The sequence below is a fragment of the Myxine glutinosa genome, chromosome 6 (genome assembly GCF_964187855.1).
Source record: "Myxine glutinosa chromosome 6, kmMyxGlut1.1, whole genome shotgun sequence".
Taxonomy (NCBI): Eukaryota; Metazoa; Chordata; class Myxini; order Myxiniformes; family Myxinidae; genus Myxine; species Myxine glutinosa.
The window spans coordinates 101,298,285-101,442,463 of record NC_136266.1 but is presented as its reverse complement, the minus strand read 5'-3'; the positions used below and the strand labels follow the sequence as shown (position 1 = coordinate 101,442,463).

At 45.2% G+C, this 144,179-nt stretch overlaps 1 protein-coding gene across 5 annotated transcripts; it reads left to right on the top strand.

Annotated features, from left to right (window-relative positions):
* Window positions 1-36,095: 36,095 nt before the first annotated feature.
* On the top strand, window positions 36,096-142,362 carry LOC137430107 (septin-2). 5 transcript variants are annotated; one of them, XM_078780257.1, is made up of 13 exons: window positions 36,096-36,168; window positions 36,632-36,689; window positions 39,646-39,742; window positions 48,704-48,790; window positions 48,930-49,053; window positions 53,134-53,268; window positions 57,171-57,288; window positions 97,800-97,901; window positions 108,523-108,668; window positions 109,115-109,237; window positions 120,467-120,530; window positions 136,721-136,810; window positions 141,985-142,362. In XM_078780257.1, the coding sequence occupies exons 2-12, from the start codon at window positions 36,642-36,644 to the stop codon at window positions 136,793-136,795; spliced, it is 1,119 nt and encodes a 372-aa protein (XP_078636383.1). In that variant the 5' UTR covers window positions 36,096-36,168; window positions 36,632-36,641; the 3' UTR covers window positions 136,796-136,810; window positions 141,985-142,362. The 5 variants fall into 5 exon arrangements, with proteins under 5 accessions (XP_078636383.1, XP_078636384.1, XP_078636387.1 ...); XM_078780258.1 differs by lacking the exon at window positions 36,096-36,168 and adding an exon at window positions 36,209-36,258; XM_078780261.1 differs by lacking the exon at window positions 36,096-36,168 and adding an exon at window positions 36,209-36,258 and having other exon boundaries at window positions 109,115-109,186; window positions 141,985-142,119.
* Window positions 142,363-144,179: the final 1,817 nt, after the last annotated feature.

Here is a 144,179-nt window from a genome sequence, read left to right as displayed (position 1 = left end):
ATGTTACGAACTACAATTGTATGATACCACCAAGGCCACAACATTATATGACACTTATACCTTTTGCATCATCCTATTTTGGAATTTACTTATTTGGATTTCTACACTTTTCGCCTTTACTACAGCCACAAAACGTGACACATTTAATGTTCCTGTCTCTGCAAGTGCACGTTTTGGTACTCATACATGCTCTTGGGCATTTGCATGGAGGAGGCAGGTCATCGGGCCTGCACGATACTGGCAGTATCACTGGTGTTATGCCAACGTCCGTTGCTTCATACCCATACTGGAGTAGATCTGGTTTGGTGACGGCAGGAGTTGGGGCTTGCAACCACATCTTACACTGAAGAAATGCTCGCTTTATGTGTTCTCGTAGCGTTGATGAACAGCACACAAGCTGGTTGAAGTCCAGTTCTTTCTTGGAGTTGTGGTACTGCTCCCATCGATATTCATCGAAAGTGGAACAGTCGGTCTTCTTTAATCCAGACACAAGGAACTTTTCAGCATTGCTTGTTATCTGTGGTGACAGTTCTTCTACACCAAACCCTTCCAGTAGGGAGAGATCGATGGATGCTTTCAGGCCAGACAGCTTTGGACCCACCTTGCTGGTACTGTCGCAACCGCTGAGAGCATGAATGGCTGGGAGACACGACACCAAACCGTTGTCCAGTTGATCAACCAACATGTGGACTGGTACAGTTTTCTTTGTTTTCTGGTTACCAAGCTTCACGTACAGCTTTTGTAGTTGCCAGGTTGTGTTGAAGTGGAAGATGAGGTTGACAAAGACATCTGTGTCAGGCGAGTCGACCAAGACTGATTGAACCCCGTGTTTCACAACACCATCATTAATATGGAACATGATTCTGTCGTCGGCTTCTTCTTGGTTGCTTGAGAGCTCTGCGATCTGTGTTTCAGTGCCAGCTAACAGTTTCCTGCATTCACCCCCATATACTCCTCCAAAGAATATTTCCTTGTCCGACTCGACATTCTGCAGCATCCACTTGAAGACATACTCCTGCAACCGAACTTTGTTCAACATTGAGCTCCAGAACATATCAAGATCGACAGGGAGTTTCTGATTGTCAGACCGAATGGTGATTGTGATTTGTTCTGAGGAACTTCGCTGTGCCCGTTCCATTTGCTTGATTGATGATTTTTGATAAACATCAAAAATAATGTCTATTCTTGTGGACACAGAGCCTGTAGCAAGAATCCTGTTGGAAAGACTCTCAGCCAATTCCCCGAATGTGTGAAGGCCCATCTTTTTCATCGGTAGTTTACGCACAAGTGCCATGAAGTCCACTATTGTCATCTGAGCGTCACTCTTTACATTCCTCGTCTCCTGTGGAAGGCGACTGACAAGTTCCCTGGCTAAGGAGGCTTTATCGGGCTTCTTCAATTTGATGCCATCTTTACATTCAGTGGTGAGGAACTGGGATGTGCTGGTCAATTCATACTTCAGGAGTTCTAGCATGCTGTACCCTCTTTCTCTAGCATAGTCAATGTACCTAACCGTTTCCGCTGCATCCTTTTTCGCCATCGATTTCTTCGCTGTGAACGGAGTAGAAGTACGTTTCACGAAAACAGTCTTGCGGTTGGTAGGGATTGTATCATGTAGGTGCTTCTCCTTATCCTGAAATCTGGTCTCAACAAACTCTTCATAACTCTTCTCACCAATTTCCAGGCATTCAAGTAATCCGTCGACAACCTCCTGGGGAATGTCAGCTCCAGTAGAGATGTTCTGAAGTCTGATTCCAGCGTCGAACGGATTATGGTAAAATTTACCTGTTAACGTTTTCCCTGATGCAGTGTTGCATATAACGCATACAGTCCCATCGTAAACTGCTTCGTCTGCTGGGCTTGATAACACTGAAGTTTCCTGTACAAAATATTTTTGATTAATTAATGATATGGAACAAATATTGTTTCAGATTGATTTAATGTGCATATAATAAATGCAACTATTATTTAAAAACTTACCATGTTTTAGTCACAGCAAGCAGGGATCGAAAGTAGAATTACTTGCCATCAGAGAACACTTTAACACTTCACCTAAACACCTTCACCTAAGAACAGAGGAGAAAGAGTTAAATTGCCTGTAATCTAGGCCTCTTCGGCCTCTACTTGCTTCTCGGTGCGACGCCATGTTGTTTTATGGGATACCGCTGCCTGCATGCAGGCTCAACGACAAAACACCCATGACCGGAATTTCTAGCCATGTCTAGACTCTAGTCTAGACTCTAGACTAAATTCTAGTCTAGACTCTAGTCTAGACTCTAGTCTTGACTCTAGTCTAGACTCTAGTCTAGTCTAGACTCTTCAGGAATCAAGTAATTGAACAATAGGAACAGGAACAGGAACAATTACGAATAATATTGTAGTTCGTAACATGTTGAAATCGGTTTTTGGCAATTATCTTAAAAACCATTGACTTTTGGATATGAAAATGTATTACTGACCCCCCATAATGTGGCCATTGCGCAAATTTTGAGTGGTCGGGCAACCTCCTAGGTCCAACGGTTCTGTAGATACAGTCACGGCAAAAAAGGGGGCGTGGCCCAAAAAGGGGTATGGCCATTTCAGCTATTTCGCCGTCAGTGGCAAATGTGTTACCAACCAAATATTGTTCCTGGACCTTCAATTAGTGGATTCCTGAAGAGTTTAGGTCTGTACAATAAAGTGCATACTCAACCACCATGAGCTACTCTAGTAAATATGATTGATGCAAGGGTTTCCAGACAGCGTCATGGCATACAAATATGTGGGTGCACGTAGAAAAAACCTGGGACGATGCCACCAACCGGGCATGACGAAGGCGTACATGTTGCTGTCGTCCAGAGGTCCTGCATGGCCGCACAAAGTTGATTGGTATAGTTGGTGGCATTGGGCAAGGTTTCATCAGACACTGCGAATAATTCTCTTGGGGGACGAAGCGGTGCACCATACACTAGCTCTGCAGTGGAGCATCCAAGGTCGTCTTTTAGAGCAGCTCACGTACCAAGCAGAACCATAGGTATGACGTCCGTCCAATGCATGGAGTTGTCATGCATGTTCTGGGAAGACTTGAGTTGGCGGTGGAAATGCTCGACCATACGATTCGCTGCTGGATGGTACGCGGTGGTTCGCACATGGTCGGTGCCAAGGAGTTGAGACAACTCGCGAAATAGAGCAGATTCAAACTGGCTACCATGATGCATAGTGATGATTGATGCAACACCAAAACGTGTGATCCAGATGTGGACAAAAGTGCTGACAATGGTAGGTGCGGTGATGTCAGGTATCAGTGTAGCCTCTATTATCTATCAGAAAGAGAGACAGAGAGACAGAGAGACAGAGAGACAGAGAGACAGAGAGAGAGAGAGAGAGAGAGAGAGAGAGAGAGAGAAGAAGAGAAGAGAAGAGGGGGAGAGGGACAGAGACAGAGAAAGACACAGAGAGACACAGAGAGATTACAGTTTTATTACAATGTGCCAACGTGAGTAAGCAAACTGCTTGTTCTTCATTTCATAATCTTTACTTAACTATGTCTATCTTGATGAGAGCATCACTGTACTAAAAGCATTTTCTTTCGTCTTGTTTAACTCCTGCACTTGTGTATTGTGTAAGTATCTATACAGTACACCAGACGTCTAGACCCATAAATATAACTTTAGATTTTGGTTTGGGATCGAGGAATTTTGGGATCGAGGTTGCTTTATCTGTGCCACTCAAATAAGCAACAATTTCCTTATATTACATCTACCAATGTGCTAAGAATCATGGGGTGTAATTCATACTAAAATACGCAATTTGGTGTCCACTGTCTGTCTGTCTGTCTGACCACCATATATTTGTTCGTTACTTATCCAATCTCAACGAAACTGTACAGAAGGACGAAGGGTTACATGATGGAGGTTGCAGCGACTTAATTTGCCTCCCAACCCAAGAGGGTTTTCCGTCTTAGGTGAAATCCATGTTAAGGTGTATATCCATGTTAAGATAGCTAATCATGGTGTTTTTCCAAGACCGCTTCTAATAACAAAAGTAATAACAATATTAATGATAATAACATAATATTAATGTTATTACAAAACAATATGAATTCTAATAATATCCCCCACCCCAAGGGGGTTTTTTTTTTCTCCATGGACAAATGCCATGTTAACGTGTATAAATATCTTATCGTGGCGTTTCATGGGAAAGCCTATCAAAAGTAAAAAAAATATTATAAACCACAAACATGTATGATTACCTTTGGAAACAGTCACTACTGCTGTTTAACACTAAACTGAAAGAAATCTGGAAGACACCATGGAGACTATGCTGCAAATGCCAAGATTCCTGACCTTCATGACACACTTGATGAACTTCATTTGGGATTCACCAAGAAGAAGAGCACTCCTTTTCTATCTTCAGATGCATAGGGTTGTCGAAGCAGTTTCCTCGGCTATTGGGCACAATCCTGGACGGGTCGCCACTCCGACACAGGATACTCGAGTGGCTCATTCTTCACAGTAAGCTAGTACTCATTTTGCCGACCTCGGAAGGATGACAAGCTGAATCAACGGACCTGATGTTATTTAACGGCACGACAGTGGCTCAACCTCAAGACCCGAATATCATAAGCCAGGCGCCTCAACCGTTCAGGCAACACCAGGCTTCAGGGATTCACCAAAGTCGTGTGCAATTGTTAAGCAACCACAGAAGCATTGTGGTGCCTGCCAACACACATCGGCCACCTCTATCCTGGTTCATAGTTGAATATCAATCCCTTACTCATCTGAAAAGGCAACTGAGGGCAGTTTGTGAGGCAGTGATTGCCATCAAAGATGAAACGTGTGACAAGGTTGCTGTGCAAGGTCCATGAAGTTATTACTGCATCATAGAAGTGTGGGTACATACGTTGATCGGCCATTAGCTGTAGTTCCAAAGCCCTAGCATCCCAACAGTTGTTTCTCATTTGTCTTGAGGCACGTTGCAGTTTATGTAGTCTATAGTGCTGTTTCATGGTAGGAGAATGTGGTGGTGCTAAGAAAACTACCATGAGCATATTTCTTTTCTTCTGGAAGTGCAGAGATTGTTTTCATTTTCATCAAAGCAGTCCTTATTTGTGTTCTATCTTGGTAACCAAGGGATTCTCTACAAGTGGCGAGTACTTTGTCCCCTAATTGGTTCCACTCTGCTTCAACTTGATCTTTGACAACGCTCAGTGATTTCAACCTTTTTCATCTCGCATTGAAGCGAAACGTTGGAAAATAGACGTTGCGTTTACAACCCATAGAGACAACGTCGGGCCAACGTTGGACAATAGATGTCGCGTTTGCAACCTATAAACAACGTCACCCTGACGTCAACAATTGACCAAATGCCAACGTTGGCCCGACGGTGTTGTGTTAGCTGGGAAGTAAGTTGCAGTTTGTGATCTTCCTCATTGATCTTCCTCATGGTCTTGCATGTCCACTTTCTGTGCTGAGATTGTATTTTCAACTTCAGTAAGTGCCAAGCTGTATTGTATTTGCCCTTCAAGCAGAATAAGGTGTTGCTAATGACAAACTCGTGTTTAGCACACAGTGATAGGAGTGTTCCATTGGGGTTTCCTTTTCAATTCCGTATTGTCTTACGATACCTGACCAGGTAACGTGGTCTTGTCCAACCCAGGCATTAGACTCTCATCAATGCAAGATTGTCTTCTTTATGGATAGATCTGAGGAGCTGCTCCAACTTTTTACAACAACTTTTCCTTCGTCTCTCGTCACTGTTACCTTTGGAAACAGTCGCTACTGCTGGTTAACACTAAACTGAAAGAAATCTGGAAGACATTGTTGGAGCATACACGCTTGAAGGGGAAGAATGAAGGGGAAGATGAAGGCTCATCATCCCTTTTTGGTTGCTTTGGGGAGATTTTCAAGGTTGTATGCAACTTATGCCCAAGTGGTAAAGAAGACACCAGCCCCCCCCCCCCCTCTTCATTCTGTACTCGATAGATCATTCCAGAACAAGGTGTATCCTGTTCCCACCTATTCAAGCTGGCTTTCTCCTACTAATCGGAGCTATGTCGACTCCTTACCAACGCAGTTCCCAAGCTACGAGATCTGAACGTACTTCTGGCCTGTTCGGCTGACAGTAACATTCCAGCATGCCACTGTAAAGTCAGATTTTCTGTTTGCTTTTCTTATCTGTTTTGGACTGCTGACTTGGAGTCAGGGCTATCCGCCAACCCCCTTTCGCTCTTTCACGAGCCTCGATCTTGTATACAAAAAAAAAAAAAAAAAAAAAAAAACCCTTCATTGTTATTATTATTAATTTCTCTTGGTAATCCAACAGGAAGGTATGCCAACAGGATAACTTAGAGTTAGTGCACTTACTTTTGTTCTATATAGCTTGAGTTATATTGCTGAATAACTTGTATCCCAATTGTAAGTTGTTATTCCAATGCTTCACAGGCAAGAGCTGCACCTCTGAGTGTTTGGAGGAAATATTAAGGAAACTGTTGCATCTGCTTGAATGAGCTTGTGGACATTAAATATCCTGTTGTACTTTTCAAAACAAGTAGGACATTGTACTTTGGCTGAATTGTAAACTGTTGCCATAGTTTATGGGGTGCACTGTATCAGTAGCATAACCATGACTCATGAAATGATGCAAACCAGCAGTTGGGTGCAGCTTATTCATAAATTAATGACGTCACAGGATAAATTGTATAATCTTTCCTGCCCCCACTCTCCTTGGAGTTTTGGATATTTCGACACATCATGCCTTTGCCTTAATATCCATACCTTATTTGCTTGATAGGGCTGGCAGGATGGCCTAGAGGTAAGCACACTCACCTCTAAGCTATGTTGCCTGCGTTTCAATCGGCCAAGCTATAAACTGTCATCCTGGTGTTTCACAGGCAGAGTGATTCATCAATGTGTGTGCCGTCCCTCGGATGCCCGTTAAACTGGTGACCTGTCTGCAGGTATTAGTTGGCGGACGTTAAAGATTCCATGGTGTCTGTTACGGATTTATGTGGATTTATGTGAATTACTATTCAGGTCTTTGCTTATTAATGTGTAGTCGATTAAAGGTTGTTGTGATTAAAGGGTCAGGAGCCCTTCTGGGGAAAAGGAGACCGGAAACGGAAGAAGAAAAGACACGAGGTCCGGGAGAAGCGGCGATCTTCTTCCTCCTCGCCCAGCGCCGAGAAGAGCGGTATCGATATTGAGCAGCGTGGAAAAAGCTGCGTTTAAAAGCCCGTCTGGCGAGAGGAGTTACCGAGACGTGTCACGAACTCACGTCAAGTCGCCGTGGGTTCGTGCACGGAACCAAGCGTCCGGCACCGTTCGCCTCACCGTCTACAAGGACGCGCACGGCAGGCGCCTTGGGCCTCACACGCTTTGCGAGCCCCGAAGCCGCGATCACGAGCACCGACCTCGGTGGGCTGCCGAGGAGGTGTCCGCGGCAGCAGCTGTTCCCGGTACGGGACGTGCCCGGTGGAAGCACGTCAGGAAGGGTCCGTTCAACCGCCCACGTGCGGAGATCGAACTACAGGAGTACGGAGACATTGTGAGAGACATTGACCATGGAGGGAGTCGGGAGTGGGGCTCACGTGAGGAATGTATAAGATGGCCATCTTAGAGTTATTGTAGACTAGGGCATGCCCGTACTATATATAAGCTAGGACGTGCCCGTACGTGGGTGCCCGTTCCTTGCCAAAAAAAAAAAAAAAAAAATATTTGTGTAGGGGTGTGTGTGTGTAAACATCCTAGGGCGTGCCCGTACGTGGGTGCAAAAAAACATGCGTGCAAACAACAACAACAAAAAAAAACTTTGAAACCACGTGGCAGTAACGACCACAGAACCCCCCCCCCCCCTCTATTTACATGAATGGTTTGGTCCATTCGCAACGACCACAGAACCCCCCCCTCTATTTACATGCAATGGTTTGGTCCATTCGCAACGCCAAAGCGAACGGCGAACGGCTAAATCGCCATAGCTCGGTAAGTACTTGTCCGATTAATTTCAAACCTTGAAAAGGCACATCCTCGGGTCCCCAGCAATATACCTGGCAAGTTAAAAGTATATCGGACCCGTGGTTGTCGAGAAACAGCGGTCACAGACAAACAAACAAACGTACAAACGTACAAACGTACAAACGTACAAACAAACACACAGAGATTACTGGAATTATTATTGTAGATGAGTTTACATCTTTGTAATATTGATTGCTGATTGTTGATGGTTGTTGATTGCTCGGGGAATATATCATTGATTATTCTGGATCCTTGGTGTGGGGTTTCTTATTGATTGGAATTCATATTGATTGCGTTACGAAAGCGCATAAATTAATAGATCTTTCTGGCGGAGTTCCTCTCACGGTCCGGGGGTCACCGAGACCAGGTAGTCACCGGGAGGACCACGTAACAGTGTCCTTCGCGAAAAGTAGGTGAGCTATCGCCGGCACCATGGCCAAATAACAAATTCCTGCCCTAACTAGCAGAGGGCAATGCATCAGCAGCACATCGACACCCTCAGCCAATGGTGCTACCACACAGCCTTGGGCTGCATACGAGCGAAGAAGAAGAAGAATTTTCTTAATCCATCAGTTTACTTATTAATCTATATTATATAGCAGGAGTGTCCTGTCTGTTTGTCCCTGAACTACTCCATCAGTTTTGGGGCTTTCCTTGCCAAACCTTCTGTGGATCATTTTGGGATCCCAGTGGGTATCCTAAGGTGGGTGGGAGGTTTCATAAATTTCTCAATACAATTATAATTTTGAGTTTACACTGAACGACACCACTTTTATCCATCTAGAGGTGGGTGGGAGGTTTCATAAATTTCTCAATGCAATTATGATTTTGAGTTTACATCCATATGAGGTGCTATCCACCCTTGCTCGCTGGCAGATTCGTCTGTATTGGTTATCACGTGAGAACATCATTTATCTTTGTTTACCCCCATGAGTGTTTGTAACATTGTATTTTGTTATACTAGCAACGGTGCCCGCCCCATGGGTGGGGCTTCAATTGGGAAGCCCAAATGAAAAGGCAAAATATCAGAAATTGAAGGCTTTTTTTTATTTTAAACGATTCATATAAACATCCGTTGAATCATATCACACGCAAATCATCAAAATCTAAACAGTACATGGCGCCCATTTTGAAAAAAGATTGAATTCTGCAAAACGGAAGCGGCCGCTACACGTCTTTCTCAGTCGCACGTTTATCTGTGAAGAGTGCGCGCCGAATCTGTAACACGGAAGCGGCCGCTACACCTGTTTCTCAGTCGCTTTGCACACGCTGCCATGTTACTTTGGAGCCGCACGTTTATATAGGAAGAGTTCGTCAGGAGTCGATCTACTCTCTCCTGGTACATAGAATAAACAGTATTTGTAGAATTTCAACAAAAGGCACATCACTGTTCATATCGGTAAATATTATTCCATCGTGTTTGGAAAAACTGGAAAATTGGAAAAATTGGAAAAACAATATAGCCTATTTTGCTCCCAGGTGTCCCAGGAATACCCACCCAAAATATCGTTGCGATCGGTTGAGCCGTTTTTGCGGTACCTTCAAACGGACGGGCGGACATTTGGTGAATTATAGTAAGATTAATGCTATTGAAGGAGCAGCGCTCCTGGCTTGAGACGGACGAAGTGACGGACAAGACACAAACTCGTCCGAGAAGATGTTTATTGTATAATCATCTCGGGAACTCTGAAAACCCGTTTATCGGGTTCGCATATATATATCCAAACCAAAAAACATACATCAGAACCAAAGCCCCGCCTCTCAGGCGAGGCACGCTTTGGTGGTCATGTGACCGACAGGTGCAAAGGATTATAACTTCGGCGCCGCGGTTTGGCCGCCGGTTACGTCACCGGCTTGGGCCAGGAGATTCTGTTGCTGGTCTCGAGCTTTGGGGGACCCATGGGTCGCTACACTATAGTATTAATTTGTGATCGGAATGATGCTGTTTGGAATGAAAATATAGAGAGATTGAGTTTAAAGGGGAATGAAGAAATCATTTGAGGGTTTCCACCTGTGACATTTGTGGATTTGCAGTTTCGCCATTCTTTCAGAACTGCCTGTCCATGCGTGACATTCGACTAAAGGTGTCACAGGAATGTGAAATTTATTACCTTCGCAAAAGCGGAAGGTTATGTTTTGATCGCTGTGTATTTATTTGTATGTCTGTGTGTGTGTGTATGTTATTCGCATAACTCAAAAAGTATTCAACCGAATTGCATGAAATTTGGTGGGATGATTGGTTATTATACGGGACACATTTGATTAGATTTTGGGAGCAATCGGGTCAAAGGTCAAGGTCAAGGTCACGAAAAGGTCAAAATCGTATTTTTACCAAGTACAGAACAGTAGCTGCGGCGAAGGTATGCGCTCTACCGAGTGCCCGTTCTAGTTGGTTCATGGTTTGGCATTCGCCATTTCCACATTGTCTGTTTGCATTCGGCCTCCCACCCTTGCAATACCTAGCACAGGTACCTCGCTCGTGTATGTAAAAACAATTGACAGTACAAAACATTAATACCAAAAAACAATCAGATTATTAACCTTCATGGCCTAAAACTAAGGGATTTTAAAATTGGCTAGGCTTTTGTTTTCTCCTCGTAACTAAGCTTTTATGTAAAAAAAACAACCTTATAATGCTTGTTTCATTTCACTGCACGATGAAGGCCTCTATGGTCTCATGTTGAGTGATATTTGACATTCTGGTCAGTTTTGATAAGTACATGTTGGTAACAGTGAGCAGCCGTACGGGAATTGAACCCACACCATTAAGTGGAGATAAAACAGCTCTTCAACGACTCAACCAAACAGTTACTTCATAGCTTTGGCAAATATGATACTTACATTACTTTTCAAGGCTTGATGATTAGATTAACCAGAAATGCTATCATTATTCGTTATCCTACCCTCCACACTACCTGTTAACTCAGTCAGGTGCCACCAAACTTCTTTTCAGCACATGCACAAAACACATGAACAAGATGGCAGGTTTTGGTTATGGTACTAATAATGGAAAAACTTTTTGGCTCAAAAACAATATGAATTGACACATATACACAAAAGTCCGTGGATTTGAACCACCATTCTTTAAAATAAATAAAAGAACATCTGAAAAAGGGCCTAGTTACATTTAACATGATTCAGGAGATTCAATCAGGATGAATTAGGCCTGGTGTTTGTCTCAATTTTACAAGTAGGGTTAGTTCCATTTTTATATTAAACAAGTGCCAATTAAGATCAAATCGGCGCTGCTTTGTGTGCGCATACCTTTGCAATGTATTCACTTGTTGTTCAATGAAAGTGTGAAACAAGGAGTGCCTTCCTCCACTCACACAGCTGTCAGGGAATAAATATTCATATTGACAATATTGCTAGAATATATCTCAATGTAATCTTGTTTAAAGTGGAATATGTTTTACTTTACAAAGTAAAAGGAATATGTTTTACTTTACAAATGAGACAAGAGCAATATAATACAAGACAGAATGTGTACCGCTCTTGGACTGCCATCTGTCTATCAAAAATAGCCTATGTTCAGTTCACTGCACACAGGCTGCAAATTCTCCCTGAGCAGGTCAGAGCATTTGACCTCTTGAACAGAAATAAGTGCTCTCAGTCGCTCAACATAGAAAGCTGGCCAAGAGAGAGCCAAATAAGGTTTTGGATAAGGGAACCAGAGACACCCTGCATGCTCCACAACATCAAAGGAGTTTGGGGCTTTAAAACCAAGAGAAAGTTGCGATTGGAAAGCAGAGAGAACTGGGAGAGTGACGGAGAAGCAGTGGACTGGGAGAGTGACTGAACAACTGAAGACCAGTTGACCTGATCAACCAACTGGAGACTGGTCAACAACTGAACGAGGTTCAACAAAAGACCTACAGAAGGAGCTACAGCCACGACCGACAGAACAACGTCATTAATATCTAATTAGTACATTTAGTAGAATACAGCAAAACTCTCAAAAGTGAATAAAACATTGATTTTGCTAAAACGAGTTTCTGAAGTTTCTGAAGTAGAACAGCAGTTAATTTATTATTCTACACAGCTAACAAGTTACTATCAATGGAATTATCTCCCCTCCATCCAGTGGAGGTTGGGGTGCCCTCAGGTAGCCCTAATTATCTCCCCTCCTTCCAGTGGAGGCTGGGGTGCCCTCAGGTAGCCCTAATTATCTCCCCTCCTTCCAGTGGAGGTTGGGGTGCCCCAAGGTAGCATCGTAGCATCGGGTCTGTTCTTGATCGTTCCTCGTCTTCATAAATGACCCCTCCAATGCTCTGGAAAACCCACTCTTCCTTTTTTGCAGATGACCCTGCATTGTGTCGCACAATACTCCTTCCACAGACAGGCATACGGCAGTTGTATCACTCTGCTGGTCTGGAATTCATTAGATGCCAGTCTGATAAACACAACATGTACATTTCAATCCTGGCAAATCTCACAGTCTCACTCTGTCAATCCAGAAGGATCGTCCAAAAACAATCCATCAACCTGTTTCCATGGCCAGCAACTGGAAAAGATTCAATCTCTTGAACTTATAGGTCTTACCATCAGCCACGACTTCTGCACTGCCCCATATATCAAAGCTTGTCTCAAAAACCAGCCCCAGACTGGCATCTTCTGTCGTTCCAAGTCTTTACTTGAAAAATCAGAACCAACTACTCAGTCTATAGGCCTTGGTCCGTAACTCAATGGAGTACTGCTCACCCCTCTGAGCTGGTACCCCAACAACACATCTGTCTCTCCTGGATTCTGTGGAATCTAAAGCTCTCAAAGTTATTGGAATCCCCTGTGATGAGGCTGAAGCACAATGCCTGCTGCTATGACATCACAGGCAGCTCAGTAATCTGTTTTTTTGCCACCTCTCCTCTCGTTTAGCTCCCCCTCTCTCTTTCTCACTTTCCCAACCCTCCCCAGCAACTCCAGAATGTATGTGTTTTCCCACTAATCCCCTGCTGGCTAAAGTCAAATTACCCAGGGTGGTTACACCTCAACTCTTTTGTTCTTCATTTCTCCCATATGTGGAACCACCATCCAGAGCCTCTTTGATCCCACTTCATCCCTCCAGTGTTTCAAGCAAACAATTCACTGCCATGTCGTATCATCCATCATCCTTATGCACAACATTTATTTCCAGCATGACCCCTTTCTACCCCAACCCTCTTATTTGATGGTTGCTCCCCTCCTTTCTTTACTCTTTCCTGGTCATTCAATCCTCAAATACCTCTGCCACTGAAGGTGGACGGAGGTTATGTTTTCACCCATGTCTGTTTGTTTGTCTGTCTGTCTGCGAACAGAATATCTCAAAACGTTGTGGATGGATTTTGACGAAAATTGGTGAAGGTTGCGTATGTGACACGGAAAAAAAAAAAGATGAAAAAAAATAAATAGTGATGAGTAGAGATGAACAGTGATTTCACCAGATGAAGGTTGATGGTTGACCGTGAGAGCCCTGCAAAAACATGGGGGGTGGGAGGGGCAAAACACAGAAAGAGCAGAGGGTGCAAGACCAGAAAGACGACGGTAGAAGACAGAGAGCCCACCGACCTGCCTGCGAGGAGAAGTGACAGGCCCATACACTCATCTTCAGCGCGGGAAATTCCAATGATCTTAAAGGCCTTGGTTGTCATTCATGGCATCAAGCTGACCAATATGTGAGGCAGGTGAGCCAGCCCAGAGGGGAGAGCAGTACTCCATCAAGCTATGGATGAAGGCCTTGTAGGTGAATAGGAATGGCTGGCTTTGGAGGCCAACTTTGAAATGTGGTTTCTCCAAGAAAGATTGTGGCTGGAAGTGAGACCCAGGAGTTTGAATGACTGAACTTTCTCAAGAGGATTGTAAAAAGTACATGAGAGGGTTTGACAGACGGTTATTTTGGAGAGAGATAGTGAGAGTGTGAGTGTGAGATGTAACCACAGATACAAAAACAAGTATGCAATCCAAACTATCAAAATATGGTTTGGATTGCATACTTGCAGAAGGAGTAAGATCCTTTTTTTTTTTGTATACAATGTCGAGGCTCGTGTGAGAGCTAACATTAATGACAAAAAAACAAACGGACACATACGACATAATAAAGGGAGTGGGAAACGAGCTGGGGAGAGAGGGGGAAGCACACAAGTACAACATTTGAGAGCAGGGACATCGGGAGATCTGTGGGAGGGAGAGGGCTTGGGGGGAGGAGTCGTGGGAAGAGGGGTGGGGGTGGGAGAGGTAAAAAAAAAACACATGGACACAGCTCGGACTTCCAGGAAAGAAGTCGGTATTTCAGAAAAATGGATCTGGGGTGAATTAACGGGGGTAGAAAAGATCAAGGTTTTGGATGGGGGAAGATAAGAGATTGTGGTGAACAGCTGTTTTAAAGACCTGGAGGGAGGAGTGGGATTGAAGAGAGTGAGGGAGTTTGTTCCAGAGGCGGGAGAAAGGAGGAATGCAAGAGTGAAGGCGAGCAGAGAGTCTTGATTTTGGCAATTTCACCAGAAGAGGGTTTCTGGCAGATCTTGTGCGACCTGTAGGAGTATTTGGGGGACAGAGCACAGACAGTGCTGGGGGGCTAGGCCAGAGAGTAGTCGGTAGAAGACAGAAAGACCACCAACCTGCCTGCGGTGAGTGAATGAAAGGTCCTCAGAGTTAGCTTCATCGCGGGAGAGTCCAATGATTCTCAAAGCTTTGGTTTTAACAGCGTGAAGCCGAGCTAGGTGTGAGGCAGGAGCACAAACCCAGAGCGGAGAGCAGTATTCCATTGAACTGCAGATGAAAGCATTGTATGTGGTGAGGAGCTCAGGTGTGCCAAGGAAGGACTTCACACGACGGAGGATGCCCAGTCGGTGACTGGCTTTGGAGGCCAGCTTGGAAATGTGGCTTTCCCAGGAAAGATCATGGCAGATTGTGAGACCCAAGAGCTTGAGTGACAGAACTTCTTGAAGAGGATTGTTGAGAAAGTAGATGGGAGGGTTGTCCCGATGGTCTTTTCGGAGAAACATAGTGAGAGTGTGAGATTTGTCAGCATTGAAAGACATGTTCCACTTGTTTGACCAGTCTGTGATTTTGTCCAGGTCTACAGAGAGTGAGGAGGCTGCAGACTGCCGATCTGAGGGATGAGGTATGGAGCGGCAGAGAGTGGAGTCATCAGCAAAGATCGAGAGGATTTTCCAGAGAGTCGGAGAGATCATTGATGAAGACCAGAAAAAGAACAGGGCCCAGAACACTGCTTTGGGGAACTCCAGCTTGAACAGGAAGGGGAGATGAGAGTAACCCATTTAAGGCCACACGTTGACTACGACCAGAGAGCAAGCCACCACGATCAGAGAGCAAGCCATGCGTGGAGATTTCCATGGATACTGTAGGAGGAGAGTTTGGTGAGCAGAGCGGGGTGCCAGACCGTATCGAAGGCACGTGATATGTCAAGGGAGACAGCTCTAATTTCCTGTTTGACATTGAGGACGTCCATCCATTGTTGAGACAGGAGAAGCAGCATGTCCAGAGTAGAGTGACCTGGTCTGAATCCAAATTGATGATCAGAGATCAAGCCATTGGAGAAGAGGAAGGATTTGATATCCGATGCATACTTAGCGAGTGCGTTTCCACTTTTGTAGCATCTAAAAAGCTAGTCCTTAGGTTGTGCACCTTTTTATTACTTGTCATAAGTAGCGAAATATTTTACTTTTTCTGTAGGTGTGCAACCCAAAAACAATACTGGTGGATAATAAAACATGAATGATACAAGTATGGGTGAAAGGGGGGACAGGGGCTCGGATGTCAAATGGGATGGACCATGAGGTAGTGGTGAACAGCAGACATTAAGGCCTGGAGGGCAGGGCATGAAACAACTGACTTGCGAAGTCTGTTCTAGAGGTGAGAGAGGAGAGACATCTTGGAGGTGAGAGAGGATGGACAGCTTCGAGGTGAGTTGTTGTACCTCTAGGAGTCTCGGCCATTCTGTCAGCCCAGTATTTCTTGTAAGAATATATTTAACCAGGAGGGACATTCATTTTTCATAGAGTGGTGAGAGGTCAGGAGGAGCAAAACCAGAATAGAGCCGGTAAAAGACTGCAAAGCTACCAACCTGCCTCGTTGTGGAATATGCAAACCCGAAGGCTCAGCTTTCTGTCATAATACAAATGAACTCTTATCTACCTACAAGGTCTTCTTGCACAGCTTTATGGAGTTGGAGTACTGCTCTCACCCCCGGGCTGGTGCCCCTGCCTCACATGTTGCTCAGCATGATTCCGTGGAAAGCAAGGCCTTCAAGACCATTGGAATGTCCCACAATGAAGCTGAGTCTATGCGTCCATCTCTTTCACATCGCAGACAGGTCGGCGGTCTCTGTCTTCTACTGCCTCCTTTCTGGTCTTGCGTCCAGTGCTCTTTCTGTGCTTTGCAACCACCCTCCCCCTCCCCCCCCCATGTGTCTGCAGAGTACACGTGGTCCACCATCAAATCACTGGTTGCCCTCTTCTGGTGAAACTCCCAAAATCCAAAATCACTGGTTGCCTCCATTCATTGGTTCCTCTTTTTTTTCTACCGGTGGAACCAACTTCCACATTCTTTACAATCTCATTCTCCCTTCCAGGTCTTCAAGACAGCTGTTCCCTACCATCTCAGATCATCCCCCAAGCGCATAACCTTTTTGTTTTTGTTTTACCCCCGTTAATCCGAGTCATTCCTTATCTGCTCCCCCTGACCCCCCCCCCCCCCCCCCACAAGCCCACCTCTTTCCAAATTTGCAGTCTTTCCTTCCTCAGAGGTTGCTTCTGTATCCATCTTGTCCACTTCGTGTGTCCTCTCATACCCTTTAATCTTCCCCGAATCCCTTATTTGTCCAAGTCTCCCTCTATTTTGTCCCTCATCCCTCAACCTTGGTGATTCCCCCTCACTTTCTACTTGTTTTGTTGCATCCTCATCCGTTCTATGTTATAGCTCCTTCACGAGCCTCGACTTGGTATACAACCCCCCTGCCCAAAAAAAAAAACATTTGGTGTATTTAATTTCCTTACAAGATTGAGGCTCATGGAAGTGAAAGATGACGAAGAGTAGGTATGACCCCAACGGTGGCGCAGTTCATGAGGAATTCTACTATTAATTTGTAATTGGTCACTGGCTTTGACACCAATACAAATTTCTATTACTCACCCTGTGCGTCAAATAGCTACAAATGTATAATAAACCGTTTCAAATGGAGCTCCTCACCACCATTAGAGCATTTAAATTGCATCAGATGTGGTAATAAATGTGAATTGTTGCTCCCAGCTTTCCGGCCTGATGACAGAAGACACCATTTGCATTTTTGCCAGCTCCATCCCTACCCATAATTTTTTTATTGAGATTCCATAATTTTAAACAGAGTGCCTAGCAGCACATCGAATGTGCTGCTAGTCCATATTTGGTATTAGTATTGTACATAATACCAATACAGATTTATACAGAATACAGAATACAGATTTATCTCTCATGTAGGAAAATGTTCGGAGAACGCTTGGATTCGGAAGAGGGTCAGAGAGCGGTATTCAGGATTGCAAAGCAGATAGCGAAAGAGAGGTGTGATGTGATGGGGGTGAGTTGCCTGAAGGATGAAGTGGGACAAATCGTTGTGGACCCAGATGGAATTAAAGGAAGATGGAAAAGATATATGGAAATGCTGTTGAATACAGAGAATGAATGGGATGGCAACATAGAGAGTAACCCAGTTTTAGGACCGGCAGAGAAGATAACTGAGAAGGAAGTTGAGGAAGCGATAAAAGTAATGAAGAGTAGAAAAGCGAGAGGGCCGACGGGAGTTGTGGGAGATATGTTGAAGGCAGCAGGAAGTTGGGGTGTGAAGAGAATGACAGAGATCTGTAATTTGGTGGTGAAAGAAGGCCGCATTCCAGTGGATTGGGAACTGAGTACCCTCGTCCCTCTATACAAGGGGAAAGGCGACCCTCTGGAGTGTGGCTCGTACCGAGCGATAAGGTTATTGGAGCATGGAATGAAGGTATTGGAAAGGGTGTTGGAGAGGAGGATAAGGAAGAAGGTGAAGATCGACGAAATGCAGTTTGGATTTGTGCCAGGAAGAGGAACGACAGACGCGCTTTTCATTGTGAGGCGGTTGCGGGAGAGGTGCATGGAGGGGAGGAGGGGGTTGTTTCTTGGGTTTGTTGGTCTGGGGAGGGCATTCGATGGGGTTCCACGTGGGGTATTGACATGGGCAGTGGGGGGGTTGGGAGTGGAGGGGTGGTTGGTCAGAGTGGTGGTGGCGGTGTGCAGGAGGGCGCACGCGGCTGTGGGGACGGGGGACGCGAGTAGTGGTGGGTTTGGGGTGGGGGTGGGAGTGCATCAGGGGTCGGTGCTGGGTCCGCTACTGTTTGTGGCTGTGGTGGGGGTGCTGGCTCAGAGCGTGGAGGGGGGTTTGCCGTGGGAGTTGTTGTGTGCGGATGGTCTGGTGTTGATTGCGGAGGGTGTGGATTGACTGAAAGAAGGGATGGGCGGGTGGGGGGAGTGTATGGAGACGGGGGTCTGAGGGTGAATGTCGGGGAGACGGGGGTGATGGCAAGTGGTGGAGCGTGTGGTGGGGTGGAGGGGGCTGGCCCTGCGCTGTGTGCGGGGGGGGGGGGGGTGTGTCAGAGTGGGGTCCATTCGGTGTGCGGTGTGTGCTGGGTGGGTTCGTCGGGGGTGTGGTGGTCTGGAAGGGTCATTGGCTAGTGTGGCGGCTGCATTCAGGTGTGGGGTGTGCACGGAGGGAGCTGCGGATGGAGGGGATGTTGGGTTGGATCTTGAGGACGGCGTGGGGCTGAAGGGTGTGGGAACGTTTTGCTGCCTCGGAGGCGTGCTGGGTGGGGGGGGGGGGGGGGGGGGTGGATCGGACTCGGCGGCGGTTGCTGGGGTGGAATGCGAATGGAGTAGGTTTCGGGGGCTGGGTGGCGTGCTGATGAGGGGGGAGTGTCGTTGGGGCTGGGGGGAGGGGTGTGTGCTGCGTGTGTGGGAAGTGTTGTGGTTTGTGGGAGCGGGACGTGGGTAATGAACGTGGGGTGGCGGCGAGGGTTGGAGGGGGTGGGGATGCGAGTGGTTCGATGGATGTGCGGAGTGTCGTTGGGAGGGAGGAGGACAGGTGATGAATTGCGAGGAATGATGGGAGTGGAGCCTGTGGTTGGTGCTGTGGGGAGGGGCAGGTTGAGGTGGTTTGGTCGTGTGTTGAGGAGGGATGTGGGTGGCTGGTTGGGAGGAGTGATGGAGGTGAGTGTGGAGGGGGGTGGAGGGCGGGGAAGACCGAGAGGGACTTCGCTAGGGATGGTGGGGGAAGGGGTGCGGGCGGGGGGGTTGGCGGGGAGGGATGCAGAGGATGGGGCGGGATGGGGGGGATTGTCATGGGGACCGCAAGGCTAACCCCCGCTCTTGCAGGGAAAATGGCCTTAAAATGCATGCTGTTGTTGTTGTTGCCTAGCAGCACAGATCATTTCCCAGTCATCATTATTCTGCTCCAAAATGTCCAGGGATTCCTTCTTTTTTATTTTTTTCAAGAGCCTCTTTCAACACACTGGTGACGAGGACCTTGTAATGCGGAGCCTCTGCTGTTGTCTCCTTAGCCTCAAATGCCACACATGCCTCTCCAGCTCCTGCAACTCGTCATTATATTTCAGTTGTTCATTATGAGAAGCCAGAACTTCCTCTACATCCCCAGCAGCAATAACGCAAAAAAAAAAAAAAAATGTTTGAATTAAACAATTTATATTTTTCATACCACATGTTAATGAAAGTGTGTTCTGTAAGACCGTGAACGACAAGGGATTGCTGTACTAAACGATTAAACGTGCCCGTACTAAAATCAAAGTACCAAAATAACAACAATTACATCACCAACCATTCTAATCAAGTAAAGCAAGACATCACAACAAAATACATGTATTATAATTTTTCTAACTATGTACTGTATCAGGATCCGACCGCAAGGCACAATTTGTATTCAGCTTATTTTGTATGCAGCACAAGGTAGCAGGGTAGCGTCATTGGCTGTGCTGCTGATACAATACCTTCTGTAGGTTAGGGCAGGATTTTGGAATTTGCCCCGGGACGCATGGTGCCGGCTTTTCGTAGTTTGCCTACTTTTCGCGAACAACGTCCACTAACTAATCCACGAACACCCAGGTTAACGTAACACGTCCACTAACACCCAGGAACCGAGGGACGGTCGATGAATCACCCCACCTGTGAAACTGAAACACCGGGATGACAGTTAGTTTTTGCTGGGTCGAGATTCGCACCCAGGCTAAACAGGTTAGAGACGAGGCAAGTGTGTGCGTTCCCCTAGGCCATCCTGCCAGCCCTGTCTCTATTCGGCTAACAGCTAAGTCATGTGATAAGTACATGAAAATGGGAGGAGTAGTGATCGCCAGAGTTAAAAACAAGACTTAGAGCATTTTTACATTACAAGTAGCACTCTCTGGCAGGGCAGAAACCCGTTGGTTATGTTTTGGGAACAAACAAAAGAAAAAACATCAACATGACCGAGCTGCTGCACAGCTGAATCATGAATGCGGACCAATAGCTTCTAAAAAAAAACCCCCAAAACCTCCGAGATCACGTGGTGATTAATATTGTTGTTTGTGAAAGCATCTTGAGATGTGTGAGTCATGACCGAAGCATTTCGAGTCAAATATGACGTCACAGCCCAGGTGTATCATTAGAGAGCAATTTCTGATGCCATGGTGTGGCTACTTATGGACCCAAGAAATCAAGAATGGATGTGGTCATTGTTTTCAGCTGATAAACAAGCTTGTGAAACGTGTTCAAAGAACAAACGAAGCAACCAATCAAATCCTTTTGTCCTGTCACTGAGCTCTGATCTAATCTTGACTCAGAGGCTCACCATTCATGGAGCTGTAGGAAGACATATAATGGCGGGTAAGGTCCAATATGTTGAAGAGGCAAGGTAAGAGTGCAGGGATTAGCATTTTGTTCAGGGTTCCAGTACTAACTCACCTAGTCTTCGCAAAAGACACCTGGGATATTTTACATCCACCAACCTCCAGGAATGGCAGACGGGTCTTGCGTCTTGGCACCCTATATATATACTACCGCTGGACGACCCATGCATTGATGTGTTGTCCTGCATGCAAAACGCCAGGGTGAGAGTTTATAGCTGGGTCCAGACTCGTACCCAGGCTCAGAGGTGAGTGTGGGTACCTCCAACCTATCCTGCCAGCCCTTGGAGTGGTAATACCGGCTTACTGTAAATACCGCACCATTTCTTACAGAAACATATCTTAAGAAAAAAAAATACTTTATCGAGGACAACTTCGTATATATACAGACATACTTATACAGTACTTGATTTATATAAGAAGTCACAGACAGACTACGTATTTGCTTTGCGACACTTTTTCTCAATGTCTGTATGATGCAATCAATGGTTCCTCTCAACAACCTCATTTTAGTTTGCACAGGTAATGGCCATTCAGGAATGTCATGGCCAAAAATAATGTTAGGTTTGTCTGTGGAATGGATTATTTCCACACACACACGTCACTGTAAAGGTATTGTTACATGGAAGGGGGGCAGGGGGATTGTATAGCTAGACTGTGGTAAGTGTAGGTAACATTGTCCCTGTGTTTGGAGTAATCCTTTGTTTTCACTGACGTCACAAATTACCCATCTCGCATTGCGCGGTGGCCATTTTGATACCCAAGCTAATCTGTCCGTGTGCGCTGATATTGATTTGTTGCGTTGGTTTATGGTGAATGCGGATCGCAAAAAGTCTGTTTTATAAAGTAATTTTGTTTGTTTTGTCACGTTCATGTGGAGTGTGGTGCCATCTAGTTTATATTACGTATTGTTGCCCAACAAACACAGAACATTCGGTTTAAGTTTGCCGTGGACCAGTGAACTGGTGAACACCTGGGCAGTGGGTCAACCTGCAACCAACTACCTGTAGAACAGACTTGGAGTGTACGTAAGGATACGGTAGATCCAGGCTTGAGTATGGCTAGCAGTGCGAGTGCCAACCTTGGCTACCAAGAGACGCTCCCCCCGGACGTTCTTGTTCGTTACAAAGAGAAGATTTCTGTCATTGGGTGTGACCCTTATGGTCTATCAAATGATCAATTTGAGAAGAATGTGAGCAAGTGGCCTCAGGTGACCCACATCGACGTGATCAACTACCTGTTGTTCAGCAAATCGGCCTATACCAAAGATGAGGTGAAGAAGTATAAATCCCTCGAGGCATACAGGTTGTACCAAGATGGATGGGTGCGACAAATCCTACACAAAGAACTGAATGACGTCCACTTGATTCGATCCAAGGTATTAATATATTAAACAAACATGTATTTTTTAAAGCTGCTTGTGTTAATGTTATGGACCTGATTGATTAAGTGCCCTCCATTTGTTCAAAAACCACTGCAGTTTTAAGTTGTGCATGCATGTGTGCATACTTTGTAGACATGTGACGCACAGTGCGAAGTGAGTGCCGCCATGTGTGCTTTGTGCGTATGGCCATAAGTCATCACCTATATTTATCATGTAAGCAACGAATACATAGCATGTTCTTCACATGATAAAATCGAGATTCATTTTGACCGAGTTGATAAGAGTACATAACTTTAGAAAGTTTATTGGACAGTTTAAAATTCAATACTTTTATGTTTCAGGTTTCGCATTCCATGAAACATGTTCTTACTTACTGTTAACAAAATGCTCGGAGCAGACAGGTGTGCGATCCCACTGTGATTCTGTTTGGATGTCACTGCGATTGATGGCAGCCTTCCACAAACGCCGCCTCTCTTCACTTAAATTTCTTGTTTCCTCACCCTGATTCAGTAGAAGTTTGGGCGTTTTGTAAAACTTAACTCCTGGCCTAACGCCTGGCCTGTTTGAACAACGAAATACGCCGCAAATTGGCATGACTGGTCGTGAACAAAAACTATTTAATGTGAATCCGCTGACGACGTTGTTCGAGAGGGTATCAAAATGGCCGAGGTGTCCCAGGGTGCCCTGCGCGCGTGCTCCGATGACGTCACAAGAAAACAAGCATATTGCCATGTAACAGCATCCTGTCAGAGTAAGTCATTTGTTACACAGGGTAGATACAGTAAAGTTGTAACATATCTGAGCTTCTGTAAGGTGAGGCCAGGTGAGGAATTGGAAGTTTCAAGGCACATTGAAGCGGCTCGTAGGACCGTCACGATTTGTCTGACCAATGTGTGTAAGCCATGGCAGAAAAATACGATGTAGAGCCTGGAAGTAGACTGGAAGACTGTTTTTGTGTGGGAGGGGGGCTGCCCCGTAAACGGATGGGCCAGAGAATAGACTTCCCACAATAATCGCGAAACCAATGACAGGGCCTGTAACAGGAAAAGGCAGTCCCGAAGTACGCAGGGCAGGCCAGAGGGCCGGGGTGGGGGGTTGTGGATGAAGGAGGTCAGGACAGTATCATGGGGACTGGAGCAGGACACACACGGAAAGTTTGAGGCTGGACCTGAAATCTAAGCTATGACTCATTTCTCACCTTACCTCTGTTTGGCCGCCATCTTTCTCTCCTGGTCTTCCGCCACATCATCTTCTTCTGCCATCGTTGCATCATTTCTTCTTCTGTCTTCGACTGCATCGTTCGGCAACACTGCCCATTCCGAGTAGCACTTTGTGTGTGCGGCAGCGACCAGTCGCGTTGTGCCACACAACACCTCGCTTGCCCCATTAGTCTTTGTGCGAATCGTTATAACCGGCGCCTTAGCGGGTATATTTATTATTCCTTGTACATAAGTTTGCGTGCCCCCCTCATTCCCATCTGCTTCCGTTGATCGCTTTGTTCGTACCGTTTATGAGAGTGTCTCATCTACCCTACTCCCTGTACTTTTCTTCACAAACAACCACGTTAAAAAGTAAGAAAACGTGTTCGAGCTATCTGCTTACCATGCGTGTGCCGTCAATTTAAGCTCATTTGACGACCTTGGAGAAGGTAAAGATCGATTAATTAAATGCCGCAAGAGACCGTTCAGCCATTTTCCGGGACGAAAGGTCCTGGCACTGAGGCATACTATGTTAATGGAGCGCAGACGTGATAGTTATATGCTCGTGTTCTGTTGAGCTATGAAGAAAGCAAACCATCCCAAGGAAAAAACTGTGAATAGGGAAGGGGGGTGTCGAGAGATGGTGGCAGTGAGGCACTATGGAGACGGGTTTTCAACAAGCAATTACTGTACAGAGCAAGGAGAGTTAGGCAATGGAACAGGCCATTTGATTCCACGCACTCCCACGACATATCCTGATATCCACACCGAAGCATGCAAGCCCAATTACAGCAGGTAATGCTTCCAGGAAGCACCCCTTCTACAGGTAATTTTGGGTTACACTTGACACTGTGGACATCTCATCCCATGCACACAAGACAACGCATTTGGGAGTATGTTGCAAAATGAACTGTTCCCCACAGATCTATATCTATTTTCCAAAATTCCTATTTTAATTTCAAGAGGTGGATACATAAAGACGGGAATGGCACTCGGTGGAGCGCACATACTTCTGCCAGGCTGAACGGTTAACAATTTATATCTCACTATAAGGCTGGATCTACATCCGGATCTTAACCATAGTGTAATCGGCTTCTTCTCGTCACCCAACCAACTCGTCCACCAAGTTTTGTCATAAGTCGTCCACAAACTTGAAATATCTTGCCATATGTCGTTTTGGTCTTATAGCTGGGCGGCTTAGCTAAAAAATTCGGATCGATTGTGCCTTTTCCCTTAAAAGCATGAAACTTGGCACATGGCTAGAATACCCGAAAAGAAAGATTTTTTAGTCCAGGGGGCATCCCCAATTTCACCCCATATGGCGGCCATCTTGAAATCCAAGATGGCCGTCATACAAGACCTATTTTGATGAATATCTCCATAATTAGAACAGATATCAAAATGGTTGAAGTGCCTATACCTACATTTTTAGGGTCTAGGAATCCAATGGCAACATAAAATCCAATGGCAACATATTGGAACACCCACAGTTCCAATACTGGAGTCTCACGATGGCATTGGAGAACAGCATCCTGACCTTTGTGCGCTCATTGAGGGAGGCTGACTTTGAAATGTACTTAGATGCTTTATGGGAGCTTCTTCCGTGGTTCTTTGCTCTTGACCATACGCACTATGCAAGATGGGTCACAGTCCATTTGCGTGATATGATGGACTTGCACAAGACACACCCTAAAGTTCTGGATAATTTCCGAGCTGGCATGTTCACGGTACAAAAGACCCAACGCAAATTTTCTTCAATTGCTACAGATCATGCACATGAACAGAACAATGCACGTATCAAGGGAGATGGAGGAGCTGTGGGTCTGCTGGACAATGCCCATGCTCTGCAAAGATGGATGGTTGCAGGTCCAGAGGTCTCAAGGGTGATTGATGAGTTTGAGACTGCACAGGAGCAACATGAAAGCAAAGCGCCATCACTGCATCATGATCAGAATAAAAGCACCCAGATGACCTTTGACAAACATGTCAGATCACTTGTATCAGTTATCGAGGAGCTAGGTAATCCATTTCTTGAAGAAACCGCTGACCTTTTGGTCCTTGACACAAAGGATATAGCAAGTGCATCAGTCGTACAAAGTGTGAAAGACGTGCAGAAAGTGGGAAAGGAGGCTCTGGAGTCATTTGTGCAAGAGAGGCTGATTGAACGCTCAAAGCCTTTGAATGATGTCGTCCCGCACAAAAAGTTACCTCTATTTGGCAGCTCATCAGTAACAGACCAGCTGACAGATAAACACAAGGTAGCCTCATTGAAGAGTGATGTTCAACTGTTTTCTCACCTCTATATTGCCTGTCAAACCCGCGAGGGAAACCTGGATGAATTTTTCCGTCATGAAAATCAATCTTTCCCTCCATCTCTGTCCAAGGATGGGAAGCTTCGACCTGGTACAAAGAGCGGCCTTTTGGACTGCTTAGAGGAACTTTCACCATCAAGCACACAGATGCCAGAGGTGACATGTGTCATACTTGACGGGGCAGTAATTGTTCAAAAGCTAAAGCCCGATGCTGGCACAGTCAAAACATTTGGCGAATATGCCGAAAAGGTCTTCATCCCATTTGTTTTCTCACAGTACAAATCTGCAACCCGACTTGATCTGGTGTGGGACCGTTACCTACCCGACAGCCTTAAGAGCATGACCCGTGAAAAGCGTGGCAAGGGGGTTCGCTGACGAGTAGATACCTCAGTTGCAATTCCTGGACAGTGGCAGAACTTTCTTCGAGTTGATGAAAACAAGCGTGAACTCTTCAGCTTCCTTTCCAATGAAACAATTAAATCATTTGAAGACCAGCGCAAGGAGCTAGTTGTCACACTTGATACAGAGGTTCTTACTGCTCCACCACGCATTGATCTAGAATCACTCTCCCCGTGCACTCAGGAAGAGGCAGATGGTCGGATGTTCCTACATGCTGCTGATGCAACACAGAGAGAGCATAGTAAGGTCCTCATACAAACTGTGGACACAGATATTGTCGTGCTTGCAGTTACAGCATCCCAGAAGCTTTCAGTGATGATATGGTTACAATTTGGGACAGGCAAGAACATGCGATTTATCTCTGCACATGATATAGCCACAGCTCTTGGCCCTGAGAAATCTAAAGCCCTCCCCATGTTTCATGCACTAACAGGGTGTGACACTTCTTCAGCGTTTAATGGGCGTGGAAAGGTAACTGCATGGAATGTGTGGGAATCATTCCCTGAGCTCACAGAGGTACTAGCAGAAATTTGCCACCAGAGCACAGAGATAACTGAAACCTGCATGAACGTCATTGAGAGATTTGTTATTCTGTTGTATGATCGCACAAGTACTGCTACTGACATTAACATTGTACGAAAGAAACTGTTTGCAAAGAAGGGCAGACCTGTGGAATCAATTCCACCAACACATGATGCCCTTGTGCAGCACGTAAAGCGGGCAGTATACCAAGGCACACTATGCTGGGGACAAGCATTGCATGCTAAGCCTGATCTACCAAGCCCCACTGAATGGGGTTGGCAAAAAACGTCTGCTGGCCAGTTCAAACCAATATGGACAACACTTCCAGAGGCTGCAAAGATCTGCAATGAACTTGTTAAGTGTGGGTGCAAAAAAGGATGTACTGGTCGTTGCCGGTGTAAGAAAGCTGCACTTCCCTGTACTTCTCTCTGCGCATGTGATGGAGAATGCAGCAAAGACTAGAAAACCACAAGATGGCACAGTTACAGTCTGCGATGTCATAGACACTTTTAATCACTGAAGAATATACCAACCTGTTAAGAGTATTTATATGCATTCCCAGTATGCATGATACTATGCAAAATTAATATTTTCATATGACTGCTTAATATTTTATGTTACCATTGGATTCCTAGACCCTAAAAATGTAGGTGTAGGCACTGCAACCACTTAGATAGCTGTTTTAATTATGGAGATATTCATCAAAACAGGTCTTGTATGACGGCCATCCTGAATTTCAAGATGGCCGCCATATGGGGTGAAATTGGAGATGCCCCCTGGACTAAAAATCTTTCTTTTGGGGTATTCTAGCCATGTGCCAAGTTTCATGCTTTTAAGGGAAAAGGCACAATTCATCAGTTAAGCAGCCCCACTATTACTCAATGGTGAAGAATTACTTTTTTAAAAATGTAAAGAATTCTCACTTGTCACACACCCAACCCCTCCACCAATTTTCGTCCGAATCCGTCCAAAACTTTTTTGAGATATCGTGCTATATATCGGTTTTAGCCCTATCTTTCAATGGTGAAGAATCACTTAAAAATTCACTGATCCGGATATGGATCCGGATCTTTACCAAAGTCGATTCATTTCGTCCTTGTCAAACACCCAACTTGTCCACCAAGTTTCGTGGGAATCCGTCCATAACTGTTTGAGATATTTGCTCACAGAGAGACAACAAACAGACAGACAAACAGACAGACAGACAAATGAGGGTGAAAACATAACAACATCTGTCCACCTTCGGTGATGGAGGTAAAAAATATAGAGGGTGAAACCTTTGATATATCACAGTCCTTTATGCCGAAGTGATTCGGCTAATTACATTATTCTGAAGATCTTGCACAGTGTGTAGTGAGTGAGAACAAGATTTATTCTCTATTATAGACGATTTCAGGCAGTAAAGAAAACTGATACATTTTAAATAGTTTTAAATCTAACCTTGATTTCTTGCCATTTACATTTGTATCTTATATCCACGATGCGAGAAGGCATGACCCTGGCCTAGAAACTGATTTGGCAGAACCAACGCTTATTTGTAACAGAGTCGGGTACATCAGTTCATATATGTATGTATATATATATTATATACATATATATATATATATATATATATATATATATATATATATATATATATATATATATTGTTGTGGATTTGAGAATGGTGTTGTGTTTTTTTTTATTATCGTTGTAAGTGTAATGAAGCTTGTGTAAATATCACCCTTCGTGTTGTGTGTAAAGGTCAAAGGTCGTCCCTTAGTTAGGCCATATACAATCACGTAGCAAATCATAGATCTCCCTGTTTAGTAGTTATCTCCTTATTATGTGTATTAGTTTAAGGCTTTGTCTTCCATTAATTGACACTCCATTGCACCGAATTCAAATAAGGTAGATTCCTTTCCAATTCCCCTTTTGTCAGCTATTTCCAACTGCGTTCGCCGCTGCTGCTTTGGGGTTGCGGTTTTCGCCGCAAGACTCCATTGGCCACGAGGTAAACTCGGAGAAGAAGGGCATTGGCCGCCCATCGTCATCAGGGGTGGAGCAAAAGAGCCCGTGCCAGCCAACCGGCACTGCAGTGAGCGGCCCGGTAGGCGTGCCCTTGTAGCCCGCGGCTTGATCTCAAAAAGGGCCATAAAAAGGGCGACGGAGGGACTACACAAAAGAGATGAGTGAGGGGGCGCACGGAGCAGTTGAGTGAAGGAGGAGCTGAAAGTTGAGCTTTGACGTGCAGTTTTCGACTCGCTGCGGCGAAGCAACGCAACCGTGCGACCCAGATTGCGGAGGATCGGCGGCCGCTCACCTCGAGCCTTGCCGTTTACACGGACCGGACCCGCATCCTCCCCGCCTTGTGATCCCGCCTCGTCCGTCCAGCCATCCCTCTGGTCCGAGCTGAACCTCCCCCCCTTTCCAGCCACTCGTGCCTGCCTTAATTTCCCATTCGTGTGAGTCTGTCTTTGTTTGTTCTGTCCTGGGTTTTTAAGTAAGACTGCCATAGGTAAGCTAGCGTTGCACTGTGTCCTTCTGGTCCGTCCCTCTTTCTGTAATTATTTTCTTATTCTTCCTTCTTCCTTGGTTTCTTTGATTGTGTAAATAGTAATTATTAAATAAATCATATTTGTATTTCCCACCTTTGTTCTGCTTCTTCTTCACATTCGGTCGTTTTAGTGATTTCCCCATTGAAAACCTGTGGCGCGATTTTGGCCAACGTTCAAGAATCGGGTCTAGTCCTTGTTAATAGTTCGTGCCGCGGTTGCTACACCGCTCGGCAATTACCATCTGTCCGCGGACGCGAACGGGGTTGCGCACCTGCCTTTCCGGAGGTAGCTGTGCAGCGTCAGGGTCCCCGTCGGCCAGTCATAGACGAGGGGATTAATCCCCCCTCGGTAAGGGGAACAGAGGCCGACGTTGGGTTCCGTAACAATATATATATATATAATTATATATGTATATGTGTCGTATAGCACCACCTGGCAGGAGTGTGTATTGCAAGTCATAACCAGAGAAAACCAGAGAAGTGGGGGAATTATCCATTGTGCTTTTGGTTGATTTCTGTGCACACTTGAACTGTTGGTAGACATGAGTTGAAAACTGGTGGTTGTACTTGGGATGTGCCCAGGAAGCTTTTAGGTGGGGAGAGGGGAGTGAGGGAGGGGATACTCCTGGAAGTTGGAACAGCCACAACAAACTTGTGTTACGAGAAGTGTTTGTATGTTTGATGTATATGCACTTTTGAGCTACTGGATGGAATAAGTTAAAAGTGGGGGTTTACTCGGGATGCATGGAGAGGTTTTAGACGGTAAACAAGACCGAAAGTCTAACAACGGCGTAGCCGGGCATAGTATGACTTGGGTGGGGATACCAGTTAGTAAATAATGTAAGTATTAAATATTTTTTGACTTCAAGCATGGACAGCCGGTTTGTGAATGACTTGGGTAAAAAACGGCGAATGGCAAACGATGAACCAATAAATTCCACTTTCCTGTGCCACCTTCAGTCGAACGTCAGGCATCGACAGCAGGTTCTATATATTTTCATTCCACACAGCATCATTTATCATTCCAATCACAAATTAATACCATAGTGTTAATATATCAAAATAGAATGTTAAATCACGATTGTATTGAGATATTATCAAACCAGGAAACAGTCATCATCTGTTCACTTCCGGATTCGGGAGCAACGTCCGTGTCGATCGCATTTCAAAATCATAATTGTATTGAGAAATTTCTGAAACCTCCTACCTGCCGACACCCACTGTGACCCCAAAACATTTCGCAGAAGGTTATTATATTTCCTTTTAGTAAAATATTGGAAGTAAATTTAGTAAAATTGGAACTTCTGCTTCAGGTTCCTCAGGCGAGGAAGCGTCCTTCGAGCTCTCCACGGCATCAACATTTAAGTATTTTCCCATTCGTGTCTTTGTCAAATTTCCACTGGTTGTTTCACTGTATATGTGTTACTGTGTGTTTATAGTTAGTTTTGCTTTGTAAATCGTGCAAACTTGTGTGTAATTAATCGTTTTCTGTTGGTACTGCGTGCGCGGCCTGGTCCCTCTAGGCTCCCTCCCCCTATCGGTGTTTTGTGAATTCAAGTTCTTTCCTTCGCTATATTGTTTTTTTTCTTTGATTTTCTTTTCTCCCCCTAACTCCCCTGAATATCTTACCCTATGTCAAACGTTTTAAATAAAAAACCCCAAAAAATTACTTATTATTTCTTTCTCTCCTCACGGACCGTGCTTGTTCTCTTGCCCCCACCCCCTTCATATCCTTTTTCTTCTACCTCTCCAGCCGATTCTCACCTTTCTAACTCTAGTTTCCACCATTCTCATTCAACCCTTTCTCCTTCCTTTCTCAGAACCACGCCCTCACTTCAGGGTCTTTTCCCAGATTGTTTTTCACAGTTTTGTTTAACTATTATTTAAATATGTTTAAACTTTCCCCTGCAGTGTTTTATTCAGTGGTTTATTACAACACGCTGTTTTTCTTCTGATTTAAAAGGCTTTTTTCAATTTCCTCTTCAATTAATCCACTTCAAAAAAAATTCAATCTCTTAGAGTTCTTCCTTTCTACATTCTCTAAAGTCTAAACTCACCTTCATTCCACCCCTCCTCTATCATTTTCAAATGGATCTCTGACTTGAAAATCACAATAAACACAGTTAGTAATAAATGTTCTTTTTAATTAATCATCCACTTTCTAAACTCCCCCCTCACCCCTCCCCTCCTGAAATCCCCCCTCACCCCTCCCCTCCAAAACTCCCCCCTCACCTCTCCCTTTCAATTCTCCCACCTCGTCCCTCCCCTCCAAAACTCCCCCCCCCCTTCCTTAACCGTATGGACCTCAAACATCCGGGGCCTTCGCTCAAACCTAATTGATCTCTCCATACAGGTTGCTTCTGACAAACCAGACGTAATCTGCTTAACAGAAACTTTCCTCCTTCAAGATGTCTCTGATTCTTTAATATCTCTTCCTGGTTACTCCCTCCTTCGGCATGATAGACCTGAGCCTCATCCGGGTAGTGGGGTTGCTATCTTTATCAAAAACTCTCTTCCTCACTCTCCTTGCACTGCCCTCTCTCCACCCTACCCCCAGGAGTACCTCTGCCTACAGCTTCCTCCTCGCTCCCACCTTTTGTTCATATGTGTTCTGTACTGTCCTCCAAACAGTGATGACTCCATTTACATTTCGCTGTCTGACAGCATGGAACAACTTCTATCCACTCATCCCAACTCTCTCTTCCTCATATTTGGCGACTTCAACTGTCATCATGCCAGCTGGCTGGGTGTGGGTACCTCTCTCACCAGCCATGGCATCTCAGCAAATGATTTCTGCGACTCATTGGGACTGACACAATCTGTCAATTTCCCAACCCGGATCTCAGTCAACGGAGTATCTTCTCTTCTAGACTTGGTTATGACAAACTTCCCTGCAAATGTCTGCTGCTCTTCTTCTGCTCCAATCGGTTCTTCTGATCGTTTGCTTGTCAAAGTGGACATCTCTTTGGCCATTCTCAGGGAGCCTCCTCAGCGTCGACGAATCTGGCATTTCACTCAGGCCGACTGGCATGGTCTTCAAGCAGCCATCAATCATCTGGTCTGGTCTCCCATCTCTACTGCCTCTGCCATCAACTCTTCCTGGGAATTCTTCCAAAGTAAACTGCTCTCTCTCATGCACAGATTTATCCCATCTCGTCTTCAGTTGTCATACCCTTCCTCCCGTCCATGGTACATGGAATTTTGTGGTGAGGCAGTTGCCCTGAAACAACTTGCCTGTGCCTCTTGGAAGGCTAATCCAACTGAAGGCAATCTCAGTTCCTTTCACAAAGCTCGGAACAAGTGTGTGTCTACCCTCAGGAGAGCCAGGAAGCACTATCTCTCTCATCTCAAAACTGAACTTTCAAACCTGTCTCCCTCTTCCAAATCCTGGTGGCATATGATCAAATCTGTTTTTGGTGTTTGTTCCCCTTCCATCCCCTCCCTTACCTCAAACGGCTACACAGCCGACACCGCATGTGACAAAGCCGAATGCCTCAACTCCGTGTTTGCCTCAAAATCTTGTGTCCCAAACCCATCTCTCTCTGTTCCCACCTTACCCAGTCGAACCCAGCTGCTCCTGGACTCTGTGTCCTTCTCTCGTGACAAGGTGGAGAAGTTTCTGTCAAACCTCGACTCTGATTCTGCAACTGGACCAGACGGCATGAGCCCACGGGTCCTAAAATCCTGCTTTTCATGCTCTATCTCACCCTCTCTCAATTGTTTTCAGCGTCTCTTTTGCTCAAGGTCATCTGCCATCTGCTTGGAAATCAGCCAACATTACCGCTTCACACAAGAAATGTGCAAAAACAGATCCTTGCAACTACAACTACTGGCAGCCTGCTGCCAATAATCAGCAAGGTCAAGGAATCGATCATCGCTTCTGACATCAAATCTTTCCTCTTCTCCAATGTCTTGATCTCGGATCATCAACTTAGATTCAGACCAGGTCATTCTACTCTGGACATGCTGCTTCTGCTGTCTCAACAATGGATGGAGGTCCTCAATGCCAAACACGAAAACAAAGCTGTCTCCCTTGACATATCTCGTGCCTTCGATATGATCTGGCACCCCGCCCTGCTCACCAAACTCTCCTTGAATGGTAACCATGGAAACCTCCACGCATGGCTTGCAGACTTCCTTTCTGGTCGCAGTCACCGTGTGGCCCTGAATGGAATTCTCTCTTCCCCCCCTTCCTGTTCAGGCTGGAGTTCCTCAAGGCAGTGTTCTGGGCCCTGTGCTTTTTCTGGTCTTCATTAATGATCTCTCCGACTCTCTGGAAAATCCTTTATCTCTTTGCCGATGACTCCACTGTCTGCTGCTCCATATCCCAACCCTCAGATCGGCGCAGCATCCTGTTCACTCTCTGCAGACCTGGACAATATCACAGACTGGTCAAACAAGTGGAACATGTCTTTCAATCCTGACAAATCTCACACTCTCACTTTGTCTCTCCCGAAAGACCATCTGGACAACCCTCCCATCTACTTTCTGAACAATCCTCTTGAAGAAGTTCTGTCACTCAAGCTTTTGGGTCTCACTAACTGCCATGATCTTTCCTGGGAAAACCACATTTCCAATCTGGCCTCCAAAGCCAGTCGCCGACTGGGCATCCTCCGTCGTGTGAAGTCCTTTCTGGGCACGTCTGAGCTCCTCACCACATACAAAGCTTTCATCCACAGGTCAATGGAATACTGCTCTCCCCTCTGGGCTGGTGCTCTTGCCTCACACCTAGCTCAGCTTCACATAGTTGAAACCAAAGCATTCAGAATCATTGGAATCTCCCGCGATGAAGCTGCTTCTGAGGGCATTTCACTCGCTCACCGCAGGCAGGTTGGTGGTCTTTTTGTCTTCTACCGACTCCTCTCCAGTCTTGCTCCCCCTGTTCTGTCTTTGCTCTGTCCCCCAAATATTCCTGCAGGACGCACACGATCTGCCAGCAACCCTCTTCTGGTGAAACTGCCAAAATCAAGACTCTCCGCTCACCTTCACTCCTTCATTCCTCTTTTCTCCCACCTCTGGAACAAACTCCCTCATTCTCTTCAATCCCTCTCCTCCCTCCAGGTCTTTGCAACAGCTGTTCACCACCATCTCTTTTTTTCCACCCCATCCAAAACCTTGATCTTTTCTACTCCTGTTAAAACATGCCAAATCCACCTCTTTAAATCCCCAACTTCTTTCCTGAAATTCCTAGAAGTTTTCATTTGCTTTATACCGTGTACCGTCCCTCCTCCCCCAGCCCTCCTCCTTCCACAGATCTTCCAGCATTCCTGTTCTCTTCTGTTGTTGTGCCTGTGTGCTTCCCTCTCTCCCCCTCTTTGTCTCCTGCTCCCTTAATTGCATGTTTTATGTGTCTGTGCATGTTTTCACGTTGAATGTGTTAGCTCCTACACGAGCCTCGGTTCTGTATCCCCAAAAAAAAGAAAAAAAAGTGCGACTGTTATGGTTACTAAATGCTGTCCTGCTGTCATGTGACCAGATCCTCAGCTCTGATTGGTGTACGTTTGTGGGACAAACGGACAGACCAACGCTGTTCTAGACGGCATTGCCCTCCTGGCTACGCCATAAAAAAAAAATTAATAGTTCCAGAGGTTCAGGGTTGGGGGATGACCCCAATTCTCTGTATGTAAATATTTATGCAATTGCACCTCTCCCATGGTATGAGGGGGGTATTACAAGTTGTACTAAAACAAGAGTGAGAATTGCTTTTCAATACGTGATATTTTCCGACAATACATGCGACCGATGTAATATTTTCTACAAGTCAAAAAGGGCAGAACTGAAAAATTGACAAAACGCCTGGAAACTCCAACTTGTTCAATAACTCATCATAATAAAGCCATGTACCAATTTTCAGTTGAATATGTTAAAGGGTACAGGGAGAAAAGTCTGAAAAACCCCAGGTGGGATGGACGGACAGACAGACAGACAGAGAACAAACCTATATAGTCTTCTCTGGTGAGACCGGTAGGGGACTACAAAGACAATTCTCAGGGAATTATCCCAAGTGTAAAAACGAGTTTTTTAAATCCTATGTATAAAAACGAGTAAAAACAGCACCTTCAAAAAGTATTCATACCTCTTGACTTTTTACAAATTTTGATGTTACAGCCAGAATTGAAAATGGATTAATTTGAGATTTTTGTTGTCACTGATTTACTCACAAAACCCCATAATGTCAAAGTGGAATTTTTACAAATTAATTAATCAAAAGTGAAAGCTGAAATGTCGAGTCAATAAGTATTCAACCCCTAATTGCTATGAGTATGCCACTCCCTTGCTCGGGTACCTTGCTCGTATTCCATAAATTCAACACGAAGTCCAAAGAAATGCAGTTCCCGCTGAACCTGGTACATTTTAAGGAACCTCGTCAAGAGTATGAACTTGTAAATCGACAGAGCACAAAGCTAAAAGCCTACTTTATAATATTATTCCGTCAACAAAATCGCCCTCTTCCGTTTATTCTATCATCGCAGATCTACGAGACTCTATATTTACTGAACGTCGCAAGATTTATTTTCATGATGTCGTACATAGAGATTTCGAATCGAGATATATCGCAAAAGATTTGAGCGAAACTCGCTATTCTCAATCAAAAATAACATCATGGAGTATTTAACGAATGCCCAATGATCCCTGTAAAGAAAGGTGTGTTCTCCTTCTCCACATCGTAACTCCCTGCACTACACGCACACAACCAACCTCTGAATCTCACTGTGATGTTTAATCCCATAAAACATCAGCATCAAATTAAAACATTCTGCCGATTTATTTTCAAACGTCACACGACACGACGTATGCAGTACAGTATTTGTTTTAAGCCTTCTAAAACGCAACGGCATGACGTCATTGCGTTTTTTTTTCTGAACAGCGGCGAGGTGTACTTGACGTACAATATTGCAACATTTGATTTTTCTCCGAAATACGCCTTTATTGCAGCTTTGTTCGAGAGACGTGATTGCTCTGAGGATTTGTTTGAGCGTCGTATGCTCGCAACGACGAATCCCACTCGATTCCTCCTGCCCGGGGTTCGTTGGTGCCATCCAAAAACCCTCGCTCATTGTCTGCGATCATTCATTCCGTGTGACGCGAATTTAAAGTGAAAAAATCCGTGCTGCAAAACGCCGTCCAGGTATCACTCGGTTTGAAAAGCATTGCACTGCAGTTGCCTTTTGCACTTATCTGCAGTATTATTTATATATATATATATATAATCACCATTTTTATTATATTTTGTGAGATTATATGATGCAGGTAAATTTATTTTGTGAAAAGCAGGAGGATCGATTGTTTGTTGAAAGACGTTCGATCGAAATTGCCGTTACACGCTTTAATAAATAATGAATTGGCTGATGGAGTGACCCCCCGTGGCACGTTCTGACATTATATTACGTCCTCTAGGGTTTGGAAAATGAAGCCCTCTTCATTTTCGAGTCACAGTTCAGGGGAGAAGGTGAAGGTAAGGTATATTTAATTTATAACCAGGGAGAAATGATTTTTTTATTAAAAATTTGTCGATTTTGCTCTGATGAAGGGTTAATGCTCGAAACGTCAGATTATCCTTGCTTCCCACTGCAGCTGGCATGCATCAATCGACGTTCTATTGATTCTTCTTCCTCTTTGGGTAATCTTCTTCCTCCATCTTTCATTCTCACGTCCTTGTGGGGTTGGCCGGGGAAAGCTTGCTCAAGTCTTTCACGAACCGGCTGGCCAAGTCTGCCGTTCGACTAGGGTTAGGGCAGACATTTGTAATTTGGTCATGGTGTTGGCTCTTTGTGGGCGATAGCTCACCTACTCTTTGTGAAGGACACTGTGTGATCCTTAACGTCTATTTGCCAGTGCAGGTAAATTGGATGCCAGTTTAAATTCCATTCGAGGGACAGCACACACATTGACGAAACATCAGGATGCCGGTTTATAGCTGGTCCAGGATTTGAACCCAGGCTAGATGGGTTATAGGTGAGTGTGTACCTATCAGCCATCCTGCTATCCTGTTAATGTCATCCATTGTTCTCGTTAAAGCTTGTAAAATATATTCCAAGATGTTTCACATTTACATTGTAAAGACAGCAGCATGCCTTTGTTTGATTTTTGTATCCAATGTTGAGGCTCATGCACGAGCTGGAACATAAAACGGATCAAGATGTAACAGAACACAAGGAACAGTATAAAGAGAGGTGGGGATGTGTGGGACACCAACGCTCCAACGGTGAAAACTTGCTTGCTACTTGCTGGCGGTGCATTCATTTGCCAGGCGTCAAAGCCAGAACGAGACTTTCAGAGGCAAAAGTACAACATACCATGACCATATCGGATTATAAACACTCTGATCCAGACCTAGTAAGTGGAGATGGCAGAGCATAAGCTGAAGTTACAGAATCAATGATGCTCTAGGCCTAGGGTGAGTGTAGTATTTTCCGAGACTGGTTTTAGGCTTAAAATGCCCTGTTACTGCTCATTGCAGTCATTCTCATTTCAAAGCAGTGCATAACAAAACAAGAAAGAGCTATCGTACATTGCAGACCCTCGCCAGGACGTGTGTGGTTTTGTCTTTTGGATCTTCAGGGTGTTTTGGGGTTCTGGGTCCTCTGGGTTTTTTGGAGCTTTCGGTGGGGTCTTTAAGGGTCTGTGGGATTTTTCCGGTAATTTGGGGTTCTCAGGGTCTTTTGAGTCTTAAAGGCTTTTAGGGTCTTAACGTGTTTTAAGGTCTTAAAGGGTGTTAGAGTTTGAAAGGGTCTTATGGTTATAAAGGGTCTTAGGGTTCTAAAGGCTCTAAAGTGTTTCAGGTGTCATGAAGGGTCTTGGGGGTTTTAGGGATCCTAAGAGTTTTAAGAGTCTTAGGGTCTTTGTGGGTCTTCATGGTCCTTTGGGTCTCAGTGGTCTTAATGGGTCTCAGGTTTGTAAAGGTTCGGAGGGCTATTAGGGGCCATAGAGGGTCTTGGGGTTCCAAAGGGTCTCATTTAATTAATACACCTACTCACGTTTGGTGCAGACAAACAAACAAACGGTCTCAAATGCAACACCCTCTCCTCTAGCGAGGGTAACAAGTAAAGACAGGCAGGCGGACAAAATAGTTTATGTAAATCTATGCTCGCAATGCCATTGCATATTCAGATCTGCCTTTGCACTACAACGCAAGAACACGTGTTATGCAACCTGACAACTACAAAGAACATGGCTGTTAATAAGCCGAGAAAGAGATAACCACATTCACACAAAACTACATGACATCATTGGAGTTGTTTAAAATACTTTAGTGGAGGCAGTAATGGATGCAGGTCAGGGAGGGGTGTGGAAGAGTAGAGTAGGCTCATGGAAAATCGAGATGAGATGTGCGTGCAGAGAGGACAAACAAAAAGGTTTACCTGTGCACTCACCCCCAGCCCACACACTCCCACCTGCATACTTTGCCACAACTTCCTTAACTTTTCACCATTTATAGGTATATATCTAATTCCTTTTTTGGATTTTTGAATTGAAACTGTCCTTGCTTCCACTGCTTTTCCTGTTGAATGAGGTCACGTCTCGACAACTCGGAATTTTAAAAGGAACCTGTCTCATTCGCCTCAAACTCCCTTTTATTTTTTTCCTCGAGCTGTGCTTTCTTGTCCTTATCTCCGAACGCCATAAAAAACCTGTTTCACATACCCTGTTAGTTCTTTAATGAGGGAGAGGTTAAGGTTGAGGGACAAATAACGAGTTTATTTTATCTGTAGTTCATAATTGATTTCACAGTTTAAAAGTTGTTGCTTAATTTTTGTGAAAGGTTTGAATTGTAAAGAAAACAAAAACATAATCGAAACCTGCCTCTTCCAGTTCACTGCAGGATGAAGACCTCCCTCTCTCATGTTGAAGGTTTATGTTGCCATATATAGGCTGGAAGGATTGTCTAGAGGTACACACTCACCTCTAGGCTGTTTAGCCTAGGTTGGAATGTCAACCCAGCTATAAACCGTCATCCCGATGTTTCACCGGCAGGGTGATTCATCAATGTGTGCCGTCCCTCGGATAGACATTAAACTGGTCGTCCCTTCTGCCAGGTCCTTCCTGAAGAGTAGATGAGCTATCACCGGCACCCTGAACAAATTACAAATTCCTGCCCTAACTACTGTCAGGAGAGGGATGGCAAACCGCCCAGCATGACCCTGGCCTAGAAACTGCCTTGGCGGAACCAACGCTTTGTAACACAGAGTATGGTACATCAGTCCGTCATAAAAGTGGGTGTTAGCTATGATTCTATCTATGTCTAAGATGACTACTGCTACTTTAACAACCCAAATCAATCCTGCACTGTTGGTTTGAAATGCTTTGTTCAACAAATGTACTTTCTGTATTTTTTCTCTTTTTCTGCTCCATCCCCATTTTTCTTTTAATTTTCTTACCTCTTTATTATCCTGTCTTCCATATTTCCTCAGCTCACCGAGGGTGCTTACATGGGCTTTGCCAATCTACCAAATCAAGTGCATCGTAAATCTGTGAAGAAAGGATTTGAGTTCACTCTGATGGTTGTTGGTTAGTTCCTGTTTTATATAATCCCTATTAAAAAAAAAAAAATTCTTCCAATAGTAATCCAGATATTTGTCTCCGGACCTTTGAAGCATCACTCAAGTGATTGAATCTTGTAGATATAAGATGAGTCAACCATCATATTTTATCATGGTCCATTCCCCATCCACCCTTCTCCTTCACCCACAACAATCGAACACATTACTCCTCCACATTTCCTCTTTTTTTTTTAGTCCACAGTATATATTGTTGTGGTCGTCCATGCCCGGTTTGAATCCGGCGAGTTGTCTCAATACAACCATAATGGTCATCTGCTTCGAAGGGGCTCCCCTACCCCCATGCAGATTGGGGTATCAAATTGGTTGAGCATTATGCCAATTCGCACCACTGTCTCGTAACCAATTAGGCCGAACGGGCCTGAGTCACATGGCATTGTATTTACAAGTGCGGTTTTTACTGCCCCAGCCAATGTTTCCCTCATTGGGCTTTTTCTAATCGACAATTAAGAAACCACAACAACCAGAATTCAACCCGAGACCAGGTATGTTTAATAACAAGAATGATTGTCACGGGGAAGGGAACACAAGGAAGCAAACAATCAATGATGTAATAATAAACCCCTTCACCCAACTATTGGTACGTGCCCACAATGCCAACGAACAACCAGAGATTCCTAAGGTACCTAAATCCTATCTGGGCCCAATCGTTCACACCTTAGTAGAGATGGAAGACTCCTCTCCCCTATGACTCATCGTGGCTTAGTCCGTGGGTGGGGTGAAACCTGTCCCTGACCCTTGAGCTTCCTATGCCTTGGCAAGCTCGATGAGCGCTATTTGCAATTCCTGTTTTCCCACCCAGGATAGTGCTGACGGCCTAGTGAATACTTAAAAATAACACAAAAGACAGATTACAGAGGTGAGGACATTAAAAATGCATTCACTCCTGAAACGAGTAAAGTAGAGTAGATTGGAGGGATGGAATATGGATACTTACAGTGACCTGCAAAAGTATTTACCTCCTACCAATAAAGCCACATTTACATGAATTACAAATTACCTTGCCTTCAGAAAGTATTCACACAACTTGACGTTTTTCACGTTTTGTTGTGTTTCAGCTTGAATTTAAAATTCATTATGTTGAGATTTTTTTTTTGTCACTGATCTACGCATAATACCCCATAATGTCAAAGTGGAATTTTTTTATATAAATCTTTATAAAATAATTCAAAACGAAATACAGAAATATCTAATTTACATAAGTGTTCAACCCCCTAGTCAACACTTTGTAGAAGCGCCTTTGGCAGTGATTACAGCTTTGAGTCTTCTTGGATATGTCTGTATCAGCTTTGCACATCTGGATTTGGGGAGTTTCTCCCATTCTTCCTTGCAGATTTGCTCAAGCTCTGTCAATTTGGATGGGGAGTGTCAGTGATCAGCAATCTTCAAGTCTTTCCACAGATTCTCAATGGGATTCAAGTCTGGGCTTTGGCTGGGCCACTCGAGGACTTTCACGTTCTTGTTCTGAAGCCATTCCAGTGTTGCTTTGGCTGTATGCTTGGGGTCATTGTCTTGTTGGAATGTAAATCTTTGCCACTTTTTAAGGTATTTTGCACTCTAAAGCAGGTTCTCCTCAAGCATTTGCCAGTATTTGTCTCCATTTATAGCTCCCTCTATCCTTGAAAGTGTCCCAGTCCCTGTTGCTGAAAAGCATCCCCATAGCATCATGCTGCCACCACCATGCTTCACGGTACGGATGTTGTTAGATCGGTGATGGGCTGTGCTCGGTTTCCGCAGGATGTAGTGCTTTGCAATCATTCCAATAAGTTCAATTTTCTTTCATCAGACCGCAGAAAATTTTGCCTCATGATCTGAGCCTTTCACATGCCTTTTTGCAAACTCCAGATGTGCTGTCATGTATCTTTTTCTCAGGAGTGGCTTCCACCTGGCCACTCTCCCATAAAGCCTACATTTGTGAAGGGCTGCAGAGACTGTTTTCCTCCCGGCAGGTTCTCCCATCTCAGCCAAGGAACTCTGTAGATATGTCAGAGTGGTCGTTGGGTTCTTCGTCACCTCCCTGACCAGTGACCAAGGTCCTTCTTGCCTGGTTGCTCAGTTTGGTTGGATGGGCAGCTCTAGGAAGAGTCTGGGTAGTTCCATATTTATTATTATTATTTTTTTGTATACAAGATCGAGGCTCGTGAAAGAGCGAACATTAATCACACAGAAAGACAAACCGACACATAAAACATATAACATCGGGAGCGGTAGACAAGATGGGGAGAGAGGGGGAAGGACACAAACACAACATTTGAGAGCAGGGACCGAGAGACATGGAGACATCGAGAGATCTGAGAGAGGGCGAGGGCTTTGGGGGGGGGGGGGGCATGGGAAGGGGGCGGTGGGAGAGGTATAAAACATATGGACACTGCCAGGACTTCCAGGAAAGAAGTTGGAATTTCAAACAAGGTGGATCTGGGGTGAATTAGCGGGGGTAGAAAAGATCAAGGTTTTGGATGGGGGAAGATAAGAGATGGTGGTGAACAGCTGTTTTAAAGACCTGGAGGGAGGAGTGGGATTGAAGGGAGTGAGGGAGTTTGTTCCAGAGGCGGGAGAAAAGAGGAATGAAAGAGTGAAGGTGAGCAGAGAGCCGAGATTTCGGCAGTTTAACCATCAGAGGGTTGCTGGCAGATCTTGTGCGACCTGTAGGAATATTTGGGGGACAGAGCACAGAGAGAGCTGGGGGTGCAAGGCTGGAGAGGAGTCGGTAGAAGACAGAAAGACCACCTACCTGCCTGCGGTGAGTGAGTGAAAGGCCCTCAGAGATAGCTTCATCGCGGGAGATTCCAATAATTCTGAAAGCTTTGGTTTCAACAGCGTGAAGCCGAGCTAGGTGTGAGGCAGGAGCACCGGCCCATAGGGGAGAACAGTATTCCATATTCTTTCCATTTCCCAATGATGGAGCTCACTGTGCTCTTGGGAACTTTCAACACTCTAGAAATTGTTTTACACCTTTCACCTGATCTATGCCCCCTCACAAATTCTATCTCGTTGTCCTATGGACAGTTCCTTGGGCTTCATGGTAGAGTTTCTGCTCTGAAATTCACTGTCACCTGTGGGACCTTATATATAGAAAGGTGTATTTCTCTCTTAATCATGTCCAATCAATTGAATTGGCCACAGGTGGACTCCAATCAAGTTGTAGAGACATCTCAAGGATGATCAATGGAAATTGGATGCACCTGAGCTCAATTTGGAGTGTCATAGCAAAGGGGTTGAATACCTATTGACTCAAGACATTTCAGCTTTTCATTTTTTATTATTTTGTAAAAAAAAAATTATGTGCTGCTGATGCAGTGACCCTGTAGGTTAGAGCAGGAATTTGTAATTTGTTCAGGGTGCCGATGATAGCTCGCCTACTCTTCGCCAAGGATGATCTTTGGCATCAGTTAAACTGTAGTATGTGGAGGGGTTAGCTGGAGTCCTTTACAAAATGATACACCTATGACGAATATCTCATCATGTAAGCGACTGCAGGTAATATCTGCATTGTGGTTCTGAGACTGATACCATCCATGCTGAAATGTATCCTTAATTGTTAATAAAATCATGCATCAGCCTACATACCAGTGAATCTGCATTAAGACGTCTGTAGGCCTCATCGTGGATGTTGCCATTGGAGTTCCTCTGAATCTGAATTGCTGCCTGCTTTCCTTTCATCACTGGCCTCTGGTTCAAAGCAATGTCATTAGATTACTGCTTCATTAGCGTGATCATTACTTATGCTGTAACACCTACCTTCTCTGTCATTAGCCTCAATGTGCACTGAGGAAATACTGCTACAGTCGTCGACATTGCAATTGCTCCACTCACTCAAACAACTCCTTTCGGACCACGATTCCATGTTATACTTGAGACGTCGCAGCATGGTGGCCGGAGATGATGGAATTGGAAGTTTACCTATGGAAAACGTCAATGCCAGCTGTCATTTTCCTTCAGAAAAGGGTGCACTTAGTCAAAACCAGGCAGCAGAAGCCATTTTTATTTTTTAAAACAAGATTCAGAAACGGTACTCGATTAATTAACAAGGAATACCTAAGCTGCTGCTTAAGCTCTTTAAGATTCAGCTGTTTGCAGAAAGATCATGGCTACAGACGTTTGGGATGTTCTTAATGCAATCTCTCTCTCCTGCTCCCTTTATGATATTGTTGCGGTTCTGAGAATGTACATATTGATTAATAAAGGTTAAAGGTTTGCCCCCATAGTTAGTCCACATGCAACACTTATGCCACCTTAGAACATTAGTTATGTCATAGTATATGTGAGAATAAGGCCATTTCCAATAGTGATACCTGCGTTGTGCAAAAGAAATAATAAGCTTAGGTCCCATTCATTTTGCGGCCCACCCTCCAAATCGACCTCGTTGGGCAGCATCCATCCCGCGCCCCGATTAGGCTAATCCACCTCCTTTGCCAGCAGCGTTCGCTGCCCTTGGGTTTTCGCTCGAAACCAGCCAAATGCCACGAGGTTGGCCTGGAAAAGGGGGAGGAGCGCGGGGTCGGGGTGTGGCCACGTCAAGCAGCACGTCAAGGGCGGAGTTTTACAAAGTAAGGATTTATTATCCACTCATTTATTTCATTTATTTAAGAGCATTTATTTATTTAAATGCATAATTTATTTATTTAAGAGCATTTATCATTTATTTAAGAGCCAACAACCAACCAGGGCTCGGGTGGAATTCCAGAGCAAATTCCAAAGCAAATTCTAAACTGGCAAATTCCAGAGGGTTCGCTGGGCGGCGCTATATAACCGCACGCACAAAGCCCTTCAGGAGGACTTATGCGCTTTATCAAGAGGACTTGCACGATTCGCGCATTACAGAGGACGGATGCGAAAGAACTATATAAGAGGACTGATCGATGCGAGGTGACTGAGCGAGCTCGCATTGCAGGGGACCGAGCGAGCTCGCATTGCAAAGGACTGAGCGAGCTCGTATCAAGAGGACTGTGCAAAGAGGCCTCGTGAGGAAAACGCATTAAGCAGCGCGTTCGAGCTGCCGATTATTACGTACGCAGTTGAGCCGCGAGTGTAACCGCCCAGCCAGCCTACCTTCCGCCCGCATTCCGCCCTGTAATTGTCTGCTCCGCGTAAACGACACGAGGAGAGTTCCTGGCCGCTGCCGCCTGACCATCTACACCACGGTACGAGTCGAGGACCGGAGTAAGCTGCCTGGACGCCATCATCCCTGGACCATCAACTCTGATCATCTACATCCCCGTGTGAGTGTGTCTGTGTGTGTGGGCCCGTTTGTCTTGGGATAAGTATAAGACTGTTGAAGGCTTCACTGTGTGTACTTCTCTTCCTTCCTGTACAAATTATTAATAAACCAATTGTTCTTCCTTGTTTCTTCCTAATTCGACCATATCCGTCTTTTCCTCCATTGGGTAAGCGTGGCACGATTCGGCACAGCTCAAATCGGGTTAGTTGCTGTTAACAGCTCGGATCACGGCTCGCTATCGCTCGGCGTTTCCACCTAAAACCGTGGTTCGGGCGGGGTTATTTCCTTGCTTCCTGGGAGGTGCTGGTAATTAGGTAATAGGAATAATTCGGCCTACCACCCTATTCAGCGCTGACCGGAAGGAATGTCATAGCCCCAGATCACGTCGGCTAGTAAAAGACAAGGGGATTAATCCCCCATTGGTAAGAGGAAAGGCCGACGAGATCCGCAACAATATCTTTCTACGTGTTAGCTCTGATACCAGCCTCGACTTTTACAAAGTACACCCAAAAAACATTACCTCCACTACCAAAGGTGGACCAAGGTTATGTTTTCACCCCTGTCTATTTGTCTCTGTCTGTCTGTTTGTGAGCAGGATATCTCAAAAGGTTGTGGACGGATTCAGACGAGATTTGATGGGCAGATTGGGTCTGTGACAAGGACGAATTTATTCGATTTTAGTGAAGATCCATATCCGGATACCATATACAGACTTGGCATTTAATATGGAATATTTTTTTTGTGGGGATGAACTTACTTTTCAAGATGTCTTAGAACCAAAAGTTCATTGGAATTATGTTGAAATTATTCTAGATTTTGTTCATGTGACCTTTAAAAGAAACAAAAACCACATTTGACATTTCGAAACAAATAAATTGATCCTTGAAAGTGATGTAAACTGATATCGAACTCAATTCATGGGCAGTACTGTGTTAAACTTCTGTACGTTTTCCAGAAGTATCTCTTCATTTTGCACATTAGCCCAAATTTTTTTTAACAAAAACAAAAGTTAAATTACGACTGGGATTACAGATAGTAAAATTACAGTTCAGTACTTCGTGTAACCCCCACGAGGATTCAGGAGAGCACGTACACGTTGAGGCATGCTGTTCACGAGATTTGCCAAGGTTTGGACAGGAATCGCTTGCCATGCAGTGACAATAGCCTGCTGCAATTCACGCACAGAGGTCGGCTGCTGGTCCAAGTGGTCGATTTGACGCCTTAATTCTGCCCACAAGTTCTCTATCGGATTCATATCCGGGGACATGGCAGGCCACTCCATATGCTCTACACCACGGTCAGCAAGAAAGTGTTGGATCATGCGAGCACGATGAGGCCGTGCATTGTCATCTTGGAAGACAAAGTTTCCTCGAAAGGCTGCACCAGCAAATGGAAGCAATGTTTCTTCCAGAATGACCCTGTACTTGAACTGGTTCAGGTTTCCATTCAGAACAACCAGGTCAGTTTTGCCCCCTGCATGAAAAGCAGCCCAAACGGTCACCCCACCACCTCCAGCTTGGACTCTTGGCACTATACAATCTTTGTTGTAGGCTTCATGCACTTGTCTGTGCACTCGGACGCGGCCATCTTGACTATAGACCAGAAATCTAGACTCGTCACTGAAGATCACGTGATTCCAGTGTCCTGGCTGCCATTGACGGTGCTCTCTGGCCCACTGCAATCGGCGCTGGCGGTGGCGGTGTTGTCTGGTCAGGCATGGCTTTCTCAAGGGACGCCTGGCACGATAGCCTGCTTGAACCAGTCGTTGGTTGACTAGCCTTCTGGATGCAGGCACATTTGTCAGTTGCTGCCACTCAGCCCTAAGCCGATTAGCTGACTTGGTACGGCCATTGCGGACTAACCGGTGCAGCTAGCGATCATCCCTCCTTGTGGTTCTGCGGGGACGTCCTGGCCTCGGTATTGGAGTCGGGACACCCCTCTGAGCATTTCGTTTCAGGATCTTTGACACCTGACCTTGAGTGATGCCATACTGCCGAGCAATAGCACGCTCTTTCATGCCGTAATTTCGTGAAGCCACCACTCCATGACAAACAGCACTGTCGAGTTGATGGACCATCTCCAGAGGAAGCGGCAATAACTTTTGGAGACGTGCAGCAGTTGTTTTCCACTAATACAGAACGCAACAACTCTTGTATACCCGACTGTGAAGCCAATCGTCAAATGCACCTGTCCGTACATTTTGCCATGCCATCTGTGATATAATCCTGTTGTTGACTTCTTGCTGCGACAGCCAATCAGTGACATGGTTCTTTTAACAAATAAATCACCAAAGTGTAAAAGAAACTCACCAGATTGATATACTGAGTTAAGAAAGTAAACCCAAGTCAAGAAAAAAAAATATTCCATATTAAATGCAAAGTCTGTATATAAAAAAGAAGTGATTCTTCACCATTAGAGATGGGACCAAAAACGATGTATAACATTATATTTCAAACAGTTGTGGACGAGTTATGACAAAACTTGGTGGATGAGTTGGTTAGCTGCCAAGAACAACCTGATTAGATTTTGGTTCATGTCTGTATCCAGATCAGGCCTATCAGTGAGATACACAATGTAATCTGTTCAGCTTGGTGGAGGTATGCGCTACCGTGAGCCATTCAAGTTGCAGTTATTTTTCCTCATGGTGGAACCATTGCACTATGCTCATCTTTTACACGATGACATTTAACATGCAATGCACAAGCTGGGCAGGTTTGCTGTCAAACAATGTCACATTGATGCGTGATAAACTTGCCTTCATGTGCTAATGTGGCAACTTCCTCTCTTGTGCAGACGGGATGGATAAGTGCTTATCCCCTCCCCCCTTCCTCAGACCATTCCTCCAAACCCCACAAACCCCTCACCTTCACTCCTTCATTCCTCTTTTCTCCCGCCTCTGGAACAAACTCCCACACTCCCTTCAATCCCTCTCCTCCCTCCAGGTCTTTAAAACAGCTGTTCACCACCATCTCTTATCTTCCCCCATCCAAAACCTTGATCTTTTCTACCCCCACTAATTCACCCCAGATCCACCTTGTTTGTAATTCCAACTTCTTTCCTGGTAGTCCTGGCAGTGTCCATATGTTTTATGCCTCTCCCACCCCCTTTCCCATGCCTCCCCCCCAAAGCCCTCTCCCTCCCACAGATCTCTCGATGTCTCCATGTCTCTCGGTTCCTGCTCTAAAATGTTGTGTTGTGTTGTGTTGTGTTGTGTTGTGTTTGTGTCCTTCCCCCTCTCTCCCCATCTTGTCTACCGCTCCCGATGTTATTTGTTCTATGTGTCGGTTTGTCGGTTATGTGTCGGTTTGTCGGTTTGTCTTTCTGTGTGATAAATGTTCGCTCTTTCACGAGCCTCGATCTTTTATACAAAAAAAAAAAAAAAAAAAAAAAAGTCCAGGTTGTCACTATGAATTCCATCCCATCAGAAAACTCGAGGAACATTAAAGTGAAGTATCAAAGGGATGAAGATGTGAAAAGTTGTGTACCTGTCCGAAAGATTTCCCACTTCTGGGATTAAGGCAGTAGGACAAATGCATTTGTGTAGTTGGGTAATACCTTTGTAGGATAAGATTCATTCACCTAACTGCTTTCAGAAATTCTGTCGAACAAAACTTGTAAGATAACCTTTATCTGCTTTTGTATGTTGTGATTCATGAATAGTTGACAATAATGTATATGGTGTGTTTTGAGCAGGAGAGTCTGGATTGGGAAAATCTACTTTAATTAACAGCCTCTTCCTTACTGATCTCTACAAAGACAGACAACTACCACCAGCTAGTGGTCAGTACTACCTCCTTAAATCATTCCAGCCTTTCAGAGCTCTTCAGACCACCGCATGTGTCTTTCACCTTTGACCCTATATCCACATTTATTTTATATACACTTAAAAAGTGACATGAACGTGTTTGTGGGTTTGCAGAGAGAATTAGACGGACAGTCCAGATGGAAGCTAAGTTAGTGGAGATGGAGGAGAGAGGGGTCAGACTTCGTCTCACTGTTGTGGACACTCCAGGGTTTGGAGATGCTTTGGACAGCACTGAAAAGTAAGAGTAATCAGTGTAACTGCAGGTTTGACTTGAAACAATTTGCTCTTGAATCTTGATTTTAATATTTTGGTGGTAGTTTAAAGGTGGAACAAGTAATTTAATCCAAAATGCTTACATGATTACGTCAATGGTTTGGATTCTAATAGTGCCAGCGATGTGAATGGTTTCCTGGAAAAAAAAATATATATATATGTATGTTCGTTCCCTACAGATTTTTTTACACAATTTGGTGCTAACTCTCAGATTGTCTTAAACTAGTTTTTCATAGTCTTGTAATATAGTAGATTCCCATGAAGACCAAATACTTTATATGACAAATGTTGATAAGTTGAACAGAACTAACAGTGACCCAGTTCTCGGCCCAGCTATAAACTGTCATCCCGGTGTTTCACAGTCAGGGTGATTTATCAATGTGTGTGCTGCCCCCCTAGATTGACGTTCAATTGTGCATCCCTTCTGCCTGAATTAGTTGGTGGTCATTCACATAGAACACCGTGGAATCGTTGAGAGTCGGCGAATTATCCGCGGAACCTTGGCCAAATTCCAGCCCTAACCTATAAAATAGAGGTCATTCAGCAGCACAACCTCACCCTCAGCCAATGATGCTGCCCCATGCTGCATACAAAAGAGGTGACTCAGTCTCATTAGGTTAAGTTCAAGAATGTAAATGGCACACAATTGAATCACATTCATACATTTGGCTTTATCCATCTCGATGAATAAGCCTGGTGTTGGCTTAATGGTTACGGTGGCTGGCTTAAGATGTTAGAGTCTTGAGTTTGAGCCCCTGTTGCGCCATTAAAAAAGCTCCAGGTGTGTTGACTCGGCCTGTCATCCTTCCGAGGTCGGCAAAATGTGTACCAGCTTACTGGGCTAATATCCTATTTGAGTATCCTGCGTTCGAGTGGCGACCCATCCAGGATTGTACTCCGTGAAATGGCAATTCATATATACTGAATGTAATTAGTTGTTGATACGCACCAGATTTTTGATGTTCATATATTACTTGACCCGATTGTTCCTCAGTCAGGATGGAAGTTTAGGTTTATGAATGTTGAGACGAGATCAATGTTGATGTGGACATGGCGTGGAGATCAAATTGTTGATATCTGATTGATGTGTAGAATTCTAAGCTGAGATCGTTTTGATTGTTGGCGTGCTGCAGGAGTGCTAATAGGAGAATGATGTTTTGGCAAATGTGTGATAGTGTGTACTGCTATGGTAACTGATGTTGTGAAATCCTGTTACGTAAAATAAAGCAACGTGCACTTGTCCATGGGCCTACAGGTTTTTGTTGAGGAAGTTTGGAGAGTAAGGCAGATGTCAGACTGTACCGAAAGCTCGATTATGCAGTATGTCTAGTGATGGCCCTAATCTCGTGTCTGGCCTTTAAAGGCCTCCATACATCACTGGGAGAGTAGAAGCAGCATGTCAAAGGTGGATTGACCTGATCTGAATCTCTATTGGTCATCTGAGATGAGGCCATTGGAGAAAAGGAAGGATTTTATGTCCACAGTGATGATGGATTCCATGACCTTGCTGATGATTAGAAGTAAGCTGATAGGTTTGTAGTTAAGGGGATACATTTTTGCACCTTTTATGTCATGCTGTGATGTTGGCTGATTTCCAAGCAGATGGAAAACGGCATAAGGCAAATGACAGGGTGTAAAGAGCAGAGCAAGGATGTGCAAGAGCAGTAGAGACGTTTTTTAGTGCACGTGAGCTGATGCCACTCTGTTGGTTGCAGGTTCAGAGTCGAGGTTTGCCAGAAACTTCTCCACTTCACATGTGCAAGAGTGCTGGAGCAGTATGGTGCGACTGGGTAGGGTGGGTATAGAGAGTGAGGTGTTAAGGACACAATGTATGGAGGCATTCGGCCTTCTCACAAGAGGAGTTGGCTGTGGTGTCATTTGATGGGAAGGAGGGGGAGCATACTCCCGAGACAGACTTAACAAGGTGCCACAAAGTTTTAGAGGAGGGAGACGAGTTCAATCTTGAGGTTGGACAGATGTTGTTTTCTGGCTCTCCTGAGAGTGGACACACACTTTGTTGCATGATTTGTGGAATGATCTGAAATTGCCTTTGGTCTGTTATAGTTACGTTTTCAAGGCAACTGCCTCACTGCTTGTTATCTCCCCCACTAAAAGTGGATGGAGGTTGTGTTTTCACCCGTATTTTTCTGTCTGTCTGTTTGTATGTGGGTAGGGTACCCCAAAAGTTATGGAAGGGTTCAGACGAAACTTGGTGGACACATTCAGTGTGTGACAAGGATGGATTGTTTAGATTTTGGTGAAGATCCAGGTCTGGATCAGGATACGATAATTTTTAAATGATGCTTCACCATTGAGAGATAGGGCCATAAACGACATTTAGCAAGGTATCTCAAAAGGTTGTGCACAGGTTATGACAAAACTTGGTGGATGATTTGGGTAGTTGAAAAGAACAAGCTGATTAGATTTTGGTTTTGAGGTCTGGATGCGGATCCAGCCTATCATTTGGGCACAGGAGACTGACATGATGGCCTATACACTTTTCTCTAAGGTGTCTAGCTTGGGTTTGAATCCCGACCCAGGTATAAACTGTAATCCTAATTTTTCACTAGTAGAATGATTCATCAATGTGTGTGCCACCCCTTGAATGGACGTTAAACGGGCGTCCCATCTGCCAGCATTAGTTGGTAGACGCTAAAGATCCCATGGTGTTCTTCGCATAGAGTAGGTGAGCTATCTCCGGCACCATGGCCAAATTCCAAATTCCTGCCATAACCAGCAGAGGGCATTGCTTCAGTGGCACACCTGTACCCTCAGTCAATGATGCTACCCCACAGCCTTTTATTGCATATGAATGAAGAAGTCAGATACAAAACATAAACTGTTGAGAGGGGTGGAGGTATGATTATGCACTCTACCGAGTTCCTTTCTAGTTTGTTTGTTTGTGTGTTTGGCTTCTGTGGAATGGAATGAGTTGAAAACTGGTTGTTTTCATAGTTCTGGGTTAGGGAAAGCAGTTAAAAGAAAGTCATAGTTCAGGGTTGGGGGAGGATCCCACTGTTCTCTGTGTAAATATGTCTAGAATAGTACCATTCCAGGTAGGAGGAGATATTACAAGTAGTACTAAAATGAGACCATGCTGGTTGAATTAACGCATTCATAATTCTCGGAGAATGATCCCATGTACACCAGTTTTTCATTTGTCATACATAAAGGAAGTTTAAGATCGAGTGGCAAATTTGATTGGTCGGGATGGCGTAAAATGGCGGAATATTTTGTCTAAGACTGCTAAAAAGTTTTTGTAAGTGGCAACAAGGCGATTTATGTTCTTCACTCTTGAAGTATATAATTAATTTGAAATAAAATAAAGGTTTGAAAGGCTGTAGAAAGAAACAAAAAAAAAATTTCCGGATGTTTACCCCCATTCATGCACCATCTTTTACACCACCTTATTTAACACGCTAAATTACTTATTCGTGCCTGTTGTTTGTGTCCTTTATAGTGTCCCTAAAAACAGTTTCCTGTTTGGAATGATTTTCAATTTTGTTTGAAAAGTAAAACTTTTTCAGAGTAAAAAAAAAAGTTACAAGTGTTCCTCTATGCGCGCGCACGATCTGGCCGAGATTCTATACAATAAGCCAAATTCAGAGCAAAAGTACGGCTAAACTGCAGGTTCGTGTTCTCCAGTGTCCAAAATAAAAATTCAATTGAAATTTAGGAGTCCCTCGATCATAGACTAATAACTGTAGACAGACAAAGTAAACCAATTGCTTAACCCCGCTTTTCGCTTCATGCACACGGGATAAATATTACACATTCATTGGGAAATGCCGTGAGACATACATGAGAAATTTCTCGAAGAGCAACAATATCAAGATACTTGATCCTACCAAAATTAATGGAACAAAATTACTTTCATAATTGAGCAATGTGTGCACCAAAGTAATATTATTTTCATAAAATATGTTTTATGATTCGAGCCAGGATTTAAATTGCTATCATGTTGATTCAAATGATATATAAATCTTGGCTATTTGGTGTTGAGAGTCATCTTAAAATAGTGATTTGTTTTCACTCTTTTGATTAGCTTCCAGACGATCCTGAACTACGTCGACATGCAGTTTGAGAAATACCTACATGATGAATCGGGTTTGAACCGGCGTCACATCATTGACTCCCGTATCCACTGCTGTTTCTATTTCCTTTCTCCGTTTGGGCATGGGTATGTAAACCACTTTGTATCTTGCACCTCGTTGTTAACATATCTGCATGTTTTATTGTTTTGAAAATCAGAACATAGTCAGAGGAGCAAAGGAGGAACAGGAGATGTTGGAGGGAAAGCGAGTTATTCTAGGTCCATCAGGAAGGACATTCCATTTGCAGAGATGTGGTTTGGAAACTCACACATTGGGTCAATCCCGTGGACTCACAGAAGGCTTTAGCCGTGATGCCATGGCTGGACGTTGTTGAGCAAACTCTCCACAAACTCACAGGGCGGCAATCAAAATCGCTCACATATGAGGAAGAGACATTTTGGATGGATGACTACTTTTATGTCCATTTTATTAGAAAGGGAAATGTATATGGAGTCATCATAGCTTGGTGAATGACACAATATAAAGACTAAAAATAGGACCATGGGTCTAGAGGCTCACCTGGATCACAGTGAATGATGTCTTAAAATTTTGCTGTTAATGCAACGCCCCCTGTAGGTTGTGGCAGGAATTTTCAGCATTTTAGGACTGATTTCAACCCGTTAATGAGCACTGATTTTGATGCAATCAGTACACCTTTGCTAGGCGTCAGATATGAAGCTTGTGGCCAAGTTTCATCAAAATTGTGTGTTTGCTTCAAGCGATAATGACCGAAGTTTTTATAGACTCACTCACTCTCACTCACTGTCTTACCTACAGACACTATTCGGTCGCATAAGCTCACCAGGCTAAAGTCCAGGTGAGCTAATAGATTATTATGGAGGAGAAAGTGTAGGCAAAGGTATTTCAAGGAGTTTGGATGGATCAGTGCAGAGCATGGGCAGTGGTGATTGGTGTTTTTTGACAGAATTAGTCACATCGTCATGAGGCAGAGGTCAAGTCTGTTGGAGCAGAAGAGAGAATAGCCAATGATAGATAGACAGAGAAGACTCAAGAACATCCTGTGAGAGGAATGTTTTTCTAAAGCACGGAATGTCTGGAGAAGTAGCGGCAATCTGTAGGTAGAAATCTGTTGCATTAGAATAGAGACCTCTGATGACGGAGATCCAAAAAGTTTCGTAAGATGAACGAAAGTAAACTATGGGGGCAGGAGAAAATGTCAGGGAGTTTGGAGGGGAGTGGAATGACGATCATGGGAAGGGGAGATCACTGGCATGGAGAAAAGATGGAGGCATGCAGCGGTTAATGGAGATTCAGAGCATTTGTTATAAGCCAAGTTTTGTCTCCAGATTCTTATTATATCCAGATGACAGATGTTGGTGTGTTTTGGTTTGGGGAAGCCAGTGTATAATTATCAGAACAGAAGGAGATTATTGGCAAGGAGAGGGAGTGTACAAACCACTTTCAAACAGTCCATATGATAATTCCAACATTAACATATATATTCACGTGAGCTGCCAAATACAAACATCGATGAAATTGCTTTGATTTACTGTCGATTAACGTCATTGTGGAGATGATGATGTTCACATTGGAGAAGTACTGCATTGTGTTTCGAGGAAATGTCACGGTTTGAGGCTTTTTCCCATTAATGTGACCCACACGTGTCTTTCTTCCTCTCCACTTGATCTCACTCTCATTCCTACCCTGCTGTTGGTGTTTCCCCCTCTCCATTTTGTTCCCTTCCATTCTGCTATAGCTCTTCCACAAGCCTCAATCATGTGTACAAAAATACCTCCTCATCCTCTCCCAACTCTCCCTCTCCTCTCCCCCCCCCCCCCCCTCTTGTGTTTTCAGAGACCTTTATGCCTTACTCTTCCTTTACTTTATACCTGTCCATCACATTTTCTGTACCAAATATATTATTTTTATTGAACACCATTTTATAAAGAAGGTACGAGACAACATTTAAAAACTGAGCTTGTCATTTTAAAGCAGGAATTGAGCTAAATGATGAAATAGTTGAACGCCAAAGGATGGAGCATTAGCAGATTCATAGAGGGGTGGAGGAGATCAGACAGACAGGAATGCACAAATAGATGACAGTAAATGAGAGGAGAGTAGATAGCATAAAAGGTGGGGATGAATAAGGTGTATAAAGATGACAATGGGCAAATTGACAAATGTGACAATGGGCAGCCGTATTGAAGGAATATAATGAAGACAACTAGCTGACAGAATTGGGGAGAGGATGCGATTGACGAGCTGTTCTTTTTATGCAGGACCGGAATTCATGAATTGGATGAGATAATACAAATTAAGAATATACTGAATTGTTTATGGTTGGCATAACACTATCGTTATCACACACTGGGAATAAGGCAAAGGATTAATCCAGTTTTACACAAAGTACAACAAAAGTCTAATACACAAAGAGGTGGATGAGGTATAAAGCCTATAAGGCCTTCATTTGCATAATTATGGAGTACTGCTCTCCCCTTTGGGCTGGTGTCCCTGCCTCACACCTTGCCCTTCTTGACACTGTGGAAACCAAGACCCTCACAATCATTGGGATCTCCTGCAACGAAGCTGAGTGTCTATGCCCGTTACTTTCACATCACAAACAGGTTGGTGGCCTTTCTGTATTCTACCACCTCCTTTTTGGTCTTACATTCTCTGCCATCTTCACTGTATCCCTCTCAGGTTTCTGCAGTGTGCATTTGGCCTGCTAGAAATCTTCTTCTTGTTGAACTCCCCAAATTCAGGCTCACTACTCACTTCCGCTCATTTGTTCCTCTTCTCTCTCACCTTTGGAAACCACTTCCCCAGTCTGTTCAGTCCCATTCTTCCCTCCAGGGCTTCAGGACTGGTGTTCCCCACTACCTCGGATCACCCCCATCCATACTAATTATCTCTTCTACCTGAAATGACCCCATTCCCAAGCACCCCCCTTTTCCAGGTTATTGTAATTTATTCCGTCTCCTTCACCTGTTTTTGTTTTAGATGTCAGTTGCTTGTTCCTTTTCTGTTTCACCGTCACATTCCCCTTCCTGACGGTGAAACAGAAAAGGAACAAGAAACTGACATCTACAAAAAACAAACAAACAAAAAAACAAAAAACAGGTGAAGGAGATTCCCCTTCATTCCCCTTCCTAGCCTGGTGTTGGCTTAACGGTTAGGGTGCCGGCTTGGGATCCTAGAATCCTGGGTTCGAATCCCGGTCGATCGCTGAATTAACACCAGGGGGGTTGACAAAGCCTGTCATCCTTCCGAGGTCGGCAAATTGAGTACCAGCTTGCTGGGATGAATGATCACGATGTGTACCCCGATTTAGAATAGGTACACTGTATCCCTGCGCATCATAAGAGCGTGACCAAGGGTTGGCGTCAGGAAGGGCATCCGGCCATAAAAACATTGCCTCAAACAGGGAACCATGATTGTCATGGGGCCCGCAAGGCTAACCCCTGCTCTAGCGGGGAAAATGGCCTTAAAACGATCATTCTTCTTCTTTCGTCACATTCCCCTTCCTCTTCTCGCTGTGTTTCAGCTTGTGTGCAGCTTGTTCACCCCACGTGCCCTTCTTCCCCTCCCCTTGATCTCGCTCTCATTCTCACTATAATAATCTCCTGTTGATGTTTCCCCTTTCCATTTTGTTCCTTTCTATTCTGCTCTTGCTATTCCATGAGCCTCAATTATGTATACTAAAAAAGTAGCCACAGGTCACATCTCTCAACCACTACACCTTCCCCTTTCCCTGAAGGATTAAGGTTAATGTGCACCGTGCCTCATGAAAGACAATTTCTAATTCATATAGTAGAGGGCAGAAATGTCTGACAGAACACCCACTTGGCAAAGATTGCTTCTTTTTTACTGTACCTATATAATTGGTGTATGTTTTGAATGGAGCATGAACTCTGATGTGATGGACAAATAATGATAATGTGATGAGGCATGTTGAGCTAATTGGTCTACTCTTTCATCTGATTTGCCTTGTATCTCACCAGTCTGACCAATCTGATACACATTCCAGACTTCGTCCCTTAGATGTGCAGCTTCTGCGGCTCCTGGCACCAAAGGTGAATGTTGTACCTATCATCGGCAAAGCAGATGCCCTCACTGCAAAGGAAAGAAACCGCCTAAAGGCAAAGGTGAGTTGAGGATGATGATCAAGGTAGAATATGAAATTAGGATCCATTCATGTTCTTTTATTTTGTTCTCTCTGAGCGATACAAAATGCTATCCATAGGTCATCAAACTTTTAATGGTACAGTTTGTATCATATTATAATGTAAGAGGTGTCTGTTTGTTTGTTTGACATGTATGTACTCCCGAACCACTGGCCCGAATGAGTTGAAAACTGGTTGGATGTACTTCGGAAGTGCATCAGAAGGTTTGAGGTGGCTAAAAAAAATATTGCTGGAGGTTAATGGTGTGGGGAGAACCCCAATTCTATGTAAATATATATGGCATAGCACTGCTCCCGGTAGGATGTATTGTTACAAGTTGTATTAAAATGTCAATTCTGGCGGAATGTCAATTGAAGCCCTGGAGGCTAACCCCCGCTCTAGTAGGGAAAATGGCCTTTTAAAATGCATGTTGTTGTTGTGTTGGTGGAATTATCCCATCCATAATTCTGGGGAAATTCTCCCATCAAATAAACCATTGTAAAATTTAAACCTGTGTTGCTTGCTTTTGTCTTTTTTTATTTTTTCAAATAGTCCAAATGCTTGGTCAACCCTTTTTCCCTTTTGTTTCATTCTCATAGCTCTTCTATCACACTTGCCACTCGTTTATCATACTAAGATACTCCATTTCGTGTCTGTCTGTCTGTCTGATGAATTTTTGACGCCAATACATTCCGTCGTTACTTATCCAATCTCAACCAAACTTGACAGGATGACCAAGGGTTACATAATGAAGGTTGTAGCGCATTCATTTGCCCCCCTCCCCAAGGGTTTTTCTCCCCTGAGCGGGTTTTCCCCGCCATTGCCGTCAATGAGGTTGCATATTGAGGTGTAATCTGGAGAAGATTGTCATGGGGACCTCAAGGCTAACCCCCGCTCTAGCAGGGAAAATGGCCTTTAAAATGCATGTTGTTATTGTTGTTGTATTGAGGTGTTATATATCAATGTTAAATTAGCTTTATCATGGCATTTGTCCAAAGAAGAAAATTTATCGTGGCGTTTTTCCAAAGACGCTTTTAATAACAAAATTAATGATAATCACATATTGTTAATGTTATTACAAAACGATATTAATACTAATAATGTGCCACTTCGCCAAGGCGTTTTTCCTAAAGTGATAACGTGTATAAATAGCTAATAGTTATAATGGCGTTTCCGTGGGAGCAACGGCTTCTACAGGAAGTAAAAATACAGTGGAACCTTGACTTACGAGTGCACCAACTTACGAGTTTTCCGAGATACGAGCCGTCGCTCGGGCGGTTTATTGCTTTGAGATGCGAGCCGAGATTTGAGTTACGAGCTTTCGCCACCCGCCACCAGGTGGGTTCCGGTCACGTGGTTATCTTGCCATGCAAGCATATCTGCCGTATATCGCTACTGTTTTGTTTTTGCATGTTGGTTATTTTGGAGCTTACGCCAGCCGCCACCAGGTGGGTTCCGGTCACGTGGTTATCTTGCCGTGCAAGCATATCTGCCGTATATCGCTGCTGTTTTGTTTTTGCATGTTGGTTATTTTGGAGCTTACGCCAGCCGCCACCAGGTGGGTTCCGGTCACGTGGTTATCTTGCCGTGCAAGCATATCTGCCGTATATCGCTGCTGTTTTGTTTTCGCATGTTGGTTATTTTGGAAAATTTCTTAGTTTTAACCATGGGTCCTAAGTAATTGAGTGCCAAGGGCAGTACTGAGAAGAAGAAGAGGATGATGTGCTTGGATATAAAACACGCAATCGTCGAAAAACATGAGCGAGGTGTGCGTGTTGTCGACTTGGTGAGGCGGATGTGAAGGCAGCTGAAGATTTTATTATAACTTTTGCCGAACTGATAGAAGCCGAACGATACATCCCCCAGCAAATCTTCAACTGTGACGAGACAGGGCTCTTCTGGAAAAAGATGCCGAGGAGGACGTATATAACGGCAGAGGAGAAGAGCATGCCAGGCCACAACTTGTTCAGAGTGCCGGCGATAGCTCGCCTTCTCTTTGTGGAAGACACGGTGAGATCCTTAACATCCAACAACTAATGGGACGCAAACGGGGCGCCCAGTTTAGCGGTACACACATTGATGAATCACCCTGCCTGTGATTCACCCATGACAGGTTATAGCTAGGTCGGGATTCAAACCCAGGCTGGACAGTTTAGAGTCAAGTGTGCGTACCTCCAGTCCAGGCCATCCTGCCAACTTGTATGTTGCATACAGGTGAAATATAAAGCGCGAGATATTTTTATATATTGTTACAGATACGACTTTGATGGTATGGTGGGCCGAGCGGGATGGCCGCCGTATCCGTACAAGTTACCCCGATTGCACCCGGGGTTGACTAATCGCGCTATGCTAGACCAATGAAGGAAAAAGAAGACACCCGGCTGGGTTATAATGACACAATACGACACCAGGGGTTCAGTTCTCAAGACCTCCGGAGGAGGTTATATTAAGGCGGAAGGTTAGATTACAGGGACGAGAGGTACATCATAGGAAGACAGGCACTTAGACACAACCTTATATTATTCCCGACAGACCACAGAGAAACAGGACAAAAACTGACTCACACGGGGATTGATGGCTAGGAAAGGCAGATAGCGATGGCTCAAGGTGCACTCTTGGCTCAAAGCAGGGTACACGGTTCGGTCCAGAGATGCGGGGAGGTCTCGTCGCAGCGCTCAGAGGTGACGTTCTTTCTCAGGCCTCTCCAAACTCAGGCGCATCTGTTTCAGCGCTCGCAGGTCCGTCTTTCTCCAGCTGGGGGCGAATCTGACGTCACGTCCGGCAAGCGGCTGCGTATCTCCGGCGGGGAGTGACACGCCCTCGGCTCGTTAGCTCCGCCTCGTGGAATCGGCACGTTGCTTCTCATTGGGTGCGTGCGGGGGGGGGTTACTGGCTCCGCCCCTGACGAGGAGCTGACAGCCAGCCCCTTCGGGGTAACCCCGTGGAGCGCATGGTCTGGAGCTAATCGAGCCGGTGTGAGGACGCATCCTCCCCCGCTCCGCCGCCATCTCCTCTGTTGTTGTTGTAATTGTTGTTGTAGTTGTTGTTATTGTTGTTGTTTGGGGAAGAAGATGGGAGGAGGTATGGGAAAGGTCCTAAACTCACTACTGATGCCATATAATCACATTCTGGTGCAACGAAGAGTCATAATTAATGGAGACGAGGCCTTAACTGACATAGAATAAGAATAACTAGGAAGATGTCCGAAAGTTGTCTACGTGTGGTGCGGTGGACCTGGGCACGACATTTAATGGGGGAATAAGGGGAAGGTCGGCTCTACTGATTGTTATTTACATGCAATGGGACTAGGGAATGGGGGATTGGGGAAAGTTGGGGAGTATTGGAGAAAATAGGGGAATATTTACAAGCGGATATGGAGGCCAAATTCCATATTCGCAACATTGCACCCTTCTCTACCCTCGGGGCGTCCCGACCCGATAAATTTTTACCTACTTTAGTGTGGCACGCAATGTAGTTCCCTCTACTATTAACTCTACCCTGAGTGCGACAGTTTTACAGATATTCACAAATGAGTAAATATGTCCCCCTGCGACGTTGCACCCTTCTCCTCACAGAAACACACCCACAGGATAACCGAATCCGGAAAGAATCCTCAAACTAAACATACAGCCGGTAGGGAGCATTATTTACAAGACTACGCTGCTATTTACACTACGATCCAGGACCTGTTTTTGGAGGAACACATGCAGATGTTATGCATAGAGAGAGCGCGCTTGCCAACATCGATACACCAACCCACGAGTGCTCTGTGGCCGACGGCCTTTAATAACGTGCAGAGCACCCTTCCCGAGCATCAACAGCACCACCCCACCACCAATCGGTGCAGTCACCATTGTTCATTGGAATAAAAATAAATTCGACAACCCCTAACCCTGCAGGTGTCTCTTGCTCTTCTTGTGGTGCACTTGGTGGTAACTAAAAGTGGTTCACCTGTATGGCATAGGTGCCACGTTGACCCATAGGTCCATCCCCGGGTGGTGCTTGGCCGCAAACGAACTGCGGTCCATTGTGGGTGGCCACAAACATTGCGGTCCATATGGTGTATCGATCCCGGCAGCAAACAGCGAAAGTGCAGGCCCACAACTGCGCAGCCAGCACCTCTCTCTCCTCTCTCTCTACCCCAAAGCCAGATCCTCGGAGGTGGGAGACAAAAGAAGAAACAAGTGAGTAAGGTGGTAAGGGCGCAAAAGTGCACGCAATGTAAGGTGATGCACACTGGGGGCACATGGGAACCAGGCGAGACAGGTACGTTCCTATCGTACGCCCCCCCCCCACCAGGTAACCTACATGGCCCCTCCCTTACCCCTTACTGTATCCACACAACACAACACTACCCATAAACATCTACTTTACAAATCAACAAACATCCCTACTGTCTTCCCCGTTCCTCCCATAAACCAAATTCGTCTTCTCTCCCTCCTAACCAATCAAATTTGCCATTTTCAACTCTCATCAAAATTTGCCATTTTCAACTCAACATCAAAATTTGCCATTACCAATTCATCATCAGTCCCTCCTAGGGAGGGAGAGATGGAATCACCCCAATGTCTCATCCACGTCGTGATGCGTCTCACAAATCCACAGCAATCTCATTTCCTGCAACAAACAAAGAAAACACAGGTGTGGAGTCATCATCATCACCACAGGTAAGTGGCTGCGTATGGTGCGACAGGTTCATCAATCCTAACTATTTCCTAAATGACTTTAACAACTTTACACTACCCGGGGTCTCTCTCCGGCCAAACCATTGGCCCTCTTACACTATGGGTTCTAAAAACCAATTCCCATTGGCCAAACTGTGGTGCTCTTCAATTTGGGGTCTCACTCCCCCGATTCATCTCCCGGTGCCCTCGCACAATTTCTGGGCTGCGGCGTGTACCTCTCCCAGTGGGTCTACCCACCTGCACACCTCCACCACTGCAGTTGCCTCCGAGCTTACCTGCTCCTTGCCCTAACCTAACTACCTGGGGAAGGCCCTCTGGCACTCTCCCCACTCGGTGCCCTCTCTGGCACTGGGCTACCCGGGTCCATCCTCCGGATCCTCGGGCCCCATCCACAACTCTACCGGCTCCCAGAGCCCACCTGCGGCCTCACCTGGCCGACATCCTCACAGTGGTGGAGTGCCCAACCAACTACACACACTAACAGGCTACACGCCCAGCCATTTCCACAACACTAATGCACCCATCCACAACACCATTCTGCAACCGCACCACAAATGCCAATATCCAACCACAATTTACCTGTACCCTCTACCTAACACTTACACTACCCGCCCCGGGTACTCGTGAAAGGGGTCCACTCTTCCCCCATCCACACCTTCGCACCACGCACACCACTCCATACCACTTACTCCAACTCTCTCCACACACCTGTACTTGCACCCTGTGCTCTCACACCTGGTGCCACCTGCACCCTTCTCTCCCCAAGCGCATTCGCGCTGATCCACACACTCACTACTCATACACGGCTCCACACACCTGTCCAGTTGCACACCTGTGCAATCACACCTGTTCAATCCTCACACACACAGCATCATCTCAGCTAACTACTCCCTTCTGAAACTTGCGCTTCCCAGTCGTCCCTTTAAACTATTGCGCTCCCACGTCATTATCATCCATACTAAACTACCTGCGTCCCCACTACAGGTATCAGTCACTAACTAATCTTAACGTTACCTAATGTCAATCCTCGCTAGATCCCTACACACCATATCCTAACCCACCCGGGCTAGTTTTCACTGCCATACACCCCATAAACTATTGCTCCTTTGCCCCCCCATATGGGAAGGATGGTGGATTTGCCATCCCCCCACATCGGGGGTCTCTCACTACCAATTTTGCACATCAAATTTCAACAAATTAAAAATTTGCCAATCACTGCCCATCATCTGCCAATCACTACTGCCAATCCCTTGCCAATCATCAAATTTTGCTTTTCTCTAATTTTGGGTCCAAAACACTAACCTCATCACCCAGTCTCCTCACTAATACCTCTCGGTGCGCCAATTCCCGTCCAAAGCCCGGCTTCGTAAAGCCAAGCAATGGATGCTGGTTGTTCTGTGCCAGTGGCTGGCTGCATCCTGCCTTCGGTGCAGGGAAGGAGGTTTACCCGGGCCGAGATCCCACGCACCATCTCGGCACGGAGCCATCCAATGCCCCGATCTCGACCTGCCGGCACGTCTCACCAAAAAGTGGTCGCCATGACGACTCTTTCTCTCGGGCCGCCCGCTCCGCCTAGTGGAGCACAGACGCGGCCGTTCAAAGCGAGGCCCAGCACGCACCGAGGGCCCGATTCGGCTATAAGTCGTTCTAAACTCTATCCCGTCTAACGTCGATGCTTCACCTGCATGCTTACACCCCGCAGCCCGTTCCTTGCTCACACATCCAGCCGTTTCCATGCCCCTCGTACCGTTCCTTACGCACCCAGGTACACCCATTCCACTCACCGCCTTGGTCACACACCTGACCACCGAACACTTTGGCACACATTCGTCGCTCGCACACCTCACCAAAACACCTCTTCGCGCCCCCTCCTCGGTCACCTCCTCTGTGACAATCACAGGTGTGCCCTCATTCACACACCCAACCACGTGCCTCACCACCAACTCCAGCGTGCATTCCCACCCACGCTCTACCATTCCAGGTGTGCATCCTTCCATCCCAGGTGTACATCCTCGCTCACCTGTCACAACTAACTCACGCTCCATGTCACTCTCACTACTCTCACCTCCATTCTTGACAGCGCACTCACCCTTACTCTTGACAGCGCACTCTTTCCTCGTGCACCTGTCCGTCACACACCTTTCTCGCGCACACTCTCCCGTTACACCCTCTGTAACACTCACCACAGGTGGACACTCTTCCTTACTTCTGACAGCGCACTCTTTCCTCATGCACCTGTCCGTCACACACCTTCCTCGCGCACACTCTTGCGCACACTCTCCGGTCCCACCCTCTGTAACACTCACCACACCACGCTTCCATGTGCTCCCTCGCACACGCGCTACGACCGACTCACTCTCGCCAGCACACTCACTCCTTGGCACGCACTTTTTCCTCACACACCCCAGAGTCGGACTTTCTTGCACACCTCCTTTTTCGCACACCAGACCTGTCGCACACCTCACCAACGGCCTCTCACGAACACCCGGGTCTATCTCGACCCCCAAGCCTCTTAAATCACCTGGCGCATCATACGCACGACCATATTGGTCACCACTTACACCGGGTCCTCTTCCTCTTCGCTTCTCCTCCATCACCTGCGAATCCCTCATCCGGTTAATGAGCACATCATCACGATCCAAACACAGACTTTGGACCAATTCTTTTATCTCCTCTTTTATCTCTTTCTTATCCTCTCTCCGTCGCTTTTTAATTTCGCTCACCCCTTCTTCCACTTCTTCTAATTTTTGCTTCATCTCCTTCATCTCTTCGTGCGCCCCTTTAAGTTCTTCCTCTAACTCCACTTTATTTTTTTCTATGTGCTCCCGCACCTCCCGCTCTTTAACCTCCATTACCTCTACCACCTTGTCCATTTTCCTCGTCAGGTCCTCATGTACCGTCTGACACTCTTTTTTAATTACCCCTACGTCCTTTTTCATCTCCTTCTGTGTCGATTTTAAACCCTCTATTACCGCTGTGTTCTTCTTTACCTGGTCCCCCAACTCCTTTTGTCCCACTGTCAGTTGTTCTACTCCCAGCGTCAACTCCTCTATACCACCTTGCAATTTTACAGTCCCCTTTCTCACCTCTTTCTCCATGCGCTCCTTACAGTGCCTCACCTCCTCGCGCACTCCTCCGACCTCCTCACTCACTCCTCTTCTGATCTCCTCTCCCATCACTTGCATCTCCTGCCCAGATGCCACCCTCATCTGCTCCATTTCCTCCCTGTGAGCATCCAGTTTGGTTTCTACCCCCATTCTGACCCCCTCTATCTGCTGCTCCATTTGTTTAACTTCCCTTTCCGCTTGGTCCCTCATGTCCCTCAATTTGCCTTCCATACTGTTTTCTAACCCCTCTAACCCATTTTTCACTCCCTCTATCTGATTCTCCTGGGCAGCCATTCTATTTTCTACCCCCATTAACCCATTTTTCACTTCTTTTATCCCGTTGTCTAACCCCTCAAAATTATTGTCTATCTTCCCAAATTTCTTGTCTAACTCCTCAAAATTATTGTCTAACCCCTCACTGGTACCCCTCGCTTCGTCCCTCATTACCCCCAATTGCTCACTCTGAGCATCCATCCGGTTCCCCATTTGTTCCCTATCAGCCCTCATTCCCATCATTATTCTGCTTTCCATTTCTTCATTATTCTTGTCCATAAGGGCCTTCATTTGCATAAAAAACAAATTCCAATCCACCGGGGGCGCTGCCACGGTCGCTGGCGCGGTGATCAGCGAGGCGCCATTTTGCGCGCCCGCTTCTTCGTGCGTGACGGCGCTATTTTGCGAACCTGCCGCCCTCACTGCTTCGCTCTCCTCCTGTCCCTCATTTTGGTCCTGGATCGACCCTGCTTCACTCTCCCCTACCGGACCCCAGCTGTCTTGATCCGCCATAGCGCGACTTGCAAAATTCGAGTTTCGTAAAACAAATACAAATTTCGGCCGCTCCAAATTTTGACCAAATTTTTTTTTTTCCTCTATTCGTTTTTTTTTCCAAAATTTGGTCGGGCCTCGAATCTCACTCCCGACACCAATTGTTACAGATACGACTTTGATGGTATGGTGGGCCGAGCGGGATGGCCGCCGTATCCGTACAAGTTACCCCGATTGCACCCGGGGTTGACTAATCGCGCTATGCTAGACCAATGAAGGAAAAAGAAGACACCCGGCTGGGTTATAATGACACAATACGACACCAGGGGTTCAGTTCTCAAGACCTCCGGAGGAGGTTATATTAAGGCGGAAGGTTAGATTACAGGGACGAGAGGTACATCATAGGAAGACAGGCACTTAGACACAACCTTATATTATTCCCGACAGACCACAGAGAAACAGGACAAAAACTGACTCACACGGGGATTGATGGCTAGGAAAGGCAGATAGCGATGGCTCAAGGTGCACTCTTGGCTCAAAGCAGGGTACACGGTTCGGTCCAGAGATGCGGGGAGGTCTCGTCGCAGCGCTCAGAGGTGACGTTGTTTCTCAGGCCTCTCCAAACTCAGGCGCATCTGTTTCAGCGCTCGCAGGTCCGTCTTTCTCCAGCTGGGGGCGAATCTGACGTCACGTCCGGCAAGCGGCTGCGTATCTCCGGCGGGGAGTGACACGCCCTCGGCTCGTTAGCTCCGCCTCGTGGAATCGGCACGTTGCTTCTCATTGGGTGCGTGCGGGGGGGGTTACTGGCTCCGCCCCTGACGAGGAGCTGACAGCCAGCCCCTTCGGGGTAACCCCGTGGAGCGCATGGTCTGGAGCTAATCGAGCCGGTGTGAGGACGCATCCTCCCCCGCTCCGCCGCCATCTCCTCTGTTGTTGTTGTAATTGTTGTTGTAGTTGTTGTTATTGTTGTTGTTTGGGGAAGAAGATGGGAGGAGGTATGGGAAAGGTCCTAAACTCACTACTGATGCCATATAATCACATTCTGGTGCAACGAAGAGTCATAATTAATGGAGACGAGGCCTTAACTGACATAGAATAAGAATAACTAGGAAGATGTCCGAAAGTTGTCTACGTGTGGTGCGGTGGACCTGGGCACGACATTTAATGGGGGAATAAGGGGAAGGTCGGCTCTACTGATTGTTATTTACATGCAATGGGACTAGGGAATGGGGGATTGGGGAAAGTTGGGGAGTATTGGAGAAAATAGGGGAATATTTACAAGCGGATATGGAGGCCAAATTCCATATTCGCAACAATATACTGCATATTTTAAAAAAAATTGGTGTGGTTTTTGGCGGGCTGGAACGGATTAATAGCATTTCAATGCATTTTAATGGGGAAATTTGATTTGGGAAACGAGCAAATTGAGTTACGAGCTCGGTCACAGAACGAATTAAACTCCTAAGTCAAGGTTTCACTGTATTATAAACCACAAACACGTATGATTTGCTTTTTAAACAGTCCCTAATGCTCTTTATAACACTAAATTAAAAAAATTTGGAAGAATCCCGACATTCGTGAAGTAAGGTTTTATTCACGTGAAGTAACGTGAAGTAACTTCACGTGAAGTAACGTGAAGTAAGGAAGTAAGGTTACAAAACGAAGCGAAGATCTACTGTACTCTATATAACCCACAAATGTTGGGTTAATGCCATGGCCCTTTCTGCTGCTACCGTGGCATTTTTCTTAGCAAACTTTTGAAACTCGCTCCTGCTGTTTGATACGAAACTGAAAGGGATAAGCTCGGGTTGTGCTCCTTTACCAAGCAGCTAGCTAGCGCTTGCCAAGCCAGCCGTTCCTTAACGGTTTTGAATGGAGTGCTTGCTCAAATGCTTAATTAAACCACTTGGCGATTTCTCCACAAGAAACTTGCTAAATGAACACACACCCAATGTTCTTGAGATCCGACCATAGATCGACTGTAATCTACATAGCCCAAAGAGGAATGACCCTTTTTTCCGCTCCCGTAGTGAGTGGGTGTACTAGTAAATCAAAAGCACATTTCAGTAGAATGTTCTATCGAATGGATACAGAAACTCAAAAATAAATCATCATTGATTGCATCATCTGATTAGTGAACGTTGTTGTCGTAAATGTTTTTGTTTTTTTTAATTTGGAAATGCAAGCAAAGTCAAAGTCAAAGAGAACCAAATGAGGATTAAAAGTATAGCAACCTGGGGAGTACGACTTTCCCAAGACCCTTTTGGGACTTCAAATTTGCTCGGGTGGCTCAGTGATGTTATATCATTGGCTATATTTGCAAGTGGATGAATCGTGGTTATTAGCACCATTATGTGGACAGTCAGCTTATTTTGCTAAAATCTAAATTATTTTATTACTGGATATTTCTTGAAAGCACAAACTACTTAGCAATTCAATTAACCATGCATTTACAGCAAATATTGAAATAACTAACGAGTAAATATAAAAAATAAGGTAATTCCAAACCTTAATTTTTTTTTTTACTGTAATTTTTACTGCAGAGACCAAATGGATAAAACAGTTTTCAGGATTTGTATATTTGTTATGACCTGGCTCCTGGGTAGAGGGGCTCGGGGTACAGCCTATTGCTCTGGAGGTCCTAGTTAACGTGCTCGGGAGGTCAACACATTCCCCTTGTGCGGATTATACTGTATATGCAGGCAGATGTGACCGAGCAGAGTTATCATCCGGATGCTGATGAAAATTTACACCCACACTCACCGACACACAGTATGCAAATGTATGCAAATCCAGTAATGCAATGCAAATTTAAAACAGTGGAATGAATGCAAATCCTTTACTCGGGATAAACAAAATGCAGGATCTACAACCAAGCGATAAATAAACCATAGGAAATCCCGCTGACATGCGGTGGTAAAGAATAAGTAATTAAATAAAGACAGGCACTCAGACAATGCGGACAAGCCAATTAAACGCCCCACGAGAGATCCTTATCTAATCCCAAGGTATGGGGTAGGGTATGGGGGAGGGAGGGGTGGAAGAGGGATGGAATTCAGGTCTGTTTGAGCTGATGTTCCGGTGGCCTCATCTCAGCCTCAGGCACAAGGATAGCGCCTCACCACCCTTCTCTCTCTCTCTCTCTCTCTCTCTCTCTCTGGGATGTATCCTCGAACCTCATGAACCAACCGACCAGAGCAATTCCTGCAACACCATTAAGCAGCGCGTTGCCTTAGGTTGGCCAGGCTGATACTTGACGAGGAGCAAACGCTTCCACGACCTCTCCCTCCTTACTACACGATGCCACATGCATTGAGTGGCTCTCCTCCACATGAGTCCCTTCCATGCAGATGGCCCCTCCAAAAGGCAATCCTCAGGGGGAGATCAATCAACTCCTCCACAAGCCCTCGCAGGCCGAGTTACTTGTTGTAAAACCCAAGTAAGGCGTCCTGCGTTCGCTCCCACCTTTCTCTCTCAAGAGAGTCCTACCTCTCCTTCTTCTTCCTCCTTTTATTCACCAATTAAATTATGTGGAGCCCTCCGTGGAGGGAGAAGGTTGATAAGGAAGGTCTTTTAACCAGAATAATCAAATTAAAATGATAAGAAAAGAAATAAAAGGAGCTGTTCTGGTCCCACAGATGACCAAGCATTTCACATCATACACACCTTACGGCATCTGCTTCTCATCGTTACTAGCAACCAGCCCCATGAGCTTACCATCATTATCGAGCAATAATTATGCAATAATCCCCACAAGCTCTTAAATGTTGTGTGCTCTCAAGTGTTTGTGTGCTTCCCCTTCTCTTGTCTTCCGCTCCCTCTTTTTATATATTTTGTTTGTCTGGTTGATTTGTTTGTGAAGTAAATGTCAGCTCTTTCACGAGCCTCGATTCAGTATACACACACATATATATATATATATATATATATATATATATATATATATATATATATATATATATATATATATATATATATATATATATATATATATATATATATATATATATATATATATATATATATATATTGTTGCAGATATGAGGCCTGTATTTTTTTGATTGTGTTGTATTGTGGTAAATTGGTGATGATTATTGTTACCTTCGCAAAAGCGGAAGGTTATGTTTTGATCGCTGTGTATTTATTTGTATGTCTGTGTGTGTGTGTGTGTGTGTGTGTGTGTGTATGTTATTCGCATAACTCAAAAAGTATTCAACCGAATTGCATGAAATTTGGTGGGATGATTGGTTATTATACGGGACACATTTGATTAGATTTTGGGAGCAATCGGGTCAAAGGTCAAGGTCAAGGTTTTTTGTCATAACTCGGTCAATTCTTATCCGATTTGCATGAAATCAGCACCAAACTGTTCACTGTTCTGTTCCCTACACTCCCATGCCAAGTACAGAACAGTAGCTGCGGCGAAGGTATGCGCTCTACCGAGTGCCCGTTCTAGTTTATTCTGCACCCCCTGCCTCCGGAGCTGTGTAAAGGTGAAAGGGCATCCCATAATTAGTCCACAAGCATACACGTCAGCCAATAATAGAATACCCCTGTTTGATAGTTATATCTTATTCTGTGTTTTAGAGTAAGGCTGTGTCTCCCATTAATTGAAGTACTCCATTGCACCAGTGAAAGAGAATAGATCCCCTTTCATTCCCATCCCCACAATCTCCATTTCCTTTCACATCCCCTTTTGTCATAGCCGAGCCTCGATTGCCAATTACCTCCCCTCCAAAACCACCATTGAACAAGGGCTCGGGTCGGGGAAGAGGGGCGTGCCCGCCCGTCGTCATCAAGGGCGGAGCCAGAGGGTCGCATGACCAACCAGGGCCGAGGTGAGCACACCGATGGGCGTGTCCTGAAGGCCGGCGGCTTGATCGCCGGAGGCGCTATAAAGGCGCGCGCGCAAGTGGCGTGAGAGGGTCAGTCAGTCAGAGTCAGTCAGTGGAGTTGGTGGTCAGTTGGTTGCGTTGGTTGCGGTGAGGAGTCGGTGGTGGTGGTGGTCAGTGGTTGCGTTGGTGGCGGTGAGGAGTCGGTGGTGAGGAGTGAGTGGACCAAGAAAGTTGAGGGTTTGGACACCAACGAGTCAGACAAGTCCTGGGAAAGCACGCGACGTCCACAGCAGCCACAACAGCAGCTTGGGGCCTGAACGGCGGTTTTGAGCAAGGCCGTGAAGGAACGGCGGCTGCTAAACGCGCCGATCGTGCTGCAGGACCCCCTTGGACCTTCCTCTCCCTCCAGCCATCCACCTCCTGCCTTTCCACCCTTCTTGTGTACGTGAGTTTGTTTTGTTTGTTCTGTCCCTGGGTTAATTAAGTCTGTATAAGCTAGTATTTGCACTGTGTCACCTGCGTCTTATGTGTTGTAAATAAACTTGATTGCTCCTTTTTGCTTGTGTGTGTACAATAAATCCAATTACTCTTCTGTCCGTCTTCTCGTCTTATTCCTTTTCCTCTTTGCATTTCGTCCTTTTAGTCTTTTCCCAGATTGGGCAGCTGCGGTGCGATACGGCCAAAGTTCTGGGTGAATCGGGTGAGTCGGGGAACAACTGTTCGGTCGCGGAGCCTTCGCTCGGCAAGTAACATCTAAACCGCGATCAGTAACAATTGGGTGTCAGGAGTTGGGATTCGGACCTGGAACTAAGTTTGTTAGGCCCAAATTTTGGAACACCAATTGTGTTATTACAGTAACAATTGGTGTCGGGAAGTGGGATTGGACCCGAAGCGCGCTTAACGCGCTCAAAATTACGAGCTGCTGAAAAATTGTGTTTTAAAGAAATAAAACCCGAATTTTGAAATCGCGCTATGGCTGGTCAAGGCGACGGGATGCCGGTGGGAGAGATAGAGGGGGTAGAATCGACCCAGGACCCCAGGGAAGAAGTGGGGAAAATGGTGGAGGAGAGTAAAGAAGGTGTGGTTGAGGAGGTATCAGGTGCACAAAATGGCGCTCTCGCGCACGTGGTTACAGCGGCACCAAATTTTGCCGCGCCCGTGACCGTACCACTACCAGCGGGCTTTGATGTGGGGGACTTCATGGCGCAATTCGCCGAGATGCTGAGAATAAACGGGGAGAAATTGAGAAACCAAATTGAAGCAACAACGAACGAAATGAGGGCCGATAGGGAGGAAAGGGAGCAGAGGGACAGAGACCGCAAGTTGGGTGAAAGGGTCCCAGGGGTGCACGACGAGGTAACGCGGGTCGAGAAGCACTGGTTGAACGAAGCGGAGAAAAGCACGGGTACAATGACCGGGGTAGAAATCGCGACCCGGGGTTTGGAAAAGCCGGCGACCGATGAGGTAGAGGGAATTTTATTAAAGCCAACGGTCGTCGAGGTGAACAAAGAAATTATGGGTATAGTTGAAATTGGAGAGACCGGGGACTTAAAGTTAAAAGAGCAACAATCGGAGGAAGGAATGGAAATTGCTCAAAGTCTAAATGCACATCCTGATGCTGTACTCGCTAATCCAAATGGAAGTTTGCAGGTTTTGGTGCAGGGAGGAAGAAGAACCCCGAAGGTGAGATGTGCTGTTGTGTATTGTGCGAGGAGATTTTGTAAGAGGATGTTTGGCGACAAAAGAATTTTCGCGCGCTTGGGATCGAGGAGGCATCCGGGCGTTGGAGAAGGGTCCCGTGTGAGTGGAAATGGCACGCGTGTGAGGAAAAAGTGTGCGTCGGCGAGTGGGTGTGTTATAAAGTGTGGGAGTGAAACCGAGTGCGAGCAAGAATGCACGTCGGGGTGTACGGAGTGTGACACAGGGAGTGAGAGCAATAAAAAGTGTGCGTCAAGGGGTGAGCGTGTTACGAAGCGCGAGTGTGAAACCGAGTGCGAGCGAGAATGCACGTCGGGGTGTACGGAGTGTGACACGGAGAGTAAGGTGGTGGTGGAACGTGTGCGAGGAAGCACACCTGAGTTGGTGGTAGCGCGAGTGTGGGAGAGCCCGTGTGAGCGCATTAGTGGGTGGATGCCAGAGTGCACGCCCATGGTGAGTGTTACGGAGGACGTAACGGAGGAGAGGTGTGCGCAAGAGTGTGCGCGAGAGGTGTGGTGTGTAACAGGGAGAGCGTTGGTGGAATGTACGGACGGCGTTGGAACGCCAGGTTTTGTGAGGGTGAAAGGGGTAGCGTATGCGTGTGAGCATGCAAGTGAAGCATCGACGGTAACCGGGTTAGCGGTTAGGGCGACGGATAGCCGAGGCGAGCGCTCGGGGCGCGGGGTGCTTTGTTGGGTGCGAGGCCCGGTGCGGGTCGATGCTGCGTCGCTTCTCTTCGAAGCGTCGTTGCCGATTCGGGCTTGGCCCCGTCCCGCACGGTCGAGTCCGGGCTTTGTCGGGCGAGGCGACCGGTCCGGTTCAAGGGCGAGTGGGAGGAAGCGGAACAGTGCCCCCTCGTGGGGACGGGGTTCCGACCGGGGGAGATTGAGCCATCGGGCCCGGGACCGCAAGGTGCCGCGCCGAGATGGTGCGTGGAATCTCGGCCCAACCAAACCACCTCCCTTGAACCGAAAGCCGGACGGATTCAACCTGCAGGCGACCAAACCACCCGAATTCATTGCTCGGCTTTACGAACCGAGTTTAATGATGTCACGACGCACCGAGGCTAGGATATAGTGGACTGTGATGATGGTGATAGTGATAGTGGTAGTGATTTGATACGAAATTTATAATAGTGGGTAGAATTGGCAGCAAATGGAAAATTTTTGAATTGGTTGGAATTTGGACGAACAAAATTTATAGTGAGAGACCCCCGATGTGGTGGGATTGGCGAATCCACCATCCCTCACAGACGGGGGGGGGGGGGGGGGGGAAAGGAGCACTAGGTTTATGGGGTGTATGGCAGTGAAAACTAGCCCGGGTGGGTTAGGATATTGTGTGTAGGGATCTAGCGAAAATGACATTAGGTAACGTTAAGGTTAGGTAGCTACAGTGGACAGGTAGCTGGGGACGTAGAGAGGGTAGTTGGATGATAATGACGTGGTATGTGCTTAGTTTAAAGGGAAGACGGGGAGCACTAAGTTAGCAGGGTAACAGGTAGATGAGATGATGCCGTGTGTGTGAGGATTGAACAGGTGTGATTGCACAGGTGTGCAACTGGACAGGTGGATGGAGCAGTGTATGAGTGAGTGAAGGTGATTGTGTATTGTGCTGACCAAATGGTCCAGGAAGAGGAGGAGGGTGCAGGTGGCACCAGGTATGATTGCACAGGTGTGCAACGACAGGTGAATGGAGGACAGGTGTATGGAATAAATGGTATGGAGTATTGGAATGGATGGTCGTGGAGTGAGTATGGTGGAAATTGTGGAGTGGAGTGGATGGTGCGAAGGTGTGAATGGGGGAAGAGTGGACCCCCATCACAGATACCCGGGGCGGGTAGTGTAAGTGTTAGGTAGAGGGTACAGGTAAATTGTGGTTGGATATTGGCATCTGTGGTGCGGGTGAAAGAATGGTCTATGGATGGGTGCATTAGTGTTGTGGAAATGGCTGGGCGTGTAGCCTGTTAGTGTGTGTAGTTGGTTTGGGCACTCCACCACTGTGAGGATGTCGGCCAGGTGAGGCCGCAGGTGGGCTCTGGGAGCCGGTAGTAGTTGTGTGGATGGGGCCCGAGGATCCGGAGGACGGACCCGGGTAGCCCAGTGCCAGAGGGCACCGAGTGGGGTGACAGAGCCAGGAGGGGCTTTCCCCAGTTAGTTAGGTTAGGGTGAGGAGCTAGGTAAGCTCGGGTGGCAACTGCAGTGGTGGAGGTGTGCAGGTGGGTAGACCTGCTGGGAGAGCTACACGTCGCGGCCCAGAAATTGTGCGAGGGCACCGGGAGATGAATCGGGGGAGTGAGACCCCAAATTGAGAAGCACCACAGTTTGGTCAATGGGAATTGGTTATTAGAACCCATAGTGTAAGTTGGCCAATGGATTGGCAGGGAAAGACCCCGGGTAGTGTAAAGTGTGTTCATGTCATTTAGAAAGTAGTTAGGATGAAGTCTCCTCGCACCATCTGCATCCACTCACCTGAGGTGACAGGTACTCCACACCATGCCATGTTTTGATGATTTTTTATGATGCAAATGTTTGGATTGTGAGACGCATCATGACGTGGGTGTGACATTGTGCTTTGATGTTCCATCTCTTCCTCCTTATGAGGATTGATGATGAATTTGGTGATGGCAAATTTTGAAGTAGAGGGATTGTGGAGACGAATTTGGTATAGGAGAAATATGGGGAAGACGTGACACTAGTGACGAATTTGTAATGTGTAGATTTTGTAAATATGGGGTAAGGGCAAGGGTAGTGTAGGTGACAGGGGGGTGACGTACGGTAGGGACGAGCTTTCTCACTTCGCCCTCCGTACGCATTTCGCCTTGCATTACCTTATTGATGTGTACCCTTGTGACCTTACCCCTCGCTCATTTGTCTTCCCCCTTTTGTCTCCCACATGACCTGTGCGCCATTGGGTGCCGAGGGGAGCGTGCGTGAGTCCTCCATTGTGCGCCCGGAATTCCCAGAACCAGCTGTCTGCATCGATGCACCACATTATGGACCACAGGTCTGTGGCCAAGCACCACTTATGGACCCCATGGGTTGGGGCATGGCCCCTCTGCTGGAACCGGCCATGAGGGCCCGACATCTTGCTGGCGGACCTTGGCCACAGGGCACCGATGCCCCACAGGTGAACCACACGTAGTCGGCCCTGTGGGCCATAAATAAAAATGGACACATTGGGTGCAAGTTTTAATACAAATAGGCCGCCAGTAAGCAAAGCAAAGGAATGACAACATCTGGAAGAACAAATAATAATAACCAGCAGAGGGAGCCGAAGAGCAAGAGATCACCTGCAGGGTTAGGGGTTGTTGATTTTATTTTGATTGAACATTGATGAACAATGGTGACTGCACCGATTGGTGCTTGGGTGCTTTCATGGTGCATTGATGCAGAGCAGACTGTCTCCCCCCCAGAAAGAACAATCACAGGTCCTGGGTTAGTTTTGTAAATAAAAATAGCGTCATTGTAAATAATGCTTCCCACCGTCAGTGTATAGTTTGAAGACCATTCCGCAATTCGGTTAACTGTGGGCGTAAGTCTGTTAGGCAGGGTGCAATGGAGCAGTGGGACACATTTATTTATGTTTTAAAACTGTCGCACTCAGGGTCAGGTTAAAAGTAGAGGGAACTACACCTACGTGTCACACTAAATAAAAGTTGTAGGCCCGGGACGTGCCTAAGAGGAGGAGGGTGCAGTGTTGCGGATATGAGGCCTGTATTTTTTTGATTGTGTTGTATTGTGGTAAATTGGTGATGATTATTGTTTATTCTGCACCCCCTGCCTCCGGAGCTGTGTAAAGGTGAAAGGGCATCCCATAATTAGTCCACAAGCATACACGTCAGCCAATAATAGAATACCCTGTTTGATAGTTATATCTTATTCTGTGTTTTAGAGTAAGGCTGTGTCTCCCATTAATTGAAGTACTCCATTGCACCAGTGAAAGAGAATAGATCCCCTTTCATTCCCATCCCCACAATCTCCATTTCCTTTCACATCCCCTTTTGTCATAGCCGAGCCTCGATTGCCAATTACCTCCCCTCCAAAACCACCATTGAACAAGGGCTCGGGTCGGGGAAGAGGGGCGTGCCCGCCCGTCGTCATCAAGGGCGGAGCCAGAGGGTCGCATGACCAACCAGGGCCGAGGTGAGCACACCGATGGGCGTGTCCTGAAGGCCGGCGGCTTGATCGCCGGAGGCGCTATAAAGGCGCGCGCGCAAGTGGCGTGAGAGGGTCAGTCAGTCAGTGGAGTCGGTGGTCAGTTGGTTGCGTTGGTTGCGGTGAGGAGTCGGTGATGGTGGTGGTCAGTGGTTGCGTTGGTGGCGGTGAGGAGTCGGTGGTGAGGAGTGAGTGGACCAAGAAAGAGTTGAGGGTTTGGACACCAACGAGTCAGACAAGTCCTGGGAAAGCACGCGACGTCCACAGCAGCCACAACAGCAGCTTGGGGCCTGAACGGCGGTTTTGAGCAAGGCCGTGAAGGAACGGCGGCTGCTAAACGCGCCGATCGTGCTGCAGGACCCCCTTGGACCTTCCTCTCCCTCCAGCCATCCACCTCCTGCCTTTCCACCCTTCTTGTGTACGTGAGTTTGTTTTGTTTGTTCTGTCCCTGGGTTAATCAAGTCTGTATAAGCTAGTATTTGCACTGTGTCACCTGCGTCTTATGTGTTGTAAATAAACTTGATTGCTCCTTTTTGCTTGTGTGTGTACAATAAATCCAATTACTCTTCTGTCCGTCTTCTCGTCTTATTCCTTTTCCTCTTTGCATTTCGTCGTTTTAGTCTTTTCCCAGATTGGGCAGCTGCGGTGCGATACGGCCAAAGTTCTGGGTGAATCGGGTGAGTCGGGGAACAACTGTTCGGTCGCGGAGCCTTCGCTCGGCAAGTAACATCTAAACCGCGATCAGTAACAATATATATATATATATATATATATATATATATATATATATATATATATATATATATACAGTATATAGCCATATATATATATATATATATATATATATATATATATATATATATATATATATATATATATATATATATATATATATATATATATATTTTTAAATATATTTTTATATATATATATATATAGCCATATATATATATAGCTACTCAATATATATAGCCATCATTTTTCTATAATTTCACCCCAAATCAATCAGATAAAGCAAAAAAATGTATTTTAGCACAAAAATCCTGCCGGAGCTGTTTTCATGACATATCATACCGCACTAATATAAACCGAGTTGTCTGTGTGTGTGTCCAGTTTTTGTATGTCTGCGTTTTATTCAGAGATGGCTGAACGGATCTTCATCAAACTTCCAGAGGTTCATCAGTGAGTGCCTGGGAGTGTTTTAGGCAAAAAAAAGAAAAAAAAAAAAGAAAAAAAAAAAAGTTCGTTTTTTTGGAGTTAACAAAAAAATATATATATTCGCTCGATAGTGCCGAAGCCTTTTTAAATTAATGACAGTTATACACAAGTACACATTCGCATAAATAAATACAAAACAATCACCAGACATTTGAATACAAATAAATCAAACAATTCCGGAAGTGTACGAATTTGGTAGTACGGCTTCTTCCTCTTCCTGATCGGCATCACACAACTCAGAAACGTGAGCCACATTCACTCCGAAACGTGAGCCACTCTCCTTCCTCTCCTGCCTCCCTTTCCCCTCCCCTTGCCCCCTCCCTCCTGGCAACGCACTTCTGCTAGTCATTAATAAATACAAAATGAGTAATTAAGACAAAATGAATATGAAGTGTTGTGGAGGAATTCTATTTTATATTCTATTTTAAAAGCCAGGCTTCTTTTTTATAGACTCCCATTTCATACATATAGGTGAAATACATACATGTATTCACCATACATGTCACCATGACATGTCATGGTTGTCACTAGTACATACACTAAATCATAATACATAAATGACATACATGACTATATGACATGACATACATGATTATGTCAATAGTACATAAATGGTGACGAGTGACATGAATGGTGACGTACATGTATTACCATACACTTGGACTTATTTGACCAATTGACACAGATTTTGAGTGAAATAAGAGGAAACAATACAGGAATGAGAAGAGGGAGAAAGATGGGGGACCAGGGAGAGGACTCCAGTAAATGCTAACATAAATTTCACCATTATCTTGAAATTATCCTTGGAATACTGGTGAGCAGAATAAGATTATTTATGTGTCAACTCCATATTTATTTAATAGGACTAATTTCAATTTACGTTTCAATGAATAAATGCCTGGAGTTGATTTCAGGTTCAAGTTTAATGAATTCCAAAATTTGGGTCCCACAAAAACTAACGTTTTGGAACATCCTGGTTTGTCTTGTCGCGTAACCGTCGAATTGATCATTTTTGGTGAATAATTGCACAAAGTTATTTGGTAATTCTTGTCTCTCTAGCTGGAACATAAGGGCACCCAACTGATATAAGTACAATTCGTTTATCTTTAAATTCTTATTTTCAAGAAATAAATTGTTTGGATGAGATTGATAACCTTTGTTGCGAATAAATCTCATACCTCTTTTTTGAATCATTAAAATCTCATGTATCTGCAAGTTTAAGAATCCTCCCCAAGCAGGTAAACAATAATTCAGTCTCGACAAGATCAGACTATAATATAATGAAAGAAATATTTCTTTTGGGAATTTTTTCTTTCTTTTTAACGATGCCAGCACTTTTAGAAATACTTTGCATAAGATATTCAAATGCATTGTCCATGACAAATTTTCATCAATCGCAACAACAAGAAATGGTGTGGTCTCTACTTTGCGTAAACATTTTTTGTCAACAGAAATTGGTCCCAGTAGCATAGGGATTCTGTTACTAAAAATCATGTTGTTGGTTTTATTTAAATTCAATGAGGGCAAACTCCTTTTAGTTGAGTATTGACTGTTTAATCTAGAATACTGTATATGGATCTGGATGAGGAAAAAAAAAGAGATTTGATTGGTCAGCAAACAATATAAATGACAACACATTGGAGGGTTTATAGGAATCAGAACCACCTTTGGAGGCCATTTTCCCCACAGAGCAGGGGTTGGTCTTTTTCGGGCACTATGGTCCCCTTTTTTTGAAGCAATGTATTGTGGCCAGATGCCCTTCCTGCCGCCAGCCCTGTTGTCGCTTCTTTCGACACAGAGGGAATTACCAGTGATGTGGTACTCAATTTGCCGACCTCGGAGGGATGTCAGGCTGAGTCAATCCCTTTGGCATTAATTCAGGGATCGACCGGGATTCGAACCCAGGATCCTAGGATCCCAAGCTGGCACCCTAACCGCTAAGCCAACACCAGAGCCCTGTGAGTGTAGGACACCACATTTGACCAGTGTATGGCTCGATTCACAGTTATTCAACACAACAAACTGTTTTCTATTCGTAAAGTAGTTCTCAAAGCACTCCAAGGCCTTACCTCTAATCCCATCGCACAATAATTTATGTAGTACAATGTTATGATAGATTAGTGAACATGGCATGTGATATTACATGAACCGAAGTACGATGCATCAAATGTATTGGATATTCTTTGTTGTTGTCCACATAAAAACATGGAAATTTTCCTTTTACTGGCCATACAATGCAATTAAATTCAAAGAAAATGGCGGTGGTGCATCCCACCCTGTCCACACTCACATTAAACATGTGAATTGAATTTGGTACAAAATATAGTCTAAAGCGACAACAAGAGGTAGGTGGAACACAAAGGCGAATGTCTGAACGATTAAAATAAAAACAACGATGAAATGGGTGTGATGGGTCTTCCATTATTCTGTGGAACTTCAACATGGCGTGTTTCTCGTGCAAAGTACAAATTAACAGAAGATCTGTTCGTATCACAAGCTGTGCAATCATGATGGGTCTTTCCAGTTTCTTCATATTGTTACGGTTTTTAGAACCTTCACTTTGTAAATTTAGTATTAAATTTCCTGTGTACATTTCCCCTTTTAATTGGCTGTTAATTGAAATGAGTGCACCGTAGCTAGTCCATGTACAAGCACGTAGGCCACCATATAACCTCTCTATAGTTATTTCTTTATTCTATGTCAGTATAAGGCTCTGTTGCCCATTAGTTGACACTGCATTGCACCGAATCGAATAAGATAGGATCCCTCCGACACCCCCATGGCCTCCTAAAAAGCGCCAGTACGGCGGCGTTCGCCACTACTGCTTTGGCTTATTGTCAGCGCCTCAGACTCCATTGAACACGAGGTCATCTCGGAGCGGAAGGTGGGAGGAGTCAGCGAAGCGCCAGGAACAAGGCATGGCTTTGCCAACGCCTCATCAAGGGGCGGGATCGGTGAGCCCTCGCGACCAATAAAGGCCGAGGCGAGCTCACCGATGGGCGTTTCCAAAAGGCTGGCGGCTTGATCGCCATGCGCCTCATAAAAGGAAGTTGGGAGGGACTGCTCGAGATATGAGTAAGGAGTCCACCGCAGCCGAGTCCACCGCAGCCGAGTCCACCGCAGCTGAATCCACCGCAGCCGAGTCCACCGTAGCTGAGTCCACCGTAGCTGAGTCCACCGTAGCTGAGTCCACCGTAGCTGAGTCCACCGTAGCTGAGTCCACCGCAGCCGAGTCCACCGCAGCCGAGTCCACCGCAGCCGAGTCCACCGCAGCCGAGTCCACCGCAGTTTAGTTGAGCTTTGACGGCAGTTTCGATCCGCTGCTACGAAGAAACGCCACCGTGCGAACGAGATTGAGAAGGGTCGGCGGCCGCTCACCTCGAGCCTTGTCGTTTACATGAACTGGACCCGCATCCTTCCAGCTCTGTGGACCACCTGAACCTTCCTCCCCTTCCAGCCATTCGTTCCTGCCTTCATTCCCCATTCGTGTGTCTGATTGTCGTCTGTTTGTCTGTGTTGTCCTGGGGTTTAAGTAAGACTGTATCGATAAGTAGAATTGCACTGTGTCTTCTTCTTCTTCTGTAAATTAGTTTCGATTTCTTTCCTTCTCCTTGGTTTCTTTGATTGTGTAAATAGTAATTGGTTAATAAATCCTGTTATTTCCTACCTTCGTCTTCTTCTTCATGCTCGTCCGGTCGTCTTTGTGATTTCCCCATTGAGTACCTGTGGCACGATTTGGCCAACGTTTAGGATCGGGTTTAGTACTGCTAATGGTTCGAGCCGCGGGCTGCTAATCCGCTCGGCAAAATAACATCTTGCCCGTGGTCTCGAACGAAGTTGCCCACCTGCCTCGTGGAGGGAGCGGGGTGGCTTCAGGATCGGAGACGGCCAGTGCAAATAGAAGGGGGATTAACCCTCCCCCACCCCCCCCCCCCCCGCTAAGGGGAGTGCCGTGCTCCGTTTCCGCAACAATATATTTTTTAGACAAATTACCAAATTGAATTGAAAGAAAGAATACTTTGAACCGAGGGCTGAAAAAAAAGATTCAAAATGCTATTATCGACATGAAACTCTTTAGGTTTCCTTAAAAGGTACAATTTGTGGTGTATTTTAGCAGCCAACACTTGGGAATTCCTGCTCCATTTCAACTTATCCATCATTGTACCTGAATACTTATGCCTAGGAACTTGTTTGATAATATGGTCATTAATTTATCAAAGGGTCATGATCACCTGCTTGGCATCAAAAATCAAAAATCAGTTCATTTGTCTTGTTGACATTAAGAACTAGAACAACACTCGGGAGAGCGCAAACCTCCACCAGGTTGAACAGTTTGTATTGTATCCCAATGATAGGCCGGATCTGGATTTGGACCTGAACCAAAATCTAATAGGCGAGTCACCTATCCAACTCGTCCACCAAGTTTAGTCAAAACTCGTTCATAACTTTTTAAAATATCATGTTATTTATCGCTTTTCGCCCAATCTCTCAATGGTGAAGAATGACTTAAAAATTAAATAATTCCCTTATCCGAATCCATATTCAGATATTCACCAAAATCAAATCGATTCTATTTCTTAAATCACACACCCAATCGATCCACCAAGTTTCGTCCAAATCCGTCCTAACTTTTTGAGATAGCCTGCTATTTATCGTTTTTATCCCTATCACTCAATGGTGAAGAATCACTTATAGATTAAATAATCCTCGTATCCGAATCCATATTCAGATCTTCACCAAACTTGAACCAATTCTTCCGTGTGACACACCCAACATCTCCACCAAGTTCCGTCCAAATCCGTCCATAACTTTTTGAGATATCCTGCTATTTATCGTTTTTATCCCTATCTCCCAATGGTGAAGAATCACTTATAGATTAAATAATTCTCATATCCGAATCCATATTCAGATCTTCACCAAAATTGAACCAATTCTTCCTTGTCACACACCCAACCTCTCCACCAAGTTTCGTCCAAATCCGTCCATAACTTTTTGAGATATCCTGCTATGTATCGTTTTTGTCCCTATCTCATAATGGTGAAGAATCACTTTAAAAATTCCAGTAACCGGATCCGAATTCGGATCTTCCCCAAAATCGAATCATTTCGTCCGTGTCAGATACACTACCTTTCTGCCAAATTTCGTCCGAATCCGTCCACACTTTTTTGAGATATCTTGATCACAGACAGACAAACAGACAGAGAGGGGTGAAAACATAGCCTCCATCCATCTACTGTGGTGGAGGTAATTAAATAATGACGGTCACACCAGTCGACAAACTTCTGAACTTTGGTCACATATTCATGGTTGTCATGGAGTAGGAACCCACTCATTACTGTATCATCAGCATATTTTATGATACTACAATTAGGACTTGAACTGCACCAGTCACCTGCATACAAGGAAAGCAAAATGGGAGACAACAGAACCTCGTAGTGCCTTTAGAATCCAAACTCTGACACGTGACACGATGTTACTATACTTCACCCGTTGTGTTCTAGCTGTAAGAAAGTTGTGTTGAAGGCAGTAGAGAAGGCAATAAACAATGATCTTACAAAGGACTGAGGGATATCTAAATGATGGTACAATCTTTGGAGATAAAGAAGCATGGCATCCTCGACACCTCAATTTCTCTGATATGCGAATTGAGATTGATCAAACAATCCTGGCGATGTTACTAACCATGTCCAAGGCCCCACCGCACGAACGGAGGGTTAAGTAAGACCTTCAGCTCCTTGGTAATCCACGTCTTGTTATTAGGGTATCATTTAACATCCTTGCAAAAGATAATGTAGTGGGAAAACCTATTGGAGCTACTTCAACAAAGCCGGCGTGACATTTTTTTCGTCCAATTTATCTTTATTAATTACAATTACTTTATTCTTTTTTATTCAATTAATTTATTATTATTTTATTATTATTTTATTACAATTATTTTATTAATTTATTATTATTATTTTATTACAATTATTATTTTATTAATTTTTATGAATTACTTTATTAATTAATAAAATACAAAACACGTTTTCAGAACAGACTTATTTGTGTTTTAACATTTATTGTGTTCGTTATCCCTACCACGTCGAAGATACTCAATATTTCAGGCGTTTGTTGTTGAAAACAGTTGCCTAGTTCGATCTGTTTTCCATTCTCTCAGTTTTCCACTCTGAAAATTTTCCATCCTTTGAAACCATTCCAAATTTGTTTGGAATGTGTCGTGAGACTGCTCCCTGACCATCTCACCGGTACACACCGTACTCCGTGCAAAACACGCCATTGTTCAACTGCATGCAATGTTTCCTAATCACCAGCTGGGGATTCTCACATCCGAATGGCTCTTCCCTTACACACATTCACTGAGGGGTCGTGCCAGGGGTGTAGTCCTGCCAGGGCATGCCAAGACGCCACTCCGGCACCACAAAAAAAAAACACCCATGTTCATAATATCAGTTGGGTTATTGCGCTTTGTCTCCTTTCATGGCCAAACAATCGGGGTCAAAGCTCGTCCCAAAGCTTGGATATGCCAATGTGTTGGATACTTTGTTTAGGAAGCGATATTATATCAATACGTGATGTAGGCAACACAGTCCCAGATGAATTGTCAAATACAACTCGGTTCAGAAGCGAGACAAACCTTCCAACCGTTTTATGTTTGTGTTTGTGTGCTTCCCCTTCTCTCCCCATCTTGTTTTCCGCTCCCTCTTTTTATATATTTTGTTTGTCTGGTTGATTTGTTTGTGAAGTAAATGTTAGCTCTTTCACGAGCCTCGATTCAGTATACAAAAAAAATATCAAAAAGCCATTTTAAAAAGCGAAAATAACCATTTTACACCAGGTTGGAAATAAAAAATTATTTACACCCTGGAAGATGTGACGGCATGGAAAACTTTGGATGCCTACAACTAGATAACGTTTGGGAGGATCAATGATATGGCTGTTTTCGTTAAGAATGGCTATCCTGTATGAGCAAAGGTAGGCCTATAAAACCTCAATGACACAGCCTCGTGTTGGCAGAGCAGATAAGTATCATGTTATATAATGTTAACATCGTACCAATCTGCTCTGCCATCTCCTTCAATAATATCGGATATTTATCCGGCCCCAAATTTTACCTTCTTTCGTTAATTCCAAGAAACACACCAACTAATGTGAGGGACAATTGAATAACTAATACCGGCAGACGGGACGCCCAGTTTAACGTCCATCCGATGGTTGGCACACACACTGATGAATCACCACCTGTGAACCACCAGAATGATCGTTTATAGCTGGGTTGGGATTCAAACCCAGAACAGACAACTTTGAGGTGAGTGTGCATTCCAGTCTCGATGTCTTTTTTTTGTATACAACATCGAGGCTCATGTAAGAACGAACATTAATCACAAAAAAACATAAATGGACACCTAAAACATATAACAAAGGGAGCGGGAGTCAAGATGGGGAGAGAGAGGGAAGTACACAAGTACAACATTTGAGAGCAGGGACATCAGGAGATCTGTGGGAAGGAGAGGGCTTGGAGGGAGGGGGCAGGGGAAGGGAGAGGTGGGAGAGGTAAAAAAAAAAACACATGGACACTGCTGGGACTTCAAGGAAAGAAGTCGGTATTTCAAAAAAGCGGATCTGGGGTGAATTAACGGGGGTAGAAAAGATAAAGGTTTTGGATGGGGGAAGACAAGAGATGGTGGTTAACAGCCGTTTTAAAGACCTGGAAGGAGGAGTGGGATTGAAGATGGTGAGGGAGTTTGTTCCAGAGGTGGGAGGAAAGAGGAATGAAAGAGTGAAGGTGAGCAGAGAGTCTGGATTTTGGCAGTTTAACCATAAGACGGTTGCTGGCAGATCTTGTGCGACCTGCAGGAATATTTGGGGGACAGAGCACAGAGAGAGCTGGGGGAGCAAGGTCGGAGAGGAGTCGGTAGAAGATAGAAACACCACCAAACCTGCCTGCGGTAAGTGAAAGGCCCTCGGAGTTAGCTTCATCGCGGGAGATTCCAATGATTCTAAAACCTTTGGCTTCAACAGCGTGAAGCCGAGCTAGGTGTGAGGCAGGAGCACCGGCCCAGAGGGGAGACCAGTATTCTATTGAGCTGCGGATGAAAGCCTTGTATGTGGTGAGGAGGTCAGGTGTGCCAAGGAAGGACTTCACACGACGAAGGATGCCCAGTCAGCGACTGGCTTTGGAGGCCAGCTTGGAAATCTGGTTTTCCCAGGAAAGATCATGGCAGATAGTGAGACCCAAAAGCTTCAGTGACAGAACTTCTTGTAGAGGATTGTTGAGAAAGTAGATGGGAGGGTTGTCCAGACGGTCTTTTCAGAGAGACATAGTAAGAGTGTGAGATTTGTCCGGATTGAAAAACATGTTCCACTTGTTTGACCAGTCTGTGATTTTGTCCAGGGCTGCAGACTGCCGATCTGAGGGATGAGGAATGGAGCGGCAGAGAGTGGAGTCATCAGCAAAGAGATAGAGAGGATTTTCCAGAGAGTCGAAGAGATCATTGATGAAGACCAGAAATAGCACAGGGCCCAGAACCCTACCTTGGGGAACTCCAGCCAGAACAGGAGGGGAGATGAGAGAAATCCATTCAGGGCCACACGTTGCCTATGACCAGAGAGGAAGTCCGCAAGCCATGAGTGGAGATTTCCATGGATACCATAGGAGGAGAGTTTGGTGAGCAGAGCGGGGTGCCAGACCGTATCAAAGGCACGTGATATGTCAAGGGAGACAGCTCTGATTTCCTGTTTGGCTCTAGGCCATCCTTTCAGTCCTTACCACATAGTGCTAAATATATATATATTTTATTAAACTTCTCTTTATTTCTTAAATTACATAGTTTTGTCAAAAAATGGTGGTGAGAGACTAACTGATCTGACTTTTATTAAAAGCAGATTCAGAATTGTGAAATTAAGTGTGTGCTTACTGCTAATATTTTGTTTAAAATGGTAAAATGTGCGTATTTCATTTATCACTCATTTTGGGGACTCAAATAGTTAGTGTCATTTTAAAACTTGATGTGATTGGTCGACGTGGTGTTGACGTCACAGCAGGAATTTTTGCAGGGATCTGGTACCTCGAAATTTGGCACTACACCACTGGGTCATACACACTCTACACCACTTGGGGTGGATGGGTGTTTGCTGGAGCATCACGGTGGGGAGTGTGGCGGAGGAGAGGGTGGGTGGTGCCACAGTCACGTGACACCATCAAGCAATCGTGTCTAATATGGAAGTCCCTCCTCCTGTATAAGTTTTTAATGATAGGGTGCTACGGGTCAAGTGATACGGGCATCATAGGTCACGTGGTATGGGCGCCATCTTGGAAAAAAACAAAAAACTTTGCACGTCCACCTACGAAACCGTTCCATGGAAAAAATGGAACATGGCTCATTGTCATGTACTTCCTGTGGGAAACAACATGTTAATTATGATGTCATCGGTGCCTTCATTATGATGTCATAATTAGCAAGTAGAACGCCTGATCCGATCAGTTTGAAATTTCTTGAGCATGATCGACACAAAAAAATTTGGTGGCAGAATTAAATTGATGACGTCATCGGGCACGTAGTACGTCAGCCATATTGGATTGAACATAAATATTCGTCAATAAACCACACAAATAAACACCACACAAAATAGACCACACAAACCTGTCCGAGCAAGGGTCTGCAATCTCTGATTGCTCTTTCTTGTTTTGAAGATGTTTTGGGTCATTATAAAATGCAAGGCTATTCGGAGAGTATTTTGTTGGAGTAATGTACACTACCGCTCAAAAGTTTTATAACACGTCAATTTTTCCAGTTTTTATTGAAATTTACGCAGTTTAATGTCCAGTGAATAACCTGAAATGGTACAGAGGTAAGCAGTAAACTGCTCGAGATTTAAAAAAAGTTTAGGTTAGCAAAAACGGGAAAATAATGTAAATTGCATAGTTATATTGTAAAAAAAAGGCCTTCTTCAGGAAACCGAGTTGTTAGGGTCGAGTTGGTAGTTGGGTCAACAACTTACAGCTGTTCTGCAGTGTACGGTATATATATATATATATACCGTACACTGCTAGATAGAAGCAATTTAGAGTTAGCAAATCAACGGAGCGGATATTCTAGCGCATTTACATATTTATCTTTAATGAGAGAAAAGCTTACACTCTTGTAAAATCCATAAAGCTTCGTATCTGAACAGTGAACACGGAAGTGCAACTATTGATTAGCACAGCAAAGCTTTCTAAACAGAACATGGTATACCTTGAAGATTAAAAATTAATTATAATCAAGAATCAAAGCACTGTGTATGTACTCTAAGAATTCCCCCATTTAAACAAACAAACATGGACAATGGACATGCAGACAGGGGGGAAGGGAGGATAGTCTTACTTGGACGTTCATCAAGCTCAAGCCTTCTGCAACATAATGCTTTCCATTAAGCCTCAAGGCAGAAAATTGTGGACTGAAATGTTCGTTATAAAGTTATTTTTGCCTGTGAAGTGTCGCAGGTCTACAAGAGCTCCACATGGTGGTGGTTGTTGCTGCTGTTGCTGTTGTTGTTGTGGTGGTGGTTCTTGTTGGGGGTCGATTGTTGAAATGTGCACCCTTTTGAAATGAAATGTTGAAATTTTGAAATGTTGGACAGCTGCCGGACCCAATCCACATTTGTCACTTGACTCTATCCACCATGGCACCCAGGTTAAATAATATGGCCGCCATCTTGGTTTTCTGGTGAGCCTTAGACATTATGCATGCAGGCCTCTGCTGATTATACACTGTCTGGGTTTGTTGTGTTAGATTTATATTGGCTTTGTTTGGGTGGAGTGTTACAATGTGAGGGACCCCGAAAATCTAATCGTATGTCAAATATAAATTATTAGTAGGGTTTAATTAAGCCCGTCGGTATGCACTTCCCTAAATAGTGTTGCGTAATTTTTGAACAGCCCCATATTGGAGTTAAACAATCCATGACCATGTGACAAATCGGCTCATTTTGATATTACCGTGCGAAGGTTGACATGGATGAGAGGTGTCGAGTTCATATTTCAATAGCGCATTAAATGTGTGTTTCCCAATCGTGCTGCTCATCTTTTAAGAGTGCTTTAAATGTGCATTTCCCAATCGGCCCATTACCGGATTTTCTCAGGTTGTGACCACAGTGCGGTCATTATTGTTGTAAAATAGTCTCCAAGTGTGCATGAAGGAAACTGATACACATCTGCTGACTTCGTCCCTCTTCTGTATTTGGAGATGCTATGCTATGCTTAGGTTGTGGCCTTGTGGGTTATGTCCAGGATTGACCTCCAGGAATGCCACATTCAGAAATCTGAGTGCTACGTGGTGTGATGGTCAACTGCATGTGGTGCCTGGACTGAAGGCTTTGTGCCCCACCTCGAGCATTGGATTTGTCGCTTCAGACAGATGGTCATTGGAGCTTGTAAAATACAGTCTCATGGTGCCACCAATTTTCAGAGTTGCATCAAAGAATGCTGAAGGTGCTGGAGATTTGAGATGACAAGGCTTTTGCTCAAGTTTGCTACTCCTCATATAGTGAGCCTAATCTGGAGTCTCATTTTGAGCTTCGACAGGATTGACAACATAGTCGACGCTCGTGATTGATCGAGAACTGATTGAACCTGGGTGACTTCGAGTTCACTGATGAAGGGTTTTGTTTTAAGTCTTTGGAGAACATTTGGAACCATGCACTTAATTTGGCCTTTTTGGGGTTAAAACAGAAAACAATCAATTTGCAATTCCATTCCTTCCAGAGGCTTCTGACAATTTTTGGTATTCTTTTGACATGATTGTTTCTCCTCGTGAAATAATAGGGGTGAATCAGGACTAATAGGGCTAGAGACCCTGGACAAACCTTCCATACTTTAATGCCACTAAATACTTATTCTATACTACTCTGCTATCCATGCACACGATGATTCTGCACTTACTCCCTCCGCTCCTCCCCTCCTAGCTCATAACATAAAGCAGAAGAGGTAGAAATTCAAATCTGGAGGTGTGAGCAATCTCTCATGGCTACATTCCCAACTCTGGAGGTGTGAGCAGCTGCATTGCCCTGAAGGAGGAGAATTGTATTTGTTTGCCGTGCCATTATTTATTTATTTTTTATGGTTTGCCACAACTCGAGCAGCATAATTCGACATGGTACTCTTCAAAGATGCTATCTACAGTCACGTGAAAAAGTAAGTACACCCCATCAAAAGTTTTGACTTTTTCAACATATTTCAACATCCAGCTATTTGATCTTCATTTCAACAATATTGATAGATAAAGGTGATATAATATAACAAATATCATGAAACATTTACATTTTGTAGTCCATTGTATAATTTAAATAAACATAAATGCAAATTTCGCATGTGGAAAAAGTAAGTACACCCTTGGCTCCAATAGGTGGTATTGCCCCCTTTGGCAGAAACAACCTAAAGTATGCGTTTCTTATAACTGTCTACCAGTCTCTGACATCGACTGGGAGAAATTTTTGCCCACTCATCCATGCAGAATTATTTCAGCTGTGCGATGTTTGAGGGGTTTCTTGCATTGCCAGCTCGTTTCAAATCCCCCCACAACATCTCGATGGGATTTTGATCTGGGCTTTGACTTGGCCATTCCAGAACCCTCCATTTCTTTCTTTTCAGCCATTCCTTGGTGGATTTACTGGTATGTTTAGGGTCATTGTCATGTTGCAAGGTCCACCTTCGGTTGAGCTTCAACTTTCCGACAGATGGCCTCACATTATCCTCAAGCACCCTCTGGTAAAATGAAGAAGTCAAAGTGGATTCTATGATGGTGAGCTGCCCAGGCCCTGATGCAGCAAAGCTGCCCCAAACCATAATATTTCCACCACCATGCTTTACAGTTGGTATCAGGTTCTTGTGGTCAAATGCCTTTGGTTTTTGCCAAACATGTCTTCTGGTACTGTGGCCAAATAGCTCTACCTTTGACTCATCTGTCCAGAGCACATTGTTCCAGAAGTGCTGGTCTTTGCCTCGGTGTTCATTGGCAAACTTTAGTCTTGCCCTGGTGTTCTTTCTGGACAGCAAAGGTTTCCTCCTGGCATACCTCCGATGTAGATCAAATTTGTGCAGCCTCTTTCTAATGGTAGACTCGTGCACTTTGACATCAACAGTGGCAAGAGCTACCTGTATGTCTCGTGATGACATTCTGGGGTTCTTAGAAACTTCTTTCAGTATCTTGCGGTCTGCTCTCGGGCTGAACTTGCTGGGGCGGCCTGGCCTGAACAAGTTGGCAGTTGTTTGGAATCTTCTCCACTTGTCGATGATCTTCCGGACAGTCGAATGATTGATTTCAAATTGTTTGGAGATCTTTTTAAATCCCTTCCCAGGCTCGTAGGCACCTATAACCTTCTTTCTGAAGGCCTCAGAGAGCTCTTTTGATCTCGGCATGGTGACGCTGCACACTTCAACAACAAAGAGCAAACCAAACTAAATGTCTGAGGGTTAAATAAGACAGGTTCCTCCAAGATCCTCTCTAATGATGTTCTAATCATTTGTACCTGAGCTGGTGCAACTGATTCTAATTTTAGGTATTTGAAGTAGTGATAAATGTAGGGGTGTACTTACTTTTTCCACATGCGAAATTTGCATTTATGTTTATTTACATTATACAATGGACTACAAAATGTAAATGTTTCATGATATTTGTTGTTGTATATCACCTTTTTCTATCAATATTGTTGAAATGAAGATCAAATAGCTGTATGTTGAAATATGTTGAAAAAGTCAAAACTTTACATGGGGTGTACTTACTTTTTTACGTGACTGTATGGTGATGCTTCAGGAAGTGCACCAGTAATTTTACAGATCTTCAGCAATGCTCATCTTGCAATCCCAAATGACACCCGCATGTTTTACTTTGGCCATGAATAGTAATCCACGTGTTTCTACTGTATGGATTTACTTATAGTTCCTCCGTCAAAGTGGAGTACCCACATTTAATGGTAAATAAATTTGATAGGAAACCATCCATTTGCTCCAAAGGGGAGGAACAACTTGCATTGTAAAAAACTCATTACTTGGGATTAAACAACTTTGTATCCATGAAGCAAACAACTTGAGGTGAAGATATTATTGAAGAATGGTCCAGCTGAATGTATAAACCACCGTTTAGAGGCCAATGTATGCTGATCACAATATTTGAATCCATGGATTTGTTCATCTCAAGGTTCTACATCAAGCCTTTGGTTGGGTTGGTCTTTTTGCATTTCCATCTGAGTACTGTGTATGGCTCAGGTTGTTGGGATCCCATATGCAAATCGCATGTACTGTGTTGATCTTGATCTGCAAGGTCATTGTAATTCAGTCAGGTGTCAGGTCGGTATCTTGACTGCTCCTGGTAACATGTAACACAGTACTACCTGCCCCATGGTCCAGTAGTATGTGACTAAACCGACTGCCCTCACTGGCTTGCCAGTGGGGAGGGTGACTGTGACACCCTGCAGGACTAAAAACAATACCTGTCAAAGGGTGGATGAGCTCCCTTCGGGAGCCAATGGCAATCCAGTAAGAAGATTGTGTCTCCTAAAAAAAACACCCATCCGGTTGGATTGGCAAAGTGATTGGTCCATAGACTCAGCTTCATCGTGGGAGATTCCAATAATTTTGAAACCCTTGTTTTCCATGGTGTCGAGCTGAGCAAGATGTGAGGCAGCCTAGAGGGGAGGACAGTACTTCATCAAGCTGCAGATGAAGGCCTTGTAAGTGGATAGAAGTTCTGGTGTGTCAATGAAGGACTTTGTATGACGCAAGATGCCCAGTTAATGATTGGCATTGGAGGCCAACTTTGAAATGTGTTTGGCGCAAGAAATATCATGGCTGAAAGTGAGACCCTGGCATTTTAATGACTGATTTTCCTCCAGAGGATTGTTAAGAAAGTAGATGGGGGAGGGGAGTTGGAAGAGAAGGGGATTGCCAGACTGTACTTTCGGAGAAAATAGTGAGAGTGTGGGATTAGTCAGGATTGAAAGACGTAATCCAAGTGTATGACCAGGTTGTGATATTGTCAAGGTCTGAAGAGAGGGAAGAGGTGGCAGCTTGAATGTTTGAAAGATGAGGGATGCCATGGCAGGGGGTGGAGTTTTCAGCAAATGGATAAAGAGGATTTTCCAGAGAGTCAGAGAGATCATTTATGAAGATCTGGAATAGGACTGAGCCTAGAGCACTCCCTTGGGGCACTCCAGCCTTGGCAGGGAGAGGAGATTAAAGTATTCCGTTGCGTGCCACACGTTGGCTACGAGAGTCGAGGAAGTCAGTAAGCCATGTGTGAAGTTGGCCTTGGTTGCCGTAGGCAAGCAGAGAGTTTGTAGGGTAAGACAGGATGCCAGACAGTATCAAAATCATGAGATATGTCCAGAGAGACGGCCCTGATATCATGTCTGACATTGAGGGCCTCCATCCATTGTTGGGTGAGTAGGAGCAGCATGCCCAAGGTGGGGTGACCTGGTGTGAAACCAAATTGGTGATCTGAGATGAGGTTGTTGGAGAAAAGGAAGGATTTAATATCGACCGTGATGATGGATTACATGACCTTGCTGATGATTGGAAGTGAGCTGATAGATCTGAAGTTAAGGGGATCAGATTTTGCTCCTTTTTATGTAATACATTTTCGAACACATAATATGTACATATTTGAAGTACTAGTATTTTATTATGTGTTGAACATCTTGACATTGATACTGCATAACATGAACGGACTGTGTTAAACTGAACATTCCCCTGCTGCAAAAATACATTTGCTTTAATTCAAAGCTGCAGATGCAAGGTAGAATGTTTTCGTTTCACAGACAACATTCGAAAACGTCACAACAGCATAACATTTCCAAAATGTCTGTTCTATCGTACATCATTTCTGTAACTTCCATGGCTGACTGTGATGTTTACCACTATAATTTAAGATGTCAGACATTCACAACCCTCCCTCAATTCCGTCCAAGTGAGCCAATAACAAGGAAGTTCTTGCCTTTCTCGACTTTTAAATTTAAAATATTTGACATGAATAACCCTCCTTCAAATGAGCCATGGCCAAGTAACCTTTCTTGATGTTTTACAGTAGATTCCTTTTCATCCTGTTTATTATCTTTTTCTTGTTTTTGTTTTTATATATATTAATTTAATAGCTGGTCATATGGAGATGTATACTTTTTTGTATACAGTACATGATTGAGGCTTGTGGAAGATATAGTGCAGAATGAAAGGGAACAAAATGGAATGGGAAAACCCCAACTGCAGAGTCGAAGTGAGTGTGAGATCAAGGGGAAGGGGAGAAGGCCACATGAGGGTGAACGAGTTGCACACAAGTTGAAACAGAGCAAGAAGAGGAGGGGGAAAGCAGGATGAATCAGAAAAGGAACAAACCAATCAACAACTAAAAACAAGAGGTGAGGGAGAAAAATCTAAATAAGCTGGGAAAAAGGAATACTTGAGAATGGGGTAATTTGGGGTAGAAGAGATCATGAGTATGGATGTGGGATGACCTGAGATAGTGGTGAACAGCTGTCTTGAAGCCGTGGGGGTAAGAATGGGACTGAACAGATTGGGGGACTTTCCTTGTAAAGTAAAATAGAAAAGCTCAATAAATGGATGTTTATCGACCCTTTGAGGTTTGAGAAACACGATTCTTTTACTTTGTAGAATCATGACAGCAACCATGAGAACAGCTTTGTGGAAACTTCTATTGGCAACAAAAATATCATTCGAAAGTTCTGCTTCTCGCCATTAACATTGCATTCTCTTATAACATTCATTAGGAACAAATATGATGATGTATATTAATTGTCGGGCTGGCAGGATTGCTTAGAGCTATGCGTCCTCACATTTCAACTGTCAAGCCTTGTTTCAAATCTGACCCACCTTTAATCTATCAGCCTGGTGTTTTGCAGGCAGGGCGAGGCATCAATGTGTGTACCATTCACCAGACAGACATTAAACTGGATGTCCCATCTGATATTAGTTGATGCACATAAGAGATCCCAGTGTCCTTCGCTAAGAGTAGATGGCACCCTGGCCAAATTCCTGCCCTGACTGACTGCCGGGATGGCAATGGCAAACCACCTGCAATAACCCAATTGCCAAGAAACCGCTTCGTCATCACAACACTCTGAAAAAGTATGGCACAGCACCATTTGTAGATTGTAACAAAAGGTACATTATGGATTTTTGTAAGGAATTTTAGGAACTTGGCACCATAACTGGTACGTCCTCCCACAAAATCGATTTACCTCCTCCCCTTTTTCTGATAATGTGCCAAGTTTCACCAAATTTTTCTATTCAACGGTTTCCGAGAAATAATTATTTAATTATTTGCTTTTAATCCAAGATGGCTGGCATACCACGTGGCCTATGACATCACAATTATCATAAAAACATTCTGCCTGGGTGTCATTCCTACCCTGAAAGTTTTGTCTCAATCGGACATATGGTTGCTGAGAAAAACGAGGTTTAGTACGTACGGAAGGACGGATGGACAGACAACCCGAAAACATAATGCCTCTGGCGACTTTGTCGGTGGAGGCATAAAAATTGGAGTCTAAGGGGATCTACTGGGGGTCAAAGTGGATCCAGGTTTGACCACCCAGAATTGGAAGTTGCTTCTTCTTCTGAAACTACACGCACTATTTCAATGAAACTCGAGCACAACCTTCACCACCCGTGATATACAAAGTTTGTTCACTGCATTTAAAAAATCGGGGTCTAAGGCAGTCTATTGGGGAGTGGGTGAGGATGTCAGGTTGCCCCCCAAAATAGGTATTTGCTTTCTTCTCAAAAACTACACATGCAATTCCGGTCAAACTTGTCCACAACTTTCATCACCCGTGATGTACCAAAGTTTGTTCACAACATTAAGAAATTCGGGCTTGCTAGCACTGTATGCCATGTGCACATCTGCCCATACAAACGTATTTGCTAGTTATACCATACAGATTGAGTACTCACCTGCCAGATGGCACGAGTTTAGAATGCCTGCCTTATTTACGGTAACTCTTATTACGATGTTTCTATCCACAGTAAAATAAAATAAAGTTTTCATGAAACGTATTTGCTTAAAAACCAACCAAAATAAACAAACCTATCTCAAAACATCATTCAAAGTGTCAATTATCATGGATCTGCCAAAATGTGTCAACAAGCAAACAGTGGACCCTTGTGCATGAACTGCTTTTAAATACATTTTTTAGAGACATTCCCTGAGTTAAGATGGGGTACACTTCAACACCAGCTCTCTCATCTGTGATTCCAAAGTTATTCAACCACAAAGTCTCCCTATTAAATGAATGACAACTAATTGATTTTTGTAATCTTAACACTTGAAAATACTCATTAAAACCATCCAACTTGTGATTTACTAACTTATTTAAGTCTTAGAGAGTGATGGGAATGGATTTGTGGGATATGGATCTTGTTTTTGCTTTGCTTGGCCTCTACAACATGTGCTTCAGAAGGAAGTAAGACATCTTGTGCTGCCTTGTGCATTCAATTAATGGTGGGTAAGATGTTCCTGTTCAGCCTTCTGCATTCATTTCAACTCTATTCATGATACATCAGTATTTCTTTACCATGAAATCGATTTACCATTTTTAGGGACAGCTCATAGGAACAAAATAACTACTTATCCATGTTATAAAAGGAGCTATTATAAAAAGGAGCTGTCTGTCGTGCTATAACTTGAGAATGGATGAATGGATTTCATTGAATCCAACAACGACTGTGGATTTGGGGAACTCCCAGGAAGGTTTGTGATGCAAAACTTTTTTTTTAATTCAAAAAAAAAAAACTAAGCTTATGTATTAGCACACATGGCGAAACTGCAAACGCTAACTTGCGACTTATGACCTCTCTATCTCTCCCCCCCCCCACCTCTCTCTCTCTCTATCTCTCCCCCCCCCCCCTCTCTCTCTCTATCTCTCCCCCCCCCCTCTCTCTCTCTCTATCCCCACTTTTTCCCTCTCCGAACCCTCTCTCTCCCTTCTTTCTCTCCTCCCCTCTTTCTCCCTCCCCTCTTAATAGTCCCATCAGCGAAGTGAGTTTATCTGCTATCTATACACTGCCTAATGATTTTTTTTTTCCATTAACAATAAGTTGTTGTTTTTTGTTTGTTTTTAGCAATTACACAAATATTGCTTTTCTTGTTAGCGAAGTGAGGGGTCTTATGCTTGTGTCCATATAATCAGAAGCATTACACCGGGAGACTAAGAAAACGATATTTTTGTAATTTATTTTGCACAAATTTGTGAAATACACCCATGCAGTCACAAGACAGTTGATATACAAAAATAACTTTGACCTGGAGAGAGGGAAGACCTATCTCAGCTGACCTTTATGGCTTTTGGATTCTGTAATTAATAAATTGATCTTTTTTTTTTTTTCAAAGAGGAACATGGAGATTGTTTTTCAGATTTGTTTAGTATAATGTAAACACAGAAATAAATATTATTTTTTGAAGCCATGTCCATGATCTCACGGAATTGCCCTTCCATAATAACTATCAATGCCATGAAAATGGCATATTGCCACAATTCCCACTTAATTGCTTTATAGCTGGGATGTTTACATTTTCCAACTTGATATGTGCAATGCCAAGCATGATCCATAGGAAATCTTTGTTGTTGAGGCATATGTCTGGGAGCTTCACGTGTTGGGCAATGCAGGTAGCAGGTTTGAATCTTCCTTCCTAAAATGGCAGACTTCATTGCTTCGCTTCGTTATCGATGGTGCTGCATTTTTTTGCACGTGCTCCTTGCCAAGTCCTTAGTTATTTTGCTGCAAATCCTTAATCTTTTGGAATAATTAGATCTGGTACTACTTGTGAAGGAACTTTGGCATAACATAACCCAAACATATATGGTTGATTTAACACCATAACAGTTTGTGTACTAAAGGACACTTAAACCCCAGATAAAAAATAACCTTGTTTATAAGCGTGACTTAATGTATGGACATATCGTGACACCATGTAGATTTCCATGTGGAAGCTTCCTGCTCTTTTAATAATTTTCTCTCATACCTTCTCTTCCTTAATGTTTCAGATTCTTCAGGAGTTGGAAAAACATTCAATTCGGACATACCAGATGCCTGAAGCAGAACCTGATGAAGATGAAGCCTTTAAACAGCAGCTTCGGGTTATGAAGGTCAGAGTCTTGGCTTTAGTACATCACAACCACGTTGTTGGAAGTCAATTGATTATTCCAGGTTTGATAAAGAATGGTGATGCGGGTTTGAAGTTTTGCATTAATTCAGGACATTTAAAGTGTGACCTGATGACAAGATTACAATGTGGTGCTTGTGTTATCACTCAAGACGCCAAAGTTTCACTCTAGTTTTTATGTTAGAGTACTGATTCTGCTCACTATTGAAGCATCTTGAGGAAAGACATTTTTGTACAGATACCATAGGTCATGGAAAAGAAAAATAACAGGTGGTCAGCATACAACATGATGCAAAGGTAAAACAGGAGGGTGAAAACAAATAGGTATTCTTTGGCATGAGGGGAAGAGTTAGTTGTATATGAAATATGGGTGGTTCTAAGCAAGATTTAAAGCTCAGAGGAATAAATGGGGGTGACCATGAAGGATGATGGGCAGTGATCTTTGAATACTGGAAGGTAGAGCTTGAGACAAGAGATTCAGAAAGACAGTTTTATTGGTGAGAAAAGAGGGGAATTAATGAATAGAGATAAGCCTAAAGTTTAGACTTTTGAGAAAGTAACAATGACAGGGTTGTCGGGTGAAAGGATGCGACTTTGAGGGAGAGAGGGCAGGAGGATCAAGATCAGAATGGAACTCGTAAAATACTCCAAGGCCATAAACCTGCCCACAGTATGCAAGAAGCATTGCCTGAGACTCAGCCTCCTGCTGTGAGATGCCCTTGACATGTATGGCATTAAGAAGGGCAAATTGGGAAGCAGCAGCACCAGTCCACAAGGGAGAGCCATATTTCATGATACTTTGTATACTGTTATAACGTGAGGATAACAGAGGAAGCATTTGGCCCTGTTAAGAATTCCAAAGTGGTTGCCTGTATTGGAGGCGAGCTGAAGTTGTGCTCTGTCCACGACAGGTTATGGCTGATAATGATGCCCAGGAGCTCCAGAGACCATACCTTTCCTAGAGGCTGACGACAGAAGTAAATTTTGGGGATTTGCCAACAAACTCTAATGGAAGGATAAAGCGAGAATGTGGGCCTCGCATTAAAAACATGTTCCAGCCAGATGACCAGTTTCTTCTTTTCTTGAGATTAGTAAAGAGGGATGCAACTATGGCCTGCCTAGCTAAAAAATGTGTAACTGTCCTGCGCATGGTGGAGTTGCCTGAAAAGTGCTACAAGTGTTTTGTGTTTTATACTTCTCCCACCCCCCCCCCCCCTTCCCACGCCTCCTCCCCCCAAGCCCTCTCCCTCCCACACATCTGCCTGCTCTCAAATGTTGTGTTTGTGTGCTTCCCCTTCTCTCCCCATCTTGTCTTCCGCTCCCTCTTTTTATATATTTTGTTTGTCTGTTTGATTTGTTTGTGAAATAAATGTTAGCTCTTTTATGAGCCTCGATTCTGTATACAAAAAAACCCCAAAAACAAACAAACAAACAAACAAACAAAAAACAGATTTTCCAGGCTGGGATGCAGTCTTTGAAACCATTATCTGACAGTTTTGAAAGCAGGTTGGATTGCAGATAAAATCAAATTTGTGGGAGATCTCCAGTGAATGGCCCTGACCTTTTGTTTGACGTTGAGGATGTCCAGGCTAACTGGTCTTATATTGAGACAGTCAGTTTTGATGCCATTCTTATGAATTGAGATAACATTTGCAATTTTCCATCATGTGGGCAGATGGTACTCGGAGAATGACCTGAAAATGAGGAGAGACATCGTAGCAATTGCAGCAAATGAACATTTATTGAAGAGTAGGTGAGCTATCACCGGCACCATGGCCAAATTTCCAAATTCCTGCACTAACCAGCAGGGAGGATTGCATCAGCGGCACAGCCACACCCTCAGCCAATGATGCTACCCCCTCCCCCCTCCCCCCTCCCCCAGCCTTGTGTTGCATACGAAAGAAGAAGAAGAATACTCGAGTATAATTACACTGTTGCTGTTCAGACCAGTAGCAGTGGAGTAGTGGAAGTGGCTCGGAATTTTTCTTCCTTTATGGGAGTGAATTTTTCATGCTGTATGATGTTTTCAAGAGATCAGGAGGAAGAGGAAGGAGGGGGGAGAAGAGGTTGGATGGATATATGAAGAGAGGGATGATGGACCGTGGTCTTTTCTGCCAATGGAAGAATTAGGGCAATCACTTTTAAGATGAAACCTTGTCCATCATTGATGTGTTTAATCACATACATACTAGAGTGAATATCTCTTGAAAGTGAAAGATCAATGAGAATCTTCCAAAGACATACTTTAACAACTGCTACCAAGTTTTTGTGGAAGGTAAGACCTGTGAGGTCAGACCTCAAGTGGACCTGATGTTGAGCTCTAGCATATCTGAGGACACCAACAATGGTCACATGCTTTATTGAGGGACTGCAGGTTCCCATCATTAGGATTGACTTTGAAGGAGGAAAAGTCTAGATGTTTTCTAGAAATTGCTCCACCATACGATTCATACCAGGGACGAGTTGTTGAGCAGGATAGCCTGAGGTGAGAACATGTAGACCCGGAATGAGAGACGATCCCAAGGACTGTTTATTTCCAGCGATGGCAAGATCGAGGACTAACCAGTCAGTGGAACGACAGATTGAAAGGTAGACAAATATCCCTGATTAAACTTCTAGACATTGTTGAACCTTGGTGGTTCCTTGAAGACAGCCAAATACACACTTTCAATATTCCATTATCTGAGGGGCCAAGGGGAGCTAAGGAAGAGCAGGAAATTTTGCAGGGAAAGTTGGACATTATTAAGCCAAGCAGAGACTGGGAGCCTTGAGGAGAATATTGGGTTAGAATCCAACAGCCTTGGGTAAGGCCTGCCACAAGTTAGAAAGTTAGAATAGTGCTTGTGAAGTTCCTGCAAATTAGGTAGAGTTATGGTGGGGACTGGGAGGGGTGCAAGGGAATGGAGAGAGTAGATGTTGGCTGAGGGAATCTCATGCATATTCATCAAAATATGGAGTCATCAATGTTAGGAGAGCGGTAAACTACACAGACTAACGTGAGATTGATCCAAAAAGAGATACAAGTTCAGAGACGTTCTTTACGGATTGGGGGAAAGTTGGGGAGGGGATGGGGGCAGATCTTGATGTAGACTGCAACACCATCACAATCACATGCATTTGGTCTGTCTAACTGGGACAGGAAATAACCACCCAGGGAGATGAATGAACTTGGGAAATCCTTTGAAAGAAAATTTCTGCTTAACAGACATTTTGGGATTGAGATAACATACTGTAGGGGGAATTCAAGGACATTGTGGCACAGGCCTCTGATTTGTCACCACTTGGTGATTGTGCTGGCATTTTTGTTTTATTGTAATTATCACTTCTTTCATCTATAAAGATCTCAAAACATGGAAAATATCTTAAAACGCGCTATTACACATGGAAAGTAAAATACAGTATAAAGAAAAAAAAAAGTACATCTATATATGTATATAAACGCCTCTCTCTCTCTCTCTGTCTCTGTCTCTGTCTCTGTCTCTGTCTCTGTGTGTTGTTCCTTCTGCACGACCACATATTTTAAGGTGCAAATACAACTTTGTGTCAGGTGGTAACATAGACTATGTGGCCAGAGCCACATGCAGGAGTTTGCGGAGCAGGAGAGGTGGGGGATGGGTGTAAATTCTCTTTGTAAATGTGTAATGAGTGGCTCCATCTGGTGGTAGTGGCAGAGGGTATTACAATTTCCTTTTTTTTTTTTTTTACCTGGGCAATGTTTATGCTAAAGCATTCTTCATATGGGTAAATTTGCCCTCCTTCCATTCTCCCCTCTCCCCCTCCACAATTGGTCTGTTAGCAAAGCGATGGGTAGGCTCTGCTTGTAGGCTTGTAAGAGCAATCAACCAAATTTCAGAAAAAAAACAAATACATAACCATTATAAGCGCTATGGCAATATTGAAAGAAGTCTTTCAATGCACCATCTATAATTTGTTTCTATCATGTTATAAAAATTATGACTAATTAATTATGACTAATTAATAATAATTATTATGACTGATTAAATTATGACTAATTAATCACTGGCCTTGTGACTAATTAATTATGAGCCCTCGCGATTTGGCTTAAGCACTCTAGCAAGCAGTCCAACGAAATGGGTCATTAAGAACGGCTGGCTTGGCAAGCGATAGCAAGCTGATTGCTTCTGGTTGAAATGGCCGAGGAATTTTAAAAACAGGTCGATCGCAGGTACAGTGGAGTGACACCCTATCCCATGGAAGTATGAATTAAGTTTAAAATTATTAAGTTGAATTAAAAAAAAAACTAACCCCAGAATGAGAGAGACAGCCTCGCTTAAATAAATGCATATATACACTTCGTTATAAAAATCGCTAGGAATGGTAAATGTTATCAGATTTCACTCCAGATTTGGACATTTATTTAGTCTGCAGCATCCAATCCTCGTATCCAAATCCAGAATTGGATGATCTACTTCAATTATATAAGGATAATTGATTGTGTTTCAAAGGCAAGGCACATTTGAATAGGCCATAACAAAATGGCGGCTTACGAACCCAGCGAGTGGCAGTGGGCTAACCAAGATGGGAGCTGCTATATTGGTAAGCCTTTTTCATGTTTTTTTCTTACGAGCACCTCATTAAACATCTTCAAAACGGGTGTTATAACACACCCAAACACCCAGTTTTCATCATTGCATCATTGCTGTTGGAGGTCCGGGTGTATGCATGCAAAGTTTGGGGCCGCTAAGTTTCATGGTTTTGGAGTTATGGAGGAGACGGATGGACGGACGTACGGACACTGCCTTTTATTATTATACTAGTGGGGTCACCCGTGGGAATCCCACGGGCATGGACGTGTGTGATATTTTGACATCTTCATTTAGATGCTGCACATTCAGTTTTACAAAATGGTTACTGGCAATTTATCAGATCCACAAATTATGTAATCGACACAATGCATTTACTTCTGATGTGAATGCATGTGCGTGCACATGGGAAACAGTCAACGTGTGGCCCTGAATGGATTTCTCTCATCTCCCCTTCCTGTTCAGGCTGGAGTTCCCCAAGGAAGTGTGCTGGGCCCTGTGCTTTTTCTGGTCTTTATCAATGATCTCTCCGACTCTCTGGAAAATCCTCTCTATCTCTTTGCTGATGACTCCACTCTCTGCCGCTCCATTCCTCTTCCCTCAGATCGGCAGTCTGCAGCCTCCTCACTCTCTGAAGACCTGGACAAAATCACAGACTGGTCAAACAAGTGGAACATGTCTTTCAATCCTGACAAATCTCACTCTCTTACTATGTCTCTCCGAAAAGATCGACTGGACAACCCTCCCATCTACTTTCTCAACAATCCTCTCCAAGAAGTTCTGTCGCTCAAGCTTTTGGGTCTCACTATCTGCCATGATCTTTCTTGGGAAAACCACATTTCCAAGCTGGCCTCCAAAGCCAGTCGCCGACTGGGCATCCTCCGTCGTGCGAAGTCCTTCCTCGGCACACCTGAGCTCCTCACCACATACAAGGCTTTCATCCGCAGCTCAATGGAATACTGTTCTCCCCTATGGGCTGGTGCTCCTGCCTCACACCTGGCTCGGCTTCACGCTGTTGAATCCAAAGCTTTCAAAATCATTGGAATCTCCCGCGATGAAGCTATCTCTGAGGGCCTTTCACTCACTCACCGCAGGCAGGTAGGTGGTCTTTCTGTCTTCTACCGACTCCTCTCCGGCCTTGCTCCCCCAGCTCTCTCTGTGCTCTGTCCCCCAAATATTCCTACAGGTCGCACAAGATCTGCCAGCAACCCTCTGATGGTTAAACTGCCGAAATCTCGGCTCTCTGCTCACCTTCACTCTTTCATTCCTCTTTTCTCCCGCCTGTGGAACAAACTCCCACACTCCCTTCAATCCCTCTCCTCCCTCCAGGTCTTTAAAACAGCTGTTCATCACCATCTCTTATCTTCCCCCATCCATAACCTTGATCTTTTCTACCCCCACTAATTCACCCCAGATCCACCTTGTTTGAAATTCCAACTTCTTTCCTGGAAATCCTGGCAGTGTCCATATGTTTATACCTCCCCCCCCCCCCCTTCACATGCCTCCCCCCCAAAGCCCTCTCCCTCCCACAGATCTCTCGATGTCTCCATGTCTCTCGGTCCCTGCTCTCAAATGTTGTGTTTGTGTCCTTCCCCCTCTCTCCCCATCTTGTCTACCGCTCCCGATGTTATTTGTTTTATGTGTCTGTTTGTCTTTCTGTGTGATTAATGTTCGCTCTTTCACGAGCCTCGATCTTGTATACAAAAAAAAAAAAAAAAAAAAAAAAAAAAAAAAAAAAAAAATAATAATGTGTCATTACACCTCATGTAAAATTTGAGTTCAAGAGCTCAAATTCTCTGTCCTCGCCCCCATCCCTCCCACATCATGCACACAGGGAGTGGGTCACACACGGGGGAGTGGGTCACACACGGGGGAGTGGGTCACACACGGGGGAGTGGGTCACACACGGGGGAGTGGGTCACACACGGGGGAGTGGGTCACGCACGGGGGAGTGGGTCACGCACGGGGGAGTGGGTCACGCACGGGGGAGTGGGTCACGCACGGGGGAGTGGGTCACGCACGTGGGAGTGGGTCACGCACGGGGGAGGGGGTCACGCACGGGGGAGTGGGTCACACACGGGGCAGTGGGTCACACACGGGGCAGTGGGTCACACACGGGGCAGTGGGTCACACACGGGGCAGTGGGTCACACACGGGGCAGTGGGTCACACACGGGGAGTGGGTCACACACGGGGGAGTGGATCATGACGTTCATTGGTGGGCTCGTTCTGTTCCCTCATTCTTTTGTTCATTTTGAAAATGGCAGTTACAAATGACCCTCATGCAACACATTGAGACAGCGCTGACATAAAGAAACAGGAATGACCACCCACATGCCCCACATTATGCAACTTTGAGCTAAAGACAGCTCGGATACACGCGACGCATATGGAGCATATTCTGACGTCGAGAGCAACTCGCACCAAGAACCTGACAAAACAACGTCCACAACACGTGACTGCACAGAATCATGAAGTACAGCAGCGAACCAGATTCACTCTGTTCCAACATGAACACCTCGACCTCATCTGCAGGTTCGGCGCTGGCCTTTGGAGAACGAAGCTCCGCCCCTCTCCCCACATGCAGCGTACCTAATAATTGCAACATTTCATTCAATTGAAACTCCTCTCTGGCCTTGCCCCCCCAGCTCTCTCTGGGCTCTGTCCCCCAAATATTCCTACAGGTCGCACAAGATCTGCCTGCAACCCTCTTATGGTTAAACTGCCAAAATCAAGACTTTCTGCTCACCTTCACTCCTTCATTCCTCTTTTCTCCCGCCTCTGGAACAAACTCCCTCATTCTCTTCAATCCCACTCCACCCTCCAGGTCTTTAAAACAGCTGTTCACCACCATCTCTTATCTTCCCCCATCCAAAACCTTGATCTTTTCTACCCCTGCTAATTTCACCCCAAATCCACTTTTTTGAAATACCAACTTCTGTCCTGGAAGTCCTTGGTGTCCTTGTGTTTTATACCTCTCTCCCCCCCCGCCCCCCCCCCCCCTGCAATTCCCACGCCTCCTCCCCCCAAGCCCTCTCCCTCCCACACTTCTCCCTGCTCTCAAATGTTGTGTTTGTGTGCCTCCCCTTCTCTCCCCATCTTGTCTTCCGCTCCCTCCTTTTATATATTTTGTTTGTCTGGTTGATTTGTTTGTGAAATAAATGTTAGCTCTTTCACGAGCCTCGATTCAGTATACAAAAAAAAAAAAAAGAATGAAACATTCCGACTATACAAAGAATACAGCTCAAATGGAAAAGTCCCTGGGAAAAACGTTATGGGCGGTGTATCGTCCAGCCAAAAACAATTACTCTTTTGGTTACAGCATACAAAATGACATATTTTTAATTAAAGATGTCAAATGAACGTATTTAATGTGTATGTGCACTTCAATTATATTTAAGAGCAGGTTGGACAAACATTGGTCCTTCTCTCATGTAATATTACCCTGATTTCCCAACAAGCATGCACACACACCTCACAATAAATTATGTTCAATTTATGTGAAGTAGTCGGACATATACAAACGCCATTGATGGAATGAATGCCAGTTTAAACAGGATTACCTTTACTTCCGTATACTAATGATGAATGATGATGATAACTTATAAAATAGGGACGAAAATAATTCCGGTGTGTGTTATTTGGGCGGTGTATGCGTTAACTTTCATCGAATTTTCTTCCCGTTTTTTCCAACCAAGTCTAAAACAATATATCTCGGCAATTTCTCATGTGGCGATACGTGAACAAAACTCTGCCCCTCTCCCGACATTATTGACTTTTTATTGTGACTACGTCTAAATTAAACATTTCATCGTGACGACTGTCATCAAATGGAAAAGTCCGCCGCAAATTTTTCATATATCTCGGTATTTTCCCGTCTGTGTTATGTCCCTAATCTAGCAACATCTATCTATTTTTGTGACGTTTGTTACCATTATGTGGTCACATATACACTGGGGCATTATTACACCCCTGCATCAAACAGCTGTATGTTGAGGAAATGGATCACAGTGGTGTGCATGCTGCTGTGGAAGAGAATTTCAGACTGCTAGATGAATGAAAATTCACAGAACTAAGAACAACACAGACTGCCAGTTTCTTTCACCATTTGATTTTAACTTTTCCCCTTGTAGTGGGGCAACTTAGCATAACAATTGTGCATTTTGTGAGGAAACACCAAATTTGGCACACTAGTAGACTATCATATTATGAAAAGATCTGGATATTGGGCCATCTCAGATTCAGAGATTTGATTTTTGCAAGATTTCGATTCGATTGGGATCGAAGAGAACACCTTCTTCGTCTTCTGTACAGTGAAGTTGCCAGCCCTGAATTCTCTGGCTACATCTGGGTGCTTCATTGGGAGTGCAACCATGTCCCTCAGGTGAACAGGGACCCACCTGGCATAGTGTGTGTGGTCTAAGGCATGGAACCATGGGACCAGTTCCGTCAGGGCATCAAGGTACATCGTGAATGAAGCCTGCCGCAGAGAACGCACGTAGACCAGTACCAACATCTCTAGTTCCAGCACAGTTGCCCAGTACTGAAAGTTGGGAATGTCTTCTCCTCTTTGGTGACACCCGTCTTCGAACTCAGGCAGGTCTTCTGCATCATCAGCATATGTCATACCGTGGCGTTCATACGCACGGTGTTGCAGGATGTGCAGTGCCGCTGCAGTGATTTGATGAGCTCTTCTTGTGCGGGTGACGTGGGCAGCTCGCAGGAAGGAGTTGGCCGTCCCTGGCGTTGCAATCTCAGCTTGCAAATCTGCAAATCTTGCAAAAATCAAATCTCTGAATCTGAGATGGCCCAATATCCAGATCTTTTCATAATATGATAGTCTACTAGTGTGCCAAATTTGGTGCTTTCCTCACAAAATGCACAATTGTTATGCTATATTTAGCTTAGCTGCCGGACTATTGTTCTTTAGCTTCACCTGTTCGTCCATAGCATTATAATTACTGCAGTAATTATAATGGTTATTTTTTTTTTTTATTCTGTCATTTGGTTGAATACTCTTGTAAACCTATATACTTTATTTTCTTCTTTATACTGTAATTAATATGGTGAGCTCTAAATTATGTAATTTGACAGATTAAGAGCATTGGATATCGTCTTGGCCAGGGTTGTCGTAAGACCAGATCTGCATCCGGATCTTAACCAAAATCGAATTGGCTTGTTCTTGTCTCCTACCCAACTTATCCACCAAGTTTTGTCATAACTCGTCCACAACTTTTTTTTAGATATCGTGCTATATATCGTTTTTGGCCCTATCTCTCAATGGTTAAGAATGACTTAAAAATTCTTGTATCCGTTTTCGGATTCGGATCTTCACCAAAATCGAATGAATTAGTCCTTGTCACACACCAAACTTTTCCACAGTTTCGTCTGAATACATCCACAACTTTTTGAGATATCCTGCTCACAAGCAGACAGACAAACAAACAGGGGTGAATACCTAACCTCTGTCTACCTTCGGTGGTGGAGGTAATTAGTGTGTAACAATATATACACCATCCTCCATAAGACTTATATCAGTAAAAAAAAAAAAAGCTAATGAATTGGCTAACTCATATAATACTCCCTTTCTCTTCTACTTTCTTTTTCCTCATAATCCCTTTTCCTACCTGCCATTCCTCTTCACATACTGTATTGTAATATGTTTTTGTGTGTTTTTGACCACCTGTTCCACACTGCCTCTGTTAGTCTATCAACCTGCCCTGCTGTCTCTCATTTAGCAACTCAATGAACCTTGACTTCTGGGAAAAACAATAATCTGAAGGTGCATCTCATATTTTATTTGCAATTTCAGGCTAGTCCCATAAAAACCAAGTAAAGAATGTTTGATGAGGGTATTGGTCACTTGAGTATTATTTGTTGTTGTACCCAGATGGAGATCGTTTTGCATTGTTGTGTATCATAGGTAGTACTGTTTGATATATCAAGGTATCCCAAGTGGACGTATTTTTAACTGTGATCAGTGATAGGAGAATCTACTGCTGGAGAAAGGGATTGGCATATTTAAGGAGTTCAAAGAGATGCTGATGATGTGGTACACCAGGCCAGTGTACCCTTTGCTGTGATTGGTGCTGGAGACACGGTTGAGTTGCGTGGTCGGAAGGCACATGGGCGATCGTACCCCTGGGGCATTGCCGAGGTTGAAAACCAACAGCATAATGACTTCCTGCTGCTCCGGGCCATGCTTGTGTAAGCTCCAGTCACTTCCTGCTCATCTTTTTTATTTCCTAGTCTTAAGAAAATCTGAAATATGGTGAATTATATCCTGCAATCCTGCAATATTGAGGACCCAAATCAAACTAAGTTGGGCCAGAGTTGGGTGCCAGAGTTGGGCAGGATATAATTCACCATACACAACCTATCATTAAACTTGCACTTGCTCTGAAGAAGGAGTGCATTGTGGCATTAATCCAAAATTAATTGATGCGCTCGAAGCCACAAAACTAGAGACAAAATGAACCCTTAATTTGGAATGCTTTATGGCTTCTTCCTCCTATCAGAGCAGAGGTTGTTGTTGATATTGGTGTGAACCTTCTCCATTAATGGCAACATTACTTTGATCAGAGAAAGAGGAAGCCATGGCAAAATACAGCTATACCACTTAGTAATGCTCTTGCCCCTCTCTTTTCTTGCAGTACTCACATGCAAGATCTGCAAGAAGTTACTCATGACTCACTTTATGAGTCCTTCCGCTCTGAGAGACTACAGCAAGTAGCACGGCAGTCATCACCTACACTTGCTCTACCTTTAGCTCTCCTGTCAGTATGTGCAGGAGTTTGGGGACCTGTTAGCACTGGGAATTTTAGTCGTGGGTAATACTTAAGGTTGTACCTTTCAATACAACTTGCATCTACTATATAAGAGAACTGTTGGTCTGTCTGTCTGTCTGTGTGTCGCCATTGTTCCTCAGAGATGGCTGAATGTATCTTCGTAAAACTTTCAGAGGTTCATCAGTGAGTGCGTAGGAGTGTTTTAGGCCAAAAAAAAATTGATTTTTTTTTTGGGGGGGATTTTTTCAAAAATCGCTCTATAGTGCCTAAGCCTTTTTGATTAATGACAGTTATATACAAGTATGTATTCGCATAAATAAATACAAAACAATCACCAGATATTTAAACAATAAAACAATTCCGGGAGCGGTCAAAGTTGATGATAAGGCTTCTTCTTCTTCTTCCTGAACGACATCATACTTAACTCAGAAACGTGATCAATGGCACATTCACCAGCATATATTCACCAAAAAGGTAAAATGATGATGTGACATTTGTGATTGATGTAATTGATTTGGATGTAATTGCTTTTCCATTATATTTGCCCTCATTTCAAATATGTTAATGTTTCTTTTACACTTGAGCAACGCCAGGTACTCCAGCTATAAACACTTTTATAGCTCATTCAGGGGCCACAGCCTCACGCAGGAGTGTGCGGAGCCGGAGGGGTAGGGGATGGGTGTAAATTCTCTATGTAAATGTGGACCATGTAGCGCCACCTGGTGATGGTGGCAGAGGGTATTACAATTTCCTTTTTTAACTGTGCAACACTGAGGTTATGAAGCAATCTTTGCATGGGAAATTTTTTCGTCCTTCCCTTCCTCCCCTCTCCCAAAACGGAGGGGCCTGTCAAAGCCAAAGCATGCCAGGCCACAACTTGTTCAGAGTGCCGGCGATAGCTCGCCTTCTCTTTGTGGAAAACACAGTACTGAGAAGAAGAAGAGGATGATGTGCTTGGATATAAAACACGCAATCGTCGAAAAACATGAGCGAGGTGTCGAGGAGGACGTATATAACGGCAGAGGAGAAGAGCATGCCAGGCCACAACTTGTGGATATAAAACACGCAATCGTCGTGTTTTATATAAAACTTGTGCTTGGATATAAAACACGCAATCGTCGAAAAACATGAGCGAGGTGCCGAGGAGGACGTATATAACGGCAGAGGAGAAGAGCATGCCAGGCCACAACTTGTTCAGAATGCCGGCGATAGCTCGCCTTCTCTTTGTGGAAAACACGGTACTGAGAAGAAGAAGAGGATGATGTGCTTGGATATAAAACACGCAATCGTCGAAAAACATGAGCGAGGTGTCGAGGAGGACGTATATAACGGCAGAGGAGAAGAGCAGGCCAGGCCACAACTTGTGGATATAAAACACGCAATCGTCGTGTTTTATATAAAACTTGTGCTTGGATATAAAACACGCAATCGTCGAAAAACATGAGCGAGGTGCCGAGGAGGACGTATATAACGGCAGAGGAGAAGAGCATGCCAGGCCACAACTTGTTCAGAGTGCCGGCGATAGCTCGCCTTCTCTTTGTGGAAAACACGGTGAGATCCTTAACATCCAACAACTAATGGGACGCAAACGGGGCGCCCAGTTTAGCGGTACACACATTGATGAATCACCCTGCCTGTGATTCACCCATGACAGGTTATAGCTGGGTCGGGATTCAAACCCAGGCTGGACAGTTTAGACTTTAGAGTCAAGTGTGCGTACCTCCAGTCCAGGCCATCCTGCCAACTTGTATGCTGCATACAGGTGAAATATAAAGCGCGAGATATTTTTATATATACTGTATATTTAAAAAAAAATTGGTGTGGTTTTTGGCGGGCTGGAACGGATTAATAGCATTTCAATGCATTTCAATGAGGAAATTTGATTTGAGATACGAGCAATTTGAGTTACGAGCTCGGTCACAGAACGAATTAAACTCGTAAGTCAAGGTTTCACTGTATATATATATATATATATATACAGTCAGGTGAAAAAGGAAGGACACCCCATGTAAAATTTTGACTTTTTCAACATATTTCAACATACAGCTATTTGATCTTCATTTCAAGAATATTGATAGATAAAGGTGATATAATATAACAAATATCATGAAACATTTACATTTTGTAGTCCATTGTATAATTTAAATAAACATAAATGCAAATTTCGCATGTGGAAAAAGTATTTTTACACCCCTACATTTATCACTACTTCAAATACCTAAAATTAGAATCAGGGGCACCAGCTCAGGTGCAAATAATTAGAACATGGTTAGAGAGGATCTTGGAGGAACCTGTCTTATTTAAACCTCAGACATTTAGTTTGGTTTGCTCTTTGTTGTTGAAGTGTGCGGCGTCACCATGCCGAGATCAAAAGAGCTCTCTGGGGCCTTCAGAAAGAAGGTTATAGATGCCTACGAGTCTGGGAAGGGATTTAAAAAGATCTCCAAACAATTTGAAATCAATCATTCGACTGTCCGGAAGATCATCGACAAGTGGAGAAGATTCCAAACAACTCCCAACTTGTTCAGGCCAGGCCGCCCCAGCAAGTTCAGCCCGAGAGCAGACCGCAAGATGCTGAAAGAAGTCTCTAAGAACCCCAGAATGTCATCACGGGACCTACAGGTAGCTCTTGCCACTGTTGATGTCAAAGTGCACGATTCTACCATTAGAAAGAGGCTGCACAAATTTGATCTACATGGGAGGTGTGCCAGGAGGAAACCTTTGCTGTCCAGAAAGAACATCAGGGCAAGACTAAAGTTTGCCAATGAACACCTCGGCAAAGACCAGCCCTTCTGGAACAATGTGCTCTGGACAGATGAGTCAAAGGTAGAGCTATTTGGCCACAGTACCAGAAGACATGTTTGGCGAAAACCAAAGACAGCATTAGACCACAAGAACCTGATACCAACTGTAAAGCATGGTGGTGGAAATATTAAGGTTTGGGGCAGCCTTGCTGCATCAGGGCCTGGGCAGCTCACCATCATAGAATCCACGATGAATTCTTCATTGTACCAGAGGGTGCTTGAGGATAATGTGAGGCCATCTATCGGAAAGTTGAAGCTCAACCGAAGGTAGACCTTGCAACATGACAATGACCCTAAACATACCAGTAAATCCACCAAGGAATGGCTGAAAAGGGAGAAATGGAGGGTTCTGGAATGGTCAAGTCAAAGCCCGGATCAAAATCCCATCGAGATGTTGTGGGGGGATTTGAAACGAGCTGTGCATGCAAGAAACCCCTCAAATATCGCACAGCTGAAAGAATTCTGCATGAAAGAGTGGACAAAAATTTCTCCCAGTCGATGTCAGAGACTGGTAGACAGTTATAAGAAACGCCTACTTGAAGTTGTTTCTGCCAAAGGGGGCAATACCACCTATTCGAGCCAAGGGTGTACTTACTTTTTCCACATGCGAAATTTGCATTTATGTTTATTTAAATTATACAGTGGACTACAAAATGTAAATGTTTCATGATATCTGTTATATTATATCACCTTTATCGATCAATATTGTTGAAATGAAGATCAAATAGCTGTATGTTGAAATATGTTGAAAAAGTCAAAACTTTACATGGGGTGTACTTACTTTTTCACGTGACTGTATATACACGACATGACCAAAAGTATTTGGACACCCGAACATTGAACATCTCATTCCAAAATCATGGGCATTAATATGGAGTTGGTCCCCCCCCCCCCTTTCTGCTATAACAGCTTCCACTCTTCTGGGAAGGCTTTCCACTAGATGTCGGAACATTGCTGTGGGGATTTGCTTCCATTCAGCCACAAGGGCATTAGTGAGGTCGGGCACTGATGTTGGGCGATTAGGCCTGGCTCACAGTCGGCATTCCAATTAATCCCAAAGGTGTTTGATGGGGTTGAGGTCAGGGCTCTGTGCAGGCCAGTCAAGTTCTTCCACAACGATCTCAACAAACCATTTCTGTGTGAACTTCGCTTTGTGCACGGGGGCGGTATCATGCTGAAACAGGAAAGGGCCTTCTCCAAACTGTTACCACAAAGTTGGAAGCACACAATCGTCTGGAATGTCATTGTATGCTGTAGCATTAAGACTTTCCTTCACTGGAACTAAGAGGCCGAGCCCGAACCATGAAAAACAGCCCCAGACCATTATTCTTCCTCCACCAAACTTTACAGTTGGCACTATCCATTCGGGCAGGTAGTGTTCTCCTGGTATCCGCCAAATCCAGATTAGTCCGTCGGACTGCCAGATGGTGAAGCATGATTCATCACTCCAGAGAACACGTTTCCACTGCTCCAGAGTCCAAAGGCGGAGAGCTTTACACCACTCCAGCTGACTCTTGTCATTGCGCATTGTGATATGAGGCTTGTGTGCGGCTGCTCGGCCATGGAAACCCATTTCATGAAGCTCCCGACGAACAGTTGTGCTGCCCTTGCTTCCAGAGGCAGTTTGGAACTCTGTAGTGAGTGTTGCAACTGACGACAGACGATTTTTACGCGCTTCAGCACTCAGCGGTCCCATTCTGTGAGCTTGTGTGGCCTACCACTTCGCGGCTTTGCTGTTGTTGCTCCTAGACATTTCCACTTCACAATAACAGCACTTTCAGTTGACCAGGGGCAGCTCTAGCAGAGCAGAAATTTGACGAACTGACTTGTTGGAACGGTGGCATCCTATGACTGTGCCCCATCGAAAGTAACTGAGCTCTTCAGTACAGCCAATTATCCTGCCAATGTTTGTCTATGGAGATGGCATGGCTGTGTGCTTCATTATATATACCTGTCAGCGATGGGTGTGGTTGAAACAGCCAAATCCACCAAATAGAAGGGGTGTCCGCATACTTTTTGTCATGTAGTATATATATATATATATAAATATATATATATATATATATATATATATATATATATATATATATATATATATATATATATATATATATACAGTGGAACCTTGACTTACGAGTGCCCCAACTTACGAGTTTTTCGAGATACGAGCCGTCGCTCGGGCGGTTTATTGCTTTGAGATGCGAGCCGAGATCTGAGTTACGAGCTTTCGCCACCCGGTCACGTGGTTATCTTGCCGTGCAAGTACAGTATCTCTGCCGTATAGCGCTGCATTTTTGTTTTCGCATGTTGGTTATTTTGAGTTTACGCCACCAGGTGGGTTCCGGTCACGTGGTTATCTTGCCGTGCAAGTACAGTATCTCTGCCGTATAGCGCTGCATTTTTGTTTTCGCATGTTGGTTATTTTGAGTTTACGCCACCAGGTGGGTTCCGGTCACGTGGTTATCTTGCCGTGCAAGTACAGTATCTCTGCCGTATAGCGCTGCATTTTTGTTTTCGCATGTTGGTTATTTTGAGTTTACGCCACCAGGTGGGTTCTGGTCACGTGGTTATCTTGCCGTGCAAGTACAGTATCTCTGCCGTCAACTTGTTCAGAGTGCCGGCGATAGCTCGCCTTCTCTTTGTGGAAAACACAGTACTGAGAAGAAGAAGAGGATGATGTGCTTGGATATAAAACACGCAATCGTCGAAAAACATGAGCGAGGTGTCGAGGAGGACGTATATAACGGCAGAGGAGAAGAGCATGCCAGGCCACAACTTGTGGATATAAAACACGCAATCGTCGTGTTTTATATAAAACTTGTGCTTGGATATAAAACACGCAATCGTCGAAAAACATGAGCGAGGTGCCGAGGAGGACGTATATAACGGCAGAGGAGAAGAGCATGCCAGGCCACAACTTGTTCAGAGTGCCGGCGATAGCTCGCCTTCTCTTTGTGTAAAACACGGTGAGATCCTTAACATCCAACAACTAATGGGACGCAAACGGGGCGCCCAGTTTAGCGGTACACACATTGATGAATCACCCTGCCTGTGATTCACCCATGACAGGTTATAGCTGGGTCGGGATTCAAACCCAGGCTGGACAGTTTAGACTTTAGAGTCAAGTGTGCGTACCTCCAGTCCAGGCCATCCTGCCAACTTGTATGCTGCATACAGGTGAAATATAAAGCGCGAGATATTTTTATATATACTGTATATTTAAAAAAAAATTGGTGTGGTTTTTGGCGGGCTGGAACGGATTAATAGCATTTCAATGCATTTTAATGGGGAAATTTGATTTGAGAAACGAGCAATTTGAGTTACGAGCTCGGTCACAGAACGAATTAAACTCGTAAGTCAAGGTTCCACTGTATATATATATATATATATATATATATATATATATATATATATATATATATATATATATATATATATATATATATATATATATATATATATATATATATATACATGTCATTGCCTTTTGAAAGTCATTTTGCAGACCATAACTCAAGTTTGAAGTATTTGATGTCTCACTTCTACTTATCTCTTCTCTCTCATGCTTTCTCTCACGTGACTTTTAATTGAGATCAAACGTGACAGTGGGTTTGCATCTAATGCGGGTGGGAGCATATCCACCGATGCATTTGCGTCGTATTGAAGGAGCTGGGGCTCCCACGTCGATCGGAAGAATGGACGCGACAAAAAGCTGGAATTCATCCGAGTTGCTTTAATCAAACCAAACACTCAGGCACTCTGAAAAGCCCGTTTATCGGGCAGCAATATATATACATATTATCCCGGAGCGTTTGCCCAGGAAAGGCGAGAGGGGGCGTGGCCCAGCGTCCCGACCGAGGCCTGGCAAGTTGAGCGCGGGCCTGCCCGGGCGTCCTGGACGAGCCCGGCATGGTGATCGCTCCGCGTCCTTGATAGGTGCAAGGCGATTGTGAAAACCCAGCGGTAGCCGCTACACACGTCCCCCCAGAATCGACTTGCACCGGCAGGGTCAATTTGAGGGGGGTCCTGATGACCCGGCCGAAGCGACCCCTGGCGGGTCGTGGGAGGGGGTCCGGTGTGGTGGTGGGCGGTCGAGTGGGGGGCACCGTGGACGGGGGGCGGCCTCGCCGTGGCGGAAGGGCCACCCGTGGTGGGTGGTCGACGTCCACGTGCGCCGGCTTGAGGCGGTCCACCGCAATCCGGTCCGACCTGCCGCCGATGTCGATGACGAACGACTTGTCGTCCCGTCGCAGCACCCGGAAGGGCCCGTCGTACGGCGGCCGGAGTGGCCCCCGATGTGCGTCGTGACGCACAAAAACATACTCCGCTGTGCGAAGTGCTGGGGGGACGTAGGACTGGGGGTCACCGTGGTGGGATGTTGGCACGGGGGCAAACCGTCGGGCGGCCTCCTGGAGGTCCGAGCGCTGGTGAGCTGCGGACCAGGGACTGGTAGCGTCGGGCACGAATTCGTCCGGGACGCGTAGCGCCTGGCCATAGACCAGCTCGTCGGTGGATGCCTGGAGGTCCTCCTTGGGGGCCGTGCGGAGGCCCAAAAGGACCCACGGCAGCCGGTCGGCCCAACCGCCGTCTTGAAGGCCGGCCATGAGCGCGGCCTTCATGGAGCGGTGGAATCGCTCGCACAACCCGTTTGCTTGGGGGTGGTAGGCCGTAGTACGGTGGAGCTTGACCCCCAGGTTGCGGGCGACCGCGCCCCACAGCTCGGAGGTGAACTGTGGTCCGCGGTCTGACGAGATGTCCGCCGGTGCGCCGAAGCAGGCGACCCAGGTGGCGATGAAAGCCTGCGCCACGTCGGCGGTGGTGGTGGAGACGAGGGGAACGGCCTCCGGCCACCTGGTGGTCCTGTCCACCATGGTGAGCAGGTGTGTGAACCCCCGTGACGGGGGGAGGGGGCCCACCAGATCCACGTTGACGTGGTCGAAACGTCGTTCGGGCACGGTGAAAGGTGCCAGCGGGGCCTGGGTGTGTCGGTGGACCTTGGCCCGTTGGCAGGCCGTGCAGGTGCTGGTCCAATCGCGGACGTCCCGACGAAGGCCGTGCCAGACGAATCGCGCCGACACCAGCTTCTGGGAAGCTTTCCGGCCCGGGTGGGAAAGGCCGTGGAGGGAGGCGAAGATGCGGCGTTACCAGGTGACGGGCACGATGGGGCGAGGCTGGCCTTGGGAGACGTCGCAGAGCAGGACAGTGTCCGCGAAGGGGATGTCGGCCAGGCGGAGGCCCGTGTCCGCCGCCCGGAGGGCTTGCACCGTGGTGTCGGTGGTTTGGTCCGCCGCCATAAGCGCAAAGTCCACGCCCAGGTGGACCGCGTTCGCGCTGGCCCGGGAAAGACAGTCGGCCACGGCGTTGTTTTTGCCGGCGACGTGCCGGATGTCCGTGGTAAACTCTGATACGGCGGAGAGGTGGCGCTGTTGGCGGGCCGACCACGGCTCCGTGACCTTGGCCATGGCGTAAACCAACGGCTTGTGGTCGACGAACGCCGTGAAAGGTCGGCCCTCCAGGAGGTGGCGGAAATGGCGGACGGCCAGGTGTAGACCGAGGAGCTCCCGGTCAAACGTGCTGTATTTGAGCTCGTTCGGCCGGAGCTGCCGGCTGAAAAAAGCGAGTGGCTGCCAAACCCCGTTCACCCATTGCTCATGTACGGCGCCCACCGCGTAGTCGGAGGCATCCGTGGTGAGGGCGATGGGAGCGTTGAGCACCGGGTGAGCGAGCAGTGTTGCGTCGGCGAGGGCCCGCTTTGAGCTTTGGAAGGCCGCATCCATTGCTGCGGACCAGGCGATGTCGTGCTTGGCCGGCTTGCCCCGGAGGGCTTCGTAGAGGGGCCGCATGAGTTGAGCAGCGCGGGGCACGAAGCGGTGATAAAAATTCACCATTCCCAGGAATTCCTGCAGGGCCTTTATGGTGCGGGGACGCGGGAACGTGGTGATGGCCTCGACCTTGGTTGGCAGCGGCACGGCCCCGTTCTTGGTGATGTGGCGGCCCAAAAAATCAACGGCCGTCGTGCCGAAGTGGCATTTGGCCGGGTTGACGATGAGGCCGTGCTCGCTGAGGCGCCCGAACAGTGTTCGGAGGTGGAGGTGGTGCTCGGCCCGGGACGTGCTGGCGACGAGGATGTCGTCCAGGTAAATGAAAAGGAACGGCAGGTCACGCAGCACGCCGTCCATCAAGCGCTGGAACGCCTGAGCCGCGTTCTTGAGACCAAACGGCATCCGCAAGAATTCGAATAAGCCGAACGGCGTGATGACTGCCGTTTTAGGGAAGGGACGTCGGCCGCCCTGACAGGTACCTGGTGATATCCCCGTATGAGATCAATTTTCGAAAAAATGACCCGTCCCGCCAGACGGGCGGAGAAGTCTTGGATATGCGGGATCGGGTACCTGTCGGGGGTGGTAGCGTCATTGAGACGGCGGTAGTCGCCACACGGGCGCCATCCACCCCCCGGCTTTGGCACGATGTGCAGTGGCGAGGCCCACGCGCTATCGGAGCGCCGCACGATGCCGAGGTTCTCCAACGCGTCGAATTCGGCCTTCGCCACGGCGAGCTTGGCTGGGTCGAGGCGGCGGGCCCTGGCGTAGACCGGCGGGCCCGTGATGTGGTGGTTGGTATGTGGTGCTCGATCCCATGCCGTACTGCGCCGGCCGAAAACGTCGGCCGCGTGAGGGCCGGGAACTCCGTGAGCAGGCGAGCAAACTCGTTCGCCGCCGAGACGGCGCATGCCAGCTCGGTCGGCGCGGAGCTGCTCAATGTGCATAACAGGGAGCTGAAGGTTTCGGCGTTGATTAAACGACGCCGTTGGACGTCCACCAGCAGTCCGTGTGCGCAGAGGAAGTCGGCGCCTAGCAGAGCCATGGGCACGTTTGCGGTTACAAACGTCCAAGCAAAGCGTTGGCCGCCGAAGCAGAGGGTGACGTTGCGCGGGCCGAAGGTGCGGATGGTCGATCCGTTGGCCGCAACCAAGGAGGGGCCGCAAACCGCGGACTGCCTGTCCTGGTCAGAGGCGGGTATGATGCTCAGTTGGGCGCCGGTGTCGCACAGGAAGCGCCGTCCGGACGCTTTATCCGTGATGAACAGTAAGTTGCCCGTGTGGCCGGCGCTCATGGCTGGTAATGAACGCCGGCCCGGCCGTTTCTCGGCCTGCCGAAGGTGCACGGGGGTCGGCATGTCCTGGCCTTCTGTCCGAACCTGGCATGATAGTAACACCACGCTTGGTCAGGTGGAGGCCCCGGTCGTCGTGCTGGAGGTGGTCGGCTCGGTGTAGCGGCCGCCAATTGCGTCGGCAGTTCGGTCGTCGACCGTGCCGGGTGCTCAGGCGCCATGGGTGTTGCGTCGGACGGCGGTGGGTCCCATGTCGCGGCTGCGATGCGCTGACCTGCGGCGGAGATCTTGTCGGCTTCTCTGGCAAGGGCCCGGGGATCTGTGATCGTCGTGCTTGCCAGGGCGAGGCGTACCGGGTTAGGCAGCTGACGGAGGAACAGCTCCCGGAACAGGAATGCCGGAGAGTGCTCGCCGAGCAGTGAAAGCATGTAGTCCATTCGCTCGGAAGGGCGCGTGTCGCCGAGCTCGGGGCAGTTCGAGCAGGCGCCGTGCGCGCTCCGCCGATGGGAGGGCGAAAGCATCGAGGAGAAGCTTCTTAATCGCGCCGTATTTGTCAGCGGCTGGCGGGCTCTCGAGGAGGCTCAGGGCGCGGGCCGCGGTGGCCGAACCGAGCGCTGCTACCACATGGTGGAAGCGGGTGTCGTCGGCCGTGATGCCTCACAGGGCGAACAGGGAATCCGCCTGTGCGAACCAAACCGCCGCGTGAGCCTCCCAGAAGGTAGGCAGTTTAAGGGCGACTGCCGTGTCCATGTCGGTAGGTCACCAATGAAGGAGCTGGGGCTCCCACGTCGATCGGAAGAATGGACGCGACAAAAAGCTGGAATTCATCCGAGTTGCTTTAATCAAACCAAACACTCAGGCACTCTGAAAAGCCCGTTTATCGGGCAGCAATATATATACATATTATCCCGGAGCGTTTGCCCAGGAAAGGCGAGAGGGGGCGTGGCCCAGCGTCCTGGCTGCGGCCTGGCAAGTTGAGGGCGAGCCTGCCCGGGCGTCCTGGACGAGCCCGGCATGGTGATCGCTCCGCGTCCTTGATAGGTGCAAGGCGATTGTGAAAACCCAGCGGTAGCCGCTACAGTATTCTATTTTCTAGTTGGATTTTATTTTCACCCCCCAACTAGTTGTACTTGAATAGTCTGTGTGGGAATGGTGACCCATCCAGGATTGTAACTCTAGACATAGAAACTGCTTCGGCAGCACTGGTGCTCTGTGTAGTATATAGAGTATGGTTCATGATCTGGTCAGACTTGAATCGTTTTAATATTATTTTGTATTATATTGATTTTCTGTTATTCCACAGTGCTGGTAAAGAGGGAGCGGGAGATGCAGACAGAGAAAAAATCCTCCAAGAGAAAGAAGCTGAGGTACACCTACATAAATTTCACCATTTTTTGTATTTCGTTATTATTTACTTCCTCCACCGAAGGTGGATGGAGGTTATATTTTCACCATGGTCTGTCTGTTTCTTTGTGAACAGTATATCTAAAAAGTTGTGCACGGATTCGGATGAAATTTGGTGGACAGATTGGGTGTGTGACAAGGAGTAATTGATTCAATTTTGGTGAAGTTTTGGATCCGGATCAGATAATGTTTTATTTTTCTAAGTGATTCTTCACCATTGAATGAAAGGGCAAAAAACAATATATAGCATGATATTTCAAAAAGTTGTTTACAGATTATGCCAAAACTATGTGGATGAGTTGGTTCGGTGACGAGAACAAGCCAATTCGATTTTGGCTCAGGTCCGAATCCAGATCCAGCCTTTCAGTGGGATACAAAATGTAAACTGTTCAGCCTGGCGGAGTGCTCTATCGAGTGCCGTTCTCGTTACCCTCGCATGAGGAGAGGGTATTTCATTTGAGTCCGTTTGTTTGTTACTTGGCAAAAAAAAACAACAACAATTTTTGCAAGTATGTTGATCACTCCGGTTTGTGTTTGTTTGTTTTTGTGTTTGTCAGTCCGCTCACTTATACTTGCCTGCAGGTCACAATTTTAAACCGATCTTCACAAAACAACACCAAATGGTGGAGTTCGTGGTCCGACAAAATCTTCTATTTTTGAGGTCAAAAGGTCAACATAGGCCAAAGGTCAACCACTTTTTTCCAAATTTCTAAAATCCTCAATTTTCATCCGATTGAGCTGAAATTTTAATATAATTTACATATCGGCAAACTGAATTCAAGCACCCACTATTTTTGAGATCAGCTTCGGCCAAAAGGTCAACATAGGTCAAAGGTCAACAACAATTTCAAATTTCTAAAATCCTCAATTTTCATCCGATTGACTTGAAATTTGAAAAGGATTTTCATATCGGCTAACTGAATTCACCCCCCAACTAGTTTTGAGATCAGCGTAGGCCATAATGTCAACATAGGCCAAAGGTCAACCACTTTTTTCGAATTTCTAAAATCCTCAATTTTTATCCGATTGACTTGAAATTTTAATCAGATTTTACATAACAGATTACTGAAACCAACCAATAACTATTTTTGAGGTCAACATAGGCCAAATTTCTAAAATTGTCAATGTTCATCCGATTAACTTAAACTTTGAAGACGATTTGCATATCAGGTCACTGAATTTAACCACTAATTATTTTTGAGGTCAAAAGGATGCCCCACTGAGTGCAATTCTACTTTGTTCTGTTTTGCCAAGTGTCACTATGAGTGATTTTTCATCTGTCTGTCTGTCTGTCTGTTTGTTTGTTTGTCCGCACATAATAAATATGATTTTCTCTGCAACCGTTGGTCTGATTGACAGGAAATTTTCACCATAGGTGCAACTCCACATGTATAATTTTTTAAATGATAATTATGATGTCATAGGTCACGTGGGATGGGCGCCATCTTTGAAAAACTGAAAAACATTGCACCTCTATATCTCCGAAAGCGTTGCATAGAAAAAATGGAGACATGGCTCATTGTAAAGAACTCTCTATGCGGAATAAAATCTGTTAATGATGATGTCATAGGTGCCTCCATTATGACGTCATAATTCGACAAGTACCAAACTTCATCTGATCAAGAGAAAATTTATTGAGCGTCATCTCGGGATAAATTCGTGGAGAACAAAAAATGATGACGTCATTGGTCACGTGGTTCGGCCACCATATTTGTTTCTACACAAAAGCCTTAAAAACCACTGTAAACACGTCCTGGCGAGGGTCTGCAATCTCTGATTGCTCTTTCTAGTTCTTTTTGTGTTCTGTTCATTGTTGAGGTCACATTGCATCATGACTATAAAGTTCTTATCAGAAAAGAAGTAAGAGGGGGAAAAAGACTCAGATGGAGTTTAAATTGGAAGCTAAGTGATGCCATGAGGTGATGGTGAGGGAAGAGGGAATATAAGGCTCATCCCTTCAGGGTAGCAGGGAGATAGCAGGGGTCAGAGGTGACTTTGAAGGGATATTGGTGTTCACTCCTCACATAGCGACTGAGAGATTAAATATAAATGTGCATTTCTATGAGTGACGTCACATAACTTCCATATTTTCCCTTCCTGTTAGCAGGGAAAATGGCGGAACCATCTAGTTTCACAGATGCAGTTAACTTCCAGCATTAACATTTGTAACATTTTTCTGTACTGCACTTTATATTTCCAATTAGTGTCTCACCCCAACAAACAGAAGATTATATATAATAAGCAATTCGTTTCATAGCCTCACCTCTGACTTGTCTAGCATGGGTACAAATCTCGGCCTAGCTATAAACTACCACACTGGTGTTTTGCAGGCCGAGAGAGGACATTTCCATTTCCTCAAATGGACATTACAACTGCGTGTCTGTCTGCTAATATTATGTTGGTACAAGATAAAGATGCTTCAATGTCCTTTGCAAAGAGTAGTTGAGCTATCACCGGCACCCTGGCTCAGTTGCACGGGGCTGCTTTGGCAGCTCTGGACCTTGCTTCGGGTGGAGCATCAGATATATGTTCCCTAGCTAATTGTAGGTATACCAACAATAACCAATTCACATAGCATAAATACACTGCCTAACAAAATCAATTCATTTTGAATTTGTGATGGACATGTTGTGTTCTATTTTTTCATAGATTTTATAATCCTGTTCGGTGATCTGACTTTGAGCATCCGATCTATTAATCCCTTTCTATTTCAATTCTTGCAATACATTTTCTAAAAAACAAATCTCATTCTGTCTGTTCAATCATAACTGCTACTTCATAGATTCATCTGACCACAACACAACTGAAGCATCTAGCTTGATGACCTCAGTCATTTTGTGTCTGGGCACTTTTCCCCGAGCGGGAGTATGGAGCTCCCTTTCAGCCCTGTCATTGCAGTGCCAGAGACTGTAAACAATGGCAATAAAGTTGGTTTGACCACACCCACTACCCTGATGGGGTGGTGCAAATAAGCTTGAAGTGAGAGGAAAGCAATAATAGAAAACACTTTTTCCTAAAATATGGAAGATCATTCTTTTCATGATATCTACCATTTCATTTTTATCAATGCAAATGTTTGTTTTTTTTTAATTTCCATACACCTAATTACCATATTTTCATGCAAATAACCCATGGGCTATATATACAATTGGTTTCAAAAATTCCAACTGCGGGGTATACTCGTGTGTGGGTTATACGGTACTTCACCATATGGCACGTGACACAACCACAGGGGGCCAAGTTAAATCGTTAATATCTTTACCATTATTTCGCATATTTTACCGACACATCTAATTCCAAAGCTATTTAAGGTAAGCAGCTCGGAGTCAGCAAATGTGGGTCTGTCGTAATCCATAATGTCATCACTCTTGTCCTCTTCTCCAGAAATCAGAAACTTTAGTTTGCATTCGGCCATGAAACTTTTACGTTTTCTCTTTACCTGTACTGGCATTGTACGGCAGGAACTTGAAATGGTATGGGCGATTTTGTGGAATTATATAATATTTAAAAGCCTGCAGGGTATTTATACAATTCCAATGGATGAGCAGTGCGGTTTCCAGTCACGTCGATACCGGAAACCAGCTGTTTTAAAGACCTGGAGGGAGGAGTGGGATTGAAGAGAGTGAGAGTGTTCCAGAGGCGGGAGTAAAGAGGAATGAAAGAGTGAAGGTGAGCAGAGAGTCTTGATTTTAGCAATTTCACCAGAAGAGGGTTGCTGGCAGATCTTGTGCGACCTGTAGGAATATTTGGGGGACAGAGCACAGATAGAGCTGGGGGAGCTAGGCCGGAGAGGAGTCGGTAGAAGACAGAACGACCAGCTACCTGCCTGCGGTGAGTGAGTGAAAGGCCCTCACAATCGGCTTCATCGCAGGAGATTTCAATGATTCTGAAAGCTTTGGTTTCAACAGCGTGAAGCCGAGCTAGGTGTGAGGCAGGAGCACCAGCCCAGAGGGGGGAACAGTATTCCATTGAGCTGTGGATTAAAGCCTTGTATGTGGTGAGGAGCTCAGGTGTGCCAAGGAAGGACTTTTTTTCTTTTTTTTTTGTATACAGGATCGAGGCTCGTGAAAGAGCTAACGTTTATCACCCAAAAAATCAAACAGACACATTAAACATAACATTTGGGAGCAGGGACATCGGGACCGACTGGACAACTTCACACGACGGAGGATGTCCAGTCGGCGACTGGCTTTGGAGGCCAGCTTGGAAATGTGGTTTTCCCAGGAAAGATCATGGCAGATAGTGGGACCAAGAAGCTTGAGTGACACAACTTCTTGGAGAGGATTGTTGAGAAAGGAGATGAGGGTTGTCCAGTCGGTCTTTTTGGAGAGACATAGTAAGAGTGTGAGATTTGTCAGGATTGAAAGACATGTTCCACTTGTTTGACCAGTCTGTGATTTGTCCATGTCTGCAGAGAGTGAGGAGGCTGCAGACTGCCGATCTGAGGGATGAGGAATGGAGCGGCAGAGAGTGGAGTCATCAGCAAAGAGATAGAGAGGATTTTCCAGAGAGTCGGAGAGATCATTGATGAAGACCAGAAAAGGCACAGGGCCCAGCACACTGCCTTGGGGAACTCCAGCCTGAACAGGAAGGGGAGATAAGAAATCCATTCAGGGCCACACGTTGACTACGACCAGAGAGAAGTCCGCAAGCAATGCGTGGAGATTTCCATGGATACCATAGGAGGAGAGTTTGGTTAGCAGAGATAGCACAGATACAGATTGGTGAGCACAGATTGGTGAGCACAGATTGGTGAACACAGATAGAGTTTGGTGAGCACAGATCTTTTGGGTCTTTGGGGTATTTTGGATCTTTGGGGTATTTTTGGTCTTTTTGGAGTTTTTTTGTCTTTGGGGCATGTGCCAGACTGTGTCGAAGGCACGTGATATGTCAAGGGAGACAGCTCTGATTTCCGAGATCGAGAGAACAAGCACGTGTCAGCGAGGAGAGAAAGAATTAATGAAGTATTGTTTTTTTGTTTGTTTGCTTTTGGTATTTAAAACGTTTGACAAAGGATAAGATGTTCATGGGAGGTAGGGGGAGAAAAGAAAATCAAAGAAACAAGCAAATACAGTGAAGGAAAGAACTTATATTCACAATATACCGACAGAGGGAGGGAGCCTCGATGGACCAGGCCACGCACGAGGTGCGAACAAAAAACGACTAATTACACACAAGTTTGCAATAATTACAAAACCAAAACGAACTAGAAACACACAATAACACATACGCAATAAAATACCCAGTGGACATTTGACAAAGACACGAATGGGAAAATACTCAAACTTCGATGTCGTGGAGAGATCGAAGCAAGCCTCCTTGCTCGAGGGACCGGAAGCGGAAGTTCTTGTATTATGATCACAGAAACCTAGAAAGCAAAATAGTATTTTCGCAAAAAAGGGAAAAACTCCAAAGTACACCTGATTGAACAGAAAAAGAAGCAAAAAGATGAATCTGCCACAATAATTTCACAAAAAAATTGAATTTTGGGGAGAAGAATGGAGGGAGAAGGGTGACTGAAGAACTCGTCTTGCTGGTGAAGGCAAGTGTCAATCTGTGTTGTGGACTGGTAGAACAATGGATGAAATCGACAGACCATTGAATGAAATATGCTGACTGCCCTGGGAAGTTAAGGAGAAGCTAATTGCTAAAGAGAAGCTTTGATTGGAGCAAAATAATGGGAGTAAGTGTTATCTATCTATAATTCCAGTAATCTCTGTGTGTATGTATGTATGTATGTATGTATGTCTGTATGTCTGTGACCGCTGTTTCTCGACAACCACAGGTCCGATATACTTTAAACTTGCCAGGTATATTGCTGGGGACCCGAGGATGTGCCTTTTCAAGGTTTCATATTAATCGGACAAGTAGTTACCGAGCTATGTCCAAAAAACGATTCAACCAATCAGAGAGCAGCGAGCTATCACGTGTGCCGAACGTGCCGAACAGACTCTGCCTCGGACGGCACATTTGAGAGCGTATTCATTTATTTCACGTTGGCAAACTATGTTGGCGTTAAACTATGTTTTAAAACTAATTAAAACTAATTTGCGATTCTTTCGCTTTCCTGCGCGTTTGTGCACGTTATGGCGATTTCTTTACCAAACTCCGCAAGCCGTTCGCTTTGGACCAAACCATTTCATGTAAATAGAGGGGGGGGATTGTCACCGTACTCGCAAGCCGTTCGCTTTGGACCAAACCATTTCATGTAAATAGAGGGGGGGGGGGGGGGTTGTCACCGTACTCGCAAGCCGTTCGCTTTGGACCAAACCATTTCATGTAAATAGAGGGGGGGGGATATAATTTTAGATATATATATAGTACGGGCATGCCCTAGTTCAGTCAAATGAAAGTTAATAAATATGCAGCAAGCCACAGTTCCTTTTTTTCGGGCTGCAGCTTCAACAGTAATAGTATACCCCATGCAGATGGATGCTGCAGAGTTAATCACCACTTTCTAACATTCATAGCAAGTTGGGTGCAGAAGTAGCAAGTAGCAAGAAGGGACCAGCAAGTATGCAGGTGGAAACAATGCAAATGGCGTCCATCTTCTGTCATTGAGCAGGCGAGCAACAATTCACATTTATTTCCACATGTGATGCAACTTAAATTCTCTAATAGTGGCGAGGTGCTCTATTTGAAACTGTTTGCTCAATGTAGATAACTTTTTTATGCCTAGGGTCCATAATAAAAATTTGTATTGGTGTCAAAGCCAGTGACCAATTGCAAATTAATAGTAGGGTTTATCCCAGTCCTTGCAGGGCCCCAAACAACTTGGCTAAACCATTGTTACAATATCCCAATGCAGCAGACAGCACTTGTCACCTGCATTCAGAAATGTATTGGAGGTGAATTTTTCCATCAAAACATTAACACCAAGAAATGAATTTTAAATTCCTGCGACCTTCAGTTGAGCAGCAGGCCAAAAACATTCCCAGATCGACCCCACAAGAAGTTGGGAATAATTTGAGTCGTCGTCGTAGTAGTAGTATTAGTAGTAGTAGTAGTGGTCGTGGTGGTGGTGGTGGTGGTGGTGGTGGTGGTAGTAGTAGTAGAAAAAAAACAACATTTTCGCAGTTAAAGCACTGTAAGAAAAAAGACTGCGCATGCGCAAGATTGGAGGTCACGTCTCTTCAAAGCTGTCCATGCGCGCACGCTTTCGAAGTTAAGCAATTTTTCACAATTGTGTTTTTGTCGAAACTGTATCTTTCTTTCGGTGTGTGTACCTATTGGTGTGTCTTTAATAGAATCTCGGTGTTGGTTTTTCATACCTGTGTACAGAATCGTTGGTTAGTTCGTGTCGCGTATTCTGAGGCCTAGTGTCGTAGGCTACCGTGTCCGACCTTGGCTTGAGGCTTTGTTTTTGTCTCAGCGGTTCTTCGGTTGCGCTGCAATTACTTTCGGTCTCTGTTTTTCCTGGTCTTTTCACCCCATACTTCCTTGTTTAAAATCTCAACTCAAAAAAAAACAAAAAAAAAACATTTCCTTCTCTGTTCTTATCCGTTTGTTCGTTCTTATTTGTTCGTTCGTTCTTCGACCATGTTGTTCGTGATCATGTGATCACGTTGTTAAAAATGTTTAAACTGTCCCCTGGAGAACTGTATTCTGTCGTATACTATAACACCTTTTTCTTCTTCTTCTATAAAAGGATGCTTTCGACTTGCTCACCAAATCTATTCTTTCCAAGAAAAAATTCCATCTCTTACAGTGCCTCTTTCATACATTCCCTAAACTCTCCAGCACTCCACCCATCCTTCAGCGTCCTCAAACATATTTTTGACTCGAAGGTCTCAAGAAACTCATTTTGCAATAAATGTTCGTTTCCCATTAATCGTACACTTTTCAAAATCCAATCTCATCCCTCCCCTCCAAATCTTCCCCATCACCCCTTCCCTCCAAAACTTCCCCATCACCCCTTCCCTCCAAAACTTCCCCATCACCCCTCCCCTCTAAATCTACCCCCGTGCCCCTCCCCTCCAAATCATCCCCATCACCCATCCCTTTCAAATCTCGCCCCTTGCCCCTTCCCTCCTAAACTCCCCCCACACCCCTCCCCTCCGAGACTCTCCCTCGCTCCTCCCCTCCAGACTCCCCTCTCACCCATCCTCCTCAAAGCGTCCTCCCCACTTCTTCCCCCTTCCAACTTTCACCTTCATCTCCCTCAACCTTCTGCCTCACCCTTCCCCCTCCTCAAATAACACCTCACTGCGCCTCACCCAATCACCATCAAACCTTTTGTCCACCCCATTCTTCCCTTTCTCCAAGCTATTCTGAAATCTCTGACACACCTTCAACAGCTCTCCCTACCTCTTCCTCCTCTTCCACATCTTACCCTACCGCTCCCCCCCCCCACCCCCCCTGTTCTGTATCCGATGCTCCCCCTTCCTCTTCTTTAACAGTATGGACCTCAAACATCCGGGGCCTTCGCTCAAACTTGACTGATCTCTCCATACAGATTGCTTCTGACAAACCAGACGTGATCTGCTTAACAGAAACGTTCCTCCTTCATGATGTCTCTGATTCCTTGGTATCTCTCCCAGGTTACTCCCTCCTCCGGTATGATAGACCTGAGCCTCGTCCTGGAGGTGGGGTTGTTATCTTTATAAAAAACTCTCTTCCTCACTCGCCCTGCACTGCCCTCTCTCCACCTCACCCCCAGGAATACCTTTGGCTACGGCTTCCCCTTCGCTCCCACCTTTTGTTCATTTGTGTGTTGTACCGTCCACCAAACAGTGATGACTCCATCTACATCTCGCTGTCTGATAATATGGACCAACTTATATCGACCCATCCCAACTCTCTCTCTTCCTCATATGTGGTGATTTCAATTGTCACCATGCCAGTTGGCTGGGTGTGGGTACCTCTCTCACCAGCCGTGGCTCTTCAGCAAAGGACTTCTGTGACTCACTGGGACTGACACAATCTGTCAATTTCCCGACCAGGATCTCAGTCAACGGAGTATCTTCTCTTCTGGACTTGGTTATGACTAACTTCCCTGAAAATTTCTGCTGCTCTTCTTCTGCTCCAATCGGCTCATCTGATCATGTGCTTGTTAAAGTGGACATCTCTCTGACCATTCTCAGAGAGCCTCCTCAGCGTCGACGAGTCTGGCATTTCACTCAGGCCAACTGGCACGGTCTTCAAGCAGCCATCAATCATCTGGACTGGTCTCCCATCTCTACCGCCTCTGACATCAACTCATCCTGGGAATTCTTCCAAAGTAAATTGCTCTCTCTCATGCACAGATTTATCCCATCTTGTCTTTTTTTTTTTTTTTTTTTTTTTTTTTTGTATACAAGATCGAGGCTCGTGAAGGAGCGAACATTTATCACACAGAAAGATAAACCGACAAACCGACACATAACCGACAAACCGACACATAAAACAAAAAGCATCGGGAGCGGTAGACAAGATGGGGAGAGAGGGGGAAGGACACAAACACAACATTTGAGAGCAGGAACCGAGAGACATGGAGACATCGAGAGAACTGTGGGAGGGAGAGGGCTTTGGGGGGGAGGCATGGGAAAGGGGGTGGGAGAGGCATAAAACATATGGACACTGCCAGGACTACCAGGAAAGAAGTTGGAATTACAAACAAGGTGGATCTGGGGTGAATTAGTGGGGGTAGAAAAGATTAAGGTTTTGGATGGGGGAAGATAAGAGATGGTGGTGAACAGCTGTTTTAAAGACCTGGAGGGAGGAGTGGGATTGAAGGGAGTGTGGGAGTTTGTTCCAGAGGCGGGAGAAAAGAGGAATGAAGGAGTGAAGGTGAGCAGAGAGCCGAGATTTTGGCAGTTTAACCATCAGAGGCTTGCTGGCAGATCTTGTGCGACCTGTAGGAATATTTGGGGGACAGAGCACAGAGAGAGCTGGGGGAGCAAGGCCGGAGAGGAGTCGGTAGAAGACAGAAAGACCACCTACCTGCCTGCGGTGAGTGAGTGAAAGGCCCTCAGAGATAGCGTCATCGCGGGAGATTCCAATGATTCTGAAAGCTTTGGTTTCAACAGCGTGAAGCCGAGCTAGGTGTGAGGCAGGAGCACCAGCCCATAGGGGAGAACAGTATTCCATTGAGCTGCGGATGAAAGCCTTGTATGTGGTGAGGAGCTCAGGTGTGCCTAGGAAGGACTTTGCACGACGGAGGATGCCCAGTCGGCAACTGGCTTTGCAGGCCAGCTTGGAAATGTGGTTTTCCCAAGAAAGATCATGGCAGATAGTGAGACCCAAAAGCTTGAGCGACAGAACTTCTTGGAGAGGATTGTTGAGAAAGTAGATGGGAGGGTTGTCCAGTCGATCTTTTCGGAGAGACATAGTAAGAGTGTGAGATTTGTCAGGATTGAAAGACATGTTCCACTTGTTTGACCAGTCTGTGATTTTGTCCAGGTCTTCAGAGAGTGAGGAGGCTGCAGACTGCCGATCTGAGGGAAGAGGAATGGAGCGGCAGAGAGTGGAGTCATCAGCAAAGAGATAGAGAGGATTTTCCAGAGAGTCGGAGAGATCATTGATAAAGACCAGAAAAAGCACAGGGCCCAGCACACTGCCTTGGGGAACTCCAGCCTGAACAGGAAGGGGAGATGAGAGAAATCCATTCAGGGCCACACGTTGAGTACGACCAGAGAGGAAGTCCGCAAGCCATGCATGGAGATTTCCATGGATACCATAGGAGTAGAGTTTGGTGAGCAGAGCTGGGTGCCAGACCATATTGAAGGCACGTGATATGTCGAGGGAGACAGCTCTGATTTCCTGTTTGGCATTGAGGACCTCCATCCATTGTTGAGACAGGAGAAGCAGCATGTCCAGAGTAGAGTGACCTGGTCTGAATCCAAATTGATGATCAGAGTTCAAGCCATTGGAGAAGAGGAAAGATTTCATATCCGAAGCAATGATGGATTCCATGACTTTGCTGATAATTGGGAGTAGGCTGATTGGTCTGTAGTTAAAAGGATCTGTTTTTGCACCTTTTTTGTGTAAAGCGGTAATGTTTGCTGATTTCCAGGATGCTGGCAGATGACCTTGAGCAAAAGATAGGGTGAAAAGAACAGAGAGAGGGTGAGATAGAGCGGCAGAGCAGGATTTTAGGACCCGTGGGCTGATGCCGTCTGGTCCAGTTGCAGAATCAGAGTCGAGGTTAGACAAAAACTCCTCCACCTTGTCAGGAGAGAAGGACACAGAGTCCAGGAGCAGTTGGGTTAGACTGGGAAAGGTGGGAACAGAGAGAGATGGGTTTGGGACTAAAGATTTTGAGGCAAACACAGAGTTGAGGCATTCGGCTTTGTCACGTGCGATGTCAACTGTGTGGCCATTTGAGGTAAGGGAGGGGATGGAGGGGGAACAAACACCAGAAACGGATTTGACCAGACGCCACCAGGATTTGGAGGAAGGAGACAGGTTTGAGACTTCGTTCTTGAGTGAGGAGAGATAGTGCTTCCTGGCACTCCTGAGGGTAGACACACACTTGTTCCGAGCTTGGTGGAAGGAACTGAGATTGCCTTCAGTTGGATTAGCCTTCCAAGAGGCAAAGGCAAGTTGTTTCAGGGCAACTGCCTCACCACAAGATTCGGTGTACCATGGACGGGAGGAAGGGTAAGACAACTGAAGACGAGATGGGATAAATCTGTGCATGAGAGAGATCAGTTTGCTTTGGAAGAATTGATGTCAGAGGCAGTGGAGATGGGAGACCAATCCAGACGATTGATGGCTGCTTGAAGCCCGTCACAGTCGGCCTGAGTGAAATGCCAGACTCTTCGACGCTGAGGAGGCTCTCTGAGAATGGCCAGAGAGATGTCCACTTTGACAAGCACATGATCAGAAGAACCGATTGGAGCAGAAGAAGAGCAGCAGACATTAGCAGGGAAGTTTGTCATCACCAAATCTAGAAGAGAAGAAACTCCATTGGCTGAGATCCGGGTCGGGAAATTGACAGATTGTGTCAATCCCAGTGAGTCACAGAAGTCCTTTGCTGAGGTGCCATGACTGGTGAGAGAGGAACCCACACCCAACCAGGTGGCATGATGACAGTTGAAGTCACCACATATGAGGAAGAGAGAGTTGGGATGAGTGGATAGAAGTTGGTCCATGTTGTCAGAGAGTGAAATGTAAATTGAGTCATCACTGTTTGGGGGACGGTACAGAACACATATGAACAAAAGGTGGGAGCGGAGAGGAAGCCGTAGCCAGAGGTACTCCTGGGGGTGAGGAGGAGAGAGGGCAGTGCAAGGAGAATGAGGAAGAGAGTTTTTGATAAAGATCGCCACCCCACCACCAGGACGAGGCTCAGGTCTATCATACCGGAAGAGGGAGTAACCAGGAAGAGATATTGAGGAATCAGAGACATCTTGAAGGAGGAAAGTCTCTGTTAAGCAGATCAAGTCTGGATTGTCAGAAGCAACCTGTATGGAGAGATCGGTCAGGTTTGAGCGAAGGCCCCGGATGTTTGAGGTCCATACCGTTAAAGAAGAGAGAGGGGGAGCATCGGGTACAGGACAGGGGAGGGGAGGAGTAGGGTAAGATGAAGGATGAGAGGGGGAGGTAGGGAGAGCAGTTGATAGTGTGTCAGAGATTACAGAAGAGTTCCAAGAAAGGGAAGGATGAGGAGGATGAAAGGTTTGGTGGTGAAGGGATGAGGCAGAGTGAGGGGTTGTTTGAGGGGCGGCATGGGACAGTAGAAGGTTGGGGGGGTGGAGGCATGAGATAGAAGGGAGACGAGGTGGGGAGGAGGCAACTTTGAGGAGGGGGGTGGAGGAGAGAGAATTGGAGAGGAATGGTATGGGGGGAGATTTGAATGGGAGGAGTTGGGGGTCAGTTTTGAAGGGGAGGAGTGAGGCGGGAGTTTAGGAGGGGAGGGGCAAGGGGGGAGTTTAGGAGGGGAGGGGCAAGGGGGGAGTCTAGTAGTGGAGGGGCAAGGGGGGAGTTTAGGAGTGTAGGGGCAGGGGGGGGGATTTGGAGGGGAGGGGCAAGGGAGGAGTTTATGAGGGGAAGGGCAAGGGGGGAGTTCAGGAGTGGAGGGGCAAGGGGGGGGATTTGGAGGGGAGGGGCAAGGGGGGACTTTAGGAGGGGAAGGGCAGGGGGGGAGTTCAGGAGTGGAGGGGCAAGGGGGGAGTTTAAGAGTGGAGGCGAAAGGGGGGAGTTTAGGAGTGTAGGTGCAAGGGGGGGGATTTGGAGGGGAGTCTTCAGTTGTCATACCCTTCCTCCCGTGCATGGTACACAGAATCTTGTGGTGAGGCTATTGCCCAGAAACAACTTGCTTTCGTCTCCTGGAAAGCAAATCCAACGGAAGGAAATCTAATTTCCTTTCACAAAGCCCGAAACAAGTGTGTGTCCACCCTCAGGAGAGCCAGGAAACAATATCTCTCCGTTCTCAGGACCGAACTCTCTTATCTGTCTCCCTCTTCCAAATCCTGGTGGCATCTGGTCAAATCTGTTTCTGGTGTTTGTTCCCCCTCCATCCCCTCCCTCACCTCAAACGGCCACATGGCTGACTCCGCACGTGAAAAAGCTGAATGCCTCAACTCTGTGTTTGCCTCTAAATCTTGTGTCCCAAACCCATCCCTCTCTGTACCCACCGTACCCAGTCATACCCTGCTGCTCCTGGACTCTGTGTCCTTTAATCCTGACAAGGTGGAAAAGTTTCTGTCAACCCTCGACTCTGATTCTGCAACGACCTGACGGTATCAGCCCACAGCTCCTAAAATCCTGTTCTTCTGCTCTTTCACTCCCCCTCTCTGTTCTCTTCACCCTCTCTTTTGCTCAAGGTCATCTGCCATCTGCTTGGAAATCTGCCAACATCACTGCTTTGCACAAAAAGGTGCAAAAACAGATTCCAGCAACTACAGACCAATCAGCCTTCTCCCAATTATCAGCAAAGTCATGGAATCCATCATTGCTTCAAATACGAAATCTTTCCTCTTCTCCAATGGCTTGATCTCTGATCATCAATTTGGTTTCAGACCTGGTCACTACTCTGGACATGCTGCTTCTCCTGTCTCAACAATGGATGGACGTCCTCAATGTCAAACAGGAAATTAGAGCTGTCTCCCTTGACATATCACGTGCCTTCGATACGGTCTGGCACCCCGCTCTGCTCACCAAACTCTCCTCTTTTGGTGGAAATCTCCACGCATGGCTGGCGGACTTCCTCTCTAGTCGTAGTCAACGTGTGGCCCTGAATGGGTTTCTCTCATCTCCTCTTCCTGTTCAGGCTGGAGTTCCCCAAGGCAGTGTTCTGGGCCCTGTGCTTTTTCTGGTCTTCATAAATGATCTCTCTGACTCTCTTGAAAATCCTCTCTATCTCTTTGCTGATGACTCTACTCTCTGTCGCTCCATTCTTCATCCCTCAGTTCGGCAGTCTGCAGCCTCCTCACTCTCTGCAGACCTGGACAAAATCACAGACTGGGCAAACAAGTGGAACATGTCTTTCAATACTGACAAATCTCACACTCTTACGATGTCTCTCCGAAAAGACCGACTGGACAACCCTACCATCCACTTTCTGAATAATCCTCTCCAAGAAGTTCTGTCACTCAAGCTTTTGGGTCTCACTATCTGCCCTGATCTTTCCTGGGAAAACCACATTTCAAATCTGGCCTCCAAAGCCAGTCGCTGACTGGGCATCCTCCGTCGTGTGGAGTCCTTCATTGGCACACCTGAGCTCCTCACCACAAACAAGGCTTTCATCCGCAGCTCAATGGAATACTGTTCTCCCCTCTGGGCCGGTGCTCCTGCCTCACACCTAGCTCTTCTGCACGCTGTTGAAACAAAGTGTTTAGAATCATTGGAATCTCCCGCGATGAAGCTAACTCCAAGGGCCTCTCACTCACTCACCGCAGGCAGGTTGGTGGTCTTTCCGTCTTCTACCGACTCCTCTCTGGCCTTGCCCCCCCAGCTCTCTCTGGGCTCTGTCCTGCAAATATTCCTACAGGTCGCACAAGATCTGCCTGCAACCCTCTTATGGTTAAACTGCCAAAATCAAGACTCTCTGCTCACCTTCACTCCTTCATTCCTCTTTGCTCCTGCCTCTGGAACAAACTCCCTCACTCTCTTCAATCCCACTCCACCCTCCAGGTCTTTAAACCAGCTGTTCACCACCATCTCTTATCTTCCCCCATCCAAAACCTTGATCTTTTCTACCCCCGCTAATTTCACCCCAATTCCACTTTTTTAAAATACCAACTTCTGTCCTGGAAGTCCTTGGTGTCCTTGTGTTTTATACTTCTCCCCCCCCCCCCCCCTTCCCACGCCTCCTCTCCCTCCCACACATCTCCCTGCTCTCAAATGTTGTGTTTGTGTGCTTCCCCTTCTCTCCCCATCTTGTCTTCCACTCCCTCTTTTTATATATTTTGTTTGTCTGGTTGATTTGTTTGTGAAGTAAATGTCAGCTCTTTCACGAGCCTCGATTCAGTATACAAAAAAGAAAAAGAAAAAAAAGGGACCACAGCAGAAATGTGTTAGCACAGTTGTCACCCACGACTTCTGACATGCTACACTGACGTCACTTCTTGTGTGGGCCGGATCCTGATGCAATAGTTTGTATTCCCAAACCTATTCTTTAACACTACCAACAGCAACTTTACCTTTTTAACCAGCTACAGAATGGAAGAAGATTTGGCAAAATAAGTAGCGTGACGCACGTAAAAGAGATGTGCATGAATTGGCAGAGGTAGAAATGTTTATTTGCCATATAGCATGATGTTCGTGATAGTTATACAGGACAATCATAGAATAAATATGAAACGGAAGAAACAGCACAGACGTGTCTTTGTTCGTTATAGTCTTTGGCAGGGCTCATTAAAGACCAAACACTAGAGACGTGATGTGACTGTGGCACATCGTTATCACTGTGGTTGATGTCTCACAAAATTTTGTGTTACATCTTTTAACTTTGTTTCATTGATTCTGACTCTATGTTCATTGCTAAAAACATCGTCCTTGCCTGAAAATCTTAGCCTCTGAATGCTTTGATAAAATGACATTTAAAATCATTTTTAACTCCCCCTTCTCTTGTCTTTTTATCGTATAAATACCTTTATTCCCTCCTTGTCTGCCTATCTTTCAACAACCCCCAATCCTCTTCCTCATCTGCCTCCCCCACCCCACTGATTCTGCACTATCCCCATCATGCTGTTTTAATATTTCCTTTTGCTGGCTTATTTTGTTCCAGTTGAAGAGAATGCAGAGTGTTCTTGCTGAAATGCAGAGACAGATGGATCGGCAAAAACAGACGGGACATGCCTAGTTCATCTTTCACATGGTAAAGCAATCGTAGTTTTTATTTATTTATTCGAATTAGAAATATCAGTGTTACAAGGGAATTCCGTTCTTTTAAATTTTATTATTGTTATTCAAAACACTAGCAGAGTACCCGCCCTACAGGTGACCCTATGGGCGATCTTGTTCCAAGCGTGCAACACATTTTTCTGCCGTCGGATATTTTCTGCTGACACAACTGCTTTGACTTGGATTTCTTGCTGATTTCCTTTGGTATTATATTGCTCTTGCTGATTTCTGTCAAACTTCGGTGGCCTTGGTTTTTGAGGGATCTCAATTTACCAGAAAAAAAACAAAAAAAAACATCAGCAGTCACCCTAGCTAACAATACCCACGACCAACACACCACCCCCTCCACTCCACCTCACCCCCACAATCCCCCATCAGCCGTCACCCTACCTAACAACCCCACAGCCCACCCCCCACTCCACCTTCCCTCTTCAACCGTCACCCGAGCAAACAATACCCATGACCACCTTACCCTCACAATACTCATGACCACCTTACTCCCCCATCCCCTCACAACCCCCCATCAACCATCGCCCTAGCTGACAACACCCACGACCACCCCACACCCCTCACCCCATTCCATCCGCTCACAATCCCCTATCAACCGTCACCCCAGCTGACAATACCCACGACCTCACCCCTCTCCCCCCCTCCACCATCCCCTCACAATCCCCCATAAACCATCACCCTAGCTAACAATACTCACGACCACGCCACACCCCCCGCCCCCCAACCCCTTCATCATCCCCAATCATTAGCAGAATCCGAGCTCACAATGCACCATTTTCTCTATAGCGTGGATCACAGTGAGCAGGCAGGATCACAGTGAGTTCACAATGTGACGTCACTGAAAATCGACAGTTTATGGGTTTTTTCGGCACTTTTGATTGGCAAATAAATTAAAATTCTCTTTAAATTCGACGGTGATGATTGACAATGGTTTTTCAGAAAAAAAAATTCTGTTTGGGTTCCTCTTTAAGGGTCTTTTGGTTCTTTTCAGTCTTTTGGGTCTTCAGGGTCTTTTCAGTCTTTGGGATCTTTTTGGTTTTTGGGGTCTTTTCATTATTTGGGGTTTTTTTGGACTTCAAGGAACTTTGGGGTCTTTTGGGTCTTTTCAGTCTTCGGGGTCTTTTCAGTCTTCAGGGTCTTTTTGGTCTTCAGGGTCTTTTTGGTATTTTGGTCTTCAGGGTCTTTAAGGGTATTTTGGGTCTTTGGGGTCCATTGGGTCTTTGGGTCTTTTCGACCTTATTGGTCTTTAAGGGTCTTTGTGATGTTTTTGTCTTTTTGGTCTTTTGGGTCTTCAAGGATCATTTGGGTCTTTTGGGTACTCTGGGTCTTTTTGGTCTTCGGGTCTTTTGGGTCTTCGGTGTATTTTAGGTCTTTTGGGTCTTTGGAGACATCAGGATCTTTTGGGCCTTTGGGGTATTTTGGATCTTTGGGTCTTTCAGGGTCTTTGAGGTCTTTTCAATATTTGGGTCTTTGGGGTCTTTAAGGGTATTTGGGGTCTTTTTGGTGTTCATGGTTTTTTGGGTCTTCAGGGTATTTTGGGTCTTTGGGGTATTTTGGATCTTTTGGGTATTTTTGGTCTTTTTGTTGGTTTTTTTTTTGTCTTTGGGGTCTTTAAGGGTCTTTGTGGTCTTTGGGGTATTTTGGGTCTTTGGGGTCCTTGGGCTCCTTTGGGTCTTTTTTAACCTTTTGGGTCTTTGTGATCTTTTTGTCTTTTCAGTCTTTTGGGTCTTCAAGGATATGTTGGGTGTTTAAAGGTCCTTGGAGTATTTTGGGTTTTCATGGTCTTTTGGGTATTTTAGGTATTTTGGGTCTTCGGAGACATCAGGGTTTTTTGGGCCTTTGGGGTATTTTGGATATTTGCATCTTTTTGGTCTTTGGGACCTTTTGGGTCTTCAGGGTCTTTTCAGTATTTTGGGTATTTGGGGTCTTTAATGGTATTTGGGGTCTTTTTGTTGTTCATGTTTTTTTGGGGTCTTCGTGGTCTTTTGGGTTTTCATGGTCTTTTTGGTACTCTGGGTATTTTTGGGTCTTTGGGTCATTTTGGTCTTCGCGGTCTTTTGGGTATTTTGGATCTTTGGATCTTTTTGGTCTTCAGGGCCTTTTGGGTATTTGGGGTCTTCAGAGTCTTTTGGGTCTTCAGGGTCTTTTCAGTCTTTTGGGTCTTCAGGGTCTTTTCAGTCTTTGGGGTCTTTTCATTATTTGTTGTTTTTTTAGGACTTCAAGGATCTTTGGGGTCTTTTCAGTCTTTGGGATCTTTTTGGTCTTTTGGTCATCGGGGTATTTTTGGTCTTCAGGGTATTTTTGGTCTTTTGGTCTTCGGGGTATTTAAGGGTCATTGGGGTATATTGGGTCTTTGGGGTCCTTTGGGTCTTTTCGACCTTTTGGGTCTTTAAGGGTCTTTGTGATCTTTTTGCCTTTTCGGTCTTTTGGGTCTTCAAGGATCCTTTAGGTCTTTAAGGGTCTTTGCAGTATTTTGGGTTTTCATGGTCTTTTGGGTATTCTGGATCTTTTGGGTCTATTTGGTAATCGGGTCTTTGGGTCATTTTAGGTCTTTTGGGTCTTCGGAGACATCGGGGTCTTTTGGGCCTTTGTGGCATGTTGCGTCTTTGGGTTTTTTTCGGTCTTCAGTGCCTTTTGGGTCTTTAAGGGTCTTTGGGGTCTTTTCAATATTTTGGGTCTTTAAGGGTCTTCGGGGTCTTTTCAATATTTTGGGTCTTTCAGGGTATTTTGGGTCTTTTTAGTGTTTGGGTTTTTGGGGTCTTCGGGTCTTTTGGGGTCTTTTCAGTCTTCGGGCCCTTTGGGGTCTTCAAGGGTCTTCAGGGTATTTTCAATATATTGGGTCTTCGGTGTCTTTTGTGTGTTTTGGTTCTTTGGGGTCCATTGGGTCTTCGGGGTCTTTTCAGTCTTTCTGGTCTTTGGGGTATTTTGGTTCCTCTGGGTCCTTTGGATCCTCATGGTATTTTGGGGGTATTTAGCATCCCTGGGGTATTTTGGGTCCTCAATGTCTTTTGGGTCCTCGGGGTCTTTTGGGTCTTCAGGGGGATGGGCGAGGGGTCTTTTGGGTCCTCTGGGTACTTTAGGTTAAGTATTTCAGGTTACAATTGTGGGTTGCATCAAGTCAGCTGTCCAAACAATGGGCAGAGATTGGTTGGTCAGCTGACTTCCGGCAGCCAGCAGAGAACAATGAACATGTGCAAAATGAGCAAGTTCAAGGCCTCTTTGTCATGTTCATGTGCAGCGAGAGGGAGCAGGGAGAGTCCGGCCAAGAGAGCAATCATGTGCAGAGGCTGAGTGAACCCGGCAGAGAGAGACAGGCCCAGAGTCGAATAATCTTGCAGACACGTAGTGAGTGGGCCGAGAGAGAATGGCCAGAGCGAGCGAATGCATGTGTGCTGAGTCACAAAGTGCACGCCCAAGAGTGCAAAAACATGTTCAAAATCCCTTTGTTCACCCTCGCCGAGGGTGGGGGGAAATCTTGGATTTGCCCTGGCTCCCTATTGGTGGAGCCCGTTACTCCGCCCCACAAGTTCCCCCAAAGTAACTTTCACCCTGATTGGTGGGTTTCTGAACCTGGACACCATGGTGTGCATTTCTGAACTTGGACACCATGGTGAGCCTGGTGCATTGCCTGGTAAATTATCCCTTAAGGGTGGAGGACGTATCTTTCCTTTTCCCCAACGCATAAAGACATAATAACCCAAAATAAGGAAAAGGGACTAAGACAATGGTCTGCCATGAAATAACTATTCTAAGGGACCTGTATGGTGGTTGCAACTACGTTTTAGTGGTATCCCAAAACCACAACAATATATACATACATACAAACACTTGCTCCATTATATATATATTTTGCTCAGTCTGGTGGTGGTAGAATAATTTTATAATAATTGCAGTGTGTTTCCAAATGGATGATTTGGTACATTCTAATGTTTCTGAAATCACTGTTTTTAGAAATTGCACAATGTCTTAATATTTGGGTGAAAAAAGGTGTCACAACATTGTACTAGCAGATGTAGTAGCAGAATAATTAATGGCACCTCCCCTGGAAACCTATATTGGAAAATCCCAAGGTTTTCACACCCAACTCCTCAAATTCTAGAAGTTGTAGCTCCACATGTTTGGTTGCCTAAAGGCCAATAAGAATGCATCTTATTATGGAAGCATTTAGCAGCAGGTTTATCGTTAAAATACTATCTCAACCACCTTTAGAACCACCTTTAGAGGTCTTTTTTCCCCGCAGAGCAGGGGTTGGCCTTTTTCGGGCACCATAGTCCCCTTTTTGAAGCAATGTTTTTATGGCCGGATGTCCTTCCTGCCACCAACCCTGTTAGTCGCCTCTTGCGACACACAGGGAATTACCAGTGAACTGGTACTCAATTTGCCGACCTCGGAAGGATGACAGGCTGAGTCAACCCCCCTGGTGTTAATTCAGCGATTGACCGGGATTCGAACCCAGTATCCCAAGCCAGCACCCTAACCGCTAAGCCAACACCAGGCTACCATAATGTCCTCCATCTGAGATGTCACAAAAATGTCTATGCTACTTGACATCTTTGTCTGGATCACAAGCTTATAAATAGATGATATCATTATGTTCGGCCAGGATTTCCAGTGCCAGCAATAAGCAGGTTGAGGTCTTGTGTGGCCCTGTTCGGAAATGGGTCTTATTTCCCTTTCCCGTTTGGCTTGGATTTGTCAAGTTCAACGCCACCCCATTTGTAATGAAACCCTAAACCATCCTATCACCCCAGGACTAGCTTTTAGTCAAGTTAATTGAAGAGCAATGAAGGCAAACAATTTCAAACGCGTGCAGTATAACTTTTCTTTCCTCTCTGGTGTCGTTATTGGTTTGATCATTTTGAATGTAACCTTTTAATTGGCTGGATTTTATTCAAACTCGACATTCCTGTCTATTTGCAAACTTTGTCCTATCCACATGCTTGCTTCTCTTTCACAGAAGCATATATTTACTTTCCAGATAAAGCCATAGTCAAATCAACATAGCAACTACAGTGTTAACCAAACACCAAGTGTATTTCTTTTCTAATAGGGATCGAGTTGTCTTGTTTTCATTGCTATAATAGTTTATTTGTATGACTTCACAAAGCATATTTTCTTCATTTGACTCTCCTACCCAAGGAAGATCCTACAAGGTTCTGCTGGCCCAAGTCAAGTACTGATGCATCCTGGCACTGTTGCTCAGAAAGCAACATCAATTGGAGAAATTAACAAGTTCTCAATATTAATATTTATTGTTTGATATTTAATGTGATGCAAGTCGTCTGGATAAGTAACATGTAATGTGGTGTGATACAGTTTCAACTATTTATTTTTAAAATCTTGTTGTGTCTATAATATTTGCTAATAATGAGAGGGTAATGCTATAATGCATGATGAAATAATTTGTTGTAAGCAGTAATGATTAATATAATGATAAAAAATGAAGGAAAAAAAAACTTTCTCACCGCAACTTCCGTGACAATTACATTGATTATAATAAATGTTTGTGATTCGGTATTCTGTTTGTTCTTTTTACCTCCGCCACCAAAGGTGGATGGAGGTTATGTTTTCACCTCTGTTTGTTTGTTTGTCTGTCTGTCGATCTGTCTGTGAACAGCGGGAACAGTGGCTATCAGTGGGATACAAAACATAAACCGTTCAGTCTGGCGGAGGTATGCTCTCTACTGAATGTCGTTCTAGTTTTATCTGTCTTGGTGCGAAGAACCGCCTTTAGAGGCCATATTTTCCTCACAGAGCAGGGGTTGGCCTTTTTCGGGCACCTTGGTCCCCTTTTTGAAGCAATGTTTTACAGCCGGGTGTGCTTCCTGCCACCAACCCTGTTAGTCGCCTCATGCCACACACAGGGAATTGCCAGTGAACTGGTACTCAATTTGCTGTCCTCGGAAGGATGACAGGCTGAGTCAACCCCCCCTGGTGTTAAATCAACGATATTGGTGAGAAGCATGGAAAGCATTGATTGAGTTCCATGAACATACATTGTATGGTCGTAATTTCGTCTTGCTCATTACAGGAACTAACCAACTAATCATTGTGCCATTTCCCAACTGAAATGGCTTCGTAATAATGCAGGTTGAAGAAACCATCGGAGAATTCTCCAGAGCAGACGGCACAAGATCCAACCAGTGTAACTGTTTATTCACAATATTCTTAGCAATGTTGCAGCAGGTTACTGTTTCCTCTCTTCTCTCAATGTTCATTCCCTTGCTTGCGCCATCCCGTTACCCTAATGTCCTATTGTCAGTATTTTGTCTTCTTAACCTCTTTCCATGAGCCTGGCTTTTGTAAACAAAGCAAATCTGTGACATGCTCAATCATCTAACAAGTAACGTTTTGAGTGTTCAGTTAAAATCATATTCTGCTAAATAAAATTTCTGAACAATAGTTTAATTTGCAGTTATTTAACGCTCACCTATTTAGTTAGCCTCAATTGCATCTAGTTTTAAACACCGTTGGACCCCGCTATTCGCGGGGGATACTGGAAAATGCCGTGAATTGCGAAACCACGAATGGCGGGGCATTGTTTCAATGGAAAAAGGGGGATAGGTTCCCGAGTCGCGAAAATCCACGAATAGAGAGGAACAAACCGCGAATGGCGAGGCAAAATCCACGAATGGTGAGTAAAATCCCGAGAATGTCGACGATTATCCCGTAAATGGCGAGGCAAATCCTGCGAATGTCGATGATAATCCACGAAGGTCAATGAAAATTCCACGAATGTATGCTGCGGCATTGTTTTAATGGGGGAAAAGGGGGATACTTTATAGGTTCCCGGTAGTTCCTGATTCATGGAGAAATTTTTTTAAAGTTTAAAATGTTTCCGACCGCAAATGCCCATGATTGCAGTTTCATTAAAAAAAAATGCTTTCAAATGTTAAAAACGACAACACCAGGTAACATTTCCACTTTAATGAAGGAATGCGGGCATTGTGGGTAGCTGCGGGAGGGGTGAATACTCGCACATTGTTTGTGGGGGATGTTATCAGATGATGCCATATTGAGCCTAGCTGCTAATTTCAATAATAGATTTAATGAAGCGTTTTCATTCGATAAATCGTAGGGTTGACTTGTTTACGCAGCTGGTGTAACATCCTCCGAAGCTCTCGATTATAGTGCGGCTAAAATACGCAGCCGCGAAAGCCATGAAAACACAAAGCACACAATCCGTCCATGTGCCAGGAGTAAATGTAGAAGCAGGTCATGCTTCACGGCTCGTAGAAGGTTTTTTTGCGTATATCCAGCTGCTTTATGCATGGCTGGTGAAAAATTGGTTTTATAAATGTGTCAAGCTGGCGGGTCGTGAAATTTTTTTTTGC

Excerpts from the sequence above, each read along its gene's own strand:
- LOC137430107 (XM_078780257.1), top strand. The coding sequence starts at position 36,642 with ATGAAGCCCTCTTCATTTTCGAGTCACAGTTCAGGGGAGAAGGTGAAG. Across the intron at positions 36,690-39,645 it reads GTTCAGGGGAGAAGGTGAAG|CTCACCGAGGGTGCTTACAT; the intron begins GTAAGGTATATT and ends ATATTTCCTCAG. Across the intron at positions 48,791-48,929 it reads ACAACTACCACCAGCTAGTG|AGAGAATTAGACGGACAGTC; the intron begins GTCAGTACTACC and ends GTGGGTTTGCAG.